This window comes from Cervus canadensis, chromosome 7 (assembly GCF_019320065.1).
Source record: "Cervus canadensis isolate Bull #8, Minnesota chromosome 7, ASM1932006v1, whole genome shotgun sequence".
Taxonomy (NCBI): Eukaryota; Metazoa; Chordata; class Mammalia; order Artiodactyla; family Cervidae; genus Cervus; species Cervus canadensis.
In genome coordinates, this window is record NC_057392.1 from 5,534,080 (window position 1) to 5,678,258 (window position 144,179).

At 47.8% G+C, this 144,179-nt stretch overlaps 1 protein-coding gene across 1 annotated transcript; it reads right to left on the reverse strand.

The window, feature by feature from the left end:
* Nucleotides 1-8,260: 8,260 nt before the first annotated feature.
* On the reverse strand, nucleotides 8,261-98,686 carry SPSB4 (splA/ryanodine receptor domain and SOCS box containing 4). The gene is made up of 3 exons (XM_043474259.1): nucleotides 98,038-98,686; nucleotides 83,887-84,733; nucleotides 8,261-9,739 (listed from the first exon to the last, which is right to left on the reverse strand). The coding sequence occupies exons 2-3, from the start codon at nucleotides 84,578-84,580 to the stop codon at nucleotides 9,612-9,614; spliced, it is 822 nt and encodes a 273-aa protein (XP_043330194.1). The 5' UTR covers nucleotides 84,581-84,733; nucleotides 98,038-98,686; the 3' UTR covers nucleotides 8,261-9,611.
* Between the last annotated feature and the right edge of the window lie 45,493 nt (nucleotides 98,687-144,179).

Consider the following 144,179-nt stretch of genomic DNA (forward strand, 5'->3'; position numbering starts at 1 on the left):
TAGTAGTGGTCCATTCCTCTTCAAAAAAACCATAATGTATTTTTCCATTGTATGAATATTGCCTCCACAGATCATCTCTTTTCCTGTTGATGGACACTTGGGTTGTTTCCAGTTTGGGCTGTAAGGAATAGTAATGCTCTCTTGGTCAGTTATATATATGGTAATCATTTTCTCTCAGGCTATGTCCTTGCATTTTTAATTTCTAATATGTCTTTTAATGAAGAAGTTATTAATTTTAATGATGGTCTATATGTGTGACTTTTTCTTTATGATTACTGCATTGTGTACTCTGCTAAAGAAGTCTTGCTTACCCCAAGGACATGAAGATTTTATCTTATGTTTTCTTCTAGAATTTTTGTTGTTGTTGCTTTACATTTCATGTTTAGGTCTCTAATCACTTTCAACTGAATTTTTTGTCTATGACGTGAGATAGAGGGAAAGTGTGTGTTTTTCCACAAGGACATGCAATTGACCCAGCAACACTTGTTTGAAAGACCATTTTTGCCCCCACTGAATTTTAGTAACACAATCCATTGACCATATTAGCAAAGTCTATTCTTTTCTATTCATTGGTCTATTTGTTTATCCTTATACAAATCAAATGATCCTAATTTTTATATATTTACAGTGAGGTTCAATATCTGATAAAATAAATCCTCCTACTCTTCCTTTTTCTGATTTTTTTAAATTGGAGGATAATTGCTTTAAAGTATTGTGTTGGTTTCTGCCACACATCAATATGAATAAGCCACAGGTATACCTACATCCCCTTCCCCCTGAAACTCCTCTCCCTCCCCATCCCAGCCCTCTAGGTTGTCACAGAGCACTGAGTTGAACTCCTTGTGTCACACTGCAAATTCCCACTTGCTATCTATTTTAAGAAGATATACAGATAGCCAACAAACACAGGAAAAGACGCTCAGTTCCATTCCGTCACTCTGTTGTGTCCGACTCTTTGCGACACCACGGACAGCAGCACGCCAGGCTGCCCTGTCCATCACCAGCTCCCGGAGCTTGCGCAAACTCATGTCTATCGAGGAGTCGGTGATGCCATCCAACCATCTCATCCTCTGTCGTCCCCTTCTCCTCCTGCCCTCAATCTTTCCCAGCATCAGGGTCTTTTCCAAGGAGTCAGTTCTTTGCATCCGGTGGCCAAAGTATTATTACTTGAGAAATGCAAATCAAAAGTACAATGAGGTGTCACCTCACACTGGTCAGAATGGCTATCATTTTAAAAATCTACAAACAATAAATGTTGGAGAGGATATGGAGAAAAGGGCAACTTCTTGCACTGTTGGTGGGAATGTAAGTTGATACAGCCACTGTGGAGAACAGCATGGAGATTCTTTTCCTTTTTTTTTTTTTGATTGTTTACAGCAATCTTATGTCCTTTGCATTTCCAAGTAAATTTTGAAGCAACTTGTCAATTTCCACAACACAACTCAGAAAATTATTATTGTCACTGCATTGATTTTATAGGTCATTTTGGGATGAACTGACATCTTAGTAACATTGAATCTTTCAATGAACACGGTATGTTGCTCCATTTATTCGGCTCTTCTTCAGTGTCTCTTGACACTGTTTGTAGTTTCCAGTGTAGAGGTCCTACACCTATTTCATTAGATTTTCTTATTTTTTGTTACTATAAATGACATTGCTAACATTTAATTTTCTAACTGTTGCTAATATGTAGATATACAATTTTAAAAACATTGTTCTTGAATGCAGTGACCTTTCTAAATTCTCTTACTAATTCTAGTTTTCTATAGATTTGTTTTTATGTATACAATGATGTCATCTGCAAATGTTGGTTGTATTTCTTCTCTTCCAATTTTCAATACTTTGTAATTTCATATACATGTCTTATGGAACTGCTTAGATTTCTAATATAATGTTGCATAGAAATAGTGGGCAATCTTTCCTTAGTTTGTTGGCTAAGAGGAAAGCATTCAATAATTTATCATTAAACATGATATTAGCTGTAGGTGTTTTGTAGATTTCTTTTACTAGATTAAGAATGTTTCCCTCTTCCTAGTTTTCAGAGTCTTTTAAAATCATAAACAAGGGTGACATTTTAGCAAATGTTTTACATTTACATCTGAGATGATAATGGTTTTTCTCTTTCACTTGGTCAATATGATGAATTGCATCATTTTTGATTTTTAAATCAACTCATGAAACAAACCAACTTTGGTCAAGATAAACCTTTTATCTTGGATTTGCTTTGCATTTTTGTTTAAGATCTTGTGTTTCTATTTTGTGTAGTTTCTGGAAATGTTATGTGCATGGTGGTGGTTGTTCAGGAGTGGCCAGATACATTAACTTCTGGTTGTGCCTGGGTCAGACTCTGGGTCAGTGCTGGGAAGGCTTCATCCACTCGTGGCTTCCTCAGTCTTGTCTACTCTAAAGCAGCTTCTCCTTGTCATTCTGCAAGGGGCATTTCAGCATAGAGACGGCTTTAATCTTAGGACAGTCAGGATGTGTCACACCTGGTGGATCAGAATAGCACTGTTGTTCAGTTGCTAATTCATGTCCAACTCATTGTGACCCCATGGACCACTCCCCTGTCCTTCACCATCTCCGTGAGTTTGCTCTAACTCATGTCCATCGAGTCGGTGATGCCATCCAACCATCTCATCCTCTGTCGTCCCCTTCTCCTCCTGCCTTCAATCTTTCCCAGAATCAGGGTCTTTTAATGAGTCAGCTCTTGGCATCAGGAGTTTCAGCTTCAGCATCAGTCCTTCCATGAATTTTCAAGGTTTATTTCCTTTAGGACTGACTGATCTCCTTGCTGTCCACGAGACTCTCGAGAGTCTTCTCCAGCACCACAGAATAGCTCTGGGGTAATTCCAATCCTAGCAGACCGGTGGCATCCTGGAGCTAGCTCTTACTAGCCTGCAACAGCTGATGGTTAAAATTTCATGAATTTTGAAAGCTGGTTATTGATTACAACATTATTAAAAATTCAATCATATAAACTTGAAATTCAAAAAATTATATTAAAAACAAAGGTAATAAAAACTCTAAAGTTATCACTTTTAATTATATTACTATCAACCTTGCCCTGCTTCCCAAGAGGCGCTCGTGGTAAAGAATCTGCCTGCCAACGCAGGAGATATGGATTTGATCCCTGGGTTGGAAAGATCCCCTGGAGAAGGAAATGGCAACCCACTCCTGGGTTGGAGAATTCTTGCCTGGAGAATTCCATGGACAGAGGAGCCTGGTGGGCTACAGTCCACAGGGTCACAGAGTTGCACATGACTGAGTATGCACGCTCAAGTATGCATCTTTGCCCTGTGGGTAACTGACATTTAGGTATCTATATGGCGGAAAAAATATTTAATGGTTGGCCACTGACCATCTTTTCCCAACTCTGCATTTAGGGACATCATACTGGAGCTTGAAATTGGCTGTGGTGGGAGTATTTATACTATGGAAAACAGCAAAGACTTCAAATCAGGCTTTTAAATTTTTCCCCGGAGAGCTGGTTGTTAGACATCTGCAAACTGTTAGTCACTCAGTTATGTCCAACTCTTTGTGACCCCATGGACTTTAGCCACCAGGCTCCTCTGTCCATAGAATTCTCCAGGCAAAACTAATGGAGTGGGTTGCCATTTCCTTCTCCATAGACATCTGCAAACATACGGCTATAGCAACTTCTGCATCTGCTCCCTATGTCTATTCCCTGTTTGGCACCATCACCAGCTTACTTGTTTGTGTTCCTTTCCTACTAGATGATAAATTGCATAAAGGTGGAGATTTTTATTCACTTTCTTCACTGTAGTTTCCTCAGCACCACCAGCAGGGCCTGGCACACGGCAGGCACTCAGCAACTCCAGGGTTCCTCATACAAAAGAGCCCTATTTACTGGGTAGAAAAAACAAGTGAAGACAATGTCACCATGCTGAATTGGCTTGTCACTGGCTTATTCACTCCCAAATCCATCAAGAAAGTGGAGGGAGCACACTGTTATTGGCCAAACGTGTCATCTTGTGTAAGAAAGCAGGAAATACGCTGTTCTTGCAGCCAGGTCTCACTATCTCAAATTCTTCCATTCAAACCCAAACCATCTTCAGTCTGTCCCACACTAGCTATTCTTCAGTTATTCTGATGGGTCATGACAACACTCTCTGAGAAATTCTCCACATACCTTGGGCCCCAAAGAACAGGGTGGGGGTGGTGGTAAGTAGGGCTGGAATCAATCCGTCACGAACCGTGCAGCATCACGGCAGAGCCGGCTGGTCCTTCCTTCCTGGCTCTGGAAAACAACTGGGTCAACATCACTAAAAAGGAAGGAAAAAGGAGAAGGACTCCCTGGCTTTGGACTTAATCACATTGGTGACAAGCGCCATTCAAAATATTCCCCTCTAGGAGAATGCTGGGTAGGCTGGGTCAGTTTTTTCTCTTCTAGAACACACAGTTGGCCCTTTGTATTCCGGAGTTCTGCAGCCTGCGGGTCAACATGAATCTGCTCATGTGGAACCACAAATAGGAGCGCTGACCTCACTGCGCCATCTTATACGGTAAGGAACTTGAGCATCCGAGGAGTTTGGTATCTCTGGGGAATCCTGGAACAAATCCCTCATGGATACTGAGGGAGGACTGTACACGCTCACTAACATCACGACGTCTTCACTGAGATGATGGACTCAAGCACCTCATCCAGGTGGGCTCAACCCTGCCTTCACACTGGACTCACCTGGAGAGCTTTAAAAACTACCAAGGCTAGGACGCTGCCCTCAGAGGTCCTGATTTAATTGGTCTGGGGAAGGACCTGGGTCCTGGGACTTTTTACAGTGTTCCTCAAGGGATTCTAACATGCAACCAGGCTTGTATAATCATATAATACAGCTCATTAACAGGAGGACCCAAGGAATTGGTCCTCAAGGAATTCACTGTCTAACCAGAGACGCTCAGGGCATCTCTGGCGTCTGGGCAGAGATCCTTGATGCCTGTGAGCTCTTTGGACATCAGCGGCTAAGCATGTGAGATATTTCAAAGTCAAGTCCAGAAACAGCAGACGTGCTTTGTGAAGCCTCCCTTGGCTTGATTGTGCATGTGTGTGTGCGTGTATGTGTTTACCCACTGATGTATGTCCTGGTGATAGTCCAGAGAGGCGAATGCAGATGCCTTGACCCCGACTCAGACAGCTAACGCCCAGGAGGCAGGTTGGCAGTGAGAGGTCCCCTGTGTCTTGGGAGGGGTGGATCACAGAACGGGGGCCCCTTCTCAAGGGGCGGTCACTACTCAGCCTCTGCCAGCATCACCAGCAAGGAATGTGGGCTTGGTCTTACCACACCTCCCTAATTTTTAAGAGGTCAGAAATCTGGATTTTCTGTTCAATTACTTGATTTTTTTTTTCTGAGTTGGGCTCAATTTCATTAAATCACACACACACTCTAAGTACGATAACGATACCCATCTGTAGACCAGGATGGGACTCAGTCCCCCAGAACTAGAAGGAACAGCAGACCAGTTTTCTGTGTTTTAGATTAAAAGTGGAGATCTTGTCTCCTCACTGCGGACCTGGGGAGCAATGTGCAGGCTCTTTTGCCCCTTTGCCGAGGCACAGGTATGACTTACATTGATTGGCTCGAGGTCCTGGGGAGCGGGTAAAACTGTCCTGGCACAGATCAATCACCATGTCACTCTGTGGCCTGCCACCTGCTACCATTTTGGCTGTGACATCGTGAGGTGATGAAACCTTTGTTTCTTGGTGAAAGAAAGCCCCCGGCTAAAGTAGCCAACTGCTGCCATGAATGATGGGAAGAAAGTAAGGGAAGGAGGGGTGGCTCCAGAAAGTGGGAATGTGACATTGGGGTAAGGAGAGAATGATGGGACTGATGGGAGGGCACTCAGCAGGGCTCGGCTCTGTGGGGAACCTGGCCCACCATATGCTATTTTGCAGACAATTAAAAAGTGATTAGCAGGACTGTTTGAGTAAGTGCTTCTGTCAGGAACCTCAGAGAACGTGCCAGGGATGAGAGGGCCAGGGGTGGGTGATGATGGATACTGGCGGTAAGGAGGTGCCCAGGGTGTCCACCAAGGAAAGGCTGTCAGAGAGCCTGTGTGTGTGTGTGTGTGTGTGTGTGTGTGTTGGTTGGTCGGTCAGTCACTAAGTCATGTTCAACTCTTGTGATCCCGTGGACTTTGCCGGCCAGGCTCCTCTGTTCATGGATTTCCCAGGAGTGGGTTGCCATTTCCTTCTCCAGGAGATCTTCCTGACCCAGGGATCGAATGCACATCTCCTGCTTGGCAGGCACGCTCTTTACTACTAAGCCACCAGAGAAGTCCATGTGTGTGTGTAGGAGGTACCAACACACAGGAAGCCTAGACGTGTGTCGCACATACACAGGCGAACTGAAGGAACCTGGGGCAGAGAACAGAACAGGGGCTCCCGACCTCAGCTCAGCTCACAGCGGTGCAGAACCTCGAGCTTGGAGCAGGATGGGGCAGCCGGAAGTTTCCTTCATTGAGCAGGGCACCACCACCCACTCCCTACACTTGTTTGGCTCCCTTGTGTTTTTCCAGAACTCAGCATCTCTCCAGAGGCCTTCCTTGGTTGCCCTCGGCAGTGGGATCCCTCTGCTCCCCACTCTGGTGCCCTTGGCCCAGCTCATCTTTTCCCTCTGACGTCATCTCACAATTGTTTTGCTTCTGTGTCGTCACCTTTCCTTAAAATGTGAGCTCCATCAGACAGCCCACACCTCCCTCCTGTCCCCAGGCAGTACTGGGCGCATGCAAATGCCCAACAATACCTGTAGAACGGCCAGGGACTCAGAGGTGTGAGGTTCCAAAGGACCCAGGAATTCCTCCCTGCCACCCGCCTGCCTCCCCTCCCTGGATTCTCCTTGCAGGTTCTGTGGGCACCCTAACTGTAGATGGGACCCCTCTACCCCCGACCATGTGTTTGGTCCCAGCTGAGTTGCTGAGTCCATGTGTTTGGTCCCAGTGCTGTGTGGGAAGGAGCAGGCCCAGGTCCTACCATTCCAAGGCTCATGGGCCACTGAGCAAATGAGGTCACAGGGCATAGAGGGGCTCCAGTTCACGTGCTTGGGCAGGGGTCCTAGGTGCCAGGAGAGGCATCATCAGCCCAGGAGACAAGGAACTGACTCTCAGAGCAGGTAGACTTTGGTGGGTGGGTTTAGGAGGGCTTCCTGGAAGAGAATGGCTCAGACCTCTTTGGGGAAGGTGATCCTGGAGCACGTGAAGTGAGGACTGGGAGGGCGCTGCTGAGGGAAAGGAATTACATGAGCAGGATACAGTCAAACTGGAAAGCTGGTGCTGAAACTGGGAACTTATGTGCTGAGAAAGGGGTCCTTACCCTCCGGTAACCTGGTCCAGCCCATATACTGTGTAGAGAAGAGGGTGACTTATCCAAGGTCACGGCATATATAAATCTGGATTCAAACCCAGGCCTCCTGACCCCGAAGCCTGAGGCGGCGCCTGCCTTCTACAGCCCAGACCTGCCTGAGGCTGAGTCCTGGCCTGGGGTCAGAGTGGTGGAGGACACGGCCCCTGGGGGTGGGTGCAGCATGTCTGGTTCTTTTGGTCTGTCCTCACCAGGGGTGTCTTCCCTAAAGAAACAGGTGTGGAGTGCCTCTTCCAGGAAGCCCTCCCTTCAGGCTTTATCTGCCCCAATCCCTGCAAGAGCTCCCTCTTCCTTCATGAATGACTCCACTGGGGATGGATAGATCTGCTTGAACTCATGGTCCTCAGAGGCTGGCAGAGTGCGTGTTGACGGCCTGTACTGCTGAATGGATACTGCACCAGTCCTGGCCTAGACCCCGGCCTGAACTGGCTCCCGACTTCCTTCCAACTCTGAGCCTGGCTGACCCACACACTCACCCTTTGGCAATCTGCACTGCTCCTTGTTGATGGCATGTCCTGCCAAAGTTGCATCCAACCCCACTTTTGGGTCACTTTGGAACTGTTGGCCCTTTGGGTTTATCCTGCTCCACCCTGTGCCCCCTGAAGAGCCATCCCATGGATATCACAGTGCTGGCATCCATAATTTGGCCCGTTTTTCCACCTTGGTAGTTAGCCTTATATGGCCCCCAGTCCCAGGCCTGTTCTCTTGGCTGGGGCGGGCCTTTGTAAAATGCCTGGAGTCTGGACTCACATGGGGACAACCAGACAGAAGAGATGGGACGTGCCTGGAGAGGGAGGCACAGGCCTGCCTTCTCAGGGTTTGGCAGCTAGGCTGACAGAAGACGCCCTCCAAGCCCCTCCCCAAAGAGCAGCGAATAAACAGCTGAACGACTGAACAACAGACTTTATTAGAAACGCTCTTCATTCATCAGTCAATTCACATTAAGGTGGCAGGAGGCAGTGCCGTCTGGGGCTCTGGTGTCCCACTGTTGTGACAATTTCCAGTTAAAAATTGGTCTGGGCAGGGAGTGTTGGAAACACAAGAGATGCCCTGTGGCGGCGGCGGCGGCGGCAGCAGCATGGGTCCCCAGGGAGGACAGGCCAGGCCGGTGGAGAAGGTGCCCCATGTCCACCCTTCCACTTACAAGGCTGCCCCGTGGCCCCAAGCTGATAAATACACAGCACGTCACACATGCACGCGCACGCGCACACACACAGACACACAGACACACACACACACACACACACGCGTGAAACAGAAGCAAACTCGCGTGAGTATCCTCAAGTGAAAAAATAATTCGCTCAAATAAAGCTTTGTGGCAGCCAGGCTGCATCCTGAATGGACAGTTGCCTGGAGACCCTCAGCCCCCCCGGAAGGCTCCCCAGCCAAGGACATCACCCCCTCGGGTGTCACAAGGCCCCCAAGCCCCCCATTAGCACCTGTGGACTAAGTACTGCCCTCACCACACTCCTCTTTTAAAATGCATCACTACTTAAAATAACAACAATAATAAAGGAGACACTCATTCCCTGGGGTGAATTTGTCAGACTCAGCTTCCCTGAAGAGAGGTGCCCGGAGAATCCAAAGACTGGGGGTCAGGATGGGGAGCTCATGAGAGGGGAGGTAAACAACATTCAGAGAGGTAAGCTGGGACGAGTCTCAACACTGTTTTGTCCACTCGCCAATTCCACAGCTGGGCATCCCTGGGTCACAAGTCTTTCAAAGGGGCAGAGAGTCCTAAAGTGTCCTGACAATCCTGCTGCTCTGGGAGGGGCGCGGGGGGCACAAAGGGCACGCGTCAAGCTGCTTTCACCATTCATTATTCAGAGGCAAAGTTCTCCCCAGAGCGGGCCAATTTTCCCCTGGCCCTGTCTGCAGCGGGGCCACAACACAGAGTCTCCTGCCCAAATGTTTTATTCATTCTCTTGAATAAGGAAACAGGCTCGTGGATCAATATCGGTGGCCGCTGTGTCTCGCTCAGCGGGGCAGGATCTCCAACCCGGCGCAGGCTCCAGGCTCTTCCTGGCTTCCAAAGAGGTGTCTGACTTGGGAGGGTGGCTTCCAAGGCAGCAAATCCTTTTGGCAACAGACATTGTGTTTCCAAACTGGGGAAGACGTCCCGGCCTTTCAAAGAACTGAATGTTCCGGCAAACCGGGGTGGGGAGGGAGACTCCTTCCTGACGTATTGTGTGACCGAGAAGGGACAGGCCCAGGCTCTGGGTGCCCCCGCTGCCCCCGCTCACTGGTACTGCAGATAGTTCTTGAGAGACTGAGGCAGGGGCAGGGAGCTGATGTCCTGCAGGCGCTGACGGCCCAGGGCCAGGCGGATGCATCTCCGGCACAGGTCCATCAGCGGCAGGGGCTCGGCTGCAAGGAGAGGGAGGAGGGTTAGAGTCTTGTGAGAGCCTGTCCTCACATCTCTCCCATCCACCCCATGCACAGTCCCGGCTGCCTGCCCCCGGGCTGCCCTTCAGAGGGCCCTGAGCTCCTCTGAGAAGCTTTCTCTGGTCATATTAGGAGAAACTGAAGGCTTAGAGCAGTGTTTTTCAAATTGTGGGTGCAACAGACTAAAGACTCATGGAATCAATTCATTGGGTGGTGACCAGCGATAAAGAAAAGAAAGGGAAAGAAAAGAAAAAAACACAGAGGCATGCCCACAGTAAGGGGTGAATACTGTTCCATGAAAGCTCTCTTTCCGATGTAGGTGTTCACTGTGTCTCAATGCAAAAAATACTCCTCATTGCAGGTCATGATAAAAGTGAGACGGCTGACCTAGGGTGTATCCTCTTAGAAACAGGTGGGGCGGGGGCTATTTGGAATGTCTTTAAAACCTCAAACTTCGTATACTATCAAGGGTGAAACAGATCACCAGCCCAGGTTGGATGCATGAGACGGGTGCTCAGGGCTGGTGCACTGGGAAGACCCAGAGGGATGGGATGGAGAGGGAGGCAGGAGGGGTGATCGGGATGGGGAACACATGTAAATCCATGGCTGATTCATGTCAATGTATGGCAAAAACCACTACAATATTGTAAAGTAATTAGCCTCCAACAAATAAAAATAAATGAAAAAAAAATTAAAAAAATAAAATAAAATAAAACCTCAAACTTCTCCTCATAATCTCTTTTGATAGTCAGTGGAAGACTGCATTTTCTTCTAATGTCTATTTCTGGAAAAAATTCATGAACTAAAAGTCATAAGCCATGGAACCTCTGGACATAGGACCAAGCTTTAACTAGGTTTATTGCAGACACACTTATGAAGCTCTTATTCTCTTTCAGGTCCTCTGATCGGACTCTGGGGATACTGAGAGTCCAGTACAGAGAGCTCTAAGGTAAGGCCAAAGACAGCCCTGAAAGTGGAGGAAGGCTCGACGTCTGGAGGTTTAAATACATGAATAACTGTAGTAGAGTTAACATATGAAGTAATTATTACATGCACAAAGACAGAAGCCAGGCCATTGCTTGAAAAGCTTTAAAGGGAGGATACCTGAAATGGGGTTTTGAAGGGTGAATTTATGTGATGTTTTATGTGATGTGAGCTGGGACGTGTTCTAGGCAGAGAGAACAGGTAAAAACATAGAGGTATAAGATAGGACAAGCTGGGAGGTCTGGAGAGAGGGGAATGGTGCTACTTAGCTGGATCAGGAATGAAGAGGATGCTGTCATTTGCTGCCTCATGTGGCTTGTGCAGCCCTAGTTTTCCCAAGCCCACAGGAACATGCTAGAGGCCTGCAGCTGCATCTTAGCACTTTTTTTTGGTCAATAGAACATGTGATGTTTAAAAAGCATTCTATAACATGCTAAGATACAATAAAACTGTAAGTGGTAAGCACTAACACAAGAGCTGTGATAGGAATAATATCACAAGGGAATGGAAAGAATGGGGGAGTGTTGAGAGTACATTTTATAGGAATTTTCATTTATTGGAGCTGCAGAGTTAATGAGAAGAACCCTTAAAATCAAAGCCAGACTTGACTGCTGCATTGGGAGCCACATACAAGAGCATACCCAGGCATCCTTCATGTGGGGCAAGGCTGCCTGGTGGCATATCTGGGTGTAGTGTTGGTGGTTTTAAATGCTCTCACCTCTGTATCCTCTTTCGATCCGCATACAAACTCTTTAGGCTGACCAGGGAGGCCCAGACATCCCTTGTTTCCCAGGCCTAGAAAGCAGATCACTCACCCAGAGTTTTGTGGTCACATGGTCAACATGCTTAGGCCAACACCTGACACCCCCCTCGAGATGTCCTTATCTCTCCCCTAGCAACACCCCTGCACCCAGCTCTCCTCCCACTTTCCCCACCTGGTTCTCATCCAAGCTTTGCACTGTCCCCAAAATTAGGCCTCTGCGAACCCCTTTCCCTGCCTCTCCACCTGAATTGTCCCATCTTTGACCTCTTGACCTTCCCATGATCTCCTTTTAGTTCCTATAGAACCAGTGCTTGCTGCCTGCGCCCCTGGACATTAGGGAGAAAAAACCCTTAAGTCCTTATTTAATGAGAAATTGCTACTTACTTACCAGGTAACATGAGAGATGAAATACAGTTGTAGCTACTGTTTACTGAAGGAGTGTTATGTAGGCCAGGTGCTGAGCTAAGCTTTTTATCTGTCCCAACTCATTTGCTCTTTAGACTTCCCTGGTGGCTCAGATGGTAAAGAATCTGCCTGCAATGCAGGAGACCTGGGTTCGATCTCTGGGTTGCGAAGATACCTTGGAGAAGGGAATGACAATCCACTCCCAGTATTCTTGCCTGGAGAATTCCACAGATGGAGGAGCCTACAGTCCATGGGGTCATAAAGAGTCAGACATGACTGTACCCACTCATGTGGGAATTGGGTAGGAGCTATTATTATCCCCATTTTAAGGAGGAAGAAATTGAAATACAGAGCAGGTAAGTTACTTGTCCAAAGACACGCAGCTGGTAAATGGCAAAGCTGGGAGTTGGACCCAGGCAGCCAGAAACTGAAAACTCTTATCTCTTAGCCATATTTATTGAGCATCTATTCTGTCCCTTTGCTATGTTAGGTTTATTTCATTTAGAGTTGACGCCATCTACTTCAGAAAAAAGGAGACAGGCTCAGAGGGAAAGAGGCTTGTCTGGACAAGCACAGCACAAAAGCCTGTATGTGGAGCTTCACGCTGCTTCCTTTAAACACCACACAGTAATGGAAGATCACTTTAAAGTATGAAGAAGGAGAGGGCCTCCTGCCTCCCAGGTTCACACAGTCCGAAGATTATTACTCTGGCTCCGACCACTTTTCAGGTCACTGATGCCCATCTCTCCCACCATGAGGTCTGCACCCACCTAAACAGGCTGCCTTGGGGCCTTAGGAAGCATCACTATCAACAAAGCTAGTGGAGGTGATGGAATTCCAGTTGAGCTATTTCAAATCCTAAAGCATAATGCTGTGAAAGTGCTGCACTCAATATGCCAGCAAATTTGGAAAACTTAGCAGTGGCCACAGGACTGGAAAAGGTCAGTTTTCATTCCAATCCCAAAGAAAGGCAATGCCAAAGAATGCTCAAACACCACACAGTTGCACTCATCTCACATGCTAGTAAAGTAATGTTCAAAATTTTCCAAGGCAGGCTTCAACAGTACATGAACCGTGAACTTACAGATGTTCAAGCTGGATTTAGAAAAGGCAGAGGAACCAGAGATCAAATTGCCAACATCTGCTGGATTATTGAAAAAGCAAGAGAGTTCCAGAAAAACATCTACTTCTGCTTTATCAACTATGCCAAAGCCTTTGACTGTGTGGATCACAACAAACTGCGGAAAATTCTTCAAGAGATGGGAATACCAGACCACCTGACCTGCCTCCTGAGAAATCTGTATGCAGGTCAGGAAGCAACAGTTAGAACTGGACATGGAACAACAGGCTGGTTTGAAATAGGGAAAGGAGTACATCAAGGCTGTATATTGTCACCCTGCTTATTTGACTTATAAGCAGAGTACATCATGAGAAATGCTGGGCTGGATGAAGCACAAGCTGGAATCAAGATTGCCGGGAGAAATATCAATAACCTCAGATATGCAGATGACACCACTCTTATGGCAGAAAGTGAAGAACTAAAGAGCCTCTTGATGAAAATGAAAGAGGAGAGTGAAAAAGTTGGCTTAAAGCTCAACATTCAGAAAACTAAGATCATGGCATCTGGTCCTACCACTTCATGGCAATTAGATGGGGAAACAGTGTCAGACTTTATTTTTTTGGGCTCCAAAATCACTGTTGATGGTGACTGCAGTCATGAAAATCTTTTATTTTCATGCTCCTTGGAAGGAAAGTTAATGACCAACCTAGACAGCATATTAAAAAGCAGAGACATTACTTTGCCAACAAAGGTCCATCTAGTCAAAGCTATGGTTTTTCCAGTAGTCATGTATGGATGTGAGAGTTGGACTATCAAGAAAACTGAGCACTGAAGAATTGATGCTTTTGAACTGTGGTGTTGGAGAAGACTCTTGAGAGTCCCCTTGGACTGCAAGAGATCCAACTAGTCCATCCTAAAGGAAATCAGTCCTGAATATTCATTGGAAGGACTGATGTTGAAGCTGAAACTCCAATACTTTGGCTACATGATGTGAAGAATTGACTCATTGCAAAAGACCCTGATGCTGGAAAAGATTGAAGGCAGGAGGAGAAGGGGATGACAGAGGATGAAATAAATGGTTGGATGGTATCACCAACTCAATGGACATGAGTTTGAGTAAACTCCAGGAGTTGGTGATGGACAGGGAGGCCTGGCGTGCTGCGATTCATGGGGTTGCAAAGAGTCGACACATCTGAGCGACTGAACTGAACTGAAAGGGGCTGCCCTGCCACCAAGACGCCTTTTCTGCTCTCACACCTGCCCATTTCAATGTGGACCCTGCCAGCCATGTGACCCTTCTCACGTTCTTCAGGGCCATCAGACACCCCCCTCTTCTGGCATATGCCCTCTGGGGGATGTCCAGGAATTCGAAGTCCCTGATTTCAAGCTCCAACTCTGCCAACTCTAAGTCTGTGCCTTTGAGAACGGAACTGGGAGCGCTTGTTTCTTCACTTGTAAAATGGAGCAACAATCCCCAGGTTCCCAGAGAAGATTAAAGGAAATGACAAAATCACAGCACCTCCCCCTCGGCACGGTGCCTGGCAGGAGCTAGGGAAACCGGCCCCCACTCTTGGTGTATTGGTGGAACAGGCCTGGGCGCCACCTTGACTGGAAGTGCTCTCATCCTTCACCCAGAGAACATGGCAAGGACTATTTCATTTTCTTTTTTTTTACCTTAAAAAATTTTTTAGGGCTTCCCTGGTGGCTCAGTGGTAAAGAATCCACTTGCCAATGCAGGAGACATGGGTTCAATCCCTAATCCAAGAAGATCCCACATGCCATGGAGCAACTAAGCTCGTGCACCACAACTACCGAGCCTGTGCCCCAGAGCCCAGGAGCTGAAACCACCCAGCCCGCATGTTGCAACTACAAAGCCCAAGAACTCAGAGTCCATGTTCCACAACAGGAGAAGCCACCACACTGCAACTAGAGAGTAGCCCCTGCCAGACACAACTAGAGAAAAGCCCTCAGAGCAACAGGAATTCAGCATGGCCATAAATAAATACATACAATTATTTTTAAAATTTTACAGTTAAAAACATTTATTCTGAAAACAATGAAGTTACAGAAAGTTTGTGAGTATGGTACAAAGAACTTTTTTCTTGACCCATTTGAGAGTGAGTTGCCAACCTGATGCCCAGTCACCCCTAATTACTTTAGTGTGCGTTTCCTAACAAATGGGCAATGGGGTCATTCTCCTGTATGTACTACAGTGCAGCCATTAAACCAGATTATGTGGCACTACTGCCGTGGATTAATAATCCCCAGGCCCCATTCAAGGATCACCTACAGTTTCAAAATGTCCTTTCTAGCAAAACAGCCCAGCTAAGAATCATTCGTTGCATTTAGTTGTCCTGTCCCTTTTATCTCCTCTTTCATTGTTAAATTACAAGGAGATGGTGAATTTAAGAGACATCAGCCTGACGCATCTGTCTTAGGGCCCCCAACCCCCAGCCTGGGCCTGTCACAGGGGGATGGCCCAGAAACTGTCTATTAAATGAATGAATTAACTTGCTACCTTGGGGTGTGTCTTCTATAGCTGTTTCAAGCTATGGAAACAAATTGCTCTCAACTGGCAAGGTTTCTGACTTAGCTCCCCATACTCATGTAAACCCCCTGAGAACAGGGCAGGAGGCTTGTGATGAGGGTTAAATGAGCTAGAAAGTATAATGCACTTGGCACAGTAACCAGCACATAGTAGGTGTCAGGCATTTGGCACCTCTATCTCTTCCCCATCCAGGTCACCCTTTGTGAGGATGAGCTTGGGCAGGGCTGTTAATGAGATGGGGTCTGCTGGGAGGCCGGGCTTCCCCGGTGGTTCAGATGGTAAAGAATCCGCCTGCAATGTGGGAGATCAGGGCTCAATCCCTGGATTGGGAAGATCCCTTGGAGGAGGGCATGGCAACCCACTCTAGTATTCTTGCCTGAAGAATCCCCATGGGCAGAGGAGCCTGGTGGGCTACTGTCCATGGGGTCACAAAGAGTTGGAAATGACTGAGTGACTAAGAACTGCTGGGAGGACAGCAATTCTTTCTTTGAGTGACGGGAGATGGGTTTGTATTTTGCAACAGGAAAATTTGGAGCTGTTAAGGTTTGACAGTCACTGCCAGGATTTAAGAGCTTTTGTAAGAGCTTTTAAAGCTCCAGGCACATACTAAGTCTTCAGTGTCCAGAATGCTAAGCCTGGTCAGCAAACTCAGTTCTATGTGTTCCCTGCCCACTTAGGAGCTGAAGAGAGGGAAAGAGCTCTGTTTTTCCCCGTTCCTCCATAGTCACTGAAATCAATCCAGAGCCCAAACTCCAAAGGAAGCGAGGGAAGCAAGAGGGGCTGGAGTCCAGAGAATGCCTTTAGCCCTCAATGTGAAATATAAACCATCTCTAATTTCTGGGGGAACTTTAACTGATGACTTTGCAGCAACCCCAGAGCACACTAAGAAAGTCCCTGCTATGGCTGTGGAGCTTCCAGAGCTCTGAGGATGTCCAGCATGGCCTGGGCCATCCCCCAATTCCTCTCTCTTGCTCCTTCTGGCTTTGGACCCATTCTCAGAACTGCCAGATGTCAAGGCTTAGAAATGATCACCCAGGTGGGAAGAGAAATACAGCATCTTTCAGCGTGGGAGCCACTCTCAGAAATATTTTCTGACAAAAACAAAAATGAATTTAAAAAGGAATCATTGTTTGCAAAACTGAATTTCCAAATAACCAATAGATACACGAAAAAGCACTCAATTTCAAGAAGCATCAGAGAAGTTGAAATTAACACCATGATGTGACTCTGTTATATGCCAACAACGATGGCTGAAGTGAAAATAAGGTAGAGGTAAATGCTGGTGAGGATGTGGAGCAACTGGGGCTCTCATATGGCTTCAGGAGGGTGTGTAAACTGGAACAACCATTCTGGAAAACTGGGAGTGTCTACTGAGACTGAATCTATGGCCCACAGCCTCCCCTGGTATATACAGGCTCACCAAAATGCATGTGCTTGGATGCTTCAAGAATTCCACTCTCCACCCGTGGTGGAGTGCACACACCAGCTGTGTGTCTTCTTATGGTGTGGTGTGTGTGGTGTTTAGTCGCCAAGTCCCTTCATTCTCTTGGGTGCTTAGCAGTCTCTTCTCATGCTGTGTGTACTTACTTGGTCAGTCGTGTTCGATTCTTTGCGACCCCAGGGACTGTAGCCTTCCAGGCTCCTCTGTCCATGGGATTCTCCAGGCAAGGATACTGGAGTGGGTTGCCATGCCCTTCTCCAGGGGATCTTCCCAACCCAGGGATCAAACCCAGGTTTTCTGCATTGCGAGTGGATTCTTTACCAGCTGAGCTACCTGGGAAGCCCCCAGTCTCTTCTTATAGTAGAATACTAATCAGCCATGAGAAGGAAGGACCACGTGTGTGCGTGCTAAATCGCTTTCAGTTGTGTCTGACTCTTTGTGACCCTTTGAACTGTAGCCCGCCAGACTCCTGTGTCCATGGGATTCTCTAGGCAAGAATACTGGAGTGGGTTGCCATTCCCACCTCCAGGGGATGGTCCCAACCCAGAGATCGAACCCAGGTCTCTTATGTCTCCTGCATTGGCAGGTGGGTTCTTTACCACTAGCACCACCTGGGAAGCCCAAAGGAACCACAATTACATTAAAAAAAAAAAAAAAAGATGAACTACTCAATAACTCGAAGTGAAGTACGTATGGTGAAACCTTATCTGTATAGAGCTCAATAGCAGGATGATGAAATCGGGCAGTGGTGACATTGGGCATGAAATCAGGCGTGGTGAGCAGCAGTGACTAGGGAGGACTGGATATTGTTCTGCTCCTTGATTTTGACTTCTGGCAATACTAGTATGTTTAGTTTGTAAAAATCATCAGGCTTAATCACCTGAAACTAGTATACTTTCATCCTATATGTTATACTTCAAAAACAAGTTTATATTAAAAAAATTAATCACTGGCTGAGTTAGGAATGCCTTGTCTCCTTGGTGGGTGGGTGTGGACACAACGCAAGCGAGGTACCTTCCCACCTTCCCACCTTTTGGCCTCAACAGACAAAGTAGGTAGAAAGGGCTGACTTGGAATCCCAGCTCCTGCTCTCACCCCCAGTGGTCCAGAGAGCTGGCTCATCCTCCCAGAGTCACATTTTTCTCATCTGTAAAACTGGGGTAGCAACACCTCTATCTATGCCTTGTGACGATGGTATGGCATAACATGCCTCTTGTTCCAAAGGCGTTTTCTCTACAGTATGTCTTATGTCATCAGCCCAAGAGGACCCTTTGAAAATAGTAAATAATTTACTTATTATGGTCCTAAAAATACCCCAGTACGTCATCCTAATTGACAACAATGCTCTACTCTTGATGAAGACTTACTGGAGCCAGGGCTGGATGTCTGGTTCTGTGCTAAAAATATCACAAGGCAATCATTTCCAAAGTTCTCCAGTGAGCTGAATTTTCAATAATTCTCCACCACTTACCCCCTGCATGACCCACAAAACATCCCAGGAGCTCTGTTTTCTTGTCAATAAAACAGGTGCATTAGTTCATCTGGTTTTGATGGTCTATGTGAAGGAAGTGGAGATCTAGGCACTTGGTGCCTTAAGCTCCTTATCTGGGCCCCTAGAAGCCTTCTCTGCTGATGGTGGGGAGATGCCAAGATACCAATTATCACCGTACGCCCATTCTTGCATTCATATTTTGAAAAAAAAAAAGATGAACATTTTTAAGGTCAAGACATGAAATTCTTTTGAAACAGTTTAGACGATGGTCAGCAGATGGGGGAAGCTTTCAGTGACAGCTCTGACATCCGAACTTGAGTAGACACTTTGTTTTCAGGGAAAGAAAGAAGACATACACGTGGGCAAGCACACCTACACATCAAATGTCAGACACTGTACTAATCACTTTTCACAGACTATGGTTTTGGTGTCTAAGGACTCACAGCATTGCCTGCATGCCTCTAGGCCTCCTTCATGCTGTTCCTTCAGCTAGAACACCCTTCCCTATACTGCCTGCCAGACATCTGTAGGTCCTCTTTCAGGACTCAAATTAAGTGTCACCTCCTCCCTAATGAGGCAGTTCCCCCACCTTCTAGGACTGCATCTATCAGGTGTCAATCCACTTAGCTAACTATACAAATGGATGAATGTGTCATTACCTGCTCACTTCTAAAATACTGCAACCCTCTACCAACTGGCCCTCTCACGGCCAACAGAGACCTCAGCTTACATCTAGAAAGCTCATAGAATCTGGAGTTTTCCCTTACCAAGCTTCACTGGTTGTGACTTCACTGGTTGTGACTACAGCCAGGACAAAAGCAGCATCTTCAGATGAACTCAATGCCAACAAGCATCATGGGCACAGACACTTCTATCAGGTGGAAGTGCCCGAGGGGCTGGCCCACCCACCAGCTCCCTGACCCAGGACTCAGCAGCAAAATATTCTCACCTAAAGACTCCACTGTGCTTCCAAGCAGATGGGAGCTACACTGCCATGGAGTGAATAGCAGCTGCATTTTCAGATGTGTTCAGTGGCTCTAAGAGTCTCTGCAGCCCCAGCCTGAAAGTTACTTCAGGAGATACTCAAGCAAAATGAAAAAGGAATTCAAGAAACACGATGGCACAAGCTTCCAGGAAATGGGAAGAGTAAATGGATCACAGAAGCAAAGGAAGGTAGAATAAGTGATAAGAAGACCCGTTAGACTGTGATGCTTGGAAGAGCCTCCATCCAGTGGCTATTGTGTCTCTACTCTAAAGTGCTCCATGCCTCCTGACCTCTGACCCCAGACCTTGGCTCCCCCAGCCTCAGACCTTCCATTGTGCCCTCTGGAAGTGCTGCTGCACACAGATATGGCACCTCACCCTAACTGAACCCAGCATCCTCTCCCAGGACACCCCTGACCCTTCAACCTTCCCTGGGGCTGTTGGTAACTCAGGGCAGGAGGTGGGCAGGACCCCTTGCTTCGTCAGCCACACACAAAGCTCTACAGCCTCCATGTGCTGTGAGAAGTCTCAGCTCCTCTGTGGCTCACACCACTTGGCTCCATCCTCTCCTGATCTGCCATGCTGTCATCTGCTGACCTCTAGCCCCTCATTTGTCGGGGCTCTGGCCTGGCCTCCCTGGTCCCCTCTCCACTGATACCTGCCACCCCATGAAGATGGATTTGTCCACAGGCACAACCCTCTCAATCACTCAGCCTCCTGGTTCTGGACTGCCTCATCCTTGGGGCCACGCTCCTCCAACCCACATCCTGGGCCACACCACAGACCTCAGGATCGCCCCTCAGTGCCCCTTCAGGAACCCAGTGATCGCCAATCAGCCACCGCCTCTCCCCTCCCCCCGTGACCATTACTTCGCCCTCTCTGTTGCTCAGCCCATCAGCACTGCTTATCCTCACCTCCCTCCTCACCCAGCTGAACAATTCATTATTCCCGGGGATGAAGAGTATGGGGGCAAGCAGGCGGGATTGGGTGGCCGGGGAGTGGATGTACAGCTGGGGGCTGGACAACAAGCTGGGGACAAGAAGACTCTAATATTCAGGTCATGTGTGGCCCATTCCACCTCACAGCTGACTGGGAAATGACCGAGCAGCTGGCAGCCCTGGGCTCTGGCTGGCCTCGGCCACCATCTGGCAGAGCAGCCTTCCCATCCTCCTTGGGGCCTCGGCTTCTACCAGGGGGGCAAGTGGATTGGCAAGAAGGCTGCAGGTCCTTTACACCAGCTGACACTTGGCGAACAGAAGTCACATTTCATCTTGGCAGTGACTCTGACTGAACCCACTCAAATTAGGCTTCAATGCACAAGAAAAAGTGAATGGCAAGGCCAAGGAGGCCTGTGAGATTCATGTTAGGGGAGCCTTGGAAACCCAGGGTCGTGGCTCCCAAGCTGTTGGCACAGGCCAGGTAGGCTTACTGGGGGAGATGATGTTGAGGCTGGCTGGTGCGTGTGTAGTCACCTCCAACTCTTTAGAGCCAATGCATGCAGCCCACCAGGCTCCTCTGTCCATGGGGATTCTCCAGGCAAGAATGCTGGAGTGGGTTGTCATGCCCTCCTGCAGGGGATCTTCCTAATCCAGGGATCGAACCCAAGTCTCCTGCATTGCAGGCGGATTCTTTACCATCTTAGCCACCAGGAAAGCCCAAGAATACTGGAGTGGGTAGCCTATCCCTCCTCCAAGGGATCTTCCCAACCCAAGAATAGAATGGGGGTCTCCTGCATTACAGATGGATTCTTTATCAGCTGAGCTACCAGGGAAGCCTGAGGCTAGCTGGTTACAACCTGCTATTATTTGGAAGGCAAGGCTGGCAGCTCAGAGGCTGTACCAGGTGAGGCTCATTTTAGCCACAGAACCGTCAAAAGAATAAGGGATCTGCTGACCTGAATCCTCTGTTTTTGGATTTTTCCTCCACTGATACTCTCTGCCCTGCTAGCCAAGATCTCAGTAGGGCTGGAGATGCTGTTCTGCTTACTCTGCAGCCATGCCTGGCCTTGCCACAGCCAGGAGGTGTTAGCTGCTGCACTCCCCCAGCTGTGAGGATTAATGAATGGCTCCAGGCGAGTGTTGGGGACTCCCCTCCTGGGGGCTTCATGGCCTTGGCCCCTGTTGAGGCTTCTCAACCTCCAAGCAGAGGCAGCCTGGAGAAGCCTCTGTGTGCTGGGGTTTGGAGAGAGTGGGGAGAAGGAAGATGCTCCCATCTCCTGCCCCACTTCTGAGAACCTGGCTGGGGTGTGGGAAGCTGTGCTGGAGAGGATTCCGAGTTCAGCTCCACCCTAGTACAAGGCCAAGGCCAGTCTGCTTCAGCAGCAAACTTGAACCATGGAAGATAACTTCACTGGTCCATCCTGCAGATGGAGAAGCCAAGGCACCAAAAAAATCACTGTTTTAATGAAAGCCTTCTCAAGAAGGGTTTGGAGGGATACCCGAGTTCTAATGTCATGTTTGTGGACTCTGAGGATAAAGTCTTGTCCAACTGATGCTCATCACTCATTCATGTATTCATCAGACTTCTACGTATAGACGTGCTTTGCAGGTCCTGAGTACGGAGCCAGACACAGAGAGTTCATGGAATGACAGACAGGACAGGGAGACTGAAATAAGTCCAGTAGGGTCTATGCTTAAGAGAAGGAATTGTAGGGGGAGCTGTGGGAGCCACTAAGAGGGGTCACGTAAGCCAGCCTGGGAGTGTGCAGGATGGCTTCCTGGAGGAGGTGGCAATTAAGAGAAGTTTAGCTCTCTTAGCTGAGTAAGAGTTAGCTCCACTGATGGGTAAGAAGGATATCCATTGCCTCTGAAGGCAACGTTACCTCTAAGATGTGTTCAGAGAATCTCTCTTGTGTAACATGGGGGGAAGTTCACAGTTTTCCCAGCAGATACTTTGAGGGAACAACAATCAATTGTTGGAGAAAATCTAGTCTGTTAAATTTTAAAAAGTCAGTGTCCATTTCTCACTGGAAATGGCTATACCCTAGAGGTCTTAGTCAAGTGCCCATCTGGGTGACTGGGAGCATTTGGGGATGGACCCACCCCATGTGATATCCTGGGCATCACCTGACATCGTGGTGATGTCGCCCTCACCCCTGAGGACTGTGAGATCCCACAGGCAGGGACTGGCTCTTGTCCTTGTGCCCCCCATGGCTCTGCTTTGGACATCATGGGTGTTGGGCCCGTGGGCGTAGGCGGGCTGGTGCCTGGGGCAAGGGAGGCAGCTGCAAAGAGCCTTCATCTCTACAAGGTAAACTATGGCCCAGCTCTTCTGGTGCAGGTAACAAATTTAAAAGTAGCCTTTTCCTACCACCCAGCTCAAGAAGCCTCCAGAAAGGTTCCTGTAGGCAGACAAAATTAGCAACACTCTGCAACGGCTCCTTGGTCTACTGGAAAGATGCTTCTGACTCAGCTGAAAACTTTCCCATAAAGTCTGACTGTTTTCAGCTTGGAGCCTGCCCCAGGGAGCTGCACGATGGCTGGACACCCTGCCCCTGGGCTAGGACAGCCCCATGTCATGTAGGGAGAGGAGCCCTGGGGGAGCGGGCGGAGGCCTGGCTGGCGTGCACCCTACACCACGGGTCATCCCAACACCCTTAAGAAGTTTTCTCTGCTGCTGCAGCCATGGGAACAAACTGGCTGCCCCTACTGAAAGAAGCATGTCCAACATGGGGAGACTAAAGCGGGCAGCAGGGTACTCATCCCATGCAGGGCAAGGTTGGGGCCCTCAGGGATGGGACCCCCATTCCTCCTGAAGTGTCTCTTTTGAAAGAAGAAGAATGAGCGTGTGGAGAGCAGGAGTTGCCAACCAGAAAGCAAGTTTACTTAAAGTTATGGAAATGAATGGGCTTCCCTGATGGTTTAGATGGTAAAGAATCTGCCTGCAATGCAGGAGGCCCCGGTTCAATCCCTGGGTCAGGAAGATCCCCTGGAGAAAGAAATGGCTACCCACTCCAGGATTCTTACCTGGAGAATTCCATGCATAGAGGAGCCGGGCTACAGCCCATAGGGTCGCAGAATTGGACACAACTGAGTGAATAACACTTTCACTACTCACATGGTAATGAAAACAGTGTGGTATGGGAACAGAAGGAGCAAACTAGAAAGTCTGAGAACTAAATTAAACAAGGCATATTCTAGACACATACTATATGTGTCTAAAAAATCTACAAGGAAGGGCAAATACAAAATTCAGGAGTGGTGGCTTTGAGGCAGGGTGTGGGGGTTGGCAAGGCTGAACCACGGAGGCACAGAGGTGCCTGGTTGTCAACGTTCTAGTCCTAGGTTGGCTGATGGATTCATGTTGGCATTAAATTAGAGAGAAAGAAATACAGGAAGCACCAAAGTAGAATGAAAGAGGGCTATCTATGCATGGGACCAATGATGACAGTGTACTGCAATCAAAGGTTATGTTTAATAATAAACAAACAATGCTGTGTATCAGAAGTTCATGTGTGCATGCTAAATTGCTTCAGTTGTGTCCAACTCTTTGCAACACTATTGACTGTTGCCCGCCAGGCTCTTTCATCCATGGGATCCTCCAGGCAAGAACACTGGACTGGGTTGCCATGCCCTCCTCCAGGTGATCTTCCCAACCCAGAGATCAAACCCACATCTCTTGGTCTCCTGCATTGGCAGGTGGGTCCTTTACCACTAGCACCACCCGAGAAGCCCATCAGAAGTTGTTAAAAACAAAAAAAGGAAAAAGGGCAAAAGTTAATGAGGAAAATCACGAGTTGGCCTCAGTCTGGCTCAAATGAGAGCTTGGCTAGAAGACGAATTACAGTTAAATTCTAGTTGATGGGTAATTACACTCTTGCCTGCTAAGAATGTAGAATAGCTTGGGAGAAGACATCACTTTGCTAGAAAGGAGAAGCACAGGTCTGGGGTGAGAAGAAGTGGAGTTAATTCTGGTCTCACGTGGCAGATGCTTCCTCTGTAGAAGAGTGACAATCCCTGCCTCACAGGGGAGCAGGGAGAGGATGAGAGGGTGGCAGAGATACCCAGCAGAGGAACTGGCATATGTGGGCCATATATTTGTTTTCAGAGCAGTTAGTCCTTCAGGACAAAGTGAAAAAAAAAAAAGAGGCAGCTGGTGTGGTGAGCTGAGGCCCCGACACCCCATGTGGGATGCCTGCATGTCGACAGCCACAGATGATTCCGACCAGAGGTCTGAACAGGCCAGCGCAGCCAGTGCATCAGGAGCAGAGGTCTGGACCCAGCCGCAGGGGACCCTGATCCAGCCCTGTCCATCAGCTTCTTCTACTTTGGGGGACGTGCCTTCCAGTCTTTTCATCAGAAGCATGAATACTGGTAGGATTTCAAACCCATCTTGGTGTTCTTGCTGGGCTCTTTGGTTGGACTTTTGGAAATAATCATAGTTACGAACAGTCATAGCAGGAACCTACCTAGCACTTCCTATGTCATGAGATGTCCCAAGGACTTTATATCTTACTGTACGTAGTCCTCGCTATGACCCAGTGAGGCAGCTACTATCATGAGAGCCCATTTATAGACTGAGGAAACCAAGGCACAGAGTAACTGGCTGAAAGCCGCAGTTAAGTGGTGAAAATGGGACTGGAATTCAGGCAGTGTGGTTCGGGGCACATTCTGTAGTCACACCCTCCTGGGAGGTGGTGTGACAGTCTGCACTGAAAATGCAGCCCTACTGATTCCATTGCTCGGTAGCAGTGCTCCCCCCACCCTTCCCCCAGCCCCAGACCCTAGCCCAGCTCCATGCTGTGGTGCTAGCTTGTTTGTGCACTAGAGGTCCCTAAATGGACCAGTGATGGGCCCTGGCCCAACAAAGTCCAGCCCTGGCTGGCAGGTAAGCTGTGAGGTGGTCCAGGTGAGGGACTCTGCCTATGGGGTCAGTTACTAATGGGTTGCCCAATCCACCTGGTTCTGTCTGGGATTTGGCCTGCAGACCTTGGAGAGGAGAAGGAAACAGGTGCAGACCACATGAGGGGGCCTCCCCCAGCCAGGTCCAACCACAGAACCACCTACCCCTTCCCACGCAGCCCTGGGGCTACGCTCCTCCCAACGACTCAGGCCAACTGGCACAGTTGACTCCTATTTTCTAGCAAATCGCCAAGGTCAGGCCAACTTCCTTCCACTTGGGAAACGGCATCACTTCAGCCTCTTGCTAAACAGCATCAGCCCCAGGGGTTTAATATGAAGGCCTTCTAATGGATTTATTGTGTTTATTTGACCTTTCCCAGTGTGAGCTCAGAAACAGGCCCAGAGGAGGGTGGGGGAAGCTTGTTTTTCTTAAGCTAAGCGAAACTGATGAGTACACTGAATTCTTGGATGGAGTATACCGAGGTTTCTCACCCTGGCTCCCCGCTCCTTTAGTCAAAAGATCCAGTTAGATTCAAGAGGAATCCCGTGTTTATTGGATACCTCTGGACGAAGAAGATTGTGTCTACTAAGTGGTAAATGATGAGATCTGCAAATGAATATTTTCAGTATGTAAAGAGCCCTGATAAGGGATAATAGCCAGTAAATTTAGAAACGACCATTCTATTTCTACTTCTAGTTTCAAGGCAAATGACTTCTTGTTTTTAAACAACTTTTTAAAAAGCTAATGACCACCAGTGCATAAATGAAAACCACTTCCGGTATCACAAGTATATCTGTGTTTTAAACCAGAGGCTGCAAACTCCAATGTCTCACGGCCAGGCAGGTACCCTAAGTGAGCAGTGTGCAGCAAGTGGAAGCGGTGGGCAGGGGGAGGGTGGTGGCACCCACAGACACCGGAAACACACAAGGGGCCACTGCTCAGCTCAGACCTCAGCTCCAAGCAGGAATGTGGGCCCCTGTTACCAGATTCCCTGCCCTTTCCAAAAAAAGCCAAGAATTCCAAATTTTTATGTGACATTTCTGAGTTACTGTAATTTAGTATGGCCACACAAAATATTTCTAGGCCCAGACATAGCCCTAGACTGGCAGTATCACCTCTACTGCAGAGTGAAGCTTATCTACCACGGTGATGGGAAGTTAGAACCTGCCACTCAGGGGCAGCTCATCCCCCATGACCTGCCAGAAGGTCTGAACCAACCACAGAGGCACAAACTCCAGTGAACCCAGCAATTTGCTCACTGTCCATCCATGGCCATAATATCCACAACTATATGTAAAAACAAATGAGCAAACCCGAGCTTCACAAAAACCTGTTTTTTCTCTGTGGTCTCAGCGTGGACTTTGAGAGTCCAGACTGGGCAGATCTCACTCACCCAGTCACCAGACACACCCACTCCCCCTTCCCCTCCAGTTCTCCACGTGGGTACCAGGCTGGTGTGGGCCAGAGTGAGAACGACAGGAATCGGGGGTACTGCAAAAACCCCCACTGGAGGATGGTACTGGTACCACCACCATACAGCACATATGGATTTCATGCCACAGGTGCCGGGTGAGCACTGCCCTTGCAGCCCGGTTAGTCCTCAGCACCTCTGCACATGCCCACATTGGAGCCCACATTAGTGCCCACATTGGAGCCCACATTAGTGAGCCCACATTAGAGCCCACATTGGAGCCCACATTAGTGAGCCCACATTGGAGCCCACATTAGTGAGCCCACATTAGAGCCCACATTGGAGCCCACATTAGTGAGCCCACACTAGAGCCCACATTAGTGAGCCCACACTAGAGCCCACATTAGTGAGCCCACACTAGAGCCCACATTAGTGAGCCCACATTAGAGCCCACATTAGTGAGCCCACATTAGTGAGCCCACACTGGATCCCACATTAGTGAGCCCACACTGGAGCCCACATTAGTGAGCCCACACTGGAGCCCACATTAGTGAGCCCACACTGGAGCCCACATTAGTGAGCCCACATTAGAGCCCACATTAGTGAGCACACATTAGTGAGCCCACATTGGAGCCCACATTAGTGCCCACATTGGAGCCCACGTTAGTGCCCACATTAGAGCCCACATTAGTGAGCCCACACTAGAGCCCACATTAGTAAGCCCACATTAGTGAGCCCACATTAGAGCCCACATTAGTGAGCCCACACTAGTGAGCCCACATTAGTGAGCCCACACTAGAGCCCACATTAGTGAGCCCACATTGGAGCCCACATTAGTGAGCCCACATTGGAGCCCACATTAGTGAGCCCACACTAGAGCCCACATTAGTGAGCCCACATTAGAGCCCACATTAGTGAGCCCACATTAGTGAGCCCACACTGGATCCCACATTAGTGAGCCCACACTGGAGCCCACATTAGTGAGCCCACACTGGAGCCCACATTAGTGAGCCCACACTGGAGCCCACATTAGTGAGCCCACATTAGAGCCCACATTAGTGAGCACACATTAGTGAGCCCACATTGGAGCCCACATTAGTGCCCACATTGGAGCCCACGTTAGTGCCCACATTAGAGCCCACATTAGTGAGCCCACACTAGAGCCCACATTAGTGAGCCCACATTAGTGAGCCCACATTGGAGCCCACATTAGTGAGCCCACACTAGAGCCCACATTAGTGAGCCCACATTAGAGCCCACATTAGAGCCCACATTAGTGAGCCCACACTGGAGCCCACATTAGTGAGCCCACACTAGAGCCCACATTAGTGAGCCCACATTGGAGCCCACATTAGTGAGCCCACATTGGAGCCCACATTAGTGAGCCCACATTGGAGCCCACATTAGTGAGCCCACACTAGAGCCCACATTAGTGAGCCCACATTAGAGCCCACATTAGTGAGCCCACATTAATGAGCCCACATTGGAGTCCACATTAGTGCCCACATTGGAGCCCACGTTAGTGCCCACATTAGAGCCCACATTAGTGAGCCCACACTAGAGCCCACATTAGTGAGCCCACATTAGAGCCCACATTAGTGAGCCCACATTAGTGAGCCCACATTGGAGCCCACATTAGTGCCCACATTGGAGTCCACATTAGTGCCCACATTGGAGCCCACGTTAGTGCCCACATTAGAGCCCACATTAGAGCCCACATTAGTGAGCCCACATTAGAGCCCACATTAGTGAGCCCACATTGGAGCCCACATTAGTGCCCACATTGGAGCCCACATTAGTGCCCACATTGGAGCCCATGTTAGTGCCCACATTAGAGCCCACATTAGTGCCCACATTGGAGCCCACATTAGATCCCACGTTAGTGCCCACATTAGAGCCCATGTTAGTGCCCACATTAGAGCCCATGTTAGTGCCCACATTAGATCCCATGTTAGTGCCCACATTAGAGCCCATGTTAGTGCCCACATTAGAGCCCATGTTAGTGCCCACATTAGAGCCCATGTTAGTGCCCACACTGGAGCCCACATTAGTGCCCACATTAGAGCCCATGTTAGTGCCCACATTAGAGCCCATGTTAGTGCCCACACTGTGTCCCACATTAGTGCCCATATTAGAGCCCATGTTAGTGCCCACATTAGATCCCATGTTAGTGCCCACACTGGAGCCCACATTAGTGCCCATATTAGAGCCCACAATAGAGCTCACATTAGTGGGCCCACATTAGTGCCCATATTAGAGCCCACATTAGTGCCCACATTAGAGCCCACATTAGTGTCCACGTTAGAGCCCACGTTAGTGCCCACATTAGATCCCATGTTAGTGCCCACATTAGAGCCCACGTTAGATCCCATGTTAGTGTCCACATTAGTGCCCACGTTAGTGCCCACATTAGAGCCCACATTAGAGCCCACGTTAGTGAGCCCACATTAGAGCCCACGTTAGTGAGCCCACATTAGAGCCCACGTTAGTGCCCACATTAGAGCCAAGGAGGCTCAAATACAGACAGGGCTCCTGCCTTCTGTGTAGAGGCAGAGCCGTGCGCTTCAGAGTCTGTGTTCCTCACAAGACACCCCTCAGTGCCCAGAACACTTCTGCATATAATAAGCTGCCTATAATACCCATTTTCCTGTAAAATCAGACAACTTCTTATTTCTTATTTTACTCCAGACAAGGAGTGGCAGATGGTAGAGGGTAATGAACAAAAACATATTTGTAGAGAAAAATGACTGACAAAATCAACTTTTTTGATTGTGAGCAAAGAAAAATGCAGAAAAATCCTTTAGTTCAAGGTGTGGCAAAACCAGATCCCCTTGACCTTGGAGAATAATAACAACTTAATAATATTGCATTATTAATACAGTATTACTAAAATTATTAATAATATTGCAAGGTGCTTGGGGATAGATCTCAAATGTACAAATAAGAAATGGCAATTATATGAGGTGATAGCAAAAACTTCATGGCAAATAGAAGGGGAAAAAGTAGAAGCAGTGACAGATTTTCTTGGGCTCCAAAATCACTGCAGATGGTGATTACAGCCATGAAATTAAGACACTTGCTTCTTGGAAGGAAAGCTATGGCAAACCTAGACAGAGAGTTGGACCATAAAGAAGACTGAGCGCCAAAGAATTGTGGTGCTGGAGAAGACTCTTTGAGAGTCCCTTGGTCAGCAAGGAGATCAAACCAGTCAATCCTCAAGGAAATCAACCCTGAGTAGTCATTGGAAGGACTGATATTGAAGCTGAAGCTCCAATATTTGGCCACCTGATGTGAAGCACCAACTCACTGGAAAGAATCTTGATGCTGGGAAAGACTGTAGCAAAAGGAGAAGAGGGAAGCAGAGGATGAGATGGTTAGACAGCATCATTGACTCAACGGACATGAATCTGAGCAAACTCCAGGAGATAGTGAAGGACAGGGAGGCCTGGAGTGCTGCAGTCTATGAGGTCGCAAAGAGTCGGACATGGCTTAGGGACTGAACAACAACCACAAATTATATGAGGTGATGGACATGTCTGCTGACACTACAGTGGCAACCATTTTGTGATACTTAAGTGTATCAGATCAACACATTTGACTCTTAAACTTACACAAGTTTATATGCTAATTGTATCTCAGTAAAGGTGGGGAACTAAAAGACTTCTTCCCTGATTTAAATAACAATAATAATAACCTAAGGCAAGTAGCAGCTGCCCTCTGCTGAGCCCTGCCTCTGGGCTGAGCCTAGCCTGGTCCAGCCACATGAAGCTTAAAGGCATCATCTCACTGGGCCGACACAGTGAGTACAGACATGGTACCATGTCCTGGGTTATTTTTCAGTGAGGAAAACAAGCACCGAGGCTGAGCTGCCAACGCAAAACTTGACAGAGGGTGAAGGGAGGGCAGACTGATGTGCGTTCTGTTTTTGTTGATGATCCTCAGGAATCCTGCATTTCTTGAGGAACTGCTGTGTGCCAGACCAGGTGCTGGAGAGTTGGAAATGAGTCAGATGCCCTCAATCTGAGAAGTGCACAGCTTCCTGGGGGTCTTGGGAAGTGAAAGGTGCTTCCCCGGTACCATGCTCAGAGTGATTAAGTTCACCCCAGGGATACTTCCTGCATGGACACAGCTAGCCTGTTGATTGAAGCCAGGGGACAACTTCCTTGCACTGAATTTTATTTTTTAATTAAGGAGTAATTTGCATAACATTGGAGTACGAATTGGCAACCCACTCCAATATTCTTGCCTGGAAAATCCCATGGACAGAGGAGCCTGGAGGACTCCAGTCCATGGGGTTGCAGAGAGTTGGACAAGACGGAGCGACTAACACTCTTCCATAACATAAAAGGAACCATTTTAAAGTGACTCAGTGGCATTTAGCACATTCACAATGTTATGCAACCACCACCTCTTTAACGTTCCAAACCCTTCTCATTACCCTCAAAGGAAACCCTGTATCCATTAGCCATTTCCTCCAGAGTTCTCCTTCCCCCAGTCCCTGGGTACCACTAATCTGTGTTCCTTTTCTATGAACTGCTCTATTCTGTTAAACGGGATCATACAATATGTGACTTTTGTATCTGGCTTTCTTCAGTCAGCATAATGTATTTGAGGTTCATCTATGTGTTGAGGTTCAGCATGTATCAGAATTTCACTCCTTTTAATGGCTAAGTATTGATAATATTCCATTGCATGATATATCCATATTCATTCATCCACTGATGGACATTTTGGAGTGTATTCGTCTTTTGGCTATTGTGATCAGTGTTTCTGTGAATATCAGTGTAAAAGTATCTCTTTAAGAATCTGTTTGCATTTCTTTCAGCTATATACCTAGAGCTTCCCAGGTGGCGCTAGTGGTAAAGAACCCGCCTGCTAATGCAGGAGACATAAGAGAAACGAGTTCAATACCTGGTCAGGAAGATCCCCTGGAGGAGGGCATGGCAACCCACTACAGTATTCTTGCCTGGAGGATCCCCATGGAAAGAGGAGACTGCGAGGCTACAGTCCATGGGGTCACAAAGAGTTGGACAGGACTGAAGCGACTTAGCACACACACAGACATGCACATATACACCTAGAAGTGGAATTGCTGGGTCATGTTGATCCCATGTTTAATTTCTTGAGGAACTGCTAGACTGGTTTCTATGGCAGTTGCATTGCTGTACATTCCCATCAGCAATTTCTCCATATCCTCACCACTTCTTATTTTCAAAAACTTGAAATAAGTTGGATAAGACTCTTGAAGCCTTATTCAGGTCTGACTCTGCCACAAACTCATTGTGATGTTAATAACATGATAACATATATAATAATAATAATGATAATAACAGCATTTCTAGTGTGTGTACTGTACCAGGCACTATTTTAAGAACTTTCATAAATTAACTTATTTAATTCCCACAATCATTAACGTCTTCTTTTATTGATGAGGCAAGTGTATCACAGGGGGATTATAACAGGCCAAGGTCACACAACTAATGAGTAGAGATTCCAACCCAGGCAGTTTTAACCCAAGTCTAAGGGGCACACACAATGACAGTTTTCAGCCTCTGTGAAGGAGAAGGGCAGGTCTCTTTGCCAAAGCATGAGAATCCTTTTGCCAAATGAAATTTTACATAGAATCCCAGTCTATTTAGCAGATAGAAAGGAAGCTGCTTGGAGGGTGAGGTCCCAGTTTCCAACCTTAAAGTGGGGCCTTGGGAACTTTGGAGGAATAGGATTTGGGGACCCTCTTGCAAATTCCACGATTCTGAGTGAGATACTAAGAAGTGAGTGATGAGACAAAACCTCAGACTCTCGTCCCATGGCTGGCAAAAGCACACCCTTTGCTTTTAATTTTAATGTGTGAGAATAATATCTTAGATTTATGAAGCATGCTGTTTTTTCCAGGGACCTGCACAAGCATCCTATTTGCTGTTAGCATGAACCCTTCCACAAGCACACTTAAGGATCTATGAGGTCCTAAAGAAACTCTACTGACTAGGACAGAATGCTCAGGAACAGGGTGAGGGACCGATTTCAATCTTGTGCTAACAGGAGCACCCCACTATTCTCCTGCTTTGGTTTCAGCTCTTTCCTGCCTTATCAGTGCAACCTGGTGACCCAGTATAACCACCAGTGACTGTGCACTTACTGTGTGCTGGGCCTGTGCTCCGAATTTCTGACACATCATCTCCCTTCATCCTCATGACAACCCCTTGAGGGAGGTGTGACAGATCTGTGGTCCCTTATCCATAACCCTGGGACAGATGGTTTGAGAATTCAGAGAGTTTCAGAGTTTAGTAATTAGGTGGCACATGCCACTTGTTGCCTAACATCCCAGGGGACTGGGGCAGTGCTTGCAATCACACACGTTGATATTTCTACAGCAAAACCTATGAATATTCACACTGAGTGAAATAAGAAATGACTAAAAATAGCCTCCCATCAGTGCCGGTTGATCTGGCCGTCAAAGGAGTTTGCCCTAAACTTGGAAATGAAGTTTTGTTTTTCAGGACATCACCCTGTGCTAGCATCTTCATCTGACAGAGAAATGAGGCTCTAAGTGGTGGAGGGTCTTGCCAAGCAAGGGTGACGCAGCTGGTGAGTACGGGAGACAGGAGTCAAGCCTGAGGTCTGACCTGAGAGCCTACATCTAAACGTGGAGAAACAGCACAGACTTCTGGGAGAAACAGCTGAGTGCTCAACTCCCTGCCCTGCCACTTAGGAGCTGTGGGATCTGGTAAATCACTTCACCCTGACCCCTCGACTTCTCCGGAGGTTGTTAGAGGACTGTTCTCGAATTTTCCAGCTCTCATCCTCCGTGTACAGGGTCACCATGCCCTTCCCCACTCATTGAAGTTAGGTGCAGCCGTGTGTCTTACTTTGGCTAACAAGTGGAAGGGCGTGTCACTTCCAGCTGGAAGCTTTAGCAGCTGGTTGGTGACCATTAGGGGCTGTTCCTTCTGCCCTAGACCTGAAGTGAGGACACAGACTTTGCAGAATAGAGCTTCCAGGGGACCAGGGATGAGCATGCACAAGGGCAAAGACAAATATATCTTGGTTGTTTGACATTAGTGACTTGGAGCTTGTCTATTACTGCAGCAAGACCTGGCCCACCCTGACTGATAGAGGCTCCTTCTCTATAAACAACTGGTGTGAAGACTGAATTAGGTGGCCACAAGTAAAGCTCCTAGTGGTGCCTGGCAATGACATTAGTTAACTCCTTTTCCCATGCTGGGCATGAATTCCCCTGGGGTAAAGAATGGTGAGGGGGAGGGAGGGAATGGGTGGAGGCAGTAAGAGCTACCTTGCTCCTTTTAAATAACTGAAATGACTGTTAACCCAGGAGGTATGCATGGAAAGGCTTTTGTGGATGTTTCTGATGTTTTGTGGGACAGCAATGGCACCCCACTCCAGTACTCCTGCCTGGAGAATCCCATGGATGGAGGAGCCTAGTGGGCTGCAGTCTATGGGGTCGCCAAGAGTGGGACACGACGGAGCGACTTCACTTTCACTTTTCACTTTCATGCATTGGAGAAGGAAATGGCAACCCACTCCAGTGTTCTTGCCTGGAGAATCCCAGGGACGGGGGAGCCTGGTGGGCTGCCGTCTATGGGGTCGCACAGAGTCAGACACGACTGAAGGGACTTAGCAGTAGCAGCTGACGTTTTGAGTCACAGGTGTCCCTGATCCACCCGGGCATTGATGGAGAGGATGGGGCGATGTGGGGGGTGGGGGTGGGGACAGAATCCCAGCCCTGAGACGAACAGCTGCACAAGGACTCCAGGATCCTGATGGAAATGACAGCTGTGGACCCAATATCCCCAAAGGCTGTAAAAGGCCCGCCTGTGTCAAGAAGGGGTCAGGAAGGCTAGGCAGCCTGCTGACAGCTGCTGAGCACAGAGGAGGCATCAGTGCCTCCGAGAAGGACCACCAGATGGAGGGAGCGAGGCTGTGGGGAGGATATTCTCCGTGATGAGAATGCGCAGTTGCCTCAGGACCCCATTTAGCAACGCCGATTAAGGAGCTATAAATAGCACCTGGGCTCTCTCACAGACCATAAAACACACTTCCCTGCTTCGCTCCCAGCCGGCAGCCTGCCCTGCTTAATTGGGGCTCAAAATAAAATACCTGGAATGCCACTTTTGGAAGGAAGGCCCGCGTTGTCATAGTGACCAGTTGCTGAGCTAGGGTTGGGGCAGAGGCTGGACGCGGGGCTGCTGCCGCAAAGGTGGGAAGGAGGCGGCGAAGGGACAGGCGGAGGGGAGGGCACACGGCTGAAGGTTCCTAGGAAATCTGGAGCCACGCCATAAGAGGTGGCGCTGTGTCCACCAATGGTCTATAAGACCGCCCCAAACGGCAGCCTCACCCCCACCCCTTTCTAATCGCTGGGCTGACAAATGAGGACCGGAGAAGCAGAGAGGTGGGCCTGGCTGGTCCTTGGTAGATGGGAGGGCAGAAGATTTGAGTTTCAGTCCTGGCTCAGTCGCTAGACAGCTGGGAGACGTGGGGTTTGGGGGAGCTCCCCACCCTCTGGGCCTCTGGCCTTCTCCACTGTAACACGAGGGGGCGCGAAAGGTCTCTAAACTCGAATGCACGGGCGGGGCATCGAACCCCCACCAGCGTCAAGAAGGAAGAAGCCCACTGTGTGCTGAGTCACCTCTGAGATCCAGGCAGTGAAGGAAGCAGGGTGCACGGCAGCAGTGGGGGAATGCTGCTGTTTGTGTCGTTTGGAAAAACATCTCAGAAGAAAATGTGAGAAATCTGACGAGCACTGGCTGCTTCTGGGGAGGGTGGCTGCAAACGGGTGGGCAGGGGACTTACCACTATTGTTTTAATTAAGCCTAATGAATAGATTTAGTATGTGTGCTTGTCACTAAGTCGTGTCCCATGCTTTGTGACCCCATGGACTGCAGTCCTCCAGGCTCCTCTGCCCATGGGATGCTCCAGGCAAGAACAGTGGAGTGGGTTGCCACATCCTACTCCAGGGTACCTTCCCAACCCAGGGGCTGAACCTGCATCTCTTATGTCTCCTGTGTTGACAGATGGATTCATCTGGGAAGCTGTAGGAAGAAGTACTTGCAGTAGAGGTACCAGCAACCCCTCTGTGAGGGGCCTGCCCACTATTCTGCGTGATTAGGGAAAACTGATTCTGTGGACTGTTCACCACAAAGGTGTCATCCAGGCCTTCACTTCAGTTGCCTTCCTGCCTACGAGCTCAGGAATCCCATGCTAATGAGGCACCCCAGAGAAAGCGCTCCCAGGGAGTGTCTTGGCTCTGCAATTTAACTGCCTGGAGAAACTCAGCAAGGCCCTGACCCTCACTGGTCCCATCCACAGTCCCATGAAGGACTTAGCCTGGGGTCCCCCTGGTCCTCTCTAGTCCCCATCTATACCAGTGGAGGTGACTTGGACCAGGTCCCTAAAGCCTTGTCTATTTGGAACTCTATCTGGAATTTTATTTTATATTTTCTATCTGGAATTTTAAATATCAGCCCAAGCAGGGCAGAACAGTGACAGAAGCCCAGTCTAGATAAACAAGTCTCCCAGTGAACCTCCGAGAGCAGAGGAGGATGTGTACGGAAGCTCCAATAGTTACAGCAAGATATTCACATGCAAGTGTGTGTGTTAGTCACTCAGTTGTGTCCGATTCTTTGCGACCCCACGGACTGTAGACCGCCAGGCATCTCTGTCCATGGGATTCTCCAGGCAAGAATACTGGAGTGGATTGCCATTCCCTTCTCCAGAGGATCTTCCTGACCCAGGGACTGAACCCTGGTCTCCTGCATTGAGCTACCGTTTGAGCTACAGGGAAGTCCAAGATATTCACTTGCAAGGCTCATGTGTAAATCCTGAAACTCTAAGGAAACACCTCTCTTCTTCCAGGTCTCTAAGTCACCACTGAAATCTGTCTTCAGCGTGACTGTCTTCTGTGGATGGAAGCATGAGAGAACAGGATACAGTTGTTACCAAATGAAATTTCCCAGGTGGAAAGAAGTGACGCTATCAGAAAGACAGCCCTGATAATCACCCTGATTTACTGAAAGATCAATCATCTGTAAACTTTCATTCTACTAACCTTTATGTTAGTTACTAATGGATTTCTGATGGTTTTGCCTCCAGCATTCTTTACTTCCTCCTTTAGTAAAACATCTTTGGATTCCCTTGTGGAGTCTGTTTGTTCCTGAGACTTTGCCCCCTCCCAGCTCCTTGGGTGGAGCCTTTGACAGGGGCTGAGACAGTCAGGGCTCCTTTCTTGACACCCTCCAAGGAGCGGCTGCTGCGTGGGCGCAGGAGGGCCGAGAGGAGCTACTCCACGTTCAAGGTCAGGAGGGGCTGTGAGGAGATACCCCTCGTCTAATGTAAGAAGCAGTGCCTGAGCTTTGCTGGAGCAGCCGTGAAGAGATACCCCACGTCCAAGGTAAGAGAAACCTAAGTAAGAGGGTAGGTGTTGCGAGAGGGCATCAGAGGGCAGACACACTGAAACCATAATCACAGAAAACTAGCCAATCTGATCACAGGACCACAGCCTTGTCTAACTCAGTGAAACTAAGCCATGCCCTGTGGGGCCACCCAAGACGGTCGGGTCATGGTGGAGAGGTCTGACAGAATGTGGTCCACTGGAGAAGGGAATGGCAAACCACTTCAGTATTCTTGCCTTGAGAACCCCATGAACAGTATGAAAAGGCAAAATGATAGGATACTGAAAGAGGAACTCCCCAGGTCAGTAGGTGCCCAATATGCTACTGGAGATCAGTGGAGAAATAATTCCAGAAAGAATGAAGGGATGGAGCCAAAGCAAAATTACCCAGTTGTGGATGGGACTGGTGATAGAAGCAAGGTCTGATGCTGTAAAGAGCAATATTGCATAGGAACCTGGAATGTTAGGTCCATGAATCAAGGCAAATTGGAAGTGGTCAAACAGGAGATGGCAACAGTGAATGTCGACATTCTAGGAATCAGCGAACTAAAATGGACTGGAATGGGTGAATTTAACTCAGATGACCATTATAACTACTACTGTGGGCAGGAATCCCATAGAAGAAATGTAGTAGCCATCATGGTCAACAAAAGAGTCTGAAATGCAGTACTTGGATGCAATTTCAAAAACAACAGAATGATCTCTTCGTTTCCAAGGCAAACCATTCAATATCCCGGTAATCCAAGTCTATGCCCCAACCAGTAAAGCTGAAGAAGCTGAAGTTGAACGGTTCTATGAAGACATACAAGACCTTTTAGAACACCCAAAAAAGATGTCCTTTTCATTATAGGGGGCTGGAATGCAAAAGTAGGAAGTCAAGAAACACCTGGAGTAACGGAAATTTGTCCTTGGAGTACAGAATGAAGCAGGGCAAAGGCTAATAGAGTTTTGCCAAGAGAACGCACTGGTCATAGCAACCACCCTCTTCCAACAACACGAGAGAAGATTCTACACATGGACATCACCAGATGGTCAACACCAAAATCAGATTGATTATATTCTTTGCAGCCAAAGATAGAGAAGCTCTGTACAGTCAGCAAAAACAAGACTGGGAGCTGACTGTGGCTCAGATCATGAACTCCTTACTGTAAAATTCAGACTTAAATTGAAGAAGGTGGGGAAAACCATTAGACCGTTCAGGTATGACCTAAATCAAATCCCTTATGACTATACAGTGGAAGTGAGAAATAGATTTAAGGGACTAGACCTGATAGAGTGCCTGATGAACTATGGACGGAGGTTCATGACATTGTACAGGAGACAGGGATCAAGACCATCCCCATGGAAAAGAAATGCAAAAAAGCAAAATGGCTGTCTTAGGAGGCCTTACAAATAGCTGTGAAAAGCAGAGAAGTGAAAAGCAAAGGAGAAAAGGAAAGATATTCCCATTTGAATGCAGAGTTCCAAAGAATAGCAAGGAGAGATAAGAAAGCCTTCCTCAGCAATCAATGCAAAGAAATAGAGGAAAACAACAGAATGAGAAAGACTAGAGATCTCTTCAAGAAAATTAGAGATACCAAGGGAACATTTCATGCAAAGATGGGCTCAATAAAGGACAGAAATGGTAGGGACCTAACAGAAGCAGAAGATATTAAGAAGTGGTGGCAAGATTACACAGAAGAACTGTACAAAAAAGATATTCATGACCCAGATAATCACGATAGTGTGATCACTCACCTGGAGCCAGACATCCTGGAATGTGAAGTCAAGTGGGCCTTAGAAAGCATCACTACGAACAAAGCTAGTGGATGTGATGGAATTCCAGTTGAGCTATTTCAAATCCTGAAAGATGATGCTGTGAAAGTGCTGCACTCAATATGCCAGCAAATTTGGAAAACTCAGCAGTGGCCACAGGACTGGAAAAGGTCAGTTTTCATTCCAATTCCAAAGAAAGGCAATCCCAAAGAACGCTCAAACTACTGCACAATTGCACTCATCTCACACACTGGTAAAGTAATGGTCAAAATTCTCCAAGCCAGGCTTCAGCAATACATGAACCGGGAACTTCCAGATGTTCAAGCTGGTTTTCGAAAAGGCAGAGGAACCAGAGATCAAGTTGCCAACATCTGCTGGATCATCAAAAAAGCAAGAGAGTTTCAGAAAAACATCTATTTCTGCTTTATTGACTATGCCAAAGCCTTTGACTGTGTGGATCACAATAAACTGTGGGAAATTCTAAAAGAGATGGGAATACCAGACCACCTGACCTGCCTCTTGAGAAACCTATATGCAGGTCAGGAAGCAACAGTTAGAACTGGACATGATCAGCAGACTGGTTCCAAATAGGAAAAGGATTATGTCAAGGCTGTATATTGTCACCCTGCTTATTTAACTTATATGCAGAGTACATCATGAGAAATGCTGGGCTGGATGAAGCACAAGCTGGAATCAAGACTGCCGGGAGAAATATCAATAACCTCAGATATGCAGATGACACCACCCTTATGGCAGAAAAGTGAAGAGGAACTAAAAAGCCTCTTGATGAAAGTGAAAGAGGAGAGTGAAAAAGTTGGCTTAAAGCTCAACATTCAGAAAACTAAGATCATGGCATCTGGTCCCATCACTTCATGGGAAATAGATGGGGAAACAGTGGAAACAGTGTCAGCCTTTATTTTGGGGGGCTCCAAAATCACTGCAGATGGTGATTGCAGCCATGAAATTAAAAGACGCTTACTTCTTGGAAGGAAAGTTATGACCAACCTCGACAGCATATTAAAAAGCAGAGACATTACTTTGCCAACAAAGGTCCGTCTAGTCAAGCTATGGTTTTTCCAGTGGTCATGTATGGATGTGAGAGTTGGACTGTGAAGAAAGTTGAGTGCCGAAGAATTGATGCTTTTGAACTGTGGTGTTGGAGAAGACTCTTGAGAGTCCCTTGGACTGCAAGGAGATCCAACCAGTCCATCCTAAAGGAGATCAGTCCTGGGTCTTCATTGGAAGGACTGATGCTGAAGCTGAAACTCCAATACTTCGGCCACCTCATGCAAAGAGTTGACTCATTGGAAAAGACCCTGATGCTGGGAGGGATTGGGGGCAGGAGGAGAAGGGGATGACAGAGGATGAGATGGCTGGATCGCATCACCGACTCGATGGACATGAGTGTGGTTAAACTCTGGGAGTTGGTGATGGACAGGGAGGCCTGGCGTGCTGTGATTCATGGGGTTGCAAACAGTTGGACACGACTGAGCGACTGAACTGAACTGAACTGAGACAACACATTCCAAGCCAGTGGCCATGTAATTGGTTGAGGGAGGGTCATGTGACTCAAATGGGGCCAATCAGAATGCATTCCAGAGCATAAGCGTGCTGGCTCCTGCTGGATCAGGAGGGAAGGGGTGCCCCCAGGGGGTTCCTGTGGTTGTTTTGGGACCCTAGAAAGAAGACTCCAACCATGGGGCCTCCATCCAGAATGTGTGTGGGAGGGGCTGAGGGATGATGCTCTGTGGCATTTATGTGGAATCACTGTCTCTACTTAGACTGTGTCTTTTCATGTAGGTTGAGAATATGAAGACCTAAAGACACCCCTAAGGTTTGAAGGAAGAAGGGCTTGAAATAAGACATAGCTGGGCCCCAGGCTGAGCAGCTGGAGTTTGTCCCCTGAGGATAGATACTCCAAGATAAAGATAATAACAGGAACAAGGAGGAGCTGAGTCCTGTCCAGATAAAAGATAAAGGTGCTAAGTGCTCAGCTGTGTCAGACTCTTTGCAACCCCAGGGACTGGAGCTGTCCAGGGAATTTTTAGGCAGGAATACTAGAGTGACTTGCCATTTCCTTCTCCAGGAATCTTTCCTACCCATGGATCAAACCTGTGTCTGGCATCTTTTGCACTGACAAGCAGATTCTTTACCACTAGTGCCACCTGGGAAGCCCTATAAGATAAAGAGACCACACATTTCTCATTCTTGAGGTGAAGGAGACCTTCCCAACTACACATGTGCAGAAAGGTGAGTGCACGTGCTAAGTTGCTACAGTCATATTCCAGTCTTTGTGACCCCGTCGACTGTGGCCTGCCAGGCTCCTATGTCCATGGGATTTCCCAGGCAAGAATACTGGAGTGGGTTGCCATTTCCATCTGCAGGGGATCTTCCCTGACCCAGGGATCGAACCTGCGTCTATTATGTTTCCTGCATTAGTAGTTCTTTACCACTAGCACCACCTGGGAAGCCCTTTGAAGTCAACAAGGGAGGGGGCATCATCCCATAGTAAGTGATGTCAAACTCCCCATAGGCCTCTTAACTAGAATTCATCTTGGCTAAGAGATGCACACACACAGGTGAGGACCCTAAGTTAAACCAAATATGGACTCATAACCAAAGTAGGATGACTGGCCAAAGGAAATCCAGAAGAAATGCCCCATATAAGTGATTTAAACTATCACCAGCGCATGACTCTCTGAGTCCGCCCATGTGTGTCTATTCACAAGTACTCTTTTCTTTTCCTCCTAATAAACACTGTACTTGTTTTACTACTCTCCATCTCTTTGTGGAAACTCATTTCTCCGAAGCCGCTGGGCCAGGGGCTTGTCACTGGCCACTGTCCCTGGTGCTCTAGTGGTTAGGATTTACCAGCGAGGATTTACCTCGCTGCTGCAGCCTGACTTCAATCTCTGATTGGGAAACTGAGATCCTGTTTCAAGCTGCTGCAGGCTGAGGCCACTCAAGATCAGGCTGAGAAAGAGAAACCCGATCTAGATCCTGGTGACAGTGTCTGAACCCTGGATACAGGTGAAGTTGAAGCCAGATTCACCCAGGAGTAGTCACAGTGATAAACACACATTACTAAATAATAGCAAACCAAACAACTGCCAAAGGATTGATCTCCAAAATATATAAGCCACTCATGCAGCTCGATACCAGAAAAACAAACAACCCAATTAAAAAGTGGGCAGAAGATCTAAACAGACATCTCTCCAAACAAGATATACAGATGGCTAATAAACACATGAAAAGATACTCAACATTGTTCATTATTAGAGAAATGCAAAACCAAAATACACCAAGGTATCGCCTCACACAGGTCAGAATGGCCATCATAAAAAAAATCTACAAACCGTAAATGCTGGAGAGGGTGTGAAGTAAAGGGAATCCTCTTGCACTGTTGGTGGGAATGCAAATTGATAACAGCCACTGTGGAAGACAGTATGGAGATTCCCTAAAACACTAGGAATAAAACCACCATAGGACCCAACAATCCCACTACTGGGCAGATACCCTGTTGTTGTTCAGTTGGCCGGTCTGACTCTTTGCAAGCCCATGGACTGCAGCACACCAGGCCTCCCTGTCCCTCACCATCTCCTGGAGTTTGCCCAAGTTCATGTCCATTGCATCGGTGATGCTGTCCAGCCATCTCATCCTCTGACACCCTCTTCTCCTGCCCGTGGTCTTTCCCAGCATCAGGGAGGTTTTTACTGAGTCGTCTGTGCACATCAGATGACCAAAATACTGGAGCTTCAGCTTCAGCATCAGTCCTTCCAGTGAATATTCAGGGTTGGTCTCCCTTAAGACTGACTGGCATATACCCTGAGGAAACCATAATTGAAGAAGGCACATGTCCCCCAACGTTCATCGCGGCCTGGAGTCTGAGAGGATCCCAGAGTGAGAGACCTCAGTGGGCCAAGCTGCCCACTTGTAGGAAAAGGTACCACCTTTACAGAGTGGCCTGAGGGCTTCAGAAAGTCCTATTTGCCCAAACTGGCTTCCCCTCTGGTGCCTCAAAAGCTGCCTGAGCATTTTTTTTTTCTTCAAGTTTAATGCAACATAAGAGAGACAACAGGGACTTCCCTGGTGGTCCAGTGGCTGAGACTCTGGGCTACCAATGCAGGGGGCCTGACTTTGATCCCTGGTCGGGGAACTAGATCCCACATGCCAAAACTAAGACCTAGCGCAGCCAAATAAATATATATACAGCTATCATTTTTAAAAAGAGAGAGGAGTCAGAGAACGTCTGTTAGAGGGGCTCTCCAGGAATACTAGTCCATGCAGGAGCTGCACAACCAAGGATCTGCTGTCCGGAGAACTGAGGCGGCTCAGTGCCAGCGGGGCGGGTCCAGAGATGGACTACAGCCCGCGGGTTCTCACTTCCAACAAGGAGTCCCGCCCACTCTCAGCAGCTGTTGTCTGGTTAAGTCTTTGCTCTTCAAAATCTTTCTTCCCGCTATGAGAAGGCTCTGCCACCAGGTGGCGATATGGAGTCACCACAGTCTGTGTGGCAGGAAGCGGGCCTCGTGGATTTGCTTTTACATTAAAAGCATCGTCTCAAACGATAATCAGCATATAAAATTATGATTAACTTGAACAGAACCTCCGGGATAAGCCCAAAGATTATAGGCGGGTTACATACATTGTCTACTCTTCATTAACTGCTTGCCTCTTTCTAACCCTGCTGAGCAGGGAGTGAAGCCAGGCTTTGAGGTCAGGCTGGCCTGTGGGAAACCCAGCTCGGCCGTGTGTCAGTGTAGGTCTCCGCTGCGTGTCTCTGCAAGTCATTCCTCTTTGAGCTCCACAGCCCCTCTGTAACCACGGGTTCACTCCTACTCCGGACAGAGCTGCTGTGAGGAATTTCCTTGCCGCATCGCCAGAGTGCAGTCAGTGTTCAGTAGGTCTCAGCAGAAGCAATGAAGGCAGCACCTACTCAAGTGCCCGGCATGAGACTGCAAGCGCTCGAAAAAGGACACTTCGTGTTAGAGGCGGAAGCGAGGCACGTCTACCAGTGAAACTGTAGGGGGTGTGAGAACTCGCCGGAAGCCCTGCGGGAATGCCAGGGTGTCCGCAGCTGCCCGCCTGCTCGCTGCCCAAGGCTGATGCCTTTCAACCTCAGTGCACGTCATTCCCCCATCTCCCCCGCTAATGCACCTCGGTTCTGAAACCCTTCTAGAATCCTCTCTGCCTTGTGAGGAGGGTCTGCAGGACAATTCCCATCACTTTCTCGGGGAGCTCCCTGACCTCACCTGTGAACAACGGGCAAACAGTCCCCAAAGTGTGGTGGTACAGAAGATTCTCAGGGTGAGGGGTGGGGAGGCTGGGATGAACTGGGGGATGAGCACTGACGTATATACACCACCATGTGTGAAACAGAGAGTTGGGGGAGGCTGCTGCATAGTGCAGGGAGCTCAGTTCCGCGCGCTGTGGGGTGGGGTGGAAGGGAGGTCCAAGGGGAAGGGGATATATGTACACAGACAGCTGAGTCATTTCACTGTGCAGCAGAAACTAACACAATATTGTAAAGCAATTGCGTGTGTGCCTGCTAAGTCAACTTCAGTCGGGTCGGCTCTGCAACCCTATGGACTGTAGCCTGACAGGCTCCTCTGTCCATGGGATTCTCCGGGCAAGGCAAGAATACTGGAGTGGGTTACTATTTCCTACTCCAGGGGATCTCCCCGACACAGGGCTCAAACACTTACATCTCCTGCATTGGCCAGGGGGGCCGGGGCGGGGGGTGCATCTTTCCCACTAGGGCCACCTAAGATGCCCAAAGCAATTATAATCCAATTTTTAAAAAAAGATTCTTGGGGAACAGGGTCTCCTCTTCTAACACAGGCTTGAGGACTGACTTTCCAAGCTCTGGGCCTCATTCTGTCTGTCTGCAGAACCTGGAGCTGGCTTGGCTGGTGCTCTCGACCCCTCCAGAGCTGGGGTCCTGGGACCGCCCCTCCCCCTCGGGCTGACCAGCCTTTCCAGGGGCACAGAATTCTCTTAACTTCAAACTTCTCAACTCTAACGGAGCAAATTATGTGACGCTTTATTTTTCCCGGGTTGAATGGGCAGAGCTAGCACCTCATAAAGCAACAGGGAAAATATTTGGCTGGTTTTGTAAGCCGGGGCCACAAAGGCTTGCTTGTGATGGGTGGCCCTGCCCAGCTCTGGGCAGCAAGGTCCGCAGACAAGCCCTGCTCGCTTGACACCAGCCACCTGTGTGCAGGCCACGAGGCCTGGCCATCTCCTCCCACACACTTCCAGACTCTGAGCTGCCAAAAACAACGCCAGCTGTCGGCCCTGCAGGGGGGATCCTCGGGGGGCAGGGAGGCCCTCAAAGAAGCTTCTGTGGACTGGTCAGCGGCCCTGCCCAGGAGATGTCTGCAGTGTGTCTGGTCGTGGTCTGTCCCCAGGAGGCTTCCCTTAGGGAATCCGCCCACTGACTTCCTTCGTGCTTCCCAGCCTCCCTGCCTTTGCTCCCCCACCCGCCCTGCCTGGACCGCTTCTCCCTGTCCCGTCCGCCCATGCACGCCCCTTCCCAGCCCCGCACAACGTCCTCTTCTCACCCAACCCCTCTGTCACTCTATGCCCACAGAGACCAGTCCCTTTCAGGAGCTGATAGCACTCCCTGCTTGTGCCCCTCATTAGATAATGAATCACACCTTTTTGGGGTGCCTCTTATTATTTAATGCTGGGATGGTTCATTCCACTGACACTTCATTTATTTGAAACTTAGGGAAAGAGCTTTTTCAACATCAGTAAATTTTTCTGATAAATTATCCATTTAAGTACCAGTTTACCTTTAGTCTGATCTCTTTGGGTGGGAATTTTTCTAAAATACATTATTATGCCTTCATTAAAAAATTTTTTCCAGTTTTATTGAAATATAATTAATAGATGGCACTGTATAAGTTTGGGCTTCCCTGGTGGCTCAGCAGTAAATAATCCGCCTGCAGTGTAGGAGATGCAGGTTTGATCCCTGGGTTGGGAAGATCCCCTGGAGAAGGGCACGGCAACCCACTCCAGTATTCGGGCCTGGAGAGTCTCCATGGACAGAGGAGCCTGGTGGGCTATGGCCCATAGGGTTGCAAAGAGTCGGACACGACTGAAGCGACTTAGCACGCATGCACCCACCGCATAAGTTTAAGGTGAACCACAATTATTTGATATATGTAGATACTGCCAAATGGTATTATGCCCTCCTCTTAAAGGATTTATCCCTAAATGTAATGGAATCCATTTTTGAGGATTCAGAATTAGAAAAGAAAATGCCACTTTTGGTACCATGACCTGGCTCTGTTCTGTTCCCAAGGTGGGGGTTGTCCCACCCCTCTTGCTGACTGGCCCCAAATGGCTATGTTTCAGAAGTTCTCACTTGCTGTGAACAAGTGTCCCTCCATGTGGGCGGGGGGTCCATGCTGCAGGGGGTGCCCTTAGGGTGCTTGCCTCTGACCTCACATACCCGCCACGCTCCCATGTACTGTTTCTGTTCTGCAAAGGGAGTGGGAGGCAGCTAACAGAGTCTGTGTAAATGAAAGCAGTGTGTGGATGAACAGCAAATAGTATCTGAGAAGAGTTTCTTTCAAGGTCCTAAGCAAGTCTTTCTGTCCATTCTCAGGGGTGGTGTTATGTAGAGCTGAGAGTGCCACATAAGCGCACGGCTCCTGTGCTGATGCCTCCTTGGGGGTGATGAGTAGGGTCCCCTGTGCCCATGCAGAGCCTGACCCAGGGCAGCTCAGAAACAGGACTCAGCTGACTTGTTCTGGGACGTGTGACCTGGATGTGCTCATCCCAGAGCTCAACCACCAGCTCTTACTTCAGAATCAACTGTATCCTGAAGGGGTGGCTGGGCCTGTAGGTGGAGCAGGCTCGGTCCCAACATGGGCTCCCAGTGCCCGTGGCTCCAGGTCTCTAGTGACTGCTGCCTTCAGAGGACGCACTTTTGGGACAGGTAAGGATCTCTAAAGCCTTGTTGCAAACAATTGTTGCATCTGATCTCTGGTTCGTGGGAAAAGAGAGATGTCCAGCAACTTTATGTGGCATACAGAACAGGCGTGGCCACTAAGGAAACATCTGGTTTCTTGCAAGTTACTATAGTTGGTCTGGGCTGCAGTAAATCCTCTTTTTAAGGCCTGGGAATAGAGGGGAGCTGCACCAAGGGCAAGCTGGGTGCAGTGACTATATAGCACTGTCAGGATTTGGGAACAGGGGAAGGAAGGGCCTATGAGGCCCCTGGAGCCCAGCTGGGAGGTAGAGGCAGAGGTATGGCCTCTGTCCCACAGGTAGGGTGGCCTGGCTGCCCTGAGGTTGATGAGCTCCGCTGAGCAGTGTGTGATGTCGCTTTCCTCCAGCCATTTTAACAAGGAGGCATCTCAAAGGAAACACTTGGCCACCTGGCCTTGGGCACTATTGGTAAACCTGCAATTTTGCCCACACCCCCAAATTATTGTTACTCAAAATTCTTAGGTACACCAAGCTTTACTTCCTGCTTGCTTCCTTTAACCTTTGTGAGACCCTGCCTGCCCCCACTACCAGCTCTGTTTCCTGTCATACTCCATGCGTGCCACCTGGATCTCCATTCCTAAACTGTCCCAGGCTCCTTCCTGCCTCCTTCCACCTGGAACACCCTGTCTTACTCTCACCACATAGCAGACACTTTGCTAGTTAGTTAATTTCAACTCTGAGCTACAGGGTCTCTCGGTTGGCCTTCTCTGACATCTAAGACAGACCAGGCCCCTCATACTCTCAGCACCCTCTGCTTCCCTGGTGTGCCACCTGACACAAAAGGAATCACAGAATAATCTCTGTACTTGGCTGTAACATGTCTCCCTGCTGAGTTCTAAGTTCCATGGGGTGGGCCCTGGAGCTGCCTGTTCATGGCCTTATCTTTAGCACCTAGCACTGTGCCTGGTACATGGTTCATGATGAGTAAATACTTGCTATTAATCAGTCACACCCTTCATTCCAACTCGAGCCATGCTGAGCTGTCCCCAGGCCCCAGTCATTCTCAAAACTCTAATTATAAGACTTCCCCGGTGATCCAGTAAGGTTAAGACTCCATGATGCCAATGCAGGGGGCATGGGTTTGATCTCTAGTTGGGGAACTAAGATCCCACATGCTGCACAGCATGGCCAAAAAAAACGACCAATAAACAAAGCTCTAATTTCTTGCTCTTCTGCCTGGATACAACTTTCTTGCCTAAGTCATTCCTGCTCTTTGATGAAAGGTGAAAGTGAAAGTCACTCAGTCGTATCCGACTCCTTGTGACCCCATGGACAGTAGCTCACCTGTCCATGGAATTCTTCAGGCAAGGATACTGGAGTGGGTTGCCATTCCCTTCTCCAGAGGATCTTCTCAACCCAAGGAATGAACCTGGGTCTTCTGGTTCAATCTTCTGTGGGTCTTCTGTGTTGCAGGCAGATTCTTCACCATCTGAGCCACCAGGGAAGCCCTGCTCTTCGATGAAGGAGTAAATAAATCAATGAACCACTAAATAAACTATCAGAATTTCAGAGATTTTATATTCTCTGAGGCCTGCCCCTGCACAACTGAAAAAGCACTAAATGTGGGGCAAAAGAAGTATTCACAGAGGAAAAGGCCCTTGAGTGAGAGTACTGCGTGCAACAAAGCTCAATGAACGCACAAGCATCCCTGTAAAATACTTTGGGAGAATCCTGAAAAGTCCCTTGTGAGCAAGGACTGGTGAGTGGAAATGAATAGCAAGTAACCTACAGTGATGAACTTGAGATGGCCATGCATCACCATGCATCTTGTATTTAGTGTGCTGCTTGCTATTCAGCTTAAGGGAGGGGGAAATTTCCATAAGGTGGAAAGGACTTTGGTATCTGTCATCTGAAGAGTCTTATGCAGGTAGTAATAAGAGCTGGGGCTTCCCTGGTGGCTCAGTGGTAAAGAATCCGCTGCTAATGTGGATCTTCCCTTGATCCCTGGGTCAGGAAGATCTGCTGCAGAAGGAAATAGCAACCCACTCCAGTATTCTGGCCTGGAAAATTCCATGGACAGAGGAGCCTGGCAGGCTACAGTCCATGGGGTTGCAAAGAGTTGGACGCGACTGAGCACCTCAACAAGAGCTTGCCTGGCAGTGACCACATCTGGGCACCAGCACGGTGCTGGGCAGCTTATATGTTTCATATTAATGAATCCTCGAGAGAACTTTGAAAAGTGGGAGCTATGTCCATTTTGCAGGTGAGAAGATGGAGGTTTAGAGAGGCTGAGTAACTGGGCCAAGGTTACAGAACTCGCTGTGGCAGAGGTGGGCTGGACCCCAGGCAGCTGGACTCCCAAGTCTCTGCCCTGGTTGCAGAGCGGGGTGCTGGGCAGGGGCCTCCGGGCAGGCGTCCCCCGAGCTGAAGATGAAGTGCTGCCACGGAAACAGAGCTCCCAGCTTCCGGCCCTGCCAGGCTGGCCTCCCAGTCTTTAGACAGATCTTCCCTAGTCTCCCAGCCTGAAGGTCTGCAGCGGCCAGAGAGAAAGGAAAGGGCCACCCTTGGACCACTCAGACCAGGCCACTAGGGCACACGTGTCAGTCTGCAGGGGGTGGCGGATGACTTCCCAGGTCCCCATCTTTTTCCATGGAGACCTCCCCAACTGCCGGCCTTGGAGAGTCTGGGGGGCATGGACAAGGGCAGCCCCATCCGCCTTCTAGCTGTCCTTTTGTACTTGCAGAACTGCAGTCTCATGAAGCCCGTCCTCTGCTTCCTTGAAGTTACATCCCTGCATGGTGGCCATGTACCTCCACCACCAAGGAACAGCTAGTTGACTTGTGCCCTGGAAAGAGGGGCCTCTGACCCCTTCACAGGGCCTCCTTGATGGTTCCTGCAGCAAGCATAAACAGGCTTCCCTAGAGAAATACTGTGTGGTTCCCTCCGTGGGTACCAAGGGCACCCTCACCTTCTCTCTTTAGGCTCCAGGCTCACACCCAGGGCAGCTAAGTCCTGGGAGCCAGGATGCCCCCTCTACAGGCTCTGCCCTGCTCTTGTCCCTCTCTGCCTGTTCAGGCCCTCTTGATACCCCATTCCTGAGCACATGGAGACCTGTGTTGAGCAGACAAGCTTCACCCCCTGTATTAGTTAGCTAAGGCTGCCGTTACAAAGTGCCACAGAGTGGGTGGCTCAAACAACAGGAATGTATTGTCTCACAGTTCCAGAGGCTGGAAGCCCAAGACCCAGGTGTCGGCAGGGTGGGTTCCTTCTGAGGTTGAGAGAGACAGAGTCTGTCCCAGGCCTCTCCCCTAGCCTCTGGGGGTTTGCTGCCGACCTCTAGTGGTCCTTGGCTTGTAACGCACTGCACTGGTCTCTGCCTTTGTGTTTCCGCGGCCTTCTCCTAGCAGCTGTGTCTCTGTTCTGCTTTTTATAAGGACACTTGTTATGTTAGATTAGGGCTCACTCTCATGACCTCATCTCATTTCATCTTCATCGCATCTTACTTCCAAGTGAGGTCACCTTCTGAGGTATGAGAGGTTAGGACTTTAACACAAGAATTTTAGGGGGACACAGGCCAACCCATAACACTGTTTTACTTTACGCAAGGGAAGACCAGGATGATGGGGGGAAGACCAGAGTGATAGGGAATAGGACACAGTCCAGCATCTGACTGCAGCTCAGTTGGGTTGGCAAGGGTCTTAAAGACACCACTGGAGAGCAATGAAAGTGACTTTGTGCAAAAGGCAGCTCGGAGTGGGCGGGCAGAGCCCTGGGAGCCCGAGCAGGGGGCCACACGGCCGCTGTGGCGCTGACAGCCAGCACTGCCGTATACCCACGGCTCCCCAGGCCAGGGCAGGACCAGCCAAGACAATGCTGGGGCACATATCTGATGACCGCATAGCTTACGACAGACCCTAACAGAGGGGATTTGCAGAAGGTAAACACAGGCTGTAGTGGGTTCAGATCGGGGGCCCCAAGAGGCCAACAGCCTCAGCACCAGCCCATTCTAATGTTCCAATCTCTTGTTCTTAACTAAACCTGGGTTCACAACAAAATACCTATGCAATGGGACTAACAACCAAGCTCACAAGATAAATCTCCTCTAAGGATACAGTCCCTGAGACTCTACAAGGTACTAATCAAAAGTTCAAAGCTTTAAAATATATATGTTAGTTTAACTCATTAGAGAATCCTTTTCTGGAAAATCAGCTGGCAGTCAGTATCAGCAATCTGAAAAGCAGTTTTTATTTCTTGAGCCGTTATTTTTACTCCTAATGATCCACCATGCTGATATAAATAAAAAGACGGCAAGTATAAGCAAAAGCATTATTTGTAAAAGAGAAAATTGGAAACAACCTAAATGTACAAAAGTGAAGATGGTTAATTATATGATGATATAACCAATGGTGACAAATTATTTAGTCATTAACAATTATATTATCCCACCAAAGAGTGGGATATGCTACCCATACGTAGCAGTGTTCTAAAAGTACTGGCCGGATAACTAGATAAGAGAAAGAAAGAAAAATTGTCATTATCTGTAGACAATATGCTTGTAGACCCAGAATACCCAAGAGAAGCAAAAGAGAAACTACTAGAGAAATAAGAATTCAGTGAGGCAGAAAATCACTGGTAATCAAAAATCAACAGCTTCCCGCTAGACACATACCAAGCTAGGAAGTATAATGGAAGACAGGATTTCTTCCATAATAACAACAAAAATGATGAAATACCTAGGGCTGAACACAACGAGGTACGTGTAAGACCTGTAAGAGTAAAAATTGAAATCATGCGAAAGGACATATCAGAAAGCTTGAAAAAGTGGAAAGACATACTTTATGCTTGCAGTGGCGTACTAAGTAACTCAAAACATGCCAATTATCCCCTCAAATAATCTATGAATGCAGTATGACCTAAATTAAAATACCTAGAGGATTTTCGGGGACCTTACAAAAATGATTAACTAAGGTTTGTCTGGAAAAGTAAACAGAAAAGAAGAAACGGAAAAACACTAAAGGAAACAGTAATGAGGCAGGAGCTGTACTACTGGCTATTAAAACATTTTTGATCACAGCATTACAGTAATTAAAGCCATGTGGTCCTGGTGAAGGCCTAGACCAATGGATCAATGGAATGCTGCATTTCTCCAAGATTTGGCAAAAAAGCTGCTTCTTGTAAGAAAGAGGTCTGGTGGGGAAGGAAGGGCATGGGTTTGAGAGCCAGACAGACTTGGGCTGTCCTCCCAGCCTGTGTGGCCTTGGGTGCTGGTGGCATTTGCTCTGAGCCTGTTTTTGTTTCATGTGAATATTGTGAAAACTTAAAAAGGCAATGTATGCAAAGTGCTCAGTAAAGGGTCTCGAACATACTGGATACTCACTGAAAGGTCACTATTACTATCAATAATTTATTCTTATTTTTTACTTTAAAATTATTTTAACTTTTGAATATTATTAATACCACTTTGCCACTCAATCAGAGTCCCTGGGGCCCTGCGTCCTGCGGCAAAAGCCACACCCCAGCTCCTCATCTGGTCTTCCCTCCGCAATAGAGCTGCTTGCACATCCCTGACCCATCCCTCCTTGCTGAACAGAGGGAGGCCAGTCTCTGTCCTTCATGGGAGACAAGCAGAGAGTCCAAGCAAAGAGTCCTTAGGAGACCTCCTGAGAAAGGGTAGATACTTTGGGAAATAGGAGTCTTCTGAAAGAAATGTGGGAAGCCTTGGAAACACAGTCTTGTTTAAAAAGCCTGTCATGGCCCCAGGACGGATCACTGAAGTTTTCCCCTTCTCAGGGTGGGGAAGCGGAGAAGGCAGTGGCAACCCACTCCAGTACTCTTGCCTGGAAAATCTCATGGACGGAGGAGCCTGGTAGGCTGCAGAGTCGGACACGACTGAGCGACTTCACTTTCACTTTTCACTTTCATGCATTGGAGAAGGAAATGGCAACACACTCCAGTGTTCTTGCCTGGAGTATCCTGGGGACGGCGGAGCTTGGTGGGCTGCCGTCTATGGGGTCACACAGAGTTGGACACGACTGAAGTGACTTAGCAGCAGCAGCAGCAGGCTGGGTAAGAACAGTGACAGTGGTGGAAATGCAGGAATCAGCATGGTGGGTCTGGGGGCTAACAAAGGCCCTGGCCTGACGTCAAGGATGCCCTACATTAGGGCAGAGGGCCACTGGGTCACACAGGGACTGGGAGCTTGTGGTCTGGCCTGGTTTTGGTTAACTATGCAGACTTTCAATAAAGAATGGAACAACAAAGAAATGGTATTCCTGGGCTTCCCTGGTGGGCTCAGTGGTGAAGAATCTGCCTGCCAAAGCAGGAGACACGGGTTCAATCCCTGATCTGGGAAGATCCCATATGCCGAAGAGCAACTAAGCACGTATGCCACAACTACTGAGCCTGTGCTCTATGGACCCCACTCCCTGCAACTAGAGAAAAGCCCCAGCAGCAATGAAGATCCAGCACAGCCAAAAAAAAAAAAAAAAAATCATTTAAAAAAAAAAAGAAATGGTATTCCAGGATGATGAATCTGGAAGCCATGTACCGAGGACTCCTGGTTAAGGAAGGTCATCCATGAGGCTGACGCAGCTGACCAGGAGCGAGGGGAGACCTGCTTCAATCACCGGGACACTTCAGGCACAAGGCCCCAAACCACAGAATTTTCAAAGGGTTTAAAAAATGTTTGAGACCTGGGGTGAATTTATTGGTTCAAAAGCTACTGGAAGAAAGTCGTAAAATTAAAATTAACACATGCTTAATCAAATATTTACCAAAATAAAAAGTACAGTGTTGAGAAGTCAAGAGCAACTCAACTGACAGTCACACATTCATTGTATTTACTGTAGGATGTTGTACATTTTAACATGTTTGTTACGGACTTTACCATGCATGTAAGCAAGCACAAGCTGGAAGAGACAGATAATATGAGCATGGAAACAGAAAACCCAAACGCCCTCCATATTCTAGGAAATTTGGCATAGTGCAGTAAGGTGGACCCTGTCAAGGATTCCTATAAAGGCCTGCTTTTAGGCCTTGGAAGTAGATCCGGCTGGCAGGACATGTTATTCTGTGACATAATACTCTGCAAAAGAGAGTCACAAGTCCCCCTGAGACTGGACAATGAGAGCTGCCTGCTTTTTCCCGGTGGTTCGGTGGTAAAGAATCCACCTGCAATGCAGGAGACACTGGTTCAATCCCTGGGTCAGGAAGATCCCCTGGAGAAGGGCATGGCAACCCACTCCAGTACTCTTGCCTGGAGAATCCCACGGATGGAGGAGCCTGGCGGGCTACAGTCCACGGGGTCACAAAGAGTCGGACACAACTGAAGTGACCTAGCCCCACAGAGACTGCATCGAAAGAAAGGAGGTGAGGTCCCACTGTAACCTGTGTGAGAGAAGCCTTGACTGCAGCGTACCATCTACCTCTTCTAGCCACTAAACTCACTTGCTGTCTTACTAACCTATTAAGCTGCTTCTACCGCTGGCCCTGCATGGTCATCACAGTCCAGGGTTTCCTCTTCCAGAGGAAAGCATATAAGAAGCTTCCGGCTGAGGCGGAAGATACCTCCAGTTCTTCTGTCCTGGGTGTTATTTCTAACCCTGCTACGCTTCCTGAATCCAGGCACAGACTCAGCCCAGACATGCTTCTAGGAGTCTCCTGGATGCCCACCAGTTTGAACTCAGGATCTTAACAATGCCACATCTGCCTCCTAGTTCTTCTTTATCTTGGGAGTCCCTCTGCCCACAGTGCCAGCCCTGTGTTACCCTCCAGCCCAGCCTCCTAAGCAGAAAGCACTGAAATCTTCCAGGGGGCCAGGGCACCAAGGGTCCCAAGCTATCCCCACATTCCAGGTCCCAGCTGCTTCCCAGGAAGTTTGGGTAGGCAAGGGCCATGCCCAGCCACTCCCCTCGCAGAGAAAAGTGAGAATTCCCTTCTTCCTCCTGATGTCTGTGGCTCTGGAGCCAACAGAGCCAGATGACATTAGGATTTATATGAGTTTTGACAACATCAAGTCCCAGCAAAGTCTCAGGGGAGCCGGAAGGGAGCAGGTGGGGGAGCGAGGAATGAATAAGTCTGTTCTGAGCCCCAGGACAGCCTCTTCCATTATGCATTTGTATTCATCCCGTAGCCATGGCGCTCCAGGCAGCCGCCCAAACAATACAGAGGACACAGCTGTTGAGGAGCTTACAGTCTCAAATTTTCCGCCTCAGAGTGGCCCGGAAATCCCTTCCTGAACATGCCCTCCGCAACCCGGGCGGTGGAGCAGGCCTCTCCTGGGGCGATGGCCTGGCACCCTGCATCGCCCGGTGCAGCGCCCCGGCGGGCCGGGTCTGCTGTCCCCATTGCCACCTCCAGGGAGGCCCCAGGGAAGAGGTGTGCATTCTTCAAGTGGGAACGGGCTAGTCAGAGCAGATAGACAGTCAAGACTTTATCTGACATGCTTTCTCCTAAAATGCTTCCCTGCCGGCCCCTGAGGCCACTGCTAAAGCCCCCTCGCAGCCGCAGGGAAATGATGTAGAGTGGGGACAAGACAGTCAGGGACAGGAGGGTAGAGGCGACACCAGGAAGGTGTGTTCTCACTCCAGCCACTGCTGAGCGCCAGCAGCGGGACCCCCGGGGCCAGAAGCTGCGTCGGGAGACCCCACCTGAGGATGAGGGGCTGGGGTGCTCACTCCCCACTTCCAGAAATGACCGTGCTGCTCCCTGGCCGGGGGTGGACAGCAGGCCATTTGTTTGCTCAGTCACCCAGTCATGTCCGACTCTTTGCAACCCCATGAACTGTAGCACACCAGGCTTTTCTGTCCATCACCAACTCCCAGAGCTTGCTCAAACTCATGTCCATTGAGTCGGTGATGTCATCCAACCATCTTGTCCTCTGTCGACCCCTTCTCCTCCGCCTTCAATCTTTCCAGCAACAGGGTCTTTTATAATGGGTCAGTTCTTTGCATCAGGTGGCCAAAGTATTGGAGCTCCAGCTGGCTACCATGGCCAAAGGGAGCCTTCAGGGCCAGCGCAGGAATGGAGGACAGGGCAAGGAAATGGAGGACAGAGGGTCGAGGAATTCACAGGGCCTCCCCTAGTCTCACCCTGCAAGATAAGAGGAGTTTCTACTTGGTTTTTTTATACGACTTTTGGGGTGAACTGAACTGAAACGAAGTCCAGGAGCAAGCACAAGATCCAAGTCATGCTCTCCTCAGGCCAACTCAAAGCCTGCCTCCTCCGCGAAGCCTGCCGTGTTCTGCCCACCCTTCCTGAGCTCAGGGCACAGAGTGTGTGGGAGGAGCAGCTTTGCTGCCCCACAGCCTCCGAGGCGAATGTGAGGACAAGGAGCTGCCCCGTCCTGCCCTGCCGGCCTGGTAAGGGCTGGCACAGGTGCTCCTCGGGGTGCCTGCAGGGGCACCACAGACCTGCCCGGGGCCGGAGCACAAACTGTGATTCACCGAGCTCCCCGACTCCGACTCTGCAGTGGAGGGAGCGAGGGACAGTGCCCAGTCATCTGGGGCCAGCCAGAAGGAGAACAGAGGCTGCCACCGGAGGGGCCACAGGAGGAAGAGGAAGATGGGCACGACTGTGTCCACAGCAGAAGGCGACACTGGACCCCAGCTGGCCCTGGGCAGCCAGGCTGCCGCAAAGATTGTTCCAGACACAAGGTGAGCATGGCCAGCTATCAGTAACTAAAGGGAACCTAGCCAGGCTGGGGTGGCATTTGTTCAACAGCCACAGCATGCCGGGCACCCGGGTGCCTTCTTTATAGACACCACCACACCAGAGCCCCCTGATGTCCCAGAGAGAGGGTGCTGCTGCCCTCCACTTCCCAGAATATAGCCTAGGAAGAACATGGCCCAGAGCCCACTCAAGGTCACACAGGAGGGTCACGTGGGATTAGGGGAGGGGGCTGGGGTTCCGAAGGGGTGGCTCAGGCTCTGGGTGACTGAGGGAGTGGGCACATGGCTCTTCACACCCAGCTTGGCTTCCGGTCTGAGCCTCTGGAAGAGGCTGAGCTGCCGGTAAAATTGTGTACGTGTGTGTGATCGATGAGTGTGGGGGGAGGGATGGGAAGCGGAGTATGCAGGGGGGCCTGGCAGCTGGCACATGGCCCTTCTCCAGCACCGCAGGGTGGCAAGGTGGCTCTGGAGATCTGGAAGCTTCCCCAGCTGTGACTAATTCGCTGTGGCCTCGAGCCCCGCTTAACCTCTCTGGGCCTCCTCTTTGTTACCTAAGGTGGAATCTTGTGATGATTAAATTACACCTCCGTTCATCCAGCAGAATAAGCATGCTTTGGGAATGACAGAGATTCTGGTTTGGATCCTGGCTCTGTCACTTATTAGCTGGGTGACCTTGGGCAGGTTAAGTGACCTCTCTGAACCCAATTACCTCATCTGCAAAGTAGGGAGTAATGTCTGCTTGGCAGATTGCTGGTATGATTTACAATAGGGAAAGTGCTTACCACAATATACGGCATTACTACATATTTTATTATTGTTGTTGTTGTCCTTATGGCCAGCTGGCATTTTTAGGTTTAAGTTCCAAGAAGCCTTGATTTCTCCCTACAGACTCTATTATGAAAAAGAACAGCTTCATCGCCCTGCGTGACCTCTGCAAATGTTCCCATATCGGTGGAGCTGCCTGGCCTCCTCTTCCCCTTCTGAGTAGGGATCCAACACCTTTCATCGCCAGGCAGGTCAGGCTCAGCCCTACCGTCCCTCTGTTCAGAGCTACAGTGGGGTCCGCAGCCCCCTCTGAGTAGGGCTGAGAGAGGGAGGCAGAGGACAGAGAGCAAAGCCTGAGCATCAGACTGTCCTGGAAATAGCTGTGTGACCTTGAACAAGTTGCTTTACTTCTCTGATCCCCTTAAAGCCGGGAGCGCAGCCCCTCCCTACAGTGGAGCGGGGTGAAGGAGCTGATAAAATCTCGAGCATACACTGGCTCATGGGAGGGGGCACTGCCTCCTCTCTCTCCCTGCTGTGGGTCAGCACCCGGCTGCTCACCCCGCCTATTTTCCTCCCTGCTCTTCCTTTCCTGGGGAGCTGAGGGCTGGACGCTCACTCCAAGCAGTCAGTCTACTTGGGAGGCCCTTGGAGATGCTTCAGACCCCACAGCGGGGGACTGAGCCCCTGTGCCAACCACTCCTCCAGAGGACTGACCCACGGGCAAAGCCAGGATCTGCCCAAGCTGCTTCAGCAGAGTCTAGCTGTGTCCCTGTCTCCAGGCTCACTCCTGGTGCACAGAGGCATAGAGGTGCTAACTGTATCAGTGATGAAGGCCTTCCATGCAGAATGCCCTAATCAACCCCTTGTGACAGTCGAGAACGGAAGATGTGGTTAATGACAAAGCAGGGCTTGGGGGAACGCAGGTTGATTGCACCCTGGAAGTCTTCCTTTGGTTTGCTAATAATGATATCGCCTACTATATATCAAGTCCTATTTTGTGCCACATACTTTATATCCAGTCCATGAACCATGCTAAGAATCAAGCCTTCCTCCCCACCATGCAGAAAAGGAAACTGAAGCTCAAAGAGGTGAAATAACTACACGAGGCCTCCCAAGCTGGGGACAAAGGAAGCTGAGATTTGAACCCCACTCAGCTGGAAGCTGAAGCTCCCATACTATGGCCACCTGATGCGAACAGCCGGCTCATTGGAAAAGACCCTGATGCTGGGAAAGATTGGAGGCAAAAGGTGAAGGGGGTGGAAGAGGATGAGATGGTTAGATAGCATCACCAATTCAATGAACACGAATAGAGCAAACTCCAGGAGATAGTGAAGGACGGGGACCACTGCATGCTGTAGTCCACGGTGTCACAGAGTCAGACAAGACTTAGCGACTGAATAACAGCTCGACTCAAAGCCAACCCAGGCTTCTCATGCCCAAATTGCTAACTCTGGGTTCATGGCTTCTTCCAAAGCTTGTTTACAGCTGGGCTGGACAATACATTGACCCCTAAGACAAGCAGCAGCAGTGGGGTGGGCTGGCTCCAGTGAAAACCAGGTTTGCTGAAGGAGCTGGGATTTGAAGGAGCTCTACCCCTACATCTGCTTTTAAAAAGGAAGTCTTCCCACAAAAGGAAGTTGCCCTGCCATGTCACTATCACTGTAGGTTTCAGCCTGTGTCCCCGGCCTTTCAGCCTGAACCTGGGCCCCTGGCACCACCCGCAGTGGGCATGGCCATTGGGGCTTGTCCTGAGCAGAGCTGGCATCCACGTTCTTGCAGGCAAGCAGCACCTGCTCTGCTTAATTAAGTTGTCTGCCAGCATTAACAGGCTGTGGCAAAAAGATCAGAGCCGCCGGAGTCTGGGGTCTGCACTCGAGCCCTGGCTCTGTCACTAACATGCGGTATAGAGAGCCGGGCACCTCTCTTAAAACTCTCTGAACCCCAGGCTTCTCGCTTGCCAGATGGGGATAAACACATTCTGTCTTATTGCTCAGGACACTTCGGAGGGTCAAAAATAATTTTTAAAAAGTGGATTTTAAAGTTGGAATGCACTTATAAATAAAATGAATTATGTTTGTTGAGACAATAATTTCTATTATTAATAACAACTCTTATTTATGGTCCTCCTACTGTATGCTATTTACTATGAGAGGCTTTGTTGTTGTTTAGTCGCTACTGCTACTGCCAAGTCACTTCAGTTGTGTCCGACTCTGTGCGACCCCATAGACGGCAGCCCACCAGGCTCCCCCGTCCCTGGGATTCTCCAGGCAAGAACACTGGAGTGGGTTGCCATTTCCTTCTCCAAGGCATGAAAGTGAAAAGTGAAAGTAAAGTCGCTCAGTCGTGTCCGACTCTTAGCGACCCCATGGACCACAGCCTACCAGGCTCCTCTGTCCATGGGATTTTCCAGGCAAGAGTACTGGAGTGGGGTGCCATTGCCTTCTCCAGTTCAGTCGCTAAGCCATGTCCAATTCTTTGAGCCTCCATGGAGTGCAGCACGCCAGGCTTCCCTGTCCTTCACTATCTCCTGGAGTTTGCTCAGACTCATGTCCATTAAGTCGATGATGCCATCTAACCATTTCACCATTAAGAAGGCTGAGCACCAAAGAATTGCTGCTTTCGAATTGTGGTGCTGGAGGAGACTCTTGAGAGTCCCTTGGACGGTGAGGAGATCAAACCAGTCAATCCTAAAGGAAATCAACCCTGAATATTCATTGGAAGGGTTGATTTCCTCTAGGATTGACTGGTTTGATCTCCTACAACTGAGCAATTTTCACTCGCTTCACATTCGTTGGAAGGACTGATGCTGAAGCTGAAGCTCCAATACTTTGGCCATCTGATGGGAAGAGCTGACTCATTGGAAAAGACCCTGATGCTGGGGAAGACTGAAGGCAGGAGGAGAAGGGGACGACAGAGGATGAGAGGTTTTACATGTACCATCTCACATAATCTCCACAACAGCCTCTAGGAGGTATCAGTAGTTGTGGTTTTCCCATTTTACAGAAGGAAAGACAGAGGCTTGGTTTCTGAGCATTACAATACCCTAGGGCTTGTCCTGGGACCTCTTCTCTTCAGTAGTGACACGCATCCACCAGGGGATTTCACACTGTGTCGTGGTTATAAACACCATTGGCCTATGCAGCACCTACTCTTAGATGCCCTCTGGGCATCTCAACCCTCACAGGTCCCAAATCGAGCTCCTGACCGCCACCCCCAACCTGCAGTTTTGCCCAACTCAAATAAACCTGTCTTCATCCTTCTAGGTGCTGGGGCCCCAAGCCTGGAGGTCATCCTGACTCCTCCTCTCACCCCCTAGAGCAAATCCTGCTGGCCCCGCTTTCAGAATACATCCAGCAACAGCTACCTCTCATTACCTCTACTGCTCCCATCCTGATCCAAGCCACCAGCATCTCTCATGTGTATTGAAACAGCCTCCTAGCTGGCCTCCCTGCCTCTATCTTGCACCCCTACAATTGATTCCCAAGAATACAATTAAAGTGCCCCTGTTAAAACCTAAGACAAATCAGGTCACTCCTCTCCTCAAAAGTCTGCAGTGACTCCTCACCTCAGAGAGAGAGCCAAAGGTCACCCTTGGTCTGCCTACCCCTGCCTGGTTCCTCTCTGACCTCACGCTGCTCCTCCCTTCTCCTCTCTCCAGGTGACCATGTGACTCAGGGCCTTTGCACCTGCTGTTGCTTCTCCCTGGATAGCCCTTCCCAGACACATCCACATGGCTCATTCCTGCTCCTCTTTCAAATTCTTCACGCAAATGTCTCTTTCTCAACAAGGCCTTCCTCAACCACCTTCTTTAAAATTGACAACTGCAGCTTCCTCCAACACATTCCAGCCCCATCTCTGCTTTATTTTTCTCCATAACACTCATCACCACAAACAGTTCACTTATTAGTTGATTCTCTTTTTAAAAAATGTTATTTATTTGGATGTGCCCAGTCCTAGTTGGGGCACAGAGATTCTTTGTTACATCATGCATGATCTTTCATTGCAATGTTGCAGTACACAAGCTTAGATGCCCCATGGCATGTGGAATCCTTGTTCCTTGACCAGGAATCAAACCTGTGTCCCCTGCATTGCAAGGCAGATTCTTAACCACTGGACCACCAGGGAAGTCCCACTTCTTGGCTGATTCTTCTAACTCCACCTACTAAAATATGAGCTTCATAAGGATAAGAATTTTTGTCAGTTTTGTCCCTGAAGTTCTGTATCCCCAGTGCATGGAATAGTACTTGGCATATATAAGGTACTCAATTAATATGTGCAGAATGAATGAGTTTTTAAAAAATTACTTGGCTAGGGTAATATGGTAGTAGAATTGGGGTCTAAATTCTGGACTGACCCTTTGTATATTCCCAATCTGGGAGGTGGTGGGAAAGAAAGACAGACAGAGAAGCATTCTGCTTAGTATTCTTCTTAATTTATAAGCAGCCTGGAAGGGCAGCAGGAGCAGAAAAAAAGTGGTGGGTGGTCAGCATCACCCAAGACTGGTGTTCATGCATGTTCCCATACCTCCCACATGATGGATGTACCTACGTCTCAGTAGCTGCTTTAAAGAAACAAAAAGAGCAGTTCCAAGCAGACTCTAAAGTGACTTTCCCAAGGTCATCCAGCTGATTAGTGGCACAGCTGTTAACACCCACAAATTCTGAAAAGATTCCTGTGAAATCCCTGAAAATTGGTTTTTCATAGATAACTGGCTTTTGACAAATTTCCTAAGGATAAGGTAAGGGCTTCGGTCCAAGTGTGTCCATCGTCTCATCTGGCTCCTGACCCCAAGGCTGCTGGCAGACGTAGGCCTGCTTGTGGAAGTCTGCAACAGAAGAATTCATTGCAGTCGAGGAAGATGATCGGCTCAGTTGTCAGAAACCCCCGGCTCACTGTCCTGCCCTCCCCGCCCCTCCCCCATGAGCTCTCGCTCCTCCACACCTCTGCCCCAGCAGTGCTCACAGCCCGCCCTGCTCCTTCGGGCTCTGCCCCAGTTGGCAGAAGTCCTTTCCTCTGCAGGGCCCTCCCCGGTTGGATACCTTTGTCTCCTGTGTGCCCTCTGTCCCTGTCTGTGGGAACCTGGGGCTCTTACTAGACAGTTCCACTTCTACTGGACATACGGGCTGGACCGTGTTGGCCCATCTTTGCAGCTGCAAGGCCCCCACCCAGGTCTGGCTTGCTGGGAGAAGTGGAGAAGGCTCAGCCAGTGTTTACACAGTGAAACTGACCCCTGGACGAGGACAAGGATCTGTCACACACTCCCCTTCCTTGAAGGAACTTCTAGCTGGTCCCGTTCTTAAGGGATGTGGGTGCCCCATAAGCAGGCCTGAGGTCACCAGCAAGGGCTCCTAGCTGCACCAAGCGACACCTGGAACCCCCAGAAGTGTCTCATGCAGTTACAAAGGAAGCACATTGCAGAATGGTCCCATTTGTGATTTTTTTTTTCCTTTTGGTTTTAGTAAATTTATTGAGTAGATGAAATAAGACAAGCATAAAGGAACAAGATATGAAACTGGAAACCTGTATTTAGATCCGGACACAGATGCCCTTGCATATGCCTAGAACATGTCTGAGATGCTCTGTAGAAAAGTGGTCAGAGTAGGCATGTCTTACCAGAGACAAAGCTTTGGGTGCAGGTAGTTTGAGGGTGGGGAGGCAATCTCAGCAAATAAAAATTCTGGAGACGGGAGAGTGAAACAGGAAAGGGAGGCAAGACTAGAGAGGGTGTGTTAATAAGTGGACACAGCTGGGGGCTCCTGCTAAGAGCCTCTGAGCAGCTGTGTAGAGCGTGCCTGTGTAGAACGGTTCCACTGGAGACTGGGGACACGCACCCACTGATCCCCGTGACCCCAGTGGTTGAGGCGAGCCCTCAAGGTTGAACCCACATCCACCTGAGTGGCCACCAGCGGCTAGGGGAGAGCAGATTGATGCTCCCTGCAGGAAGCTCTGGGCCTGGGACAGTCCACCAGTGTAGGGAGCAGGGAATGGGGTGGGCTCCCCAAGAATCAAACACGAAATATGGATGGCTGGAGAGGGCCTAGACTTTTCATAGTTCTATCCTTTCGTGAGTGTGGATTTGGAAAGGACAGGAAGCACAAAGATGCAGGGAATTCATCTCTTCTCCAGACACTGAGATGACCAGCCTGGAGCACCGCCTCCCAGTGTTATTTTTCAGTGCTCACGAAGTTCCTACAGCTTTATTTTTTAGGATTCACACAGTTCCTATAGCTGTGTGCACTCTTTGTGTGTCCCCACGGAACACAGGTGATACCTCCCCTTAAAGCTGGTGCTAATAGCTCTGCTGTCAGGAGAAGGGGAGGGGCAACCACCAGTCCACTTCCAAGCCAGCTGTGGGAAGGAGTTTGGGGTCCAGATGGAGCTCAGAGGGGAGGGAGGGCCCCACACCCCGAAGTGCAGAGCAGATTCATCACTGCCACCGCTGCTGCCGTCCGGCTATTAAACAAGGTGCTGCCCAGGCAGCCAACAGGGCCTTAAATCTCCGCCCCAGGGTCACTTCCATTTTCCTGCTCACTGAGCACGACCAAACTTTTGCTTCCTAAAGAAAAGTCTATCCTTGAAGGTTGGAAGCGCAGAAAAGTCCCACCACCGCCATCCCCGCCACAGACAAGGAAGGGGATTCCTCAAGGAGGCGGCTGGAGACGCTCACCATCCCTCCCCGCACCCAACCCACATGTCACCTGCCCCCTCAGCCTGGCGGGGCCAGCTTAGTACTCGGGGCCAGCTTAGTACTCGGCTCTGGGCCCCCGTCCAGCTCTGCTGCTCCAGGCTAGGTCACCTCAGGCAAGCCCCTGCATCTCTGGAGCCTCTGCTTTGCCACCTGGAAAATGGGTATGTCACACCTGCTTCCCAGGACAATTTGAGGATCAACCAAGATCATCGATGTGAAGCAGCTGGCACAGTGCCTGACACTGTTGGGACCCCAAAACTGGGGGCCCCACCAGCACACCCTGGACTTCCCACTCCTGCTGGGTCCCTCCTTCTGGGTCCACCTCCCTACGTGGCCTGCCTTCCTCCACCGTCTGCTCTAGTCTTGTCTGCCCACGATCCTCCCACCCCACCCTCTGCTAACTAACAGGGACTCCTCCAGAAACCTGGCTTTCACCATGCTCCTTCAGCCCCTCCCACGCTTCCCACTGCCTCCCTGCAGACCTAAAGCTCGAGGGAGCAAGCCCCACACTCGCCCTTCCCCAGTCACACTCCTGCCATGGGAGCCCCACAGGGACAGCCTCCTCCAAGGCGGGCCCAGAGAGCTTGTGGGCGAGGGTCAGGGTCAGGGTCCTGGTTGCGAATCTGACTACAAGGGCTCAGAAGCCCTGGTCCTCTGTGTCGCTTGGAACCTCTGGCACAGCTGTCCCTGACGCTCTGGGCGGCCTCCACCCCCAGCACTTCCCCCCTTAAACCCAGGGCCTCCTCCTCTTCAGGACCAATGTCCCCATGCAGGACCACTCAGGCTGGGGGTCAGCGAACCCAGGAGGTCAAATCTCAGCTTCATTTTCACAGCTGTGTGACCCTGGGCAAGTCCCTAGGTCTCCCTTTCTCCAGGAAGAATGTCCCTAGCAACCTAGCTGTCTAGTGTTCTTAGGCAGAAGAGGAGCTGCAACGGAGCCTGGGATATGGTATCATTATTATAACCATCACCATAGTGCTGACATACTGATCGCGTCCTGCGTGTCACTTTACAGCGATCCCATCACTAACCGTCACCCTGCAAGGCAGGTCCTGTTATATTTGCTTTATAAATGAGGAAACAGAGCCCAAAGGAGTCAGCTACCCAGAAGCCTAACCCAGGCCTGGTGGTGGCACTTAGTCACTCAATCACTCAGTCGTGTCTGACTCTTTGCGACTTCATGGACTGTAGCCGATGGGATTCTCCAGGCAAGAATACTGGAGTGGGTTGTCATTTCCACCTCCAGGGGATCTTCTCAACCCAGGGACTGAACCCGGGTCTCCTGCATTGCAGGCAGATTCTTTACCAGCTAAGCCATGAGGAAACCCAGGCCTGCCTGACCCCAAACACTATGCCCTTCAGACCTGTTATCTCCTATATGCACAGACGATATGCCAGATGTGTAAGCCCTTTATTGCATATTATGATATGTATGAGCCTTACAACAGCCCTTCAAGGTAGGCACTATTATCATCATCATCCCCATTTCACGGATACAGGGACAAAGGAACTGAGAGGTTAAGTAACACACACAAGGTCAAGCAGGAACCAGCAGCAGAGCCAGAATCGGAACCCAGGCAGTTTGAGGCCAGAGCCTGCTCTGCCCTCTGGGTCTCTTCTCTCCTCTGCCGTCTTGTATTTCCTGTGATCCTTCCAACAACCCCTCAAGACAGGGAGTATTAACCCCAGTTCACAGCTAAGGAAACCAGGGCTCTGACACTCAGCGGGTGTAAAATTAAACCAGGAGACAATGCATTTCCAGCTGTGAAAATAAAATGGCTCAGAACTTTCCTCAAATTCTTTCTGTATTATTACCTTCTGGAAAAGCTCTCACTGGGGGATGAGGCTGCAGTGACCTCAGTGACCCCTGTATTCCTTTCTCATCCTCCTAGTCCATGTTCTCATGGCACAGCCCATCCTGCAGACTCTAGGCTTGCTGAAGGGCAATGGACGTCTGGAGGATGCTATAGATCAGATACAAGATCAGACTGTAAAGTACCAAGAAACCCTTCACCTAGAATTCTGTTCAGCTCTGGGGCTTTGGAAAGTGGCTGGCCATGTGCCTGGCTCTGTTTGCAAGAACTGCACCAAACACCTTGGGAATCCCTGGGGAGAGGACCTTCTGGCAGCAGACCAGCAAGACAAACACTGGGAAGCATGCTGTTGGCTCCATGCCCACGAGGAAGGGAGACATCATTAACTGAGCAGTGTTCTTCCCACAAAGCCAAGGTAGAGCCTCCAGAGCCTTTGCAGAGCAATGTTCTAGTCAGCACCTATTGATCACAACTACATTTCTCAGCTTCCTTGCAGCTAAGAGGGGAATGTGATAATGTTTTAAACACTGAGCTATAAGCAGAAGCATAGTAGGGCATTTCTGAGACAACTTTTTAAAGAGGGACAGTGTGCCCTCCAGCTCTTTTTCCATCATACTTCCTGGAATGCAGGTGCCAAGGCTGGAGGTCTGGCAGTTGTTCTGAACCATGAGGTACCTTTGAGACAAGAAATCACAGGCTTGGGAAGGTACAGCAGCAAGCAGGTGGAGCCTGAGGCACTGATTACCTTATGGAGTCCCACAATATCCTTGGATTCCCTATTTCCAGACTTGTCTTAAGTGAGAGAGAAATGAACCCCTACTTATGTTTAAGCCGATTAAATTTGGAATTTGGGGTTGTACACAATCCAACCTAATTCATATTGATATAGCTCTAAGCCCCCATCATCCTCCAGGTATACTTTCTGCCTGCTCTCCAATTTGCAGGCCACTGAATCTATCAAGCTGCTTCACACCCTGAGCTGGTACCTGTGGCGAGCGTTTCTCTGAAACACACTTGCCCATTCCTCTACCTGGCGAACACCAACTCATCCTTCAAGACAGCTCAAGCATTCCTCCCTGAGAAGTTGTCCTGGATTCCAAGGTTATAGTGCATCCACCTTCTCAATTCTAATGGTGCTCTGGGTCCCTTGCTCACCCTGTCCCATAATCAGCTTTAGCTGTCTCAGGGAGCTCCTGGTTGCAAGGCAATGTTCAAGCTTCCCCAGAGCCCAGGCAGAGGAAGCACAGTGAATGCTTATAGACAAAGAGTATTCACTGTATGAATGAGTGCCTGGAGGGTCAGACATTCTATGCTATAGAAGCTCCAGCAGCAGCAGTAGCCAGGGAAGACTTCCTGGAGGAGGAGTCAGACCATAGCATAGAGTATACTAGCTCAGGCTACTGGACCAGGCCACTACCTGTAGCACAGAAAGTAGACACCACAAACTGTCAAGAGCTCTTTATATGGCTTAATGGAATGTCTCCAAGATAGACTCTAAGTGTCTCTGAGAGGTCACAGCCCCCAGCTGCTGCCAGGCCTGGATCCCCAATTGGTAGTGATTGACAGAGCAGCTGCCTGAAGAATCTCCGAGGCCCCAGGTCGGGCAGGGGAGGGGTCAGGCATTGTTGGAAGCTGAGCCTCCTCTGTGCCGGCACTGTACAGCCATCTGGTTTGGGTCAGAGGTCTCTAGGGACAGGTTTGATTTATAGGCCGGTGCAGCCACCCGGGCGGCATGGAGGGAGGGCACAGGGAGGCCAAGGCATGGGAGTGGGAGAGGAGGAGGGAAGGGCCAGGAGGGGCCCCTCAGAGGCTGAGCCAACACTGGGCCTCTGCTCTCAGCCTCGAGGGTCTCGGGTTGCTTTTAATAGAGAAACATCGCAAAAAAAGTACTGGAGGGCTTGCCTGGTGGTCCTGTGGTTAAGAATCGGCCTTGCAGCACAAGGGACACTGGTTTGATCCCTGGTCCCGGAAGATCCCACGTGCCATGGGGCAACTAAGCCATGGTCCACTACTACTGAAGCCTGCGTGCCTAGAGCCCATGTTCTGCAACCAGAGAAGCCACCACAATGACAAGCCCGAGCACCGCAACTAGAAAGTAGCCCCTGCTCGCCACAACTAGAGAAGGCCTGTGTGCAGCAAGGAAGACTCATCACAGGCGAAAATTACATAAATAAGTAAATCTTTTTTAAAAGAAGAAAGTACTGGAAAAGCAAAGAAGTCTTTACTGTGAGCTCACTGTCCGGGCTGTACGTGGGGCTGCGGTTATCTGGGAAAGCAAAGGAATGAACCCCAGGGCAGCCCCACCCACAGCGCTGAGCTGGGCTTGCCAAGCCGGCAGGTCCCCTACCCTCTCTCTGCCACCCTCCATGGCCATCATCAGCCGCACTTTCCAGACGATGACACCAACGGGAAGGACAGAGAGGCCCCAGCCAGGAATGGCAGAGCTATGATTCAAACTCCGGCTTTCTACCCGACCTCAGAGCTTTTCCCTCTGTTCTGCGGGGTCCCCAGAATGTTCCAGAGGTGGAGAGGTAAGCAGGGACCAGAGTCTAATGAGGGGGAGCCACAGAGGAAGACCCTGGAGCGTTGGCCTTTAACAATGTGGTCGTGCCTTCAACTTTTGAGTTAGAAAGCCCTGCAGGCCCTCATCCACCCAAGTGCACTCCGGTCGTGCAGAGCAGAGTTGTCGGTACCAACTGAGGTCACCAGGAGCACTTTACAAACAATCGGGCATCTCTCTGAGCCTGGAGAAAGGATCGCACTAGGCAGATGGAGAAGATGGCATCCGGGCAAGGAGCCATAGGCGAAAGTGTGGAGGTCAAATCTGCCTGGTGAGATGCGGATGCTGCCCTGAGGATGAGGGGCCAACTCTTGTAACAGAGTGGTAAGAAGCCAGCCCTGGTGAGAGAGGGCACACAGTAGGTACATCTCCTGGAGTCTGCCCTGAGAAAGGGGTGCAGCAAAGAGCCCCCACTCCCCAGGGCAGAGCCATCTGTACTCCCAGAAGGCTGAGAACATGGGCCCCAGAGGGGCTGATGCTTTTCCCATGTCCTCTGCTGGACATGTCCTGGGTCAAGAGAGATACTGCCCAGGGTTCTACTGGGGGTGGTGAGGATGGGTAGCATGGGGACTGTCTCCTCAGACACCACAGAGCACAGTTCCCCGGGACCCCTCCAAACAACCTGGGGGCAGCTGTGTGCCTGGCATGCCACCCCTCCAGCTCCTCGGATATGTAAGGTGCCCCCACTGTCTAGTGAGGGCAGCTGGGCTCAGAAGGACTCTGTGTCTGGTCCAGGTCACAGAGCTCTGCAAAGCCCAGCCCTGAGCCTTCACCCAGAGAAGTTCAGATCTTCACACTGAGGCTAAGCAAAGAGCGCAAGGAGCGTTTCAGGCATTGAAAAACCTCACTGGGATCAGATGGGAGACACCAGGGGTGAGAAGGGGACCTTCAGGACACTTGAACCTGAGAATCAGACAGATTAGGGCCCACATTCCAGTTCTGAGTTTCCCTATCCATGAAATGGGGGTGTTAACATGACCTACCAAAAAGGAGTTAATGGGATTGCATATACATATCTAAAGCATTTCTGGGGCAAGGAGGTGTTCAGCAAATGTTTACTTTGACTTAACTTCATGAACACTTCCGTCAGGAAGCCCACCAATGTGTGTCACGACAAGTGGCTCGGGGGGTTCAACTCCCCTCTCTATGTTCTGTGTGTGCTAGTGGGGACTTCATGAAACGCCAGAGCCAGACCTGAGCCATGAATCCATCCAGGGCTGGGGTGCAGTAGGCAATCCATTATCCACAGTCAGCCAGACATGTCACCTCCCAGCAAGGAATGCAGATGAAAGTCCATTTCATCATGAAATTAGACACCAGGCTACTTCCTGCCAAGAGCACCCCAAGTACACCCCTGCTGTGGCCTCTGGCCTCTGGCCTCTGACCTCTGCCCTTGGTTTGTTTATATGCTGCAGGGCTGGGGTCAGAGCTGAGAGGAGCCCATGGGTTGAGAAAACAACAACCAGATCCAGGCAGACACACACGTGTGTTAGGGACAAGGAAAACTGTTGGAGGACTCCCAGGGCATGACTACAGGCCAGCAAAAGATCACCAGGTCAGGAGGAAGAAGCAAGAGCCACGGTCCCTGCGCGGCAGCCACCGATGCTGCTCTGCCCAACTGCAGTGGGATGGCGCCGACAGAAGCCCCCTGCCTGCAGGGACGAGGGAAAAACACCACCCTTTCTCCAAAGAGCCTGCTGCCTGAACGGAGAGACAGGACAGACACCTCAGACAGACACCTTAAAACCACCACTGAGACAGCTACGATTACAAGTCAAAGCGAACCATCAACAGCGTCTTGTGAAGCAGTCTCTACCTTGATCCAGGCCACCATTTACAAAGGGCTCTCCAGAGTTTGTTTTATTTCATCTCCATTAACAACCCTCTTTCTCATTCCTCCCCTTTCACCCACTAGGAGGAGGCGGCTCAGCTGGCTCAGGGATGCCGCAAGGACACAGATCTAGTAAGGGGCTCTGCTGCGCCCCCAACCCGTGCCTGGGGGTCCTGGGTTCTTGCCTCTGTTGCAGCTGTCCCTCCCCCCAAGAGAGCTCCTGACCCCTGCAGTCCCCTGGCCCTCCTCCTTGCATTCCTGGCATACCTCCTGTCAGTGGCCCCCTCCTGGCTTTCCCCACCCAGGACTTACAACATTCTTTACGGCTTCCTGGTCCTCCTGCTGCTGCTGCCTAGTTGTCCGGGGTCCTTCCTGACCCCCATCCTTGAGTTAGGTCCTGGAATATAGCTCATGGGAGAACTGAATCTCCTCGCAGCGCTGGAAGGAAACAGTGGCCTATGCCCTCTCCATGGGGCTCCCCAGTCCTCCCAGTGGCACTCAAGAAGGACTGCCCACTAGAGTTTGGCATGATGATGGAAATGGTCTAACCTACCTTGTCTGACGTGGTAGTCACCAGCCACCTGTGGCTTTGAAGTCATTGAGTGTGGCAAGTGCAACTGAAAAACTGGATTTTTAATTTGTTTCTAATTAATTTAAACTTAAATGTAAATAGCCACACCTGGTTGGTGGCTTCTGTATTGGACCAGAGGGTGTGTAAAGTCTGTCATCCAAAAAAAATCAAATGTGCACTCTCTGGATATTAGATAGCAAAGAATAATGGAGACCCTTCCAGGTTATCTTGTCTAACCCTTCCTTTTTGAGATGGAGAAACAGAGGCTCAGAGAGGGGAGGTGACTTGCCCAAGGTCACACAGCTGGTTGTCAAGCTGGAGCAGCTAAGCTAGGTTTTCTGGCTCCCAGTCCCCACTCCCTCTTTTCCAAACACCTCCCAACAACCAGTACCTGTACACCTGGGGCATTACTGCTTAGCCATCCATACCCCCTACTACTTGACTGCACCCCACTCATCCAAGAAGCCTCCTTCAGGCAGGAATCCTGAGCAGCTGACTTCCAGCCAGTGCTGGGTTGATGGCAAGATCGACTGCAACTGGGAAGCTTGTAACACACACACACACACACACAATCATTCCAGGGCCCATGGATTCAGCAGAGGAGAGACAGCCAAAATCCATGTTTTCACACTCTCCCTGAGGAACACTGAGGTCAGGCAAGTGTGCTACGTGACCAGCTCCAGGACTCCCCACAACCAAGGGAACCAGCAGGTTGGACCTGAGCCAGAAGTACCAATCAGAGGGCTGGGGGGAACCTCTATCTGCACCTGAGAAGCGCTGAGCCCATCGGAGACTCTCAGGACTTTAAACCAAGACCTGGGAAGACAGCGTGTTGGCTAATAGTGAGCCGGAAGTGGTCCGAGACCAGGAGGTGGTGTCAGGGCCATGGTGAGCTAACCCCAAGGGATGCCCAAATATTGAGGGAACAGAGAAGACACAGGAGAGGTGGGGCACAGTGGGACGGGAAGGGGTCTGGGGGCAAATGTGCAGCGAAGGCAGTGGTGGGCTGCCGGAGAGCATCCCATTTCTGGGTCCACCCACCACTTGCACCACCACACACTTGCCTCCTTACCCGAGGCAACCTGGATCCCTCCTGAGGATTGGAGGTCCAAGGGAGCCTCAACTAAATGTCCCCCCATCCCCCACATTCTCAGGGCTTGGCCCCCAGGTGAACTCTGAGTGGCCCTGGGCTGTGACTCTGACCCCTGTCCCAGCGGAAGCCACCCTCAGAGAAGATCCCATGTGGGCCTCCCAGCAGGGACTGAACACAGACAGAAAGCTATCGTCCACCTTACTGAACACCAGGGCAAAACTGCTCTGATCCTAGGACACCCCGTGGGTGCATTTTGAGAGAGAAACATCAACCAATAGGACAAGATCTGGAAGGCGGCTGTGGCTTCTAATGGATTGACTCGGATGGGTTCATGCTTCTATTCTAATGACTCCACCGCCGGGAGGACCACATCTCTGCTGGGGTGGGCTGCCTCATCAGGTGTGGTCCCGGGGGCCCAGGATGGGGCAGCCTGTACCCGGTTGGGGGAGGAGCGGGAGGAGGGGGATGGGGCTCCCGGCAGGCGGGTCACGACACAGGGCGCGCAGCTCTATTTATAGAAAGTGGCTGCTGCGAAGGATGAAGAACTGGGGAGAACCGGCTCAGCGGTATTTTCCAAGCTCACGCTGTCTCGGCTTAATTTCATCCCAAGCAAATAAATCATTAAGGAGGCACCGAGTCCTGGAAGATCTGATGAAGAAGGGCCATTAAACGGCACAGCCTTAACTTGAATTATGGAAGGCCTCAGACAAGCAGCCTTATTAGTGTCTGGGCTAAGCCGTAACTCATGCTAACCGCCCCCTTGCCTTAACCAAGTGACGAGACAGGGAGGGTCAGCCGGCTCCCCAGCCACAGGCACAGCCCAGCAGGCTGTCTGCTCTCCCCATGTTTTAAATACCCTCCTGCAAACATGCTTACTCCATCCACTGCCACCCCAGCTGCACCCACTCCCATGGGCAGGGGTGATGATGGATGGCCTGGCTGCTGGTGTAAGGGTGTTCACAGGCTGGGGCCGTGGGAGCTGACGACACCAGCGTGGGGAAACCCTTCTGATGAGCACCCAAGCGCCAAGGTCTGGGACCACCCACAGAGCCACGGAAGACTCACATGACCCCGTGCGACATGGAGGTGAGAGGTGTGGGTTCAAATCTGCAGGCTGGCTGTCTCCCAAGCTCCTGCCCTGAGCAGGCTCTTCATCTCCCCTGGCCTCAGTCTCCTCACGTGGGAAGTGGGATAGCGACACCTTCTCATCCGTGGATGAAACGGGATAACGTGAATGGGATGCTCACGAGCGTTGGCAGGGGCCTGTGGAGGTTTAAGTCAGATGATGCACCCGCTGTGCTAAGCAGCATCTGGTCTCTTGTAAGTGCTCACTCGAGGGCTGTTTAACGCAGAGCTGTTTCTATTTGCAGTAATCCCTTCCCAAAAGAAGTTGCCCTCACGGGAAATCCATGGATGATAGTGAGGATTCACTTGGGTGCATCTCGCTGGCAACTGTGAGAATTTGGGTCTCAGGACACATAAACTGAGTCCCGCAGTGGTTGGGGAAGACAAGGACATGAGGGAAGTGGGGTGGGATGGGGAAGGGGCTTACGCAGCAGGCACAGCTGGGCTGCTGGGAGCAGGGGTGTGGGGGGTGGTGCACAGGACTGGTCCTTGCATCAGCCAGGAGGGAGGGCGGCAGGCAGAGAGCCAGACTAGGCAACCCTGGGTCTTGCTGGGGCCAGGGAAGCGGGCCATTTCCAACAAAGAAAAGAGGTCAACATAGGCCAAGGGGATTAGCTGGGCTGCAGGATCAGAGTGGGGTTAGGCAGGGGGAGGGGCTGGGGAGGAAGGGGAGCGGGGGCCTTGCATGTGGAGGCCTTGCCCACACCCCCAGTTCACTGCCCCTCCCAGTGGCACCCACACCAGTCGCACCGATGCCCATTGTCAGGGGCGAGAACAGGCTGGCTGTGCTGTAGTTGAGGGTGTTCAAACACAGCGGCAGCTGCTGACACCCGCTTCAGGAAACCCTTCTGCTCAACAGACTGCCCGATGCCTCGTCATGAGCATCACCAGGAGCTCGTCAGAAAGGCACAGCCCGGAGCCCTGCCCAGACCTGCTATGTCAGAAGCTGCTTTTAACAAGATCTCCAGCTGACTTGAGTGCACACAAAGGTCTGAGATGCTCCGCTGACAGCAAGTCTATGGGAAAGTCCCAGCATCACACCCACTGTACAGGTCTGAGAAGTCAGGAAACCTACGCCCAGGCCATCCAGGTCGTCAGTGGAGAGGTCACTTACGTCTGGTCCTGACGGCGCTGAACCCCCTGGTTCAGTGATCTGAGCAGGGGTGGTTCTGGGTCTGAGCAGGGGTAGAGTGTCTGACATGTAGGAGGCACTGAAAGGCCAAGGAGGGTCTTGCTATGGGTGGGGGTGGGGGTTGGGTAGCACCTATTCTAAACTCTACCCAAGCTCCAAAGGCCCTTAACCCCCATCCATCCTCCTTCTCCTAAACTCCTGTGTCCTCCTTCATCCATGTTGGGTCTTTCAATACAGATTCATAAACCGCATTGAATCTCACCCTCATGTTTCTGGTGAGGTGCATTGCCAAGCGGGCATTGGAGGTCTGGGTTTCAGCTCTGGTTCTGCCACTAAAATTATCAGGTGACCTTGGGTAACTCCTCCTGGCTCTCTGGTCCATTCAGCCCCCATCTGTAAAATGTGGGTCTTGCACGGGCTGTCCAATGGCACGTTCCAGCCCTAATGCCCGGGGTGGGAGGGGGGCTGCTTTCACCCCCTGCCAGTCCCTAAGAGGTGAAGACTGGCCGCCCCATCCCTTTCCCTTTCCTTCAAGGACCAGTAGCAGCCAGTCCACAGCCAGGCCAAGCAATCATCTGTTCGGAGGCACACGCTGCCCCTCAGGCCCACGATCTCACAGCTCATCTCTGCTGAATATACACGTGGGCATAACTGGTGAGGCCACTGCGTGGTTGGACATCTGTGTTGAAAACATGCTTACCAGGCAATTCACCACTGGAAGCTACAGAGTGCGTGAAGCAGACACTTTGGCTGGAAACCTTTAAAACTGCTCATAGGGAAGGCTGAGCACTCCCAGCTCATTTGCAACAAACTCACAGTGGCCTCTGAACCTCCGGTGGCATTTCCATCATGTCTCTCAAAGAGAAAAGAGACAAACTTCCTCAAACCTCCCTTGTGTGGAATCCATCAGTGTTCACAACGTGGACCCACATTTAACAACAATCATTACTTCCACATCTAATAACACTAAAGAATTTTACCAACCTATGGGAGGTGTAATAGTTGAAACTGGTAATTTTTAAGCCCACCTTTTTTAGTACTTACTATGTGCCAGGCACCAGTCCAGTCACTTTCTGCATGTGACCTATGAACCTGGCGCCTTGTGGCAAAGTAAATTTCTGCTACTATTAGAGTCAGGACACTATGGCTCAGGGGTGGTGACTTGGGTCAGAGCTAACTAGCAGCCAAGTCCTGACCGAATCCAAAGCTGGGAGATCTCTGAGCCGCAGCTCTTCCCACGACCCCAGGCTTTGCACCCCCCACCAAGACAGATGACAGCAGCTCCACGGTGGCCCACGGTGACACTTGTCCCAAATGGGCCTGCACTTCAAAGCTCCCTTCTGGGATTTCCCAGGCGTTCCAGTGGTTAAAAGTCCATTCTGCAACGCAGAAGACGTCGGTTCAATCCCTGGTTGGGGAACTAAGATCCCACATGTTGAGGAGCTAAGCCTGCGTGCCAAACCTAGAGAGTGAGTGTGCTGCAGCGAAAGATCACTCATGCCACAATTAAAACCCGATGCAGCCAGATAAATAAAGAAATAAACATTAACAACAACCACAAAAAGTTCCCTTCTGCAGGCAGGACTTACTAGTCATGAACCTACTCATGACTATGTTAAGTGTGAAAAGAGCTCTCAAAGCAGGGCCACATTGTCTGAGCGAAACCCTTTTGTTCAGCTGAAAGTCTGTTCCTTTTTGTGGAAAACAAAGGGCAGGGGCCAGTTTCTGAATGCTGAGACCCTGAATTGAGTTTCTGGGCCATCATGCAGCCTCTGCTTGGCTTGGGTACGGGGACAGATGTGCGGTGCATGACGCACAATGAGGGGTGGAAATGGGTCGCTCCGGGGTCAGGCTTCAAGGGGGCGGCAGCTCTGAGCCCTGCTCACTCCCTTCCAACCAACTATGACTCCAGTTGCACTGCAGTGGAGAAGAGAAAAGCTAAGCAGGTGGCGGGAGCTCAGCTCAGGACAGTAACACAGGCTGCTTGAGCACCTACTATCTACTCTGCTACAGGGGTGGCTGAGGAGACTAGGATGCACTTCTGGCCTCAGAGAACTGCAACTTTTAGCAGGAGCAGCAGCAGCAGCAATAACAAAATAGCAAAACAGCAGAACAAGAAAGTTAAAAAAATAAATAAGTAAAATAAAACAGAAAGCATGTTGTGGTAAGAAAGACATGTTTCATTTCTTTACTTATTTTTGCCTGCGCTGGGTCTTCATTGCTACCTGCAGGCTCTTTCTCTAGCTGCAGTGAGCAGGGGTTACTCTCTAGTTGTGATGTGTGGGTTTCACATTTTGGTGACTTCGCTTGTTGAGGAGCACCGTTTTTCAGGTGCACGGGCTTCAGCAGTTGCAGCACACAGGCTTAGTAGCTATGGCTCATGGGCTCCGGAGTGCGGGCTTAGTAGTTGTTGTGCTCGAGCTTGGGTGTCCTGGGATCTTCCTGGACCAGGGATGGCGCCTGTGTCCCCTGCACTGGCAGATGGATCCCTAACCAGGGAAGCCCAGAAAGACATGTTTTAAGAGTTTCATTCTGCTATTCACTGACTGGAGAGAAACTACTGTTGTTTTTCTGAGTTTCCATTTTCTAACTATAATAATAAAATAATGAAAGGTAAAAAAAAAAAAAAAATCAGCAAAACACACTTTCTATGGACCTGCTCTTGGCTGGAGAAGCCCCATGGACAAAGGAGCCCGGCTGGCTCTAGTTCATGGGGTTGCAAAGAGTCGGACACGACTGAGTGACGAAGCACGGCAGAGCACACGGATCTGCTCTGTGCAAGGAAGGGCCCAGTGGTCTCACGGTACTGACAGACAGCCCATGTAAAGATTGACTGAACTGACTGAATCAAATGATCAAAGTCCAACCATGAGTTTGAAGCCATCTTAATACAAAATTAAAGCAACTGTGCTATATTTTAAATCAGACACCAAATCATTCATAAGCATTCATCAGGTGCCAAAGACAAGCTCAGCACTGGCACAGCTCAATGGGTAACACAGGAAATACTGTAATATCAAAGGCTCCCCTCCACCCCACACCTAATGTGAGTCGCGTGCTGGCACACGCTGCATTTCTGCATCAACCTTAATATTCACAGCAACTTTGCAAGGTATATCTAATTATTCCCACCTCACAAAGGGGAAAAACTAAGGCTCAAGGATGCCAATTAGCCAGCAGGGGTAAGAAATAAACTTCAAATCAGGATCAAAAGTTTACCCTCAAAGACTGGAAATTACCTAGATGTCCAAAAGTAAGGGTCTAGATAATCAAATTATGATACAACCATTACACAGAAACCCATGCAGCTGTTAATAAGGAATGAGGCAGCTCTACGTTAATCATATTTAAAAAGTCACCAAGATCTACTAAGAGGGGAAATGAGATGCAGAGCAACATTCACTGTATGATCATGCTGGTGTGAAACTCCTGCAAGGACATGGGGAAGAGTGACAATAGCGGTTGCCAGCAGGAAGAGGCTGGGGAGCTTTGGGATGGGGTATTTCACCAGACAGTCTTTTGTAACATTTAAATTTGTTGTCACATGCACCGTTTACCTTTCAAAAGTAAATGCACACATATTTTTAAATCCCTCTGGGGCTTCCCTGATGGTTCAGTGGTAAAGAATCTGCCTGCCAATGCAAGAGACACGGGTTTGATCCCTGATCTGGGAAGATCCCACATGCCAAAGAGCAACTAAGCCCACTCCCCACAACTATCGAGCCTGTGTTCTAGAGCCCAGGAGCCACAACTACTGAAGCCCGTGTGCCCAAGAGCCTGTGCTCCACAACAAGAGAAGCCACCACAATGAGAAGCCCGAGCACCGCAACTAGAGAGTAGCCCCCACTCACCGCAACCGGAGAAAAGTCCTCGCAGCAATGAAGACCCAGCACAACCAAAAATAAATAAAATTATCTTAAAGATAAGTAAATAAAGTCCCCAGTCTGCCCGTTTCCCCACACATGCCTCCTGGGTGACCATTTGTGCCCTGGGGAATTCACACCCACCTGGAGAAAGAAGGCACACACATGTGGGAAAGTAGTGAGTGGAGTGAAGCAAGAGGAGGACTCAGTATTGAACTGGGGGCTCAGGGGACAGAGCCATGGGCTGAGGGCTGGGGTGAGATAGAGTCAGGGCAGAGTGATAGGGCACTGGTCAAAGGGGAGACCAGGCCTGGACTTGAGTCAAGAGGGAGGAGAAGCAGAGTCCGGATGTCAGGGCGGCTAGGAGGACCACACCACCGGGAGACACATGGGAGTCGGGCAGGAAGGCTACGAGTACAGAGCAGACAGCTCTGGCAAGGGGACAGTGTCCTTGCAGTCATCCTGGTAGAAAACTCTCTCTGGCCTTCATCAATACCAGAAGCCTTGGCTGGCCGCCAGGGCTTCTTTGCTGAGCTGTTGCACCAATAAATACTTGTTGGCAGATCAATTAAACCATCTAGGAATGACGTCTGGAACGACAGTGTCCCTGGCTCAAGGAAGGTGGACAAGCCCTCCCTGCTCATCAGGACTGAGATGCTAGGGGTTCCCATTCCCCATCCCCCAGAAAGTCAGTCCTGGGCTCCGAAACCTGTTCTTTGGAACCGGTAGGCAGAGTGGAAGCAGCGCTGGCTCAGGTTGCAGGAGGCAGGGTGCAGGAGTGCCCCGGGTTTCAGTAAAGCCTGCCAGTAGCTAGTTGTGGGGCCCTGAGCCAACTCTTCAACTCTCCAAGGTTCAGTTTCCCCATTTATAAGATGGGGATAATAACAATAACATTGCCTCAAGGTTCACTGTGTGGACTGAAAAAAAAAGTGAGTAAGACACTTGGCCCAGGGCATAGAACCTAGGTGGTACCCCTCCAAACATAGAGTTACACGACTCCCAAATCAAAGCTTCTGTGTCTGGGGCCCTGCTCCTCTTCCTGGGTCACTCATGTATTACTTGTGTGTGCATGTTAAGTCACTTCAGTTGTGTCCAACTCTTTGGGACCCCATGGACTATAACCCGCCAGGCTCCTCTGTCCATGGGAATCTCCGAGCAAGAATACTGGAGAGGGTTGCCATGCTCTCCCTCCAGGGGATCTTCCTGACCCAGGGATCGAACCCACATCTCTTATGTCTCACACTCTGGCAGGCAGGTTCTTTACCACTGAGCCATCTGGAAAGCCCTCACATACTACTTACCACCCAAGAATTCCAAGACAGGAGACAAAGCGGTTCTGTCAGGCCTCCTGGCCGCCAGCATGTGGAAGGAGGAGCCGGGGGCCAGGGAGCAATTCCGGAAATCATCCTGGAACAGATTCCAAAGGCCGGGCCCACCCCAGGGACGACCCTCACAGCGGTTGGGATGCTTTCAGTGACATTCTCCTGTGAGCGACCAAAGCACGCCTGATTCACAGACACTGCTGGGGCTGTCTTTATGCAAAACTTTTCAGAGCATCCTGCAGAGCTCTGTGCTAAGCCAAGAGCTTTGAGGGCTGGAGGTGAAACCAATGGGAGGGACAGATTCTCGGGGCCTCCTCCAAACTCACTGCCAAAGGAAAGGGTTCCATCCTTTGCTGAGTAGCCATCCAGCCCGATGGAGCAGCCTCTCCTGTTCCTTCCCTTTTATTGGTAAATATCTGTACAAGGTACCCCCTGGACCAGCCTGCCTCAGTTTGATCCTGTTATTAGCTATGTGACCTTGAGCAACTTACTCAAGCTCTCTGGGCTTCAACTTCTTCACGGGAAAATGAAGATGATCATACAGGTTGTGAGCTATAAAGAGTTGTTACAAGGATTAAATGAATTAAAACGTACTTAGAATCTAGCCCAGCCCACACTAGGTACCAGAGAAGTGTCGGTTACGGGTGATGGTGTCACTGCTGTTATTTGGCCCCAGACACAGGTACCTTGAGCCAGCTTGCCAGTTTGCCCGGCCTCGGTTCTGTGCTTCTCAATTCATTCAGATGGCAGAGTCCCTGGGCATCCTGTAGTTCTTTACTATAAACCCCCCACCCCAGATGCTGAGCTGTTTTGCTCCAGGGTGTAGCTGAAGAACACATCTGTAATAGGAAAATGCTCTTCCAGGAGCTCTTGGCCTCCACAAACACATACTTCAGAGTCACAAGCAGTTAGCTCTTTCTAAGTCTTGCTTTTATAGTCGTAAAAATTAAAAAACAGAGAAAATGATGTCCATTAACTTCCTTCCTACATATTGGAGGAGAAGGCTCTATTGAGGCCACTTTGATTTTTATCCTTAGGTGAACCCCCGGACCTGGCCCAGCTCACCTAGTTAATCAAAGCAGTGAGCAGCAGTCGCTGTGGGCTTGCTCTGTGCTGGCAAGCTTTACCACAGCTGTTTCACAAAGGAGAACACTGCGGTCCACAGGGAAGAGGTAATCCTTGTCCACGGCCTCCTGGTAAGTGCTGGGGCCAGACTCTAAGCCCATCTTTTCTCCCCACCGTGATCCTGTGGGAAATCAATCCATCCCAGAGAGGAACTCCGTCTGCCTCTCTGCTCCATAACCTCTCTGTGACTGTAGTCCTCTAATCCCCTGGTCAGGGCTGAATTTAGGGACCTGCCTTCATGTCCACAACCAGTGTTGCTCAGACTTCTCCTCATACTCAGAAATCCATCTTGGGTCACCCTACCTGCCCAGGGACTCTCTAGGGCCAAACCCCTCTCAGTGTCCAGGAATCCACTGGACTTCAGCCCAGGTTACTAGCTATAGGCATTGCACAGTCCCCTCCCCACCAGTCCCTGTCAGACTCCCCTCGGCCTGTCCTTTGTTGGTCTACCCTATAGTCAGGTCTCGTCCCACTGACCATGGGTCTTTCAAAGCCCAGAAAAGCTGAGCTCCCCCTTTGGCAATCACACCCTGCCCAAGATAGAAAACATCACTCCTATCTGAGAAGAGGCCAACACCACAGTACTCAAGTCAGTCCTGTTACCCAATGGGAAATGCCCACGGCTCATATGACATGACATCCCAGCCTTCCCTTGCCTCCTGGATGGGCATTCTAGCCTCTGCCAACCCGAAAAAAAATCACTGCCAAGGGGAAGGATGGAACATTCCAAATTCCAGCCTCACCAAGCGTCTCCAGGCACCTGAAGGATCCACAAGCCCCAGATGCTCGGAACACAAATGTCCTTTCCCATCCAGACTCTGCCCTCAGCAGAACATCAAGGCCTGAGTGCTCTTGATCCTATCCTGAGTGGGGGACCCACTACCTGCAACACTGTTAGCACCTTATTGCCAAGCTGCCAAGTCACTTCAGTCATGTCCGACTCTGTGCAACCCCAAAGACGGCAGCCCACCAGGCTCCCCCGTCCCTGGGATTTTCCAGGCAAGAACACTGGAGTGGGTTGCCATTTCCTTCTCCAACACAGGAAAGTGAAAAGTGAAAGTGAAGTCGCACCTTAGCTTGTAGCTAAAAATGAAGCAGCAGGTAATACCCAAGTGGAATCAATAACCAAGGGAAGGCCCACCTTGGGGGCCCAATTGTTGGCTCAGGTAGTTCTGCTGGGTATCAATGCTGTCCTTTCATCCCAGATGTCATATTATTGGTGCCACTGCATGAGATTTCACAGCAGCTATGAAAGGGACCTGCTACTGTTCCCTTTTACAGATGAGTAAAAATGAGGCCTGAGGCATTAGAGTGGCTCACCAAAGACCCAAAACCACTGAGCACTGAGGATGCAGTGGGAAATGAGGCAGGTCAGAACCCAGAGCCTTGGTACATCAAGGCCACCCTTCTAGTCCAGTGAGCAATTCTGGCAAGGAGATTTCCCAGTTCCATTTTACAAGAGTATTTGTTAACAAAAATAAAATTTGCTGTTGCTGTTGGTTTTCTCAGCACTGGGGTTTGCCTGGTTACCACGTCACCCAGCATTCTCCACTAGGCACTGTGGTGACTAAGCTAGCCCATCTCAGGATAAATGTTCATCCTTTCTTTATCTAACCAGCCAGTCAGAGAAAAAACAGAACAACACTTTGCCATTCAATGTCAATCTGAGTCCAACAACCACGGAAATGAAATGTGAGCAAAAGTGTCGCCAATTAAACCACAGAGCAGAGCACAGCAGCCACTTCCCGATGGCCTGTCACCCTTGAGAATGGTCAGCCCACCTTAGCTTGAGCCAACGTCAATTTTACTTGAGTATAATCTTGTCCTTGACCTCTTTTCTGGAGTGTTACTCTCAGTCCCTCAGCTAAAGTGGGAGCACGGGAAAAGAGTGGGCTTCAGAGCTGAGAGAACTGGGTAGGCCTGGGTTCTTGTTCTTGGTAAGCTCTGCTCTTCAGTTTCCTCTTCTCTGAAAGGGGGCAGTTATATCTCTGGTTTAAAGTTAATAAGCTGGAATTCTGGCTTTAAATGCCCACCTCAGGAGCTTCATCAGGGGTATGGCTTCATAAGTCAAGTGGACAAGGTATGTGCAAGCCCACAAGTGCCCGACTCCAGGCTCTACTCAGCCGGGATTCCACGGGGGGCAGACAGTCACGTGCACCTCTGTCCAGGGGCCACCCTGCCTCCCTGAGTGACTCCCTCCTAAAATCGACAACCGTTTTTGTTACCAGGGTTTTAAGCTAGCTTCACAGGATGACTGTGTATATTAAATGAGAGAAAGCCTTAGAGGTGTCAGGAGTCAAACCCAGCAGCCTGTGGGCTTATCTGCAACCTGCAAGGGAGTTCTGTTTGTCCACATGGTGTCTTTAGCAGCTGCCAATTTGAAAAATGGGAATAGTTCACACAAAATCTAGATTGCTGGGTCCTCTGGAAAGAAGTCAGAAGATTCCACAACTTTTGGCTCTCATTCCCATGAGGCAATAATCAGAGAGATGCCTAAGAGATAGTTCAGCAGGAAGACCTAGATTTGAGTGTTCAGCCCCTACATACAGCAGGTATTCAACAAATGATAGTTACTATCATTACTTATTATTTATCAGTAACTTGAGTGCAAGAGATTCAAGTGCAGAGACTCTGTCTTCTACTTGTCTCTCTTCTCCTGCTGTGAACTTGAAGCCAGGTACACAGGAGACATCATTTGGCACAATCCTTACAGAGACTGGCTTCTCTGGTGGTTCAGACGGTAAAGCATCTGTCTGCAATGCAGGAGACTCGGGTTCAATCCCTAGGTTGGAAAGATCCCCTGGAGAAGGAAGTGGCAACCCACTCCAGGACTCTTGCCTGGAAAATCCCACGGACAGAGCAGCCTGGTAGGCTACAGTCCATGGGGGAGCAAAGAGTCGGACATGACTGAGCAACTTCACTTTCACTTTACAGAGACTGAAAGGTGTGTGACTGTCACCGACAGTTCTCAGCACTGCCCTAAGCACTGCATGTTTGTTCTTGCTGTTCAGCCGCTCAGTCATGTCCGACTCTTTGCGATCCCGTGGGCTACAATGTACTAGGATTCCTGTCCTTCATCCTCTCAGGGAGCTTGCTCAAACTCATGTTCATTGATGTCATCAGTGATGCCATCCAACCATCTCAGGCTCTGTTGCCCCCTTCTCCTGCCTTTAATCTTTCCCAGCATCAAGGTCACTTCACATTATTATTATCTTATTTGATTTCTCATAACAACCCTGAGCTGGATTACTATCATTGAGTCACTTCTGCAGAGAGAGAAACTGAGGCACAGCCCAAGATCACCAAGTGAGCAGAAAAAAGTCAAGATCCAAACCCAGGAGCCTGGCCTCGGGGTCCACATCCTCACCACCAGTCCATGCCGCAGGATGATCCCAAGTGCTGACGGCGGATGGGGCCTCACCTGCTTCCCCTCCCCCCCATCTCTCCTCCCTATCCAGCTCCATTAGGTAGGGACAGGCAGCCTCTGGACCCATCCCTGCCAGCCCCCAACCCCACAATCCCCCACAGCAGGCTGCACTTACGGTCAAGGCCATTGATGTAGCGCATGGTGACTTCGCAATGGCCCCACACGGCACTCACCACCGGGTAGAGCTTCTTGCCCTTGAGGCCACGGAAGGCCACGCCCAGGTACTGGCCGTCCACGATGAAGCTGAGTGTGCCCTCGTCCATGTCCAGCACCACGAGCAGTGAGTCGGGCAGCGCAAAGGCCTCCTCAGGCCCCAGGAAGGCGGGGTAGGCCACGCCGGGCCGGTTCTTGCCGTCGTGGTAGAGGCGGCTGCGGCCCAGGTCCCAGCCCCAGGACTCGGCGTCGCTGCCCACCAGCGCGGTATAGCCCACCGAGTGCAGGGGGGCCCGCGCCGTGGCCACGCCCACCACCGCGTGCGTGCCCCGCTGCCGCGCAGGCCAGTGGATCTGCCAGGCGTGCAGGCCACGCGCGTGGCCCACCTTCCCGCGGATGCCATCCGTGCTCTGCGCCACCGGGTGCCGGTGGAAGGTGAGCCGGTCGTCATCCTTGACGAAGACGTTGAGCGAGCGGTCCTCGGGGTTCCACGCGTGCCTCAGCTGCACCGCCAGCCCCGCCGCCGGCATGTCCAGCAGCTGATCCAGTCGCGCCGGCCGCCCCGGCTCCTCTCCCCGCAGCTCGCGCTTGGCCGGCCGCAAGGCCGGCTCCCGCACCTCCACCGACTTGAGGCTCCCCGAGAGCTTCTGGCCCATGGCTCGCTGCCGGGACGGGGCCGCTGCAGGCCACCGCTACCTCCTGGGAGCTTCCACTCCCCGCAGCCAGGGATGGGCCACGGGGCTGGAAACCAGGCGTCTGGACTGGACACGCCCACAGCCTCCACAGGGCTGGGGCAGAGAACCAAGCTCCTGGAAGGAAGCAAAGGACATGGGTTATAACAGCAGCCTCAACAGCCATCTATGCCCATGCCTTGGCTGGGCCCTGGGCATGCATTCATAATAATAACTAATGAATAGAATGATATATGACACTTATCTAGAACTCACCATGTGCCAGACACTGCTCTAAATGATTCACATTTATTAGTTCATTTAATCCTTAAACCCTCCCAATAAGACATTCATTATTATTCCCATTTTATAGATGAGAAACGCATAGGTCATAGAGGAGGTAAGTAATTAACCAACGTCCCACAGTTAAGAGCGGCTGAGCCAAGATCCACACTGAGGCCATCTGGCTTCAGAGTTTGTGTTCTGCTCTTGGAGAAATCACAGGCTATTTTATTTTAGAAATAAGAACTGAGCCCAGAGAAGTTGTGATTTGCTGAAGATCATAGAGAACCCCAGTGCACTTGGTCCCAAGAAACAAGCCCTAGGCCCTAGGTAGGGGGAACAGGATGCTCAAGACAGGGGCGCTGGAGATGTTTAGGGAGTGGTCCATTGGTTCCTATCCTTGGCTGCCCTGGGGAGCTTAAATAGCATCTAAAGTGCAATCAGGCTTGAGAAGCTAGACACTGAGCAAAGATCCACCAAGGCCACCCAGGGACAAGGACAAGGACATAAGGCAAGCATCTGAGGATAGGGTGAGGTCTCATGGTAAGGTGAATTGGAAGCAGGGTGATGAGAGCTGGTGTTCAGGCTCTGGAGCCACAGAGAACTATATGTAAATCCCTCTCTCCATCTCTTAGTTGTGTGTCCACAGGAAGGTTCTCTTAGCCTCTCTAAGACTCCAGTCTATAAAATGGGGATAAAATATTCCCTCCAAGTGGTATGGGAAGCTAAGAGACAATATCAGAAGCCAAACCTGAGACTCTGCCGGCAGATTTTCCTTTCTGGCTCTATCTTCTGGACATCTTGCATGTACCCCTTCCCCTTGGATGGGCAAGCTCTGTCTTTGAGTGCATAAACCCCATTAACAGCATTGACCCTGGACAGCCTCCTCTGAGACAGGACCCTGGTTTTTAGGGAGGAGAACTTGGCCACCATCACTAAGAGACCAGCCAGAGTCCAGGGTTCTTGGGGTGTTTGGATGGACCCTGGGTGTGGGGAGAGATGGAGAGCTGAGCCTTGCAGCCCATCTAGAGCAAAGGCATGTGTCTTCCCTTCCCTGGTCTGAGAGTTGCTGGGTTCAGAACACTTTCCCCTGAGATAGACCAGGAGGCATTTTCCATGCCCTGCTCTGCCTGGCCACGCCCTCGCACCCAAATAGTGGTACAGTCCCAGCCAAAGTGCCATAGGCACTAGCTGCAATAGTGTGCATTGCTTTTTTGAACCTTCTGATTTTATTCTCAGCTCCTATTTTCTTTCTATTGTCAGACCCCAACTTCAGCTCATGCCAACCTTATCCAGAGAGCTCTGGCTAATGTTTAACCTAAGGGGATACCAGCATACGTAAAAATATGCAACTAGACATTTCTAAGATAGCAAAATAGTTACTCCTCTTCATATCCAAAATCACCCAAAATAAAGGAGAAAGAGAAACGGGAAGGCAGATTCTATCTTCAGCAAAACTAGAACACATTTGTAATCCAAACCACAACTTATAAGGAAAGGCTGCCAAAAAACCAGTTAAGAGCTGCCAAAAGCAGTGAAGATCAAACGAGGTGTGAGTAAACACCTACAGAAGACACCTGTGGCTGCAGATCGCTGAGGAAGATGGCAGAGTCAGCCAGTAGCTGGCACTTCCTGAAGGAGAATCAAGACCAATGGGTACAGGGTCTGTGGTCCAGTGATGGGATCTGCCTCTGACACTATAGGGAAAGAAGAGGATGGGACTAACAGAGAATACTACCGTCCGCCATCTTCACAGGAAGCAGTCTGCTGGTGAGGCAGAATAGTAGAAGGGCCTGGACTGTGGGAAGCCCATGGCTACAGATCCCTACTGACTGGGTAGAAGCTAGAACAAATCATTGCCACAGGCCTATGAACAAAGTTACCATGAACCCAGAAGCAACCCTGCTCTCCCAAAATACCTCATGGCATTTCATTTACACACACCACCTGCAAAATGCTGATCAGGAAGGTCCACATCTTCCAAAGAGAAGCAGCACATGACATAGTCAAAGATACTGGAAAAGAAAGAAATGAGGAAAAGAACAGGAAAAGAGACGGCAAACCAAGAAAGCTCACCAGAAGAAAGCTGTCACAAAACAGACAAAAACTGTGACCAAATTTGTAAATTAATTTTACAATCACTTATTTCATAAGGGAGACAACTAGTACAGCCTTCAGAAAAAAAAAGATTAAATACATTTTACACGGTTCAAAGGCAACCTCCAGAAGAACTCAAAATAAACACAAACCTTCCCAATTGTCATAAAAAACACAGCACAAAATAAAACAGACCATACACTGAAAGATTTTGCTTTAAAAAGCAATAGAAGCAAAAACACAAAGACATAAAACTAAGACCAAAATCCTATATATATATATATCAATGAATGGCCATAGGAAACTCCTAAAAAGAAAAGATTTTAAGGTTGGGGAACAAGACAAAACCTTCAACCATACGCCGTGTTTAAGAGATACTCCCAAAGCAAAGTAATTCAACAATGTTGAAAATAACAGGAAAAGCAAATATATACCAAATAAGTGCAACCTCAAACTAAGCAGGTACTGTAACCTTAATATTAGGCTGCTGCTGCTGAGTCACTTCAGTCGTGTCCGACTCTGTGTGACCCCATAGACGGCAGCCCGCCAGGCTCCTCTGTCCCTGTGATTCTCCAGGCAAGGACACTGGAGTGGGTTGCCATTTCCTTCTCCAACTAAAGTTAATTAAGGGTAAATGATTGTAAATGAGACAAAGAACACTTTATAACAATGAAGAATATAATCCACAATTGAAGACTAACTACATTAAATAACAACACTAAAATTCAAAGCTACAGAAAATACAAGGAAGATCAGATACCCAGTAGAGGCAGATGATTTTAATTCACCTCTTTTAGCTCATGACAGATCAACCGACCAAATTAAGTAAAAACATAGAAAAACCAAAACTGCATACTTAGTAAGACAGACTTAATTTATGTATAGTAGTAGTTAGTGGAAGAAGTTTAGTTGTTAAGTCGTGTGCGACCCTTCTGACCCCATGGAGCCCACCAGGCTCCTCTGTTCATGGGATTCTCCAGGCAAGAATATTGGAGTGGGTTGCCATGCCTTCCTCCAGGGGATCTTCTCAACCCATGAACTGATCCCATGTTTCCTTCATTGCACGCAGTCTCTTGCATTGCAGGTGGATTCTTTATCTCTGAGCCACCAGGGAAGCCAATTAATGTATATGTATTTCTAAAAGAGTTCCCATATATTAGGCCACAAATAAAACCTCACCCCAAAAGCAGAAATAATACAGAATCTAATAATACAGAAAAAAAAGCTAGAAATTAATCACAAAATTATGGCTGACAAAATTCTATCTTTGGACATTTTTAAAAACTCTATTTTAAACAGCTTGGATCAAAAGGAGACCTATATAGAAATTGAAGAGTATCTAGAAAATAAAATATAGAAAACATTCCATATATTAGAATCTGAGGGATCCTATTAAAGTAGAGCTCAGAGGAAATCATGGCTGGTGTACTCTTATTAGTGTATGAAGAAGAGTGAAAGTATATAAATTAAGCATAATAAAATAGAAAAAGAAAAAGATCTAATAAAAAACCAGGGTTTCCCTGGTGGCTCAGTGTTAAAGAATCTGCCAGCCAATGCAGGAGACATGGGTTCAATCCCTGGGTCAGAAAGATCCCTTGCAGAGGGAAATGGCAGCCCACTCCAGTCTTCTTGCCTGGGAAATCTCATGGGTGAGGTCCCTGGTGGGCTATAGTCCACAGGGTTGCAGAGTTGGACACAATTTAGCAACTAAAACACAACAAATTGGAAGAACAGAGCCTCTGGTGGTACAGGACTATAAGCAGCTCTGTGGCCCACACAAGACATTTCTAAGGAGAATGGCTTTATCCTTATGCACACTATGCCAACTTTGGAATGCTGAAAAGACACCTTTACTGGGTTTGAAAGCAGCTACCTTCAGGTCATGGAGGTCTGGCTGCTTTCCTTTCTGGCCTTGAAGCCTCTACCCCATGAGTGGCAGGTGGGGACCTCAAAAGTTGCTCTCACTGGCAATAGTGAGGTGGACACACAGCAACCCCTTTGCTGCTCCCCAGAAGACAGGATCAAAGCAGAGTGCTCATGTCCACTAATGGTCATTCACTAGGGAAAGCTAGCGACAGCACAGTATAACAAAGGGCAGGGTTCAGTCCCTTCCTGTCCACTGGGCCCTGCGTAAGGGCTTAACCTCTCTGAGATGCATCTGAAAAGCACTCTGTGTGCTAACCTTGCCTGTCTTTGCAAGGATCAGGGGAGACATCTGTCTGGAATGGCACAGGCACCTGGGAGGCACCTGGTGAATGTTACATGCTCTTTTAAATTGTGCGTGTCCTCTGCCCTAGACATTTAACCACCTGAATGCATCCCAAGGGCTTCCCTGGTGGCTCAGCAGTAAAGAATCCACCTGCAATGCAGGAGATGTGGGTTTGATCCCTGGGTTGGGAAAAGCCCCTGGAGAAGGAAATAATAATCCACACCAGTATTCTTGCCTGGAGAGTCACACAGACAGAGGAGCCTGGTGGACTACAGTCCATGCGGTCTTAAAAGAGTCAGACACGACTAAATTCGAGCGCTGCAACTTGAAAAAGCTGATGTTTCCCCTTGAAGACCCTGCACAGACAAAAATAAAAACTTAAAAAAAAAAAAGGAAAAAGGGCATGCACTAGGATTTAGCTACAGAAGCAAAGGGCAAAGTGGTTCATAGCAACAAAGGACAGAGATCAGTGTAATAGCTCACAATAGAAGGTTTGACTTTTTCTTGGGTGCCCAGCTCCCAGCCAGATCCACTCTGCCCATACCTGTCCAGCACCCAAGTGGGACATTGCCTCTGCAGTTCTCACCCCTGAGAAGTTCCAGCTCCTGCAGTCTCCTACAATTGTGACCGAACTAACAAAAAGAGGGGCTGAGTTACTTGGGCTTATTCCCATGGAAGCTGTCAGAGGCAGAGGTCAGGATCAGCATGACCAGCTAAAGGGCCAAGGCCAGAGCTGGGAGACAGAAAGTTATTTATGCAAAGTCCCAACCTCTAAACCAGGGTGACACATCAATCTCCATGTCTTTGTCCATGCACAGTTGGGGCCCCAGACCTTCCTTCCTCACCCCCTCAATCCTGCCTGAGAGCCCCACCTCCTCCAGAAAGCCTGCCCTGATCCTCTGGGCCTCTAGGTGCCTATCCCACCTCTCTGTCCCTCCTAAGTCAGCCAGGACTTTCTGGTCCACTATCCTGGTTTTTTTTCTACCTCAAGGGACATTGTCCCGGGGACAGGAAGCTTCCCCTGGGCTTCTTCACAACCTTCCTCCACCCCCCAAGCACATATACAAGCACGGTGCTTTGAAGACAGGGCAGAGTACATGTATCGTGTGAAGAGGAGATTCTGGCCTTCAGCAAAGTCTCGCTTTCTGTTCTCTCTAGAGGATTCAGCAGGAAAAGGTCCAGGGCTGGAGTCAGGAGATGGGAACATGGGGCCTCGTTCTCCACTAACACAGTCACCATCTCTGAGTCTCTGATCCTGGGTCATATCCAGTCTGCCCCTTGTTAGATACTGCTGTGCCCCCTTCCTGCTTCCAGCCCTCATCTATTCATTAGACAAAGACTTGGTGGATGGCTGCCATGTGCCAGGTTCTTTACTGCTGAGAGCCAGGGGCATGTAGTAGTGGCCTAGTCAGGCTCAGCCCCTGCCCCCTCTCTCCAGCCCGAGGGAGTGAGGGCTTGTCACATTTCTCCTCTCATCTTCACCACAACACGTGGCACCGGACTAGGCGTAGACGAGATACAACAGGGCCTAACTTCCTGGTAGGAGTAACATCAGCTCTCAACCCAGCAAGCGGAGGGCATACTGAACAGTGCCTCCATCACATTTCCTCAAACCAAACTTAATTTCTTAGACCATGCTTGAATGGGGATGCTTAATGACATTATCCGGAAGGATCCTCCCCGGGGCCTCAGTGATGGCTGAGCAAGAAAACAAAAACTCAAATTGTCAGTTGCCCTTCCCAGGACCCTGGCGGGTGTTGCAGCCCGAGAGGGAAATGAGGAGACAACAAAGCGTGGATGTTGCACTTTGTAAGGAGCCTTGGCTGTTTGCAAAATGTGATACTCAAGTCTTCAGAGGCCCAGAACCCCAAATCCCATTCTCGGAGTCTTGTCTGCTGGACTTAGTCAGGCATGGGGTCTGCCAGGAGACAGGACTGTCGCAGAATTGATGATGACTGGGTGAAACGCCCTCCCCTCAATGTGGCCTCTGGCTTTGGACTTGCTAGGGAAGGGGTTGGGGGTGGATTTCATTCCTTCATTTAACCAGCAGTAACCATGCCTCTCTGGAGATCTGAGGCTTCAGGAAAGTGTAAGACCCAATCACTTCCTATCCAGGAGAGCTCAGAGGGGTCAGACTCAGTGACAAGTCTGAATAACGACAAGGACTGTAAAAAGCAGTGCAGTTTGATACCACTTGAATCCCTATAATAGACTGACTATTGCTTTCAAACGTATACGACAGCCCTTGTGAAATGCAAAGCTGATCTAATCATATTCCCTGCTTAAAGTCCCCCACAGGCTCTCCAGGGCTTTCAGGAGAAAGTACAAACTCCTAACCCTTGTTTTTGTTGTTGTCTAGTCCGGCTAAGTCATGTCCGACTCTTTCATAGACTGTAGCCCGCCAGGCTCCTCTGTCCATGGGGTTTCCCAGGCAAGAATACTGGAGTGGGTTGCAGTTTCCTTCTCAAGGGGATCCTCCTGATCCAGGGATCAAACTTGCTTTCTCCTGCATTGACAGATTCTTTACCACTGAGCCACCAGGGAAGCCCCTCCTAACCCTTCTCCCCACAAAAACCTCACAATATTTTCTTGGCCCATCTCCCTCTATGAAGCCCCTCAGAGCATCCCCACTAAGCTGTGTGAATTTCCCCACAGGCACCACAGGGGCCCACACATTTGTGTCCTGAACCTCTGCTGCCTTCACTTGTTCACTCTCCCTTGCACACCCCTCCCATATATACTCACCTGGGTAATTCATTCAACTCGGGTCTCAGTGCCTCTGGGGAGCTCGTCATCCTGTGCCCCGAGAGCCCCTGCACCTGTCTCCATCACAGACTTATCACTGATGTTTCCTCAGCTGCCTCCCTCCCTCTAGACGGGGGGCAACTCAAGAGCAGGGGCTGGGTCCCCCACCAGAGTCCTCAGGGCTCTGCAGGGCTCTGGCTCAGAGGGAAAGTGGTAGGCGCGAAAGCATGAACAAAGAAGTAAAAGCAACCTGCTGCCTCGGAAAGAGCCTCCGCTGAGGCATGACTGAGACAGCAGAGCGCCGTGAGCTTGGGCGAGTCAATTACTTACATCTTCAGCCCTCAATTTTCACCTCTGCCTAATGGTGCCAATGGTACCTACTTGGACCTGGTTCGATGGGGATGTTCCTAAGATTTTCTTGGTATAAACATTAAGCAAAGAGGCTATTCTATTAAAAGATGTTCACCGAGAGTGAACCTGCCAAAAGTGAATGAGCTAAAGAAGCCCCAAGCTTTTATTCACTGGCGTCCATTAGCTTTTCTCTCTGTAGACATGCGTGGAGCTCATGCGACACTCCACTGGGGCAGGCCCTTTCTTACCAGGAGCTCACAGAGAGCCATCTGTCCAGCTCCAGGTGGAACCGTCTCACGCCCGTCCTCCGGGAGCATGAATCAATGAGGTTTCCCTGCGCCTCTCCTTCTTGTGGGGTTTCCATGGGAATCCTCCCACGCCTGACAGAGCCAGGAGCCCCCAAGGCAGAAGCTCAGGCTGTCAATCAGCAAGGAGTGCAGGGGATGGGATGAAGAAGGTTTGCTAGGCAGTGACCAAGCCAGCTTGCTCTGCAAGGTCATTTGAAAGAGACACACCTCTAGGGCAGCGAGGCCAGAGGCCCTACATCCAGGTGCCTTCCTGGCAGGGTCTGCCCCTGCGCCCCAAGCATGTGTGGGTGGCTCTGTGGGACAGCTGGCCTCTGTGAGGCTGCAGCAGACCTACCTAGGAGAAAGCAGCTGGGGGTGGGTGAGGCATAACCGGACCCTCAAGGAAAAACTTCAAGGAAGAAAACACAGTGACCTTCAAGTCTAGCCTGTCATTTATCTCCCTAACCGAACTTTGCTCGCTTGATTGTCTGAAATCTCAATGCCTGAATGAAAATGGAAACTGTATGCCTCAGGCTTGGTCTAGGAGGTCATAATAGGTACCTGCTGGAATTTCTGAAGGTCCTTCTGTTAAGCTTCAGGTGTCTCTGGGAGCATTTTTTTTTTTTTTTTTAATTTTTTTTTTCTTTTTTCTGGGAGCATTTTTGAGATACTGAGGGTGGGGGGGAGCGACTAGAGAGGCAGAGGGGATGGAAGGAAGTGGGGAGACAGGGAGACTCAGAGAGAGAAGAGACAGGGAGCCCTAGGGAGCAGGGAGCCACTATGGCCCCAGGAAGCCATGTGACGTGGCATCTCACAAAATGTGGCTGACGGGCGAGACGTTTCTGTGGACAAAGCCACAGACTGGTTTCTGGAGAAGGCAGAGCTCCAGGCTCCCCCATCAGTGACTTTTCACATCCCTGAAAGCCAGATGGAGGACTTGGGAGCGGCTCTGGGCCCTCCTTCTGCGCACACCAGCGCATGGAGGTGCAGAGCTCCAGGCAGTTTCCTCCAGCTTTTCTGCTCCAGGGTGCACCTGGCCTGCCTCATAAATGGGGCTCCCCCACTGCTGCCTCTTCAGTTCTGCTGCTCCCTCTCTGCGTGCCTCTTCTCTTGTGATTGGCATTCCCAGCCCTCTGCGGATTCTCTCAAACTGGGTCTCCAGCCCTGCTCTCTCTCCTCAGCACCAGACCCACCTACTCGGAAGCCTCTGGCCACCCCAGATCACCCCAGACTAGCTGCTCCTTCAAACGACGCTGTAAAGCCAGGGGGTCTCTTTCCCCGCGGACACGCCCACCCATTCTAGATAGCCGACATGGTGGCTTAGGGGCTGCAGGCACCTCAGAATCTACACGCCCAGGGCTGAAAGCAGCCTCTTCCTTCTCTGGCAAACCAGGTTCCTCTCTGCACGGCCTCTTTTCTGCCGGGGATCTCCCTGTCCCTCGGGCTCCCTCCGTGCCTTTGGCTCTCCCTCAGTTCAGATCTTGCCTGGATTACTACACGGGTCTCCCGGTGGTCCCCCAAGCCACCACTCCTCCTGCCACAGGGTAAATCTGACCGAGGCACCCACTCACCTTTTGTTCAGCTCTCCAGGTGGCTTCACCAGGGAGAAGCTGTACCCCTTTCCTGGGTACATAAGAATCCCCAAGACCTGTCCTTGCTTATTTCTCCCATACCAGTCTCCCAGCACGGCCCCCCGTCAGAACAGTCACAGTAGACTCCTCTCACAAACCCTATCCTGCCCATCCTTTCACCTGGGAGCCTTCTCACCTCCCCTGGTCTGACTGGTATTCATTCTCCTCATACTTCCAAGTGGGGCTGGGCACCCTCTGTGGCATTCCTCCATTGCCCTGTGGCCTCATCCTGCGTCCCCAGCTGTCTTCTCTACCATGGGCTCTGTTTCTTCCTGGCGAGGTCAGCGCCCGCCCACCCAGCCTCTACCTCCTACCAGCACCTGCTACCTCTGGCTGCATCGGACTGAAGAAGAAACTTCCACTCCACACCTCTTGTACAGTTTGCCTTTTTAACAACAAACATTGTTCTCTCATGATTAAAGTACACATTTTAAGTGGGGATTAATTCAATATGTTTAGCAAAAAAATCACACGCAGTCCACACCACCCAGGAAAGTTCTTCTGAGGAAGGTTCACGACACCTGATTTGGGTCTTCGATCCTCTCTCCCAAAGGACTCCGCAGAGATGACTTTTTCCTACAGCTTCAGAACAGATACCCCCTGTGAGCTTTATTTACGGACCATATTTTATTCAAAATATTTTATTTAAAATGTGTTGCTGGCGACTTCCCTGGTGGTCCAATGGTTAAGATTTTGAGCTCCTAATGCAGGGTACTGGGGTTCAGTCCCTGGTCAGGGAACTAAGATTCCACATGCTGCAACTAAGAACCGGTGTCAAATAAATAAATAAATATTAAAAAAATAAAGGACTTCCCTGGTGGTGCAGTGGATAGGAATCCACCTGCCAATGTGGGGGACACAGGTTCGAGCTCTGGTTGGGGAAGAAATGCCAGGGAGCCACTAACCTGTGCACCACAACTACTGAAGCTGGCACATCTAGAACCTGTGCTTTGCAACAAGAGAAGCCATTGCAATGAGAAGCCCATGTCCCATACCAAGAGTGGCCCCCACTCACTGCAGCTAGAGAAAGCCCGCGCAAAGCAACAAAGACAGGGCAGCCAAAAATAAATAAATAAGTAATTTAAAAAAATAAATCAAATGTGTTGCTATTTTATTTCTTATTGTTGATCTTTCTTGCCAAGTATGTATGGTTATGTTCACATAAGTTGTGTGTATGCACTTATGTATTTAGTTTTTTAAATGACTCTGAGGCAGAGACGTCTGGTAACTTTGCTTCAGGTACCTCCACACCCCCTGATTTTCTGCACCCAGTGGCCTGTTCTAGCTGCAAGGTTGCCTGAGACCCTTCTTTCCTGTACCAACAAAGAAGGGACCCTTGAAGAACCTGGCTATCTAACCACGTCAGGCATCATTCTCTTGGGGAGAATCAAGTAGCCCCTGTAGGGTGAATGGAACTAGGTCTTTTCCCAAAGAGGAGGGGAATTCAGTACTGGCCCAGGTCTTGGCTACTTTCTGGAGTAGAAGTGAAGCTCCCCAAGGACAGGCCTGTCTAAGTGAGGAGGAGCCAGGTTTGATAAAAGCCAAGGAAAAAGTCTTTGAAGTGTTGGAGCAAAGCCCAAAAGGTCAGGGGGTGGAAGTTAATAAGAGAGGAAAACAGTGAGAAAGGGGTGAAAGGGGGCAGGAACCAGACCTGTAGGCCTTTGGAGGCACTTTAATCTTACTCCTGGGCAGCCTTGAGGAGATTCTAAGACTAGGAGGGATTTGATCTATCTTATATTTTTAAAAGATGTTTCTGATAAATGATTATTTGCTAATGTGATATGTGAAAATTGTCTTGTAGTTTGAACTTGAATTTTTCTTATTGAGTGAAGTAGGGCAACTTGTCATATGCTTCTTATTTCAGTTTTACTTTGTGCATGTGAACAGTGAATGGTCTTTTTCTTGATGACTTGAGAACATTTTTACACATTAAAGAGATGAGCCCTTTGTGACAGGAGTGACCATTCTCCCAGTTTGTTATAGATCTTTTCATTGTTTCTGGTGATGTCCCTGTAGATTTTCTTCTCATATAACTGAGTTTACCAGTCTTTTAAGCAAAACAGAAATACAGACTGGAGAGATATTTGAGTAGAATGGTCAGCAAGCAGAATTTTGTTTGTTGTTGGCCCAAGGTGGCTTAAATTCCTTTTATTGGTACTTTTAAACGAAGTTTGTAAAATGGAATCTATCAGAGGGTTATGTATCTCAGGAGGATGGTGTCTTGTGGCAAACATCCTTGTATCAAGCTACCAACACCGTGTCTTTCTACAAACTCCATTAATCAGCAGCACTTCGTGAAAAATGGAGTTGTGGAGGATGAACAGGGATCCCCCATCAGTCTCAGTGACAGAGACTGCAGAATTGAGTTGGAGGAGAGGGGCATCAAGGGGGAAAGAGAGGGAGAGGCCGGAGAGATGTGTTGCACGGGCGCTTCTTCCTTAGGTGCAACGACCGCCTGGAGGGGGGAGGGGCGGGCAGCTCCCGTATTCTCCTTTTAATAGCGTTTCCCCCAAGCTCAGGCACGTCTTCCTGATTTATGCTCATCGATTGCAGGGGGACCGAAGGTGCATGGAGGATGGTGGCTCTGATTCCTAGAGAGGAGAGAACTCCTACCTTCAACCCCTAAAGCTCCCCCAGGAGGAGGCTGGGGCAGACTAGGAAACTGAGCTGGGAAAGATTACAGTACTTGTCCAAGGTCACACTGCGGGCTGGTGGTGGACGCGGAATTCGAACTCAAGCCTTACTCCAGAGCCGAGAGCTCTCCATCTCCTAGCGCTAGCGGCCCAGAAGTGCCCTCCTGTCTCTGCCAGTCCGTAACAGCCCATGCTCCTCCATCCCGGAGGCGGGAGCGGCCACTCCCCCACCTCCCCTCCCAACCACTCTTCTCCCTTCAGGGAGAGGTCCTGGGCTCGGCGTCCCCTCCTGGCTCCAAGCCCGTGGCGCGTCTTGCGCTACCAAGGCGGACACATTTGCCGCGCTCCAGGCTCTGGCCTCCTCCCTTCTTCCCAGACCCCACCCCCCTCCCCTGCTCGTGACTCACACTGCACGCGACCCCCTCCCTTCCAAAGCATCGCCAAGTTTGTCTCCAAGCAAGGCCAGGAGCTGGCCCCAAGCAGTGCTCGGACCGGGCGACCAGCCTCACTAACCAGCGTCAAGAGTAAACAGTAACAGCCCCCATTTCACCAGTGCCCACTGCGTGCCAGGCGCTTAACTTCCATCGCTCTGAACTCCCCCCGCCCCCCAACCCGGACGAACAGACTCCTGGAAATTACTGTCCCCAATACATCGACGAAAGAACGGCTGCAGCTCCGGAAAGTTGGATGACATGCTTGGGTTCATACAGCTAATAATAAGCTGGCTAACGTTTGATCGAGTGGTTCTTATGTGTCAGGAACAGGTCTACGTACATTACGAGGACCACCCCATAGATGCTACTAAGAGCCCTATTAAAAGGGTACCATTATCATCCCCATCCTACGGATGAGGAAACAGAGGTTTGGCGCCTTGCCCAAGGTCACTCATTCAGTGAATGACAGATCATGGACCTAAACCCAAGAAGGGTGACTGGGGCGGGGGCGGGGGGCGGGTAGGTTTTTTGTGCTGTCTCCATTACGCAGAAAAGCAGCGGGCTTCGAACCTATGCCACCAGGGGCCGGCCCCAAACGCCCAAAGGCAAACCAACCAGCTCGGATTGCCACAGCCGGCAGAGAGGAATTCCCGGGGATCTGGACCGGACCCACGCCAGGAGCGCGGACTGTGGCCGGTGCCGGCCCGCACCAGGTCCGCGCGGCCAGACCTCGGCTCCCGCGCGCCCCTTACCAGAAGATGGAGAATACTCACCATAAAAGAGAGGGCAAGCGCCTGCCCTGGAGGAATCGCCAGCGCTGGCAGGTCCTGGACTCCGAGGAGAGACGTCTGCGGCCGCTGCCACCCGCTCAGGGGCGCCCGAGCGACCCCGAAGATGCCGGCTTGTTCCCAGGGGCCAGGGGCGCGTCCTCACGGCTCGAGCCCCGCAGCAGCGCCCCCTCTGCCCGGCAGGGTGGCCCGGAGTTGGAGCGTTCTTGGGGAAGTTGGCGCTCCAGCGCGGCGGGAGGGCGCAGGGGGTCGGGTGGGAGTGGGGAAGAGTCTTTCTGCGCGGATCCCGGGGGCGCGCCAAGGCCCGCGCTCCAGCGGTTCCTAAGCTCCGCGCTGGACCTGGAGGGCGGCGAGTCCCGAGCTCACGGCGCACGGGCCGCGCCTCTGCCGCCAGTCCCTGGCGCGCCCGGCGTCTGCCCCCTCGCCCTGGGCGCACGCATTGGTGTTCGAAGCTGGGGCCCGGGTCCGGGCTACGGTGCGCTCATCGCCCTCCCCAAGGGGCTGGGCGTCTTTGTGCGCCGGGCGCGCCGACCGCCGCGGCCAGCTCTGGATGCTGCAGCCGCCGCCGCCGCCTCCCCCTCCTCCTCCGCCGCCGCCCGCTCCCCGCCTTCCCGGCCGGCCCAGAGGCTGCAGCTGAAAGCCGATCCGGCTGAGCTCATCCCTGAAGGCCACTAATCCAATAGCCGCGGAAGGCGCGGCCGCCGGGAACGCCCCTTCCCCCACCATCCCGCGCCCCGGCCCGTCCCAGCTCGGGCCGCTGCCGGCGCCGCCACCTTTCCGAGGCCACCAGCTGGCGGGAGAGGGAAGTGGAGCCCGCGCCCGCGTGCCGAGTCGGCGCGGTCGCCATTCACCCGCCCGCTAGCCCGCGAACTCCCTCACTCACGCACTCATTCATGCGCGCCCCCCCCCCCACCCCCATTCATTCAAGCGCGCCGGGAGCGCCAGGGTGGGTGCCCCTGAGCCGGAGGAGACACACACGATCATTCGGCAGCTTTGCCGTCTTTACCCAACTTGTGTGGGAAATAGCAGCCGGGGAAAGAGCATGGTTTAATGACCTCTTCCTCAGGAGCGTGTCTACACTTTATTTTTTTAAGATCAGAGTCCAGCTCATCTTCTAAAGTCCAATTTCATACCTCTTCTGCTTCTCGGAAGCTTCCCCCGACCACTCGCGGCGCAAAGAGGTGTTTCAACTCTGCCTGCTGCCAGGACTGAAGGTGGGCCGCCCCATTGCCCGCCTGGAGCAGAGGAAGAGGGCGTGGCCAGAGCGGAGGCCAGGAGGGTGCTTGTTGCATCTGTGCTCTGTCTGGAAAACTGACAGTTACTGGTCTGGGTGCCTTTTGTGCTCCCAGAGGTGAGCTGAGTTCACTCTCCAATCATCTGGTCTGACCTCAGCCCTCTCTATGCCGGATACCAAACGGCCTAGGTGCAGAGTGCCGGCTCATCTGGGACAGAGACAAGTAAGAGGTAACTCAGCCTAGGGAAACAGATGGCAGCTCTGGGGCTCCTTTTTCAGACTGGGAAGGGCAATCTGGAAATGCTTCCTAGTAGCGGTGGCTACATGAATTAGCCCTGGAGACAGAGGGACAGGGTGGTCATCTGTCTAGGTACCTATCACAGCACGGAGCCTATGGTTTGTATGGGAGTGTAAATGATAAGTTAAGATGTGGCTGGAGGGATGGACAATGGCTAGGGTCTTGGAAGTCAACTAGAGTTTGATCTTTCCTCAAGATTAGTTGAGGCCTTTAGTGGTTCAGACAGTAAAGCGTCTCTCTGCAGTGCTGGAGACCCGGGTTGGATCCCTGGGTCGGGAAGATCGCCTGGAGAAGGAAATGGCAACCCACTCCAGTACTCTTGCCTGGAAAATCCCATGGACAGAGGAGCCTGGTAGGCTACAGTCCATGGGGTCGCAAAGAGTCGGACACGACTGAGCGACTTTACTACTTTACTTAATCAAAGTAATGCTTTATCAGATTTACATTCTCCAAAGATCTCTCAGCAGAGTGAATGGATAGAGGAAAGCAAGCTTGGAACTCCTGATACAGTCCAAGCAAAAGACGACGCTTCACAAACCAGGTTAGCCATTGGTGGGACAGCCAAAGGGGGTATTGATCAAGTATTTATCGCATTTATCCTACTGTTCTGTCATTGCCTGTTTGTATGTGTCTCCCTCCTAAAGTTGTGAACCCCTTCAAAGGGCAAGAATGCTTTTTATACGTGTCTGAATTCTCTATACCCAGCCCAGAACAGATGTTGAATAAATGTACTTTGAATTGACCTGAGTGGCATTCTGACCTGCACTCACATTTACTGTATTTGGGGGGGGGGGGGTCTCCACAGCAGTCCTTTCTATCCCCCATCAGGAAACTCCTGGAGCACCTACTCTGCAAGTTACTGAGGAGGCTATGGACACAGATGAGGGGCGAGAAAAGAAAATTTTGGGGAAAAGATACAGAAGCCAAAGGGAATTGAAAGAAGATTTTCAGTGGTTTCTCCACCTGAACCTAGTCTGGCTGACAGGGTGGGGGAGGGAGGGATATGCCTATCACTTGCCCTCTTTGCTGGGAAATATCACAATAGCCTCAAGCAAGATAGGGAATGAACAATGGTCGCAGTTTGAGAAACTAATTTTTCCCTGGGGGCTCCAGATAGGTTCAACCTGCTGACATCTCCAGATGTGCCTTAGGCCCAAAGATGTAGCCACAACACCACTCCAAGTGCCCCTAAAATACTCCAGCCCCTGTATACCAAGCAAAATGACTTGTCGTTTTGGGAGAAGTCAGAATAGCCTGCCTGTTATTTAATAAAACTCTTCACATTGAGGTAAGCAGCCTCTAAGATGTCTCCAGCAATCTCTGCCCCTTGGTTTCATACCCCTGTGTAACCACTCTGTTTAGGTGTGGCCGACCTCATGGACTTGCTTCTCACCAAGAGAGAATAATGTGGAAGTAATGGATGGCCCAGCCAAGATTATGTTATAAAAGATGGTGGCTTCGGCTTTGAGCATGCACGCTCTGTCTCTTGCATGTTCGCTCGCTCTCTCTTTCTTTTGAATTAGCTCTCTGGAAGAAGTCACCTGCTATGTGCTGAAGCAGCCTTGTGGAGAGGCCCATGTGGTGGGGACAGAGGCTGCCAACAACCATGCGAGTGAACATAGAAGCTCATCCCACCCTCCAGTCCTAGCTGGGCCTTCATATGAGAAGGCAGCCCTGTCTGACACCTTGACTGCAATTTCATGGGAGACTTTGAATCAGAGAAACTCAACTACACTGTGCCCAGATTCCTGACCACGGAAACTGTAAAATAATAAATGTTCATTGTATTAAGCTGTTCATTTTCAGGGGTAATCTTTGTGCACCAATAGATAACTCATGCAAGATGTTCTTAACTACCCAAGGGCGATTCAAAACACAAACCCTTGAAGAACTAGCCAGTCTCACTCCAAAGAAAACACGTATTTCACGGGTATGGCCAGGCAGCCTTTGGGTTTAATTTTAATTCAGGCCCTTTGAGTCTTAGCTTTTTCACTATAAAATGGGGACAGAAGGATTTCCTGAGTATGGTTATGTGTTGTAGCATTTACATACAGAGTAGGTACTCAATAAATCTTTTTCTTCTACTTCTCAGCAGTAGACAAAGATCTGCAGCATTCTTGGAATTCTTGGGCTAATGCAAAGTCAGGCCTGGAGCAGAAAGTCCATGGAGGGGCTGCTACTGTCAGGGGTCCAGAATCGCTGTTTATAATGCAAAGCTGTGGACTTTGCCAATACTTAAGAATCCACCTGCCAATGCAGGGAACACAGGTTCGATCCCTGGTCTGGGAAGATCCCGCATGCCGCAGAGCAACTAAGCCTGTGGGCCACAACTACTGAAGCCCATGCACCTGGAGCCCAAGCTCTGCAACTAGAGAAGCCACCTCAATAAGAAGCCTGTGCACCACATTGAAGAGTAGCCCCCACTTGCTGCAACTAGAGAAAGCCCTCACGCAGCAACCAAGAGCCAGAGCAACCAAAAAAGAAACTAATTAATTAAATACATTTAATACAAAGCTGGGAACCCCACCATTTGCCTGCCTCTTTCTCCCAGCTGACTTGGAATCTAGGTTTCAGCAAACATGATCTCCTTCTCAGTATTAACTGTAATTTAGTAGAAGTTGAGGAAAAACTTGCTCCAAGGAGGTGTATGGCAGGGAGGAGGACTATGCGGGGTGCAGGTGGCATGTCTTCTGCCCTCCCTCAGAGGAAACCTCATTTGAGCCTAGCCTATGGCATGGGACGGCCTATCTGAGATTGGTCCCCTCTAGTGCTTGTGCCTACCTGTGTGTTAAGTCACTTCAGTATTGTCTGACTCTTCGCAACCCCATGGACTGTAGCCCGTCAGGCTCCTCTGTCCATAGGATTTTCCAGACAAGAGTACTGCAGTGAGTTGCCATGCCCTCCTTCAGGGGATCTTCCCAACCCAGGGATCGAACCCAGGTCTTTTAAGTCTCCTGCATTGGCAGGCAGGTTCTTTACCACTAGCGCCATCTGGGAAGCCCCTCTGCAGCTTATGCACCACTGTCTCCTTCCCTAACAGCTCTGCTTCGTCACTTCTGCTCTGCAGCCAAAGCTGTCTTCTCAAAGTCACCCCTGCCACCCTTTTCAGAGAATGGCCCACAGGATGGTTTTCCCACTTCTTAGCTGAATCTGGTGCTAGCCTCAGTTTCCTGCACCTTTGCTCTGGGCCAAGCCACACCAAGACCCGCTGAGCCACGCTTCATCCCTGACACCAGCCTTCGAACACACTGACCTTGCTCCCTGGCACAGATTTTGCCTAGATAACTCCGATTCTCTGCCTGTCTGCTGCTCCAGGAAGCCTTCCCGACACCCTGGGGCTCAGGGTCCACTGTCCTGTGTGTGCCCTCCCACCTGTTCCCCCCACCTTGGGGTCCCCATTCCACTATTGCTGCTGCCTCTTTTCTTGCCGTCCTCTCCTCCCCCAAGATGTGAGCACTTCCAGGGCAGAGCTGTCTTTTTCTTCTTTATAGCTTTTGCACTCCCACCTCCCATCTCCATTTCCATCTCACTAATTTCTCTTCCATTTCCATCTCACTAATTTCTCAGAGCAACACGGTCCTCCCCAGTACCCCTCCCCCTGTGGGTTAGGGCCCCTTTCCTGGAGCCCCACAGCAGCTTGTTGTCTTCCTTCTGTCACTGCTCTTTGCAAACCCTTTGGGAACTGTCAGACTCCCGCAGCAGACAATAGCTCTGCTAAGGGCACAACTGTGTCTGTTTCACCTCAGTGCTGCTGGCACCCAGCCTGATGCCAGGTATGCAGCAGACAGCCAATAGATGTTCATGGAAGAAATGACTGAAGGCAGGGCAGAAAGAAGGAAAGACAGAGGCTGGGAGGAAGAAACCTATCTCCATTACCCCCTTCCTTCCTCTCCCTCCCTCTCTCTCTTTCTTTCTGAGATCAGTGCTGAGAATTGGATTAATCATAGTCCTTGGTTCATGACACACTTTCATCATTAACCCATGCATGGCCCTTAGGTATTTACACATGTGTTCATAATATTAAATATGTAAGCACGTGGTACCCAACCCAAGGCACCTACATCTCCCATGTGCTACTATCCTAGCCCATCTTTCTGCCTCCTTGTCACATAAAACTACTCTCCTGATTGTTAAGACTTATCATTTTCTTAGATTATTCTTTTCAAATATCTATACAGTTAACCCTTGAACAAATCCAGGGGTTAGGGGTGCCAATCTCCTCACAGTTTAAAATCTTTATACAATTTCAGGGTTGGCCCTCTGTGTCTGAGGTTCCACATTCAGGGGTTCAACCAACCACAGATCTCGTTCAGTTCAGCTCAGTTCAGTTCAGTCACTCTGTCGTGTCCGACTCTTTGCAACCCCATGAACCACAGCATTCCAGGCCTCCTTGTCCATCACCAACCCTCAGAATTTACTCAGACTCATATCCATCGAGTCGGTGATGCCATCCAACCATCTCATCCTCTGTCGTCCCCTTCTCCTCCTGCCCCCAATCCTCCCAGCATCAGGGTCTTTTCCAATGAGTCAACTCTTCGCATGAGGTGGCCAAAGTATTGGAGTTTCAGCTACAGCATCCGTCCTTCCAATGAATACCCAGGACTGATCACCTTTAGAATGCACTGGTTGGATCTCCTTGCAGTCCAAGGGACTCTCAAGAGTCTTCTCCAACACCACAGTTCAAAAGCATCAATTCTTCGGTGCTCAGCTTTCTTCACAGTCCAAATCTCACATCCATACACGACCACTGGAGAAACTGTAGCCTTGACTAGATGGAACTTTGTTGGCAAAGTAATGTCTCTGCTTTTTAATATGCTATCTAGATTGGTCATAACTTTCCTTCTAAGGAGTAAACGTCTTTTAATTTCATGGCTGCAATCACCGTCTGCAGTGATTTTGGAGCCCAAATTAATAATGTCTGACACTGTTTCCACCATTTCCCCATCTATTGCCCATGAAGAGATGGGACCAGATGCCATGATCTTAGTTTTCTGAATGTTGAGCTTTAAGCCAACATTTTCACTCTCCTCTTTCACTTTCATCAAGAGGCTCTTCAGTTCTTCTTCACTTTCTGCCATAAGGGTGGTGTCATCTGCATATCTGAGGTTATTGATATTTCTCCCGGCAATCTTGATTCCAGCTCGCGCTTCTTCCAGCCCAGCGTTTCTCATGATGTACTCTGCATATAAGTTAAATAAGCAGGGTGACAATATACGGCCTTGACGTACTCCTTTTCCTATTGGGAACCAGTCTGTTGTTCCATGTCCAGTTCTAACTGTTGCTTCCTGACCTGCATACAGGTTTCTCAAGAGGCAGGTCAGGTGGTCTGGTATTCCCATCTCTTTCAGAATTTTCCACAGTTTATTGTGATCCATAGAACAGATCTCGTAGAACATATTTATTGAAAACCATTCACACAAGTGGACTTTTATGGGTCAAACCCAGGGGTCAACTCTGTGTGTGTGTGTGTGTGTTTGTATGTGTGTATGTGTGTGTGTGTCAGTGAGTGTTCATTTGCTCAGTTGTGTTTGACTCTTTGTGACCCCATGGACTGCCAGACTCCTCTGTCTGTGGTATTTTCTAGGTGAGAATACTGGAGTGGCTTGCCATTTCCTACTCTAGGAAGTCTTCCCGACCCAGGGATGGAAAGTGAGTCTCTAGCATCTCCTGAACTGGCAAGTGGATTCTTTACCAGTGTGCCACCTGGAAAGCCCAGTTTGTGTATATACATCTATCTATCTATCTATCTATCTATCTATCTATTTGGTAGTGGTGGTGGTTCAGTTGCTAAGTCGTGTCTGACTCTTGTGACCCATGGATTGTAGCCCGCCAGGCTCCTCTGTCCATAGAATTCTCCAGGCAAGAATATTGGGGTAGGTTGCCACTTCCTTCTCCAGGGGATCTTTCTGACCCAGGAATTGAACCCGGGTCTCCTGCATTGCAGGCAGATTCTTTACTGACTGAGCTACAAGGGAAGCCCTTGCTTAAACATTACTTAGTTTTACTTGTTTTTTGACTGTTATTAAAAGATGCCATACTACCTGTAGTTTTCTAAGACTTGGTTTTTGAACACAACAAGATTCATTCATAATGATGCATGCAACTCTAGCTCATTCATTTTCTTGGCTATGATAGCTTATTGTGTGAATAAACACAATGTTAAAAAATTATTCATGACACTTGTTGAAGATGGTGAGGAAGACTCTGGTGGGAGTTGGGGAGGGTAGGCGGGTGGTGATGTGTGGACTACGATGGGGTTTCATAGCCAGGGAGGGACATCAGGCTCAACTCGAGTACAACAAGGACAAGTAGGGATTTACAGCCAAGGAGCAAGGTGGAGGGTGAGGTCCGTGGATGGAAAATTGCTGGAAGCAAACACAGAGATAAGATGGATTCTTGCTAGACTAACTCAACAGGGTCCTTGTTGAAGGCAGACCAGCCTGAGGGATGATATTTGATCAGATAGTGAGGGTAATCAGATACAAAAGTGTGGGAGGGTTTTGCTAAACTGATTTAGTAAGATTCTTACTCAAACTCTACAGGGATGGAGAGGGAAGCCAGCGATCAGGCCTGGATGAGCAGAGGAGACATTCAAGTTTGGTCAAAAGAAAGCATCTTTGCCAGCAATTTATTTTTTCGTGGTCCTTTCAAGGGGTGTTGAGATCGATTCTAGTCTGGGGGCTGTTTGGAACGGTGCTGCTATGAACATTCCCAGTTTCCCTCCCACATCCATGCTAATGTTTTCCTGGGCCCATTCGTAGGAGTGGACTTGATGTACTGTCTAGCATGGGCCAGCCCATTCAAAGAAGTTCTAAAAACTGTTTCAATCCTCCACATCAAAGATCATCAGGGAAAAAAAAAAAACAAACAACAGCAAAGGTCATCAGGGAGATGCAAATCAAAGCAATGAGAGGCTGCTACCCCTCCATTAAAATGGGCAAAGTCCAGAACACTGGTGGCACCAGTATTGGCCAGGATATGGAGCAACAGGCACTCTCACACACTGCTGGGGGGAACGCAAAATGGTAGAGCCACACGGGAAGACACTTCGGTTCTTTCTTATAAAACGAAAGCGCTCTTACTATGACTCATTCATTCATTTCGGTTGCTCAGTTGTGTCCGACTCTTTGAGACCCCATGGACTGCAGCATGCCAGGCCTCCCTAGCCATCACCAACTCCCAGAGTTTACTTAAACTCATGTCCATTGAGTCGGTGATGCCATCCAACCATCTCATCCTCTGTTGTCCCCTTCTCCTCCTGCCTTCAATCTTTCCCAGCATCAGGGTCTTTTCAAATGAGTCAGCTCTTGGCATCAGGTGGCCAAAGTACTGGAGTTTCAGCTTCTACATCAGCCCTTCCAATGAATATTCAGGACTGATCTCCTTTAGGATGGACTGGTTGGATCTCCTTGCTGTACAAGGGACTCTCAAGAGTCTTCTTCAACACCACAGTTCAAAAGCATCCATTCTTCAGCGCTCAGCTTTCTTTATAGTCCAACTCTCACATCCATACATTACTACTGGAAAAACCATAGCCTTGACTAGACGGACCTTTGTTGGCAAAGTAATGTCTCTGCTTTTTGATATGCTGTCGAGGTTGGTCATAACTCTCCTTCCAAGGAGTAAGCATCTTTTAATTTCATGGCTGCAATCACCATCTACAGTGATTTTGGAGCCTCCCAAAATAAAGTCTGCCACTGTTTCCACATCTATTTGCCATCAAGTGATGGGCCCAGATGCCATGATCTTAGTTTTCTGAATGTTGAGCTTCAAGCCAACTTTTTCACTCTCCTCTTTCACTTTCATCAAGAGGCTCTTTACTTTAACTATATAGTTCAGCAGTCACACTCCTTGGTATTTACCCAGAGGAATTGAAGTTTTCACACAAAAACTTGCACATGGATGTTTATAACAGCTTTATTCATAATTGCCAAAATTTGGAAGCAACAAAGATGTCCTTTGTAGGTGAATGGATAAATAAACTGTGGTACATTTACAGAATGGAATATTAATCAGTCATGTCCAACTCTTTACCACCCCATGGACTGTAGCCTCCCAAGCGCCTCTGTCCATGGAGTTCTCCAGGCAAGAAAACTGGAGTGGGTGGCCATTTCCTTCTCCAGAGAATTTTCCGACCCAGAGATCGAATCTGGGTCTCCTGCATTGAAGGAAGATTCTTTATTGTCTGAACCACCAGAGAAGCCATATTATTTAGTACTAAGAAGAAACAAATTCTCAAGGCATGAAAAGACATGGAGGAAACCCAAATTTGTATTTCTTACAAAGTGAAAGAAGCCAGTCTGAAAAGGCTACATATAGTATGATTTCAACTATATGACAGTCTGAAAAAGGTAAAAGAGTATGGAGACAGTAAAAAGATCACTGTTAGTCAGTGGTTAGGAGGGAGGGAGGGATGAATAGGTGGAGCACAGATTTTTTGAGCAGTGAAACTACTCTGTGTCATGCTATCATGGTAGATAAAGGTCATCAGACATTTGTCAAAACCCATAGCATGTACACCAAGAGTGACCATAAGACAAACTACAGACTTTGGGTGCTAATGATATGTCAATGCAGGTTCATCATCATAACAAATGTACCACTCTGGTGGGGAATGATGATAATGCGGGAGACTTTGCATGTGTTACAGCAAGAAGTGTATGAGAAATCTCTGTACCTTCCACTCCATTTTTCTGTGTCCCTAAAACCGCCCTAAAAATACAGTCTATTTTTTAAAACTGTTTAAGTCCAGCCACAAAACATGGAGGGTCAAATGCACTGAAAATAATTTGCATCATCTACAGGTTACCACAATGATTGACCCAGGGAACCCCAACACTATTCCCTTGGACTCATTTGCATACAAATGATTTGCATACTGACATAGTTGCAGATCTCAGGTTATTCCATTCCCGTTCTCTTGCTGTTTATGTCCTAGATAAGCAGAGCTATTGGTGCCCAGAGGACTGAGCACCCCAGCACTCTGGGATACACCCTAGTTAATCTGTAGCAAGAAAGTAGACAAGTGTGACTCAGTCACAGACACACCCAAACTCACCCAGTGAACGCTGAACTTGGTGCAGGATAAGATAATAAGGACACACACAAGCATGCACATGCACACTCAACTCAGAGTCCTGGACCCTGGTACACTGGGATGAGGTGGCAGACAGAGGACAGATCACAGCAGGGTCACACCACAGGGTTTTAGCCTTTTAATCGATTTCTGTAATCCTCACGTTTATATGAAATGGTTGAGATACTGTCTACCACATAGAGTTGTAAGGATTAAAGGAGGTGCTGTCTACAAGGGCTTGGCAAATGTTTGTTCTTCATATTGTGATCTTGCACAGGTTACCAAATGCCTGGAAAATGGAACTAATAAGTGTACCTTTATGTAGGGGCTTCCCTGGTGGTCCAGTGGTTAAGATTTTGCCTTGCAATGCAGGGGGTGTGGGTTTGATCCCTGGTTGGGGAGTTAAGATCCCACATGCCTATAACCAAAAAAAAAACAAAAAACAACAATAACAAAACATAAAGCAGAAGCAATATTGTAACAAGTTCAAGAAAGACTTTTTTTTTTAAAGTACCTTTCTTTAGTGGCATTTCTCACATTGAAATACTGAGCAGTTGAACCACCTCTCCAAGCCTGAGAAGTTCCCCTCCACATGAATCCAAGCAACTCTGCATCCTACAGATGAACAAAAAGCCCAGTGCCCATTGGACTTCCTTGGTGGTCCAATGGTTAGGACTGTGCTGCCACTGCAGGGGACACAAGTTCCATCCCTGGTCGGGGAACTAATATTACACGTGCCAGGCTGCATGGCAAAAAAAAAAAAGAAAGAAAAGAAAAAAAAAAAAAAACACCCAGTTCCCAGTCATTGCTCTCAAATCTCTTGCAAATGCTCATTGCATTTTATTTTTGGTAAAATCAAGCAAATAAAACCCCTTCATGTCCTAGCTTCCCTTGCCCTGGATGTGGCTGTGATCTGGATTCTGCCAGACAAACATACCAGTCAGATTCAGAAGTTCACTCCTTTAGAACATTCTTTAGGCCTACGGAATCCCCTCTGGCTGGTACTTCTGGGGAAGTAGAGGAAGCTCTTTTCTGGAATCGGAATGAGAGTGGCAGATTCCTCATCTCATTTGTGGCAGAAGCTCCCTTACCAGGCCCATTCTGCAGTGTCTACAGAATTTTCCTGAAAGTTCTATCCAGAGCCTAGTTTTCAACAATCCCAATGATTCCATAAGCTATTTATTCTGCTTCACTAAGTCCCCACCTGCATGAAATAAGTGGGGTGGATTCTACAGTTGGCAACTAAGAACTCCTTCTGTTACCTTCCCTTTTCCAGTCTTCCTGACAGCTTGGCTAATCACATCCTTCCTTCTGGGTTTTCAAAACTGGAACCAACTATTCCAAAAAAAAAAAAGCAAAATGGTGGAGAATTCGTTCTGATGGAGGCATTGGCAGCAGCAACATCCAGCCCCCAAGGACGCCATCAGCTGTGGTACCCGCTCCCACATCCAACGATCAGTGCTGTCAACGGCAGCTCAGTAGATTGGGTATGGGGTGTGATTCCAGCTGTATTTCTCTGCACTGCATTTGTTGTTGATTTTGTTGTTCCTGCCTTTTTTATGGTTTTTTCCTTTTTCCTGGATCTTGCTCTCTAGCTTTCCAAGTCATTTTGTGATTTCCCAATTTCCTTTCTTCTTAAATCTAGTCATAGAGTGAATTACACTGATTGGGTTTTGAATGTGGAACTAGCTTTGCATTCCTGGGATAAATCCCACCTGGCTGTGATATATTGTCCTTTTACTACATGGTTGGATTTCCATTAGTGTCTATATTCATGAAGAATACTGTCTGTGCTTTTCTTGTAATATCTTTGTCTTGCTTTGATACCAAACTAAGGCTGGATTTCAAGAATGAGTTAACAAATTGCACTAAAAAGGAAAAAGAAAAAGAAAAGAATGAGTTAACAACATTCTTCTTCTTTTTTCTTTTTTAACATTCTTCTTTATTCTAAGAAAAAAGAAATATAGAAATGATAATATTTCTCCTTAAATGTTTTATGGAATTCACCAGTGAAATAATCTGGCCCTGGAGTTTTCTTTACGGGGAGAGTTTTAAACAGAAATTCAATTATTTTAAAATAGATACAGAGCGATTGTGTTTGTTTCTTTTTGAATGAACTATAGTAGTTTATATCTTTCAAGACATTTGTCATGTCACATAATTGTTGACTATATTGGCATGGAGTTCATAATTTTTCCTTATTATCTTTTTATTTCATGAGAATTTCTGTAGTGGTGTCAACTTTCTTATTTCTGATACTGGTATTTTGGGCCTTTTCTCTCTTATTTTGCTTGTTCAGTCTGGCTAGCAGTTTATCAATTTTATTGATGGTCTCAAATAATCAACTTTTGTTTTCATTTATTTTCTCTAAGCTGTTTTGGCTCTCTTTCCTTTCTTGGGCTTACTTATGGCATCCATTTGCTCTTTCCCTTAAGGCGGAAAGCTGAGATAATTTATTTTAGACCATTTTTCTAGTCTAATATAGGCCTTTAGTGCCATTCATTGTTTTCTAAGCACTGCATCTCACAGATTTTGCAACATAGTGTTTTTATGTACATTCAATTCAAAAGACATTGCAAATTTTTTTTTTGATGCATAGCTTACTTAGAATTTAGTTATTTTGTTTCCAAATATTTGAAGATTTTCCAGACATCACTCCAGTATTGATTCCTAACATTTCTATGTGGTCATTCTTCCTATAACTTGAATAGTTTTAAATTCACTGAAATTTATTTTACGGCTCAGAATACAGTTGGGCTTTATAAGCGTTCTGAGCGCCCTTGAAAAGGATGTGTATTCTGCTACTGTCAGATGAACTGCTCTGGGAGCACCAACGACATCAGGTTAGCCGTGTTACTCATGTCTCCTATATTCTTACTGATTTTCTGTTCATCTGTTCTGTCAATCATAAGAGAGGGTATATGAGTATACTTGTGAATCTGTTTGCTGCTTCTTACAGTTCTATCCCTTTTTGTTTCACGTATTTTGAAGCCTTGTTTTAGGTGCATATACTTTTGGGGTGTTCCAAAACACCAGTGTTCCTTTATGAACTGTCTCTCTTTGCGCCTGCTAATGCTCTCTGCTCTGAAATCTCTTTTGTTTGCTATTGTTAAATGTGCTTTCACTTCTTCTTAAAATTAGTGTTATCATAGTATATCTTTTCTATCCTTTTACTTTTAACCTGTATGGGTCTTATAGTGCAGGTCTGATGGTGGTGAGTTCTTGAAGCTTTTGTCTATCTGAAAAAGCCTTGTTTACCCTCTTTTATTTATTTATTTATTTTTTAGTTCTACCTCTTTATCGCTACCAACCCATCTCCCTCCACCCTAGTGCACACATGCTCAGTCATGTAATCCCATGGACTTTAGCCCACCAGGTGCCTCTGTCCATGGACTTTTCCAGGCAAGAATACTGGAGTGGGTTGCCATTCCCTTCTCCATACTCTCACCTTTAAAAGCTTTCTTCTTAGTAAGGAATTTTAGGTTGATGGATTTTTTGTTTTTCTTCCATTGCTTTAAAGATGTTGCTGCCTGTTTATAATAGCCAGGACATGGAAGCAACCTAGATGCCCATCAGCAGATGAATGGATAAGAAAGTTATGGTACATATACACAATGGAATATTACTCAGCCATTAAAAAGAATTCATTTGAATCGGTTCTAATGAGATGGATGAAACTGGAGCCCATTATACAGAGTGAAGTAAGCCAGAAAGATAAACAGTATACTAATGCATATATATGGAACTTAAAAAGATGGTAACGATAACCCTATATGCAAAACAGAAAAAGAGACACAGATGTATAGAACAGACTTTTGGACTCTGTGGGAGAAGATGAGGGTGGGATGTTCTGAGAGAATAGCATTGAAATAAATATACTATCAAGTGTGAAACAGATCACCAGCCCAGGTTGGATGCATGAGACAAGTGCTCGGGGCTGGTGCACTGGGATGACCCAGAGGGATGGAATGGGGAGGGAGGTGGGAGGGGGGATCAGGATGGGGAACACATGTAAATCCATGGCTGATTCATGTCAATGTATGGCAAAAACCACTACAATATTGTAAAGTAATTAGCCTCCAACTAATAAAAATAAATGAAAAAAAAAAAAAGATGTTGCTGCATGGTCTTTTATATTAAATTGTTTCTGACCAAAAAAAAAAAAATCTGCTGTTATCCTCTTTGTTCCTCTGTGTGTAATGTTCCCTCCTTTTCCCTGGCTATTTTCAATCGTTTTTCTTTATCAGTGGTTTCAATCAATTCAATTATGATGTGCTTTGGTGTAGTTTTCTTTATGTTTCTTATATTTGAGTTTCTTTAAACTTTTTAGATTTGTGGGTTTAGAGTTTTCATCATATTGAGAAATATGGGGGCTCTTATTTCTTCAAATATTTTTCTGCCCACTCCGTTTCCTGTAAGGAGCCCTACTCCACCTGCACAGGCTGCCTGAAATTACCCTACAGATTGCTGTTATTCCATTTAGATTTTTCATCTGTTTTTTCTCTGTGCTTCATTTTAAACCATTTCTATGTCTTCAGTTTCACTAACTTTTCCTTCTACTACATCTGATCTACAATTAATCCCACCCAGTATATTTTCATCGCAGACATTGTAGATTTGTTTCTAGAAATTCAGCCTGGATATGAACACAGTCGGGGAAAGGGATGGTGGGACGAATTGGGAGAGTAACCTTGACACATATACATTTATTGTCGTCATTCAGTCACCAAGTCATGTCCACTCTTTGTGACGCTGTGGACTGCAGCATGCCAGGCCTCCCTGTCCCTCACCATCTCCCTGAGCTTGTCCAAGTTCCTGTTCATTGAATCAGTAATGCCATCCAACCATCTCATCCTCGGTCGCCCTCTTCTCCTTCTGCCTTCAATCTTTCCCAGCACCAGGATCTTTTCCAATGAGTCAGCTCTTCACATCAGGTGGTCAAAGTATCAGAGCTTCAGCTTCAGCGTTAGTCCTTCCAATGAGTATTCAGGGTTGATTTCCTTCAAGATTGACTGGCTTGATCTCCTTGCTGTCCCAGGGATTCTCAAGAGTCTTCTCCAGCACCACAGTTTGAAAGCATCAGGTCTGCATGCTCTGCCTTCTTTATGGTCCAACTCTCACATCCATACATGACTACTGAAAAGACCATAGCCTTGACTATGTGGACCTTTTTCAGCAAAGTGATGACTCTGTTTTTTAATATACCATCTAAGTTTTTCATAGCTTTCCTTCTAAGAAGCAATCGTCTTCTCATTTCAGGGCTGCTGTCATCATCTGCGTTGATTTTAGAGCCGAAGAAGAGGAAATCTGTTACTGCTTTCACCCTTTCCCCTTCTATTTGCCATTAAGTTGATGTGACCAGATGCCATGATTTTAGTTTTCTTAATACGGAGTTTTATCCGTCTTTTTCACTCTCCTCTTCCACCCTCATCAAGAGGCCTCTTTTCTCTCTGCCATTATAGTGGTATCATGTGTAGAATAGACAGCTCCATGTGTAAAATAGATACACTACCATGTGTGAAATAGAGAGCTAGAGGAAAGCTGCTATTCGGCACAGGGAGCTCAGCTCAGAGCTCTGTGTTGACCTGGTGAGGTGGGATGGGGTGGGGTGGGAGAGAGGTCCGGGAGAGAAGGAACAGGTACAGTTGCAGCTGCTTCACTTTGTTGTACAACAGAAACTAACGCGACATTGTAAAGCAATTACCCTCCAATAGAAAAGATAAATTCAACCTGGACCTTTTTTATATCTCCCATGTCTTTATTCAACATAGTCAATCCTTCCTCTAGAATCTTGAACATATGGAATACAGTCATACTTTTCAAAATTTCCATATCTACTACTTCAGTTATCTGGGTCATTTTTGGGTTAGTTTCAGTGGATCGATTTTTCTCCTCCCTTTGGGTTATGAGGTTGTAGGTACCTGCTTCTTTGCATGCCTGGTAAATTTTTTCCCACTGTGGAGCAAGACCCTTTTTGTATTTTGCCTGATGTCCACTCTGGCTGGAGGGGAGAGGTACTATTTCTAGTCTTAGGTGAGCTCCAGGGATTGTTCCCTCTAGTTTTGTTGGTATTACTTCCCACACCTTAGAGTTTCCTCTTATGCATGCTCTGACCTGTGCTCAGAGCATCTTTGAGGGGCACCTTTTGAAAATCTCCCTGGTTCTCTCTTTGTGTAGCTTTCTCCTTTCCAGTATGCTTCCCTGTAAATTTTAGTTGCCTTGGCCTTCTTGCTCTCAGCTCCATATTCCCAAGCCGAGGAGATCACTAAGCTCTGCCAGGCTTCCCCTTTTTCTGCACCATGACCTGGAAGCTCCCATATCTCAGAGATTACTGTCTTTCACTGTCTGTCATCTAATATCTTAAAAACCACAGTTTTATACATCTCATATCCTTTTCAGTTCTTTCGGGTATGAGAGCACATCCAGGCTCTGTTGTTCCCTCTTGGCTGGAAGCAGAAGTCTTCCTCTTGTACTTCCTTTTGTACACAGCCAGAGTAATTTTCTGATGTTTACAATAGAAAACACTGGATGAAACACTACCTTGCATGATTAATGTGAAGATTAAATGAGAGAACACACATGTATGCTCAGGATAGTGTCAGCACTGAACAAATGTTCAGTTAATGTTGATGTACTTGTGAGCTTTTGCTGTGTCAACAAACAATCTCCACACCTCAGCGGCTTACAATAACAAACATCTAGCTCACGGGTGTTCTGGTCTACTGGTCTTTATCTGTCATGACTTGGCTGTGCTTAGCTCCCCTTGAGCACCAAGCTTTCTTATTCTGGGATGCAGATTGACAGTAGCATCATCTAAGAAGACAAGAACATGAGACCAAATAAATCATGAGATGCATTTAATGTTTCTGCTCTGATGTGGTGCCTGTTGCATTGTCTCACATTCGACTGGCTATCCTAAAGTCAGTGGGATACCATTATACTCCATCCTCAGAGAGTTCTGGCAAAGAAGAGAGGTGTGATTCTCTTACAGAAGAGGGAGCTGATGGTGATGGTGGCGGAAGTTGCTCAGTCATGTCTGACTGTTTGTGACCCCATGGACCGCAGCCCTCCAGGCTCCTCTGTTCATTGAATTCTCCAGGCAAGAATACTGGAGTGGGTAGCTGTTTCCTTCTCCAGGGGGATCTTCCCCTCTCAGGGATCAAACCTGGGTGTCCTGCCTTGCAGGCAGATTCTTTAGCATCTGAGCCACCAGGGAAACCCAAGGGAGCTGATACTTGGGAACAAAACATAATTTACAATAGCTGGTGGTTGTTATGAACATCTTCTGCAAGTAAGTTTCTCTATGTATTTTTGCTCAAAGCAGTACTTTGTGAACAGCACTGGGGTGAACACATCTCTGTCCATTAGGATTTCTTTTCTCCTAGGTACATACCTGTCCTCTGACTCATTTGCTATTGCCCTGTGGACTCTGATTACTGCAAGAGGAAGGACAATGCATTCAAAGTGGGCTCAAAGGCATTGAGACAGATGGACAGTGAGAACTGGCAGCTCAAGGACAAACAGTATCAGTGGTCTGGGCATTGGGTGGGTAACTGAATGACTTTCTTCAGTCTCCCACGTGCCACTTCTGTCTTAGGCATCCAAATCTTTATCCCTTATCTTTGGTGCAGGAAACAAGGCTCCCATGATGTATCTGAGCAAATCAGTCCATCCTTGCAGGATGCCAGGCACATCCCTTCTTCATGAAAGAAGCTCCTCCACCCACCTCAGCTTGAATGGTTCTCCTCTCCCCCAAACTCCAAGAGCCTTTATTTCAGGGCATTTCACTTGGTAATGACTTACAGGCAGTTTTGCAATAGGTCTTCAGTTTAACTTCTATTTAACTACCATATGGTTTGAAGACAAAGGAACTCAGATTTTCTAAGGGCCGACCTTGTGCCAGGTCCCTTACATGGAGCAGCTCTTCTAAACCTGGTGATGACCTCACCAGGTTGCTCTGTTTCACAGGTGAGGAAATAGACGTACAGAGAAGTTAAGTGACTGTTCAAGGTCACAAAGCTAATAAGTGGCAGAGCTGGGGTTTGAACTCAGGTCTGTGTGTGCTTTGGGTTATAATTATTTATTTTTGTTTTATAATAATTATTTTGGGCCCTCAATGAGATTTTTTTTGTTCCTGGAAAGCAAGGACTGCATCTTATGCTTCTTTGGTTCATCCATAAAGTCCAGTACAGAGACTGAGCACTGTACAGGTGCTTAAAAACATTACTAAATGTATTTACAAAGAGAGAAGCAGGGCTCCCCTCGTGGTTCATAGTGGTAAAGAATCTGCCTGCCAATGCAGAAGACATAGTTGGATCCCTAATCCAGGAAGATGCCACATGCCTTGGAGCAACTAAGCCTGTGTGCCCCGCCTACTAAGCCCATGCTCTAGAGCCCACAAGCCCCAACTATTGAAGCCCATGCTCTATAACCTAAGCTCCAAAACAAGAGGAGCCACCATAGTGAGAAGCCCACACACCACAACTAGAGAGTAGCCCAACTCACCGCAGCTACAGCAACTCCTGTGCAGCAGCAAAGACCCAGCCCAGACAAAAAGAAATAAATTAAAAAAAAAAATTTTTTTAAGGGCAAAGCTAATGACTCAGTGCTCCTTGAGTCCTGAAAAACATACCAGGTGTGGAGAAAGTATTTCTCCTTTCTGCTCTCATCCCTTGGTGGTCTAATCCTCATCGCTGGTTGAGGGCATGATGGGGATGACAGGATATGATAAAAATGGCTTTGTCAGGGCACAGAAGGAAATCCACGAAGCTGTGGAGGTAGAAGGAAAAGCACACTTGCTGTGTGTCTCTGTGCTGGGTTTTCACCATTTATTATCTCATCAAAGGCACATAATATCTTGTGGGGTCAGATTTCTTAACCCCATTTAACAGCTAAGTGAAAAGAGAAAGTGAAAGTTGCTCAGGTGTGTCCAACTCTTTGCAACCCCATGTACTATACAGTCCATGGAATTCTCCAGGCCAGGATACTGGAGTGGGTAGCCTTTCCCTTCTCCAGGGGGTCTTCCCAACCCAGGAATCAAACCCAGGTGTCCCATATTGCAGGCAGATTCTTTACCAGCTAAGTATCAGACAGTAATAAATAATTTGGAATCTCAATGCAGGTCTGACTGACTTCAAACCTCCAATGGTTGCCTCTACACCCAACTTCTGACATGGATAGCACCCCCTCTGTTGAGAGAAAGCTAGGTCAAGCCATCACTGATGCTGGCTGGCCTTGAGCACATGGGGATTAAATAACTGAGAATATATTCCACCCACACAACCGAAAGTTACCTGCTTCACACTACCTGATCCATTGCCACTGGACACTTTTTTCAGCTATTACCTGTGTGGTAGTCAAGCAGTTCATCTTTTTCATTGAATCACCTCATTATGTTCTTGACATAGTCTCTCATTCCCTCTGAAAATAAAATGGTTTAAGATGAAAACTGCAATTACAGTGCCATCTATTAAAAGGACCTGGGATTCCTGCAGCGTTTAAAAGAATATGTAATTGCCGATTAAAGAAAAGCATGCTATTGATCCAAACGATCGATTAAAAGCTAATTTGGAGGAATTTTCTGTGCACCGTCATGGACAGGCTCACACCCTTTCTCTTGGAGCCAAAGTGATCTGTGTGAGGTTCAGAGAGGTTAATAACTTGTCCAAGGTCACACAGCTAGCATTCTTCTGACGTAGGAGGATATACATTTGAAATGTATTACCCGGGGACCTGACACAGACAAGAGTATGTAAGATTCTAGAAGGGTTCAGATGATTTCATGGGCAATGGTGGGCTTCCCTGGTTCCAGTATTTATCATCTTGTCCCTGGACTTTGGCAGTTTATTTATTCATTTTTTAATATTCATTTATTTGGATGTGCCAGGTCTTAGCTGTGGCACGTGGGATCTTTGATTTTTGTAGCAGCATGCAGGATCTGTAGCTGTGGCATGCGAACTCTTAATTGTGGCATGTGAGATCTAGTTCCCCAACCAGGGCTTGAACCCAAGGCCCTGCATTGGCGGCACAGAGTCTTAGCCACTGGACCACCAGGGAAGTCCCTCAGCAGTTTACACTCCTCTCGCTCACCTCACTCCCTTCCCACAATGTTCTCCAAATAACACCCTGAGAGACTGTGGCAATTATTATTGGTTGCCCACCAAAAAGTCTTCCCCATCCTTTTGGCATTATCAGAATGATAGTTTTAATCCAGTAACAATATATTTAGGGAGCAATCTTGATAGGTTTCAGCCTCTCCTTGCAACTACACACATAAATAAGTAAGTCTTGTGTTTTACTTAGTAGATTTGGTTTGCTGTAATAGAATGAGTGCAAAGATTCCGAAACTATTTTCTATGTTTCTAGATCTGAACAAATAAATGAATATGCTAATGTTGGGAGTCAGATTTCTCACCATGGAAGAAACAAACCTGAAATGGAGTAAAGCAAGCAAAGCCCCTACAGAGTTTGATGGGAATCAGAGACTGGAGCATGACTCTTTGGGCTTCCCTGGTGGCTCAGATGAATCTTCTGTAAAGAATCTTCTATAAAGCAGGAGACCCGGGTTCCATCTCTGGGTGGGGAAGATCCCCCAGAGAAGGGAATGGCAACCCACTCCAATACTCTTGCTTGAAGAACTTCGTGGACAGAGGAGCCTGGTGGGGTTGCAGAGAGTTGGACACGACTGAGTGACTAACACTTTCACGTTACTGTATTTCTAGCTTTGCCCAGTGAAAGGGCCTTGAAGTGTTGACATAATTGGCAATGAGCACACTCCAGCACACAGTTTTAGTTTCTGAAAAGCATTCTTAGACTTCCTGACGATTCAGTGATTAAAGACTCTGTGCTTGCAATGCAGGGGGGTGCAGGTTCAATCCTTGGTCTGGAAACTAAGATCTGATAGGCCATGCAGCATCTCTCATTAAAGGTAATTTTTTTAAATCAATAAAAATTAAAAAATAAAGAGCATTCTTTGTTTAAAACAAACAAACAAACAAACCAGGGGTCCTTGAAGAAATGGCTGATTCAAGGACTGGGGCAGGGAAAGTACAAAGTGAGTCTGGAACATGGACTGTGACAGAAAATAAGAAATATTAATAATAGGAATAGATCAAAAGTACAAGGAGACACCCAAAGGCAGTAAGCATCCAAATGTATGACAGTTTTGGGTTATAACCAACTGAATATATTAATTATAAGAATCTATAAGTTCATCCAAGTCTGTACATATATGCACTAGGAACAGCTTCCCCTGTTGTAGAAAAATGCAAAAGAAGTGACGGTATTAGAAAACCACTGTTTTGCTACCATCCTAGTTAAAGAGCTGGGCAAAAATCATCAAGGGATGCTAAAACATGTGATTGAAAGTCTAATGAGGAACAAGATATTTACAGTCTCAACAAATCTCTCGACCAAGCAATTATTAATTAGAAAAGGAAAAATAAGAATTTGGCAAGCACCCTTTTAACAAAATGATCAAAGTTAACACCATCAATAATGGGACAAATCAACCTTGCTGCCTCCTTATATTTTGCACTTCTGTGGTGTTCTGGCCCAAAGTACTTAACATAAAACTAATAATGAGGAAATATCCAGACAAACATAAATTGAGGGGTATCCTACAAAACAATTGGCATGACTCTTAAAAATGTCAAAGTTATAAAAGAAAAAGAAAGGGTGAGGAAACATTCCAGATTAGAGGAAGCTAAAGAGACCTGACGACTAAATGTAACATAGAACCTTGGATTAGATCCTGGACCAGAAAAAGGTTTGGACAATTATAATATGGATTATAGATTAGATACTAGTAGTTTTCAGCATTAAAATTCCTGCTGTTCTGTGGATCCATCAAAGAATTTTTTGTTTGGGACTTCCCTGGTGGTCCAGGGGTTAAGACTCTGCATTTCACTGCAGCTGGGGCACAGGAAAAGTGCCCCTGGTCAGGGAACTAAGATCCTGCATACTTCTCATTGCAGCTTAAAAAAAAAAAAAAAAAGAAAGACTATTTTGTTTTTAGCAATTATTAATACATAGGAAAGTATTTGAGGATAAAGGAGCATGACGTATGCAACTTACTCTCAACTACTTCAGAAAGAAAAATTATGACACAAACATGGCAAAATACCAACAACTGGTGAACTGTGGTACAATAGAGATGGCCACACCCTTATTGCTACTCTTCTGATTGGGTTGCTTGTTGTTTAGTCGCTCAGTCCTATCTGACTCATTGTGCCTCCATGGACTGTAGCCCACCTGCGGAGCTCCTTTGTCCATGAAATTCTCCAGGCAAGAATATTGGAGTGGGTTGCCATTTCCTTCTCCAGGGGAATCTTCCTGACCCAGGAATCAAACCCACCTCTCCTACTTTGCAGCCAGATTCTTTACTGCTGAACCACTGGGGAGACAGACTAATTCCTATCTTTAAATCTGAGCTGGTCTTAGTCACTTGTTAGACCACCAGGCTGGTGGGAAGCGATACTCTGGGACTTCCTTGACTATGTTATGAGAAGCTTTGCCCTTTCTGTCTGGGCCTCTTGGAAGGCTCTCTTCAGGGCCCTTGAGCTGCTATAAGACATCCAGCAGCTCCCTGAGACCATGGCACTAGAGAGGCCATGCACAGGTGCTTCTGTTGACACTTCCCGCTTAGCTCAGCCTTGCTGCTCTCCCCACCAAGGTGCCTGACTTGTGAGTGAAGCTCTCTTGGATTCTCTAGATCATTCCGTCCACGAGCTAAATAGCATTCCATGACCTCTGTCAACACCGCATGGAACAGAAATCACCCAACTGCGCTCTGCCCAAATTCTTGACACAGAAAATCATGATACCTCCTATAATGGTTGCTGTTTTAAGCCACTTAGTTTGGCAGCAGGTTTTTTGTTTTGTTTTGTTTTGTTTTTTAACGCAAAAACAGATAACTAGCACTAGGGAGAGTGACTTTTTTTAAAGAGGGCGTTCTTTGTATTGTCCTCACAACTTTTCTGTATGTTTGATATTATTTTTAAATTTAAAAAAATTTAGGGCCATCAGTTCATGGTTAAGATGGGTGTGTATTTTTGCTTAAACCAAAAGCTCTTTTTTTCTCAGCAGGAAAATCATTTAGCAATTCCTTAAATTTATGCCAACTTCTAGACCCAAATTGAACTTTTCGAGTGAAACCTGGTGAGTCAAGACCACAAAGGGGTTTGTTGAACTTTGATGCTAAATGTGGAAACCAAAACTCATAAAGTGGAAACACACCTGTTACATATCTCACTTCTGTACTCCATCACTGTGGATCCAACTGCTTCTCCTTCTCCCCCAGATATGTCAATGACACTTCAACTCATCATGTCCTAATCCTAACGCACAGTCTCAGCAACCTAAACCCCAACCCCCACTAATATAAACAAACAATAAATACATAAACCCCTAGTCCTCTTTTAGTGTTTGCTATGTCAGAGAGTGGCTGCTCCATTCCTTTTCAAAATCAGAACCAGAATCTGAGACTCATCCTTGTTGCCTCCCTTGCCTTATTCTCCATCATCAGCTGCACTGGTTTTGTCTCTTGATCTTTCTCCCATTTATCCTCTTCACGCCAGGTCACCATCACCTTTCACCTTCTAACCACTCTCCCTGGATTTAATCCTGCCCTCTTAAGAGTCCAATCTTCAGTTCTCTGGGCAGCAGCCACATTTAGAATACAAATCAGATTGTATCACTTTCCTGCTTAAAAACCATTCAAGGCTTCCTTCTGTTCTTGGACTTCCTGCAGGAAGCCATAAAGGAAAACTTTAAATTTAACTAGGAAAATGTATAAAAGAGGCAAAAAAAGAATACACATAAATGATCATAAAGCAGGCTAAAAACAAAGAATAAATTGGAGGGAAATATTCACAACACCATGTGAGTAACAAAGAGCTATAGTCCTCATTATATAAAAGACCTAACAAATTGACACAAAAAGGATCAAATTCCAATAGCAAAATGGACCTAGAACACAACAATTTAGCTCACAGTAAAGAGGAAAATGGCATGGAAATACACAGAAAAGATGCTCAACTGCACTTATAATTAAATAAATATGAAACTAAGGAACACACAAAAATGTTACCTATCAGGTTGACACAGATTCATAATTTTGAAAACACAAAATGTTGGGTTTCCCTGGTAGCACAGTGGAATGTGCCAATGCAGGAGACATGGATTCAATCCCTGGTCTGGGGAGATCCAACATGCTGGTGAACAACAAAGCCTGTGCACCCCAACTATTGAGCCTGTGATCTAGGGACCAGGAACAACAACTAATGAAGCCCACATACTCTAAAGCCTGTGTTCCACAACAAGAGAAGTCATCATAATGAGAAGCCTGCTCACTGCAACTGGAGAGCAGCCTGCATGTAGCAACGAAGACCCAGCATAGCCAAAAATAATACACGAATTAAAAAAAAGAAAGAAAATACAAAATGTTGATGAAGGTATAGTGCTCAGTTGTGTCTGACTCTTTGTGGCCACATGGACTGTACCCCACCAGGCTCCTCTGTCCATGGAATTTCCCAGGCAAGAATACTGGAGTGGGTTGCCATGCCCTTCCCCAGGGGACCTTCATGATCCAAAAATTGAACCCAGGTTTCCTGCATTGCAGGCAGATTCTTTACCATTTGAGCTACCCAGGAAGCCCGATGAAGGTATAAAGATTCAGACAACTCTCTACACAGTTTGTATAATCAAGGCCATTTTAAGACGTTTAGGACTTCATGCACTCTCACTGTCAGAAATCATGCCCTACATCATATGAAATACACATATATCCTATATTAAGTATAATTTTTGCTGATATTGAAATATTGAAAGGGTTCTAATAATTTGCCTTTGAAATTACTTGGCTGTAAGTAATCCTTATGATGAGTTGTTTAATTTATGATAAGCTATTTAATTTATAAAGCCTATTTTTCAACAGTCATTATACATACTTGTGAATTCTTGCAAAATAAGCAAAATATATAACCTACAAATTGTTTTCAAAGATAACGAACTCTATATGAATAATAGCATTACAAGTAATACATTGTAGAGATATTTAATTAAATATTTATTGATCTCAGATTTGCAGTTTCCCTGTGTCAGGAAACTAATCCATACTGTTCAGTGCTCAGACATTTTCCTAGGCCCCTGATGCTAAGTTATGTCTATAGAACATTTTAATGGCAAAAGGGCCCTGGACAAATATCTCCAGAGGACAATTAGATAATGCCTTTCTAAGTGATAAAGGTACATACTTTTCACCAAGAAATTCTTCAGAAGTGAATTTATCCTATACATATACTCACACACGTGCCCCAATATGTCTTTACAAGAGTGTTCCTGGCCGCAGTGTTTCTAACAATGAAAAACAGTAAGAGCTTAAAATATCCATCAGTCAGAGATTGAGTAAATACATAATGTCACATCCATGCATTGGGGTACCGTGCAGCCCTTGGAAAAAAACCTATGTGTATCCAACTGTGCTGACATGGAAAAGTCTCTACATGTGTTGTCAAGTGGAACAAATGAAAGTGTGAAACACTGCAAGTAAAATCTGCCTTCCCCTCATATACCCATTGTTTCTTAGAAATATCTATACAGTATATTACATGTATGTTTATGAAATCGTTCTAGAAGCATATATGAGAAACCTTGACAATGGTCATCGCTATGGCCTGGGGCAGGGGCAGGGAGAGGATACCAAGGTTTTTTTGACTATAACTCGTGAATCATTTTCTTAACGACTTCACAAAAGGGTTAAAGTGGTAAAAGAGGAAGGAGACTAGGGGACAGGAGGAGAAGGAAAAAACAGATTCCTAAACTGGACCACAGCAGATTTCCCAAGCTGGGGATCCAGCAGAGGAACTGAGAACACCCAGGGACTCTGACTTTGAAGGCCAGTGGGATTTGATTACGGAACTTCCGCAGGACTGAGGAAACCTGGAGGGCACAAACAAAACCTTGTGCATACCAGGACCTAGGAGAAAGGACAGTGTCTCCACAAGAGACTGAGCCAGACTTGCCTGTGAGTGTCTGAGAGTCTCTGGTGGAGGAGAAGGTTGACAGTGGCCTGCCTCGGGGTCAGGGGCACTGACTGCAGTAATCCTGGGAGGTGCAGCATGCTGACATAAGTCCTTCTGGAAGAGGTCGCCATTACTCCCACCATCGTTTGGCCTCAGGCCAAGCTACAGGGAGGAAACACAGCCCCACTCATCAGCAGAAAATTGGGTTAAAGATTTATTGAGTGTGGCCTTGCCCACCAGAGCAAAACCCAGATTCCCCCACAGCCAGTCCCTCCCATCAGGAGGCGTCCACAAGCCTCTTATCCTCATCCATCAGAGGGCAGTCAAAATGAGAACCACAACCACAGAAAACTAACCAAACTGATCACATGGGTCACAGCCTCGTCTAACAATGAAACAATGAGGCATGCCCTGTAGGGCCATCCAAGATGGACGGGTCACGGTGGAGAGTACTGACAAAATGTGGTCCACTGAAGAAGGGAATGGCAAAACAATTTCAGAATTCTTGCCTCAAGAACCCCATAAACAGTATGAAAAGGCAAAAAGATACGACACTGAGAGATGAACTTCCCAAGTTGGTAGGTGCCCAATATGCTACTGGAGAAAAGCAGAGAAATAGCTCCAGAAAGAATGAAAAGGCTGAGTCAAAGCAAAAACTATGCTCAGTTGTGGATGTGTCTGGTGGTGAAAGTAAAGTCTGATGATGTAAGAACAATATTGCATAGGAACCTGGGAAGTTAGGTCCATGAATCACGGTAAATTGGAACTGGTCAGACAAGAGCTGGCAAGAGTGAACACTGTTATTTTAGAAATCAGTGAACTAAATGAATGTGAAAGGGTGAATTTAATTCAGATGACCATTATATCTACTACTGTGGGCAAGAATCCCTTAGAAGAGATGGAGTAGCCCTCATGGTCAACAAAAAAGTCTGAAATGCAGTACACAGGTGCATTCTCAAAAAGGACAGAATGATCTCATTTGTTTTCAAGGCAAACCATTCCATATCATAGTAACCCAAGTCTATGCTCCAACCACTAATGCTGAAGAAGCTGAAGTTGGAACGGTTCTATGAAGACCTACAAGACCTTCTAGAACTAACGCCCAAAAAAGTTATCCTTTTCATCATAGGGGACTGGAATGCAAAGTAGGATGTCAAGAAATACCTGGAGTAACAGGCAAGTTTGGCCTTGGAGTACAAAACAAAGCAGGGTAAAAGCTAACAGAGCGCTGCCAAGAGAACACACTGGTCATAGCAAACATCCTCTTCCAACAACACAAGAGACGACTCTACTCATGGACATCACCAGATGGTGAACACCAAAATCAGATTGATTATATTCTTTGCAGCTGAAGATGGAGAAGCTCTACACAGTTAGCCAAAACAAGACTAGGAGCTGACTGTGACTCAGATCATGAACTCCTTACTGCAAAATTCAGACTTCAATTGAAGAAAGTAGGGAAAACCACTAGGCCATTCAGGCATGACCTAAATCAAATCCCTTACAATTATACAGTATAAGTGACAATTATTTATGATAGGCAGAGTGCCTGAGGAACTATGGATGGAGGTTTGTAACACTGTTCAGGAGGCAGTGGCAAAACCACCTGCAAGAAAAAGAAATGCAAAAAGGCAAAATGGTCGTCTGAAGAGGCCTTACAAATAGCTGAGAAAAGAAGAGAAGTGAAAGGCAAAGGAGGAAAGGAAAGATATATCCATTGAATGGAGAGTTCCAAAGAATACCAAGGAGAGATAAGAAAGCCTTCCTAAGTGAACAGTGCAAAGAAATAGAGGAAAACAATAGAATGGAAAAGACCAGAGATCTCTTCAAGAAAATTAGAGATACCAACGGAACATTTCATGCAAAGATAGGCACAATAAAGGACAGAAACAGTATGTACCTAACAGAAGCAGAAGATATTAAGAAGAGGTGGCAAGAATACACAGAAGAGCTACACAAAAAAGTTCTTAATGAGTCGGATAACCACGATGGTGTGATCCCTCACCTAGAGCCAGACATCCTGGAATGAGATGTCAAGTGGGCCTAAGGAAGCATCACTATGAACAAAGCTAGTGAAAGTGATGAAATTCCAGCTGAGCTATTTCAAATCCTAAAAGATGATGCTGTTAAAGTGCTGAATTCAATATGCCAGCAAATTTGGAATACTCAGCAGTGGCCACAGGACTGGAAAATGTCAGTTTCATTCCAATCCCAAAGGATGTTCAAACTACCACACAATTGCACTCATTTCACACACTAGCGAGGAATGCTCAAAATCCTTCAAGCTAGGCTTCAACAGTATGTGAACCGAGAACTTCCAGGCTTACAAGCTGGATTTAGAAAAGGCAGAGGAATCAGAGATTAAATTGCTGACATATGTTGGGTCATATAAAAAGCAAGAGAGTGCCAGAAAAACATTTACTGCTTCACTGACTAAGCTAAATCCTTTGTGTGGATCACAGCAAACTGTGGAAAATTCTTCAAGAGATGGGAATACCAGACCACCTGACCTGCCTCCTGAGAAATCTGTATGCAGGTCAAGAAGCAACTGGACATGGAATAACGGACTGGTTCAAAATTGGGAAAGGAGTATGTCAAGGCTGTATGTCAAGGTGACAATATACATATTGTCACCCTGCTTATTTAACTTATACACAGAATATTTCAGGCAAAATATCAGGCTGGATGAAGCACAAGCTGGAATCAAGATTGCCAGGAGAAATATCATAACCTCAGATACGCAGATGACACCACCCTTATGGCAGAAAGTGAAGAGGAACTAAAGAGTCTCTTGGTGAAGATGAAAGAGGAGAATGAAAAAACTAGCTTAAAACTCAACATTCAAAAAAAGAAGATTATGGCATCCTGTCCCATCACTTCATGGCAAATAGATGGGCAAACAATGGAAATAGTGACAGACTTTATTTTCTTGGGCTCCAAAATCACTGCAGATGGTGAGTGCAGCCATGAAATTAAAAGACGCTTTTTCTTGGAAGAAAAGCTATGAGCAACCTAGACAGCATATTAAAAAGCAGAGACATCACTTTGTCAACAAAAGTCTGTCTAGTCAAAGGTACGGTTTTTCAGTAGTCATGTATGGATGTGACAGTTCGACCATAAAGAAGGCTGAGAGCTGAAGAATTGATACTTTCTAACTGTGGTGTGGAGAAGACTCTTGAGAGTCCCTTGGACTGCAAGGAACAAACCAGTCAATTCTAAAGGAAATCAATCCTGGATATTCAATGGAAGGACTGAAGCTGAAGCTGAAACTCCAATACTTTGGCCACCTGATGGAAAGAACTGACTCACTGGAAAAGACCCTGATGCTGGAAAAGATTGAAGGCAGGAGGAGAAAGGGATGACAGAGGATGAGATGGTTGGATGGCATCACTGACTCAATGGACATGGGTTTGAGCAAGCTCCGTTAGATGGTGAAGGACAAGAATGCCTGGCTTGCTGCAGTCCTTGGGGTCTGCAAAGAGTCAGACATAACTGAGTGACTGAAAAACAACAAAACTACCACCAAGTTCGAGTGATCAGATCAAAGTTTGTGCACTTTCATGAGCTAAAAGGCTTCATCTTGTACTCTGTACCCTCCTGGTCCTCTACAATCTAGCTCACCCGGGTCTCTACCTCCTGCACATTTCCAATTCCCTCTCCCATCTCTGAGTCTTTACACATGCTTTTCCTTCTTCCTGGAACTAGGCCCACTAGCACACACACTTCATTAATTTTTACTCTTCTTTCTAATGATTTCTCATTCCTGAGGGAAGCCTTCCCAGACCTCTTGGGCTGTACCAAGCATCCTATTATTCACTCTAGTAACTTCCTATGCTTTTAACTCAGGGCATAACTTTTAATCACAGTTTCAAATCCTATACCTGTGTGTTGTTTCATGCCTGGCTCCCTTAGTAAGTCACTGATAATCATATTTCTGTCTCCAGAACCTTGTCTGACAAATGGTAGGTGCTCTGTAAATGTTTAATGAGTAAATGAAGCTCCTACCCGGGGCGGAGGGGAGGGGTGTCTTCCCTCGTGGAAGCACGGCCTTGTTTACCAAGCATGGCCCCTCTCGTGTTCTTCCAACATGATATGAGCTAAAGAACTTGCCTTCGGGGCTTCCCTGGTAGCTCAGTGGTAAAGACTCAATCTGCCAGTGCAGGAGACATGGGTTCAACCCCTGGTCCAGGAAGATCCCACATGACATGGAGCAACTAAGTCTGTGTGCCACAACTACTGAAGCCCGTGTGCCCTAAAGCCCGTGCTCCACAAGAGAAGCCACCACAGTGAGAAGCCCGAGCACCGCAGCTAGAGAGTAGCTCCCACTCGCTGCAACTGGAGAAAAGCCCACACAGCGCTAAAGACCCACCACAGCCATAAATAAGTAAATAAAGTTTTAAAAAACATATTTTTTTTAAAGAATTTGCCTTCATCACAGAAGAGCATTCCACAAAAGGCTTCCCCCTCAGCACTGTTAGAACACACAAGAATGAACACTTCCCTGTAGAAAAGTAGAAGGGCTGTCAACAGGCCTCCTTTTTATATCTTAGATTTTTGTGATGTCATGGTTTTTAGAATTTGGCAACATGAAAATTTCACTTTAAACTGGGCAATATTTTGTCAGATGTAGGTTCAAAAAGCTTACATTTAAAAGGAACAAGTATATGGGCAAAGAAAGAAAGGATATTTTCATCGCCAGTAGGGCCAAAGGACTTGATCCTCCCGGAGAAAACAATTAAAAGTTCAGAAAAATGTACCCACCACCCCCCAAAAAAAGGCCTGAAGACACTGAAGAATGAACCAAAGCAGGAAGATTCTGAGGATGAATCTAAGAAAAAAATGAGTGGCACAAGGTGAGGTACTCATATTTATGGGTTTTAGCTTTAAAGTAAGCCTAAGTTAGCTCCACATGAGGTAGGTAAATCTTTGCTAGAAAGCCTGCACTTCTGGGCCTGAAAAAATAGAAGACGGAGTTCAGGGCAACTGTAGCCACTGAAAACTGGAGGCAGATCCTGTAAAGGAGAGAGCTGGAGAGAGGAAGTCCCAAAGTCAGTGCCAATCTCCACTCACATCTCTAGAATCACTGACCCACACATGCCTGGGGCAGACTGTGAGCAGCCTCGTCGGGGAAAAAAGTGAACTGAGATTTGAGCTGCTACTCAAGAGAGGGAATTTGCAGTATAAATCCAAAAAAAGGTAATCATCTGCTAAGAAACAAGTGAATAAATATACAAACCAGAATCTTGAGTCTTTGCAAAATAAGGTGCACGATGTTGGGGATACAATGCAAATGTATTTGAAATATGAAGGTCAGGAGAATTTAGCCCATTATCAAGAAAAAAGACCTACCTTGAGATAACTCAGATGTTCAAATGAGCATGTAAAGATTTTTTAAAAGCAGCTATTATAATTGTATACGAGAACTCTACACGAACTCTTCCAGGAAATAGAAGAGAACACTTTCTGACTTATTCTATGAGCCAGTCCAGCATCACCCTGACACCAAAGCCCAAGACATGGCCAAAAATATCAGCAAAAACCACAGACCAATATGAACATAAACAATCCTTTAAAAAATTAACATGTTTAATGCAACACTCTATTAAAGAAGAGATTACTACAGGGGCTTCCCTTGTGGCTCAGTGGAAAAGAATGTGACTGCCAGTGCAGGAAATATGGGTTTGATCCATGATCTGGGAAGATCCCACGTGACATGGAACAACTAAGCCCATGTGCCACAACTATTAAGCCTGTGCCCTGGAGCCCAGGAATTACAGCTACAGAATCTACCTTCCCTAGACCGTGTGCTCCGAAGCAAGAGAAACCACCACAAAGAGAAGCCAACCCACCTCAACTAGAGAGAGTAGCCCCCACTCTCCACAATTAGAGAAAACTCTGTGCAGTAATGAAGACCCAGCACAGCCAATAAATAAATAAATAAAATTATATATATATACATATATAAAGAAGAGACTACATCACAACCAAGTCAACCAAGTGAGGTTTATCGCAGGAATATAAGATTGGCTGAACATTCAAAAGTCAATCAAGATAATTCACATCAACAGGTTAAAAATAAAACTATGTGATCATCTTAGTAGACGCAAAAAGCATTTGAAAATTCTTTTTGTTTTTTCATTTATTTAGGATAAAAATGCTCAACAAATCAAGAATTAGAAGGGGACAAAGGGAAATATTTCACAAACTACAGCTAAACTCATTTGTTGTTCAGTCACCTAATTGTGTCCAACTTTTGTGACCCCACAGACTGCAGCATGCCAGGCCTCCCTGTCCGTCACCATCTCCTGGAGTTTCCTCAAACTCATGTCCATTGAGTTGGTGATGCTATCCAATCATCTCATGCTCTGTCATCCCCTTCTCCTGCCTTCAATCTTTCCCAGCGTCAGGGTCTTCCCCAATGAGTCAGCTCTTCGCATCAGGTGGCCAAAGTATTGGAGTTTCAGCTTTAGCATCAGTCTTTCCAATGAATATCCAGGATCGATTTCCTTTAGAATTGACTGGTTTGATCTCCTTGAAGTCCAAGGGACTCTCAAGAGTCTTCTCCAACACCACACTTCAAAAGCATCAATTCTTTAGCACTCAACCTTCTTTATGGTCCAACTCTCACAACCATACATGACTACTGAAAAAACCATAAATCTGACTAGACAGACTTTTGTTGACAAAGTGATGTCTCTGCTTTTTAATATGCTGTCTAGGTTGGTCAATAGCTTTTCTTCCAAGGAGCAAACATCTTTTGATTTCATGGCTGCAGTCACCATCTGCAGTGATTTTGGAGCCCAAGAAAATAAAGTCTGTCACTGCTTCCATTGTTTGCCCATCTATCTGCCATGATGTGGTGGGACCAGAAGGCATGATCTTAGTTTTTGAGTGTTGAGTTTTAAGCCAACTTTTTCCCTCTCCTCTTTCACTTTCATGAAGAGGCTCTTTAGTTCCTCTTCACTTTCTGCCACAAGCGTGGTGTTGTCTGCATATCTGAGGTTATTGATATTTCTCCTGGCAATCTTGATTCCAGCTTGTGCTTCTTCCAGCTGGGCATTTTGCATGATGTATTCTGCATATAAGTTAAATAAGCTAAACTCAGACCTTTTGGTAAAAAATTGAAGTCTTTCCTCCACGAATGGGAACAAGAATATTCACTCTCATCATTCCTAGCAACATCATACTAGAGATCCTAGCAAGAGCAGTGAGGCAACAAACAAAAATAAAAGTCATTTAAATCAGAAAGAAATAAACAAAACTATCTTTATTTGCCAACGACATGATCATCCAGGAAGAAAATCCCAAAGAACCAACAAAAAAATCTATTAAGACTATTAACTGAGATAAGTGAAATCAGAAAACACAAAGTCATAATCATTTGTACGTAATATTAATGATCAATTGTACATTGAAATTTATAAAATGGTGCCATTTATAAGAACATAAAAAGCAAAATACATAGGGACAAAATGTTTAAAGAATGCACAAGATTTGTATGAGAGAGAGTAAAGAGGACTTAAATAAATAGATACACCATGTTCACAAATTAGAAGTGTCATTACTAAGATTCAGTTCCCTCAAATTGATGTATAGACTGAATACAATCCCAATCAATATTACAGGAGGCTTTTTAAAATTGACAAGCTGATTCTAAAATTCATATGGAAAAACAATGAGTCTGTAATAGCTAACCCATCTAAACAGCTCACATTACCTGGTTTCATAACTTTCTATAAAGCTATCATAATTCAGACAGTGTGAAATTGGCACACACATAGATCATACAGACATATGGAGCCTAGAAATAGACCCATTCGTATATAGTCAATTATTCTTCAACAAAATTATTAAGGTAATCCAATGGAGAAAATACTATTTTTAAAAAACAAACAAACAAACAAAAAACAAGACCATGATCTTAAACTTGCACCAAATAAAAAAATCAATCCAAAATGAATCATAGAGTTAATGTAAAATATTTCTGACTTAACCTTTAGGCCAAGATTTCTTTTCTATTATATTTAATTTAATTAATCAACTTATTTATGGCTGTGCTGAGTCTTTGTTGCTGCTCAGCCTTTTCTCTAGTTGCTGAGAGTGGGGACTAACTGCTGGACTGTGTACACAGGCTTCTCACTGCAGAGATTTCTCTTGTTGCAGAGCGCAGGCTCTAGGGCGCACAGGCTTTATAAGTAGTTGCAACACAAGGGCTCAGGAGTTTTGGCTCCTGGGCTCTAGAGCACAGGCTCAATAGTTGTGGCCCAAGGGTTTCGTTGCTTCTCTGCATGTGGGATCTTCCAGAATTAGGGATTGAACCCATGTCTCCTGCATTGGCAGGTGGATCCTTTACCACTGAGCCACCAGGGAAGTCCTAAGCCAAAAGTCTTTTCTTAAAAGAGAACACAAAAGCCTGAACCTTATAAGAAAAATTGGTCAATTGGACTTACCCAAAATGAAAAGTTTCTGCTCTTTGAAAGACTGTTAAGATTACAAAAAGACAGGATTACCCTGATGGTCCAGTTGCTAACACTCTGTGCTCCTAATGCAGGAGACCAGGGGTTCAATCCCTGGTCAGGAAACAAGATCTCACATGCTGCAACCAAAGATCCTGCATGCTGCTACTAAGACATGGTGCATCAATAAACATTAAAAAAAAATTATGAAAAGACAAGCCACAAGGCAGAGAAAATACATGCCATATACATATCTGAAAAGGGGCTTATATTCAGAATTTATGAAGAACTCTCACAGCTCAATAATAAGAAAATAAGTAAGTCAGTAATAAAAAATGGGCAATAAAATTGGTATCTGTACACAAATACAGAATATTAATAGAAGTATAAATCACTCTTTTCTTATACTTAAGGGAAAATAAAGAAGGATCTTGAAGATCACTACTTAATGGTAGAAGAAGCACTGGACCACAGGCTGAGTAGGGACACTCAATGGGTGTGTGTGTGTGTGTGTGCATCGTGAGCATCCAAGGTCACTAGAAGGTCAAGATGCTAAAATGACTTCTCTCCTATGGCTTCCCTCCCTTCATTTGTGTACATATTTTCCCTTTCTGCTGTCAGACCTCCTCTCTGGCTCTGCCTCTAGGATGCACATCATCCCTCCTGCCCTTGCTAGGGCTGCCTCTGCCTGTTTGTCTTCATCCCTTCCTTCTTGGGGATTTTACATCAGCTACCAGCTCTCTGATTGGAGCTGCTGCATTCCTCCCCATGTCTCTGGGGGAGAGGCCTGAGCCACTGTGGAGCATGCCTGGACTGTAAATCCTGCCAATTAAAACCAATAACAGGGCTCCTGGGATAAAAAGCAGCACCTGTACAGAGAACAGCTGCTCTTTATACTTTTAAGAATGCTTCCATATCTATTATCTCACTTAAGACTTAGGACTGCCTTGTGCAGTGGGATGAGAACTCCTCACTTCACGGGAAGGAGACTTTGGCCCCAAGGGTCTTCTTTACTGACATCAAATGAGCAAGCAGGTTGCTCACAGGATGTTTGATGTCTCATGGGAGACCAGGAGCCCTGAAATGAGCGCAGACTTTGGAACCAAAGAAACTCAGATATGAGTTGACTTCCACTTGCTAGCCATGCGACTTTAGACAAGACACTTACCTTCTCTGAGCTTTCATTTCTTGTGCTCTGCTGTGATAATACTACCTGCTGCCCAGGGTTATCTTGTTGTTGTTAAGTTGCTAAGTCTTGTCTGACTCTTTGTGACCTCATGGACTGCAGCATGCCAGGCTTCCCCGTCCTTCACTATCTCCTGGAGCTTGCTGAAATTCATGTCCATTGATTTAGTGATGCTATCTAACCATGTCACCTTCTGCCACCCTCTTCTGCTTAATTAATGATGATCAAAAGCACAATGAAGATAAAATTCTTCTACAAGGAACTCATTTGATGTCTTTCTCTGTGAAGACAAATCTGCTTATTTATGATTTTTTTCCTTTGGGAGTGTCTTTTCTCACTTATTTTATTTGAGATATTAAAATCTAAACATTCAAAGCCTCATATTATATGTATAATTAAAAGCAGAGGGGTTTCCCTGGTGGTCCAGTCATGGACCTGCGTGTCCAGTCTGGGGGCATGTGGGTTTGGTCTATGGTCAGGGAACTGGGATTCTGCAATGCTGCACAGTGAGGCCAAATAAAAAATAAATAAATGAAAATGGAACTATTTCCCCTCCACCAGTTATTTGAAACTATTCTTTTCCTTTTCTGTTTTACCTTCCTCCAGTACCTCCCTCTGTTCATAAGATCTCCTTGTGCTTGAGTCTAACTCGGAAAAAATCCACCAAAGTAAAGGGAGCCTTGATATACTGTTGGTAAGAATGTAAATTGGTACAGCCACTATGGAAAATAGTTTGGAGGTTCCTCAAAAAATTAAAAATAGATTTACCATGTGATCCAGCAATTCCACTTCTGGTATGAAACTGTTTACCTCAAATTGGGACTTGACCCCAGTGGCTGGGACTCAAACCCGGCCAAAACCCACAGTCTTCCCACTGAGATCACAGACCTGGTTTCTGAACCTAATGAAGCTCAGGTTCTTGATGTCTCATTGCAGAAAGAAATCAGTGAGAGACAAAATCATAGGTAAGAAGTGGATTTATTCAGAGTCAGGGAGAAGCATGCTCCACAGACAGAATGTGGGCCAGTGCAGAGGATGAGTGTGGTGGCCCCAAAATGTGACATGGTAAGTTCTTATGAGCTGGGTAATTTCATAGGCTCCAAAATCACTGCTGACAGTGACTGCCACCATGAAATTAAAAGGTGCTTTTTCCTTGGAAGAAAAGCTATGACAAACCTAGACAGTGTATCAAAAAGCAGAGACATCACTTTGCCAACAAAGGTCTGTCTAGTCAAAGCTATGGTTTTTCCAGTAGTTGTGTATGGATGTGAGATGGACCATGAAGGTTGAGCACCAAAGAACTGATGCTTTCAAAGTGTAGTACTGTAACAGGAGGGAAAGGGTCAGGGCACAACTTTTGAAAGAATGACATAGCCCAAGGACACAACATATACTGATTAGAATCAAATGGGACCAAGATGGTAGACAAGACTAGACCTTGATCCTCAATCAGCAAGCTAAATGACACACCCAGAGGTGCCATGACAGTTCCAAGACATTGTCAAAAGACCAAGGAGGGAGTAGAGACCCAATTCCTGGAAATCTCCACCCTCTCTGCAAAACTAGATGGAAAAACCCTCCCACTCACTAACAAATGAAATTACCCAGCCTATAAAAACTAACCGTGCCACATTTCATGGCAGCACTCACCCTCTGTATGGCCCATACTAAATCCACTTCTTAACTATCACTTTGTCTCTCACTGAATTCTTTCTGTGATGAGACATCAAGAACCTGGGCTTCACTAAGTCCTGAAAACAGGTACTGTGGGTTTTGGCTGAGTTTGAGTCCCAGAACATGGGTTCAAGTTCCAATCTGAGGTAAATGGTTTCAGTATTGGAGAAGACTCTTGAGAGCCCCTTGGACAGCAAGGAGATCAAACCAAACAACCCTAAAGGAAATCAACCCTGAATATTCATTGGAAGGACTGATGCTAAAGCTGAAGCTCCAATACTTTGGCCACCTGATGTGAAGAGCCAACTCATTTGAAAAGACCTTGCTGTTAGTAAAGATTGAGGGCAGGAGGAGAAGAGGGTGATAGAGTATGAGACAGTTGGATGGCATCACTGACTCAGTGGACATAAGTTTGAGCAAAGCTGGGAGGTGGTGAAGGACAGGCAAGCCTGGCGTGCTGCAGCCCACGTGTTGCAAAGAGTCTGATGTGACTGAGTAACTGAACAACAACAACGATTTCATAGGCTAACGAATGGGAAGATTATTCCAACTATTTTGGGGAAAGGGTGGAGATTTCTAGGAATTGGGCCACCGTACACTCCTTGGTCTTTTAACAGTGTTTTGGAACTGCCATGGAGCCTCTGGGTGCATCATTTAGATTGCTGGTGAAGGATCAAGGTCTAGTTGAAGTTAACTTTTCAGCCATCTTGGACCCTTTGATTCTAATCAGTTTATGCTGTGTCCTTGGGCCATGTCATTCTATCAAAAGTTGTGCCCTACCCCCTTCCCTCCTGTTTCATTTATCCCTCAGAGATTTTACTCCCATATTAAGGGAGGCAGAAGGGCAATGATCCATCTTCTATAACTGCTTCAAGGCTGAGTAGAAGCATGGACCCTATCAGGGAGTAAAAATCTCTGGATACCTGATTTAGGGGCCCCAGGGGCAGGGTAACTCCTTGCCTAATCAATGTGGGCTGGAAACACCATGTAGCCATCATCTTGATGTGGAACTGTTGTAACTGTTTCCTTAGCCTTCCTGTGAATCTTCTTGATGATGAAGCACTTTAAGCTGAAACCCTTTACCTCAGATTGGGACTTGAACAGACATGTTGGGACTTGAACCCAACCAAAACTCTGCTTGGGACCCTAAGCCACGTGGCTGGGACTTGAACCCAGAGAAATCCATGGTCTTCCCACTGAGGTCACAGACCTGCTTTTAAGACCAAATGAAGCTCAGGTTCTTGATGTCTCATCACAGAAAAAATTCAATGAGAGCCACAGCGATAGGTAAGAAGGCTGGGATTCAAACTGGGCCAAAATCCAGTTTGGGACTCTAACCCACTTGGACCCATTTGATACTACTCAGCTTATGTTGTGTCCTTTGTTGCGCTCAACACGCCAGGAAATTTGGAAAACTCAGCAGTGGCCACAGGACTGGAAAAGGTCAGTTTTCATTCCAATCCCAAAGAAAGGCAATGCCAAAGAATCTTCAAACTACCACACAATTGCACTCATCCCACATGCTAGCAAAGTAATGCTCAAAATTCTCCAAGTCAGGCTTCAACAGTATGGAGATTGAGAACTTCCAGATGTTCAAGCTGGGTTTAGAAAAGGCAGAAGAACCAGAGATCAAATTGCCAACATCAGTTAGATCAAGAAAAAAGCAAGAGAATGCCAGAAAAACTTCTACTTCTGCTTAATTGACTATGCCAAAGCCTTTGACTGTGTGGATCACAACAAACTGTGGAAAATTCTTCAAGAGATGGGACTACCAGACCACCTTACCTGCCTCCTGAGAAATTTGTATGCAGGTCAAGGAGCAACAGTTAGACCTGGACAGGGAACAACAACAGATAGGTTTCAAATTGGGAAGGAGTTCATCAAGGCTGTACATGGTCACCCTGCTTATTTAGCTTATATGCAGAGTACATCATGCAAAATGCCTGGCTGGATGAAGCATAAGCTGGAATCAAGATTGCCGGGAGAAATATCAATAGCTTCAGATATGCAGATAGCACCACCCTTATGGCAAAAAATTGAAGAGGAACTAAAGAGCCTCCTGATGAAAGTGAAAGAGAAGAGTGAAAAAGCTGGCTTAAAACTCAACATTCAGAAAACTAAGATCATGGTATCTGGTCCCATCACTTCACTTCATGGCAAATAGATAGGGAAACAACGGAAATAGTGAGAGACTATTTTCTTGAGCTCCAAAATCACTGTTGATGGTGACTGCAGCCATGCAATTAAAAGATGCTTGCTTCTTGGAAAAAAAGCTATGGCCAACTTAGACAGCAGAGACATTACTTTGCTGACAAAGATCTGTCTAGTCAAAGCTATAGTTTTTCCCATAGTGTGGATGTAAGAATTGGACCATAAAGAAAGCTTAGGGCCAAAGAATTGATGCTTTTGAACTGTGGTGTTGGAGAAGACTCTTGAGAGTCCCTTGGACTTCAAGGAGATCAAACCAGTCCATCCTAAAGGAAATCAGTCCTGAATGTTCATTGGAAGGACTGATGCTGAAGTTGAAACTCCAAAACTTTGGCCACCTGATAGGAAAAACTGACACACTGGAAAAGACCCTGATGCTGGGAAAGACCGAAGGCAGGAGGAGAAGGGGACGACAGAGGATGAGATGGTTGGATGGCATCAACGACTTGATGGACATGAGTTTGAGCAAGCTCTGGGAGTTGGTGATGGACAGGGAGCCTGGTGTGCTGCAGTCCATGGGGTCACAAAGAGTCGGACACAACTGAGCGACTGAACTGACTGGGCTATGTCATTCTCTCCAAAGTTGTGCCCTGCCTCCTTCCCTCCTGTTCCAGGTATTCATCCAAAGGAAAATAACTACCTCGATGAGACAGCTGTACCCCCAGGGTCACTATAACATTATCTACAATAGGTGAGAAATAGGAACAAGCTAAGAAAATGGAATATTATTGAGTCATAAAAATAAGGTAATCATGCCATTTGCAGCAAAATGGATGGATCTTGAGGGCATTAGGTTAAGTGAAGTAAGGCAGCCAGAGAAAGACAAACCTGTGTGTTCTTACTTTATGTGGAATTTTTTAAAGCTGAACTTTAATAGAGAGTATGAGAGATGGAGTATTTCTTGCCATATCAGTAAACAAGGATGTCACAATCATCAGTGATAGCTGCCACCACAGACAGTGAGCTGGTGAGCCCTGAGGGGACTCAGGAAGGAAAGAATACCTGCCACCTAGCAGCCATCAGACTACAGCCGCTCCCTGTGGTGAGCCTTAAGGAAAGGAAACTCAGGATGTGAGAACACAGGATACTGGCCCCAGATGGCTGAGGTGCATATGAAAGGAATGATTTCAGTGAACCCACATTTTTGCATCTTCCCTTACAGAGTTCAGTTCAGGTGCTCAGTCATATCTGACTCGTGGTGACTCCATGGAATGCAGCACACCAGGCTACCCTGTCCATCACCAACTCCTGGAGCTTGCTCAAACTCATGTCCATCGAGCTGGTGATGCCATCCAACCATCTCATCCTCTGTTGTCCCCTTCTCCTCCTGCCTTCAATCTTTCCCAGCATCAGGGTCTTTTCCAATGTGTCAGTTCTTCCTGTCAGGTGGCCAAAGTATTGGAGTTTCAGCTTCAGCATCAGTCCTTCCAATGTATAGTCAAGATTGATTTCCTTTAGGATGGACTGGTTTGATCTCCTTGAAGTCCAAGGGACTCTCAAGAGTCTTCTCTAACACCACAGTTCAAAAGCATCAATTCTTCAGCGCTCAGCTATCTTTATAGTCCAACTCTCATATTCATACATGACTACTGGAAAAACCAAAACTTTGACTACTAGATGGACCTTTGTTGGCAAAGAAATATCTAAGAAAATGCTAAATTCTTTAACTTAAGATATCTGGTTTTCTTTCATTTAGCAATAATCTTCTGATGTTCAGACTACCTGCAATTTGTTGCAAAACTTCTGTATAACCTGGCTCCTCCCCTTGCCTCCTCGAAGCAGTTCTGTCAGGGTTACTTGAGATGCTGTCTCCCAGGCTTGAAGTCCCCCAATTTCCACCAAATAAAATACAACTCTTAACTTTTCAGTTCAGTTCAGTTCAGTCACTCAGTCGTGTCTGACTCTTTGCAACCCCATGAACCACAGCACGCCAGGCCTCCCTGTCTATCAGCAACTCCCAGAGTCCACCCAAACCCATGTCCATTGAGTCGGTGATGCCATCCAACCATCTCATCCTCTGTTGTCCCCTTCTCCTCCTGCCTTCAATTTTTCCCAGCATCAGAGTGTTTTCCAATGAGTCAGCTCTTCGCATCAGGTGGCCAAAGTATTGGAGTTTCAGCTTCAACATCAGTCCTTCCAATGAACACCCAGGACAGATCTCCTTTAGGATGAACTGGTTGGATCTCTTCGCAGTCCAAGGGACTCTCAAGAGTTCAACACCAGAGTTCAAAAGCATCAATTCTTCAACACTCAGCTTTCTTTATAGTCCAACTCTCACATCCATACATGACCACTGGAAAAACCATAGCCTTGACTAGACGGACCTTTGTTGGCAAAGTAATGTCTCTGCTTTTTAATATTCTGTCTAGGTTGGTCATAACTTTCCTTCCAAGGAGTAAGTGTCTTTTAATTTCATGACTGCAATCACCATCTGCAGTGATTTTGGAGCCCAGAAAAATAGAGTCAGCCACTGTTTCCACTGTTTCCCCATCTATCTGCCATGAAGTGATGGGACCGGATCTCATGATCTTAGTTTTCTGAATGTTGAGCTTTAAGCCAACATTTTCACTCTCCTCTTTCACTTTCATCAAGAGGCTCTTCAGTTCTTCTTCACTTTCTGCCATAAGGGTGGTGTCATCTGCATATCTGAGGTTATTGATATTTCTCCAGGCAATCTTGATTCCAGCTTGTGCTTCTTCCAGCCCAGTGTTTCTCATGATGTACTCTGCATATAAGTTAAATAAGTAGAGTGACAATATACAGCCTTGACGCACTTCTTTTCCTATTGGGAACCAATCTGTTGTTCCATGTCCAGTTCTAACTGTTGCTTCCTGACCTGCATACAGGTTTCTCAAGAGGCAGGTCAGGTGGTCTGGTATTCCCATCTCTTTCAAAATTTTCCACAGTTTGTTGTGATCCACACAGTCAAAGGCTTTGGCATAGCTGATAAAGCAGAAGTAGATGTTTTTCTGGAACTCTCTTGCTTTTTCGATAATCCAGCAGATGTTGGCAATTTGATCTCTGGTTCCTCTGCCTTTTCTAAACCCAGCTTGAACATCTGGAAGTTCCCAGTTCACGTATTGCTGAAGCCTGGCTTGGAAAATTTTAAGATTACTTTACTAGTGCGTGAGATAAGTGCAATTGTGCGGTAGTTTGAGCGTTCTTCAGCATTGCCTTTTTTGGGATTGGAATGAAAACTGACCTTTTCCAGTCTTGTGGCCACTGCTGAGTTTTCCATATTTACTGGCATGTTGAGTGCAGCACTTTCACAGCGTCATCTTTCAGGATTTGAAATAGCTCAACTGGAATTCCATCACATCCACTAGCTTTGTTCATAGTAATGGTTCCTAAGGCCCACTTGATTTCACACTCCAGGATGTCTGGCTCTAGGTGAGTGATCACATCATCGTGATTATCTGGGTCGTGAAGATCTTTTTTGTACAGTTCTGTGTATTCTTGCCACCTCTTCTTAATATCTTCTGCTTTTGTTAGGTCCCTACCATTTCTGTCCTTTATTTAGGTTGCATGTAATTTTTCAGTCAGCAAGTAAGATGGTGAATACCTGGAGGGTGAAGGTAATGGGGATTTGTTTGTCAAAGGACACAAACTTCTAGCTATAAAATAAATAAGTTATGGGAATCTCTAGTACAGCATAGTGACTATAGTTTTTGTTGCAGTGAAAAGGAAAAAAGAGCAATGAGTTTTTCTCTTTCCCTTTCCTGAGAACAAAGAACATAAAGAGAACAGTTAGCAGGCCCCTTAACATTCCTAGTTGTTTTTTTTTTTTTTTTACTTTAACTGTTCCTAATTCTGCATGTCTATAACTAAGTTTGCTTTTCTGCCCCCTAACTCTGCAGGAGCTACAATTCACATTTTCTCCTTTGACTCCATGCTGAATACATTCCCTATCTGCTGTTTACCCTTATAACATCCTTCCCCTTGTAGTTACATATCAGAAAGAAGGCCCCAGAGCCACTGAACTACCAGACTCAATTACTGGGTTACTGACACCAGCCTATGATTGTCTTTGAAACAATGCAAGAGAAAGAAATCAAGATCCTGTCACCTTTGTTCCTCATCACTGACTCATCACTGACTGTCAGCCCTTGCTTTATATAAGCCCCTAGATTCCTCATGGAGATGGAGCACAGTTCTTGAGGCCTGGGCTTACTGTGTTCTCCTTTCCACCGGCTGAGAATAAAAATCACTTTTCTATTTTCTCCAAACTCTGTCTCTGTATTTTTCATCAACTTCGGTGGGCAGAAAAGGCCAAGATTTTGGCCAGCAAGATTACCAATACTGAATTGTACAATGGACAGTTGTTAAGAGAATAGATCTTAAATATTACAGTCACACACAAAAGGAATAATGTGAGAGAATGCAAGTACTGACTAAGCTTTTTGTGGTAATCATTTTGCAATATATGAGTATATCAAATCATCACATTGTATACTTTAAACTTACACACGACATGACATATGTCCATATTTTAATAAAGCTGGAAAATAAAAAATCCACAGTCATCATGAGAAAATGATATGAAAAAGAGAATTTCCTTAAAGAATGCCACCTGAACACACTGAATATGTTGGTGCCCCAAAGGGAGCAAGACTAGTTCCCTGCAGAACAGAATTAACTTTGCATAAAGCTCTCATAAATCCAAACAAACTTGGGCCTCCAGACCTGCCTGGTTCCCACGAAAGCTCAGAACTGTCCTTGCCAAAGAGACCAAGGCCTGGGGTGAACAAGGAGGCGGTCTGGAAGGCCGAGCTGTCCTGTGCCCATCCCTGTCTTCTGTAACTCACATTCCTGTCCACAAAGCCTCCCTTTGATGTCCCCTGCAAGGGGCTCGGCCAAGGGCCCATCTGGGCTTGGCTGGGAGGGAGAGGGCTTTCCAGGCAGATACAAAGCAGAGACCTGACCCTGGTCGCCCCTGAAGGCGTCCTGCATTGTTCTAAGGGAGGCCCCGGGGCAGCCCCAGGTCGGGGGAGGGGAGCAGGTGGGGTCCAGCCGGCAGGCGGCACCCCGGCCAGACAGATGGTGAACAAAAGGGGCAGACAAAGGAGGCAAAGGCTCCAGGGCACATCCCCACCAAGGGCCAGAGCTACTGCTTCAGCTCATCCCGACACTGGGGGAAGAGCGCTGCCCTGAGTGCTGGCCTGCCTGCCTGAGACCCAGTTTCTTCATTTAAGTGTCACAACCAAATCCCAAGCTCCATTTTACAGATGGGGAAACTGCGTGGAAGAAACGCTTGTCCAAGGTCCACATGTAGGGATTTACACAAAAGCAGGCTGCTTCCAAGGCCAATATTCTAGAGCTGCTTCACAGGATTCTATCCCTGCTATAAATATTGAGCTCTTGGCCTCTTGCATGACTTCTGACCTTGGTCAGAAAAACAAAACACTAAAAATTCCTCAAGCTGTGTTATCAGAAGCCAGGAAATATTAGAATTCTCCATGGGGACAAACGAATCAAGCTACCAAATTTCTTGACTAGAGGTATTCGTATCACAAGAAAATGCGTGTTTTCAGATGTTTGAAATCTTTTTTTTTTCCCCAAAAGACAGAATCTTGACCACACACAGATGTGTTAAAGCACAACCACTGCTGGCTCCATTGAAAACATTTTCCAACTATCTAGAAATGGCCTGGGACTTCCCAGGTAGCTCAGTGGTAAAGAATCTGCCTGTCAATGCAGGAGATTCAGGTTCGGTCCCTGGGTTGGGGGAGATCCCCTGGAGAAGGAAATGGCAGCCCATTCCAGTATTCTGGCCTGGAAAATCCCAAGGACAGAGGAGCCTGGCAGGCTAACAGTCCATAGGGTCGCAAAGAATCGGACACGACTTAGTGACTAAATAATAAGAGATGGCCTGACCAATTGCTGTGTAGCATTTCTGGGTGTGTGCCCATGTGCTAAGTCACTTCAATCATGTCCACCTCTTTGCGACCCTATGGACTGTAGCCCACCAGGTTT

Coding starts and splice junctions, on each gene's coding strand:
- SPSB4 (XM_043474259.1), bottom strand. CDS start 84,580: ATGGGCCAGAAGCTCTCGGGGAGCCTCAAGTCGGTGGAGGTGCGGGAG. Junction 9,740..83,886: donor CTACATCAATGGCCTTGACC/GTAAGTGCAGCC, acceptor CTCTCCTTGCAG/CCGAGCCCCTGCCGCTGATG.